Source organism: Panthera uncia, assembly GCF_023721935.1.
Source record: "Panthera uncia isolate 11264 chromosome E2 unlocalized genomic scaffold, Puncia_PCG_1.0 HiC_scaffold_19, whole genome shotgun sequence".
Taxonomy (NCBI): domain Eukaryota; kingdom Metazoa; phylum Chordata; class Mammalia; order Carnivora; family Felidae; genus Panthera; species Panthera uncia.
In genome coordinates, this window is record NW_026057588.1 from 11,305,337 (window position 1) to 11,449,515 (window position 144,179).

General features: G+C 42.3%; 4 protein-coding genes across 9 annotated transcripts in view; all 4 read right to left on the reverse strand.

The window, feature by feature from the left end:
- Positions 1 to 2,052: 2,052 nt before the first annotated feature.
- ZNF227 (zinc finger protein 227) lies at positions 2,053 to 22,159 on the reverse strand. 5 transcript variants are annotated; one of them, XM_049620942.1, is made up of 7 exons: positions 21,949 to 22,159; positions 21,278 to 21,440; positions 19,816 to 19,885; positions 19,312 to 19,373; positions 16,816 to 16,942; positions 15,637 to 15,759; positions 2,053 to 12,149 (listed from the first exon to the last, which is right to left on the reverse strand). In XM_049620942.1, exons 4-7 carry the CDS (start codon positions 19,369 to 19,371, stop codon positions 10,033 to 10,035), a joined length of 2,427 nt encoding a protein of 808 aa, XP_049476899.1. In that variant the 5' UTR covers positions 19,372 to 19,373; positions 19,816 to 19,885; positions 21,278 to 21,440; positions 21,949 to 22,159; the 3' UTR covers positions 2,053 to 10,032. The 5 variants fall into 5 exon arrangements, with proteins under 5 accessions (XP_049476899.1, XP_049476900.1, XP_049476898.1 ...); XM_049620943.1 differs by lacking the exon at positions 21,949 to 22,159 and adding an exon at positions 21,758 to 21,938; XM_049620941.1 differs by lacking the exon at positions 21,949 to 22,159 and having other exon boundaries at positions 21,278 to 21,938.
- Positions 22,160 to 41,422: 19,263 nt separating this feature from the next.
- LOC125916150 (zinc finger protein 234-like) lies at positions 41,423 to 110,858 on the reverse strand. The gene is made up of 11 exons (XM_049622314.1): positions 110,752 to 110,858; positions 105,566 to 105,656; positions 103,084 to 103,210; positions 102,464 to 102,556; positions 93,209 to 94,600; positions 86,320 to 86,430; positions 84,153 to 84,218; positions 79,961 to 80,055; positions 76,988 to 77,114; positions 67,650 to 69,307; positions 41,423 to 41,648 (listed from the first exon to the last, which is right to left on the reverse strand). Exons 2-11 carry the CDS (start codon positions 105,578 to 105,580, stop codon positions 41,439 to 41,441), a joined length of 3,894 nt encoding a protein of 1,297 aa, XP_049478271.1. The 5' UTR covers positions 105,581 to 105,656; positions 110,752 to 110,858; the 3' UTR covers positions 41,423 to 41,438.
- Positions 43,500 to 55,778, reverse strand: LOC125915255 (zinc finger protein-like). Of its 2 annotated transcripts, XM_049620982.1 has the most exons (6): positions 55,143 to 55,778; positions 54,576 to 54,623; positions 48,992 to 49,048; positions 47,763 to 47,889; positions 46,839 to 46,927; positions 43,500 to 43,624 (listed from the first exon to the last, which is right to left on the reverse strand). In XM_049620982.1, the coding sequence occupies exons 3-6, from the start codon at positions 49,004 to 49,006 to the stop codon at positions 43,601 to 43,603; spliced, it is 255 nt and encodes an 84-aa protein (XP_049476939.1). In that variant the 5' UTR covers positions 49,007 to 49,048; positions 54,576 to 54,623; positions 55,143 to 55,778; the 3' UTR covers positions 43,500 to 43,600. The 2 variants fall into 2 exon arrangements, with proteins under 2 accessions (XP_049476939.1, XP_049476938.1); XM_049620981.1 differs by lacking the exon at positions 43,500 to 43,624 and having other exon boundaries at positions 45,075 to 46,927.
- An 18,116-nt stretch (positions 110,859 to 128,974) lies between the features above and the next one.
- Positions 128,975 to 144,179, reverse strand: part of LOC125915235 (zinc finger protein 45-like) — a 31,593-nt gene continuing 16,388 nt past the window's right edge. The window contains exons 2-7 of the mRNA XM_049620949.1: positions 143,829 to 143,982; positions 143,664 to 143,736; positions 141,132 to 141,182; positions 136,858 to 136,984; positions 135,665 to 135,760; positions 128,975 to 131,530 (exon numbers count right to left, since the gene is read on the reverse strand). Coding sequence (XP_049476906.1) covers positions 129,693 to 131,530; positions 135,665 to 135,760; positions 136,858 to 136,984; positions 141,132 to 141,146 — 2,076 coding nt within the window. The 5' untranslated portion in view covers positions 141,147 to 141,182; positions 143,664 to 143,736; positions 143,829 to 143,982 and the 3' untranslated portion in view covers positions 128,975 to 129,692. The remainder of the gene's footprint in view (positions 131,531 to 135,664; positions 135,761 to 136,857; positions 136,985 to 141,131; positions 141,183 to 143,663; positions 143,737 to 143,828; positions 143,983 to 144,179) is intronic.

Here is a 144,179-nt window from a genome sequence, read left to right on the forward strand (position 1 = left end):
AGTTGATTCTGAGCTTTTGACATTTTATTGTTGTTTCTGTGGAAGCTGGGCCCTTAGAACTACTTTCTCCATAATTTTTGCTGACATCACTCTGCAGTTCTTCAACAGTGCAACTTTAAGGGGTTAAAAATGGGAATATTTTCTTTTTCTTTTTTCTTTTAATTCCAGTATAGTTAACATACAGTGTTATATTAGTTTCAGGTGATTCGTATAGTGATTCAACAATTCTATGCATTGCTCAGTGCTTATCATAAGTGAGACTCTAATCAAATAATTAAACTGTTCAAATGGAAACATGAGCTCCAATATTGCAATTTGGGGAGAATTTTTAAATTGAGTTTTTTCCTACACTTGGTAGTATGATCATATGGTTCATAAAAAATTATACAAATATACATTGAGAACTCTTATCCCATCCTGACCCCAGGTTTGCCTTTACCAAATGTCCATGCACTAAGTTTTGTTAGCTTTTGTGTGTGTGTGTTTCTAGTGGTTCTTCATGCAGATAACACAAATTCAAGAGGTATATATTCAAGTTAAAAATCAATTTTAAATATTCCATAATATATGACTATTCTTTGTGAAAGTGTGAGTTAATTTTTGGAACTAGTTCTTTGATTATGTATTAAAGTAAAAGGGTTTAAAAGTGAAGGACATTAGTGAGCTACAAAATATAACCAATGACAAAGTGTATACAAACAAGGCCCTTCTAATGCTTTAAAAAATATATCCTTCGACATACAATGGAATATTACAACATGGATGGACCTAGACAGTGTTATGCTAAGTGAAATAAGCTAGACTGAGAAAGTCAAATACCATATGATTTCACTCATAAGTTTAATCTTTAGGGGCTCCTGAGTGGCTCAGTTGAGCATTGGACTCTTGATTTTGGCTCAGGTCATGATCCCATGGCCATGGGATTGAGCCCTGTTTAAGATTCTCTCCCCACTCTCCTTGTGCCCCTCCCCCACTCATGTGCACGACTTCTCAAAAAATATATATAAATATATTAAAAAATTAAGTCTTTTAAAAAAATGAACAAACAAAAAGCAGAATCAGACCTATAAATATAGCAAACAAACTGATGGTTGCCAGCAGGGCGGGGGTGGGAAGTTGAGAAAAATGGGTGAAGGGGAATGAGAGATACAGACTTCCAGTTACAGAATGAGTAAGTCATGGGAATAAAGGCCACTACATAAGGAATAAGAAAGGTAATAGCAATTTATCAGGACAGATTGTAGCTACACTTGTGGTGAACATAGCATGATGTATAAACTTGTCAAGTCACTATGTTGCAAACCTAAGATTAATGTAACATTGTGTGTCAACATTTACACACACACACACACACACACACACACACACACACACACTTCAGTCATTACTGATAAGGGGTAAAAGAGTTTCTAGGTGAATGAGTATTTTTCTATGGGTTTTTCCTTCGCTTTTTTAATTAAAGGTTAAAATAAAAACACAGCTAGACACATTATATTGAAACTGCAAAATATACAAGATAAAGAGAAAATTTTGAAGATAGCCAGAGAGAGGGGGAAGGACACAACACACACACACACAAGGGACAGAGAGAGAGAGAATTACAGAACAATTCTTATCAGAAACTATGCAAACCAGAAGACAATACAATATAGAAAAAAAAAAAAATCTGTCAACCCCAAATGCCACACCCAGCAAAAATACCTTTCAAAAATGAAGTAGAAGGGGCATCTGGGTGGCTCAGTCGGCTAGCGTCTAACTTTGGCTCAGGTCACGATCTCACAGTTTGTGAGTTTGAGCCCCGCATCAGGCTCTGTGCTGACAGCTCAGAACCTGGAGCCTGCTTCAAATTCTGTGTCTTCCTCTCTCTCTTTCCCTTCCCTGCTCACACCCTTTCTCTGTCTCAAAAATAAATATTTTTAAATTTTTAATAAAAAAAAATTTTAAATGAAGGAGGAATAAATACTTCTTAAAACCAAAACAAACAAACAAAAAAACTGAGAATTCATTAGCAGACTAGCACTACTAGGAATCTTAAAGGAAGTTCTTCAGGCAGAAAAATAAGATAGTACACAGAAGTTTGGTCCTACAAAGAAATAAAGATTGCCAGAAGCAGTTAAAATTTTAATTGGTATTTTTAATTGCTCTAAAAGATAATTGTCTAAATCAAAAACAGTAGCAATGTATTATGGCTTTATAGCATGTGCAAAAGAAAAATATTTGACAAGTGCACAAAACCTTGGAGGAAGGAATTGTGGGTATATGGCTGTGTAAGTAGAATACATTATTTGAAGGTAGACTGTGATTAATTAAAGACGTATATTGCAAGTCCTATGGTAATCACTAAAACAATTACAAAAAGTGATATAAATAATAGGTCAATATTGGACATTATATGAATTCACAAAAAAACTTCCAATTAACGAGAAAAGGAAGAAAAAACAGTAGGCAATGAAAATATAGATTTATATCCAAGCATATCAATAATTATATGAAATATAAATGGCACAGACACACCAATTAAATATAAATGGCATACATACAACAACAGAAATTGTCAGATTGGAATAGGATATACTATATGTAGTCATGCACTTTGTATTAATATATTAGAAAGCTACAAATCTGTTTTGTACTTTTTATACTGTTGGATACTTATACTCAAAACTTTTACTAGGGGGGCCCCTGAGTGGCTCAGTCGGTTAAGTGTCCAACTTCAGCTCACGTCATGATCTTGCAGTCCGTGAGTTCAAGCCCCACATTGGGTTCTGTGCTGACAGCTCAGAGTCTGGAGCCTGCTTCAGATTCTGTGTCTCCCTCTCTCTCTCTTCCCCTCCCCTGCTCATGCTGTGTGTGTGTGTGTGTGTGTGTGTGTGTGTGTGTGTGAAAGATAAATAAACATTAAAAAAAACCACTTTTACCAGGGTATTGAATAAATTTAGTCTTACTAAAAAAAAAAAGAAATTGTCGGATTGGAGAATAAAGCAACAATAATCAAAAGAAAGCTGGAATGGCTATGTAATTTTAGGCAAACCCTGATTTTTAAAAAGCAAGAGTGATTATATGATAATCAAAAAAGACATCAAGACAAAGAATATTACCAAGGGAAAAAGGAACATTACATAATAATAAAGGGGTAATTGGACCAAAAAGGCATGAAACATGTATGCACAAAGAAACAGAGCTTCAAAATATATCAACAACTGAAAGGACTGGAAGGCTAAACAAATCCACAATCACAGAGACTCCACCACCCTCACCAATCAATAGGATAAACAGAAAACCAATCAATAGGATAAACAGAAAGAAAATCAGTTAAGGAAACAGAAGAGCTCAACAACATTATTAATCAACGTCACTTAACTGACATTTATAGAATGCTCTACCCAACAACAGCAGAATACACATTCTTTTTTAAGGGCATATGGAACATGCACCAGGATGGATCATATCCTGGACCATGTAACTAACTGCAATGAATTTAAAGGAAGTGAAGCCACATAAAGTACATTCTCAGACACAACAGAATTAAATGAGAATCAATCACAGAAAAAATTAGGAAAATCCCCCAAATCTTGAAATTAAATTAACCATGGGTCAAAAAAGGAATTACAAATGGAAATGGGAAATAAATTAAATCGAATAAAATCAAAATATAAAGACAATATATAAGAACTTGTGGAATGCAACTAAGGCATGCTTAGAGGGAAATTTTAGAGTATTGGGAGACAAAAGCAGAAGGAAGAAAATAATAAATGAAGCAGAAGTCAATGGAACTGAAAGGTGAAAAACACCAGAGAAAAAACAATAAACTTCGAAAAGAGGTTACAAGAAATTACCAATGGCAGGACTGCAAGACATTTTAATAGATCCTAAAGACATTAAAAGGATAATAAGGGAATTTTATGACAGCTTTGTGCCACAGGTGACAACTTGGATCAAATGGACAAATTCCTTAAAAAGACACAAATTACCTAAATCATTCAAGAAGAAATAGACAACTACAGTATTCCTGTATCTATTAATGACATTGAATTCAAGTTTTAAAAGCTTCTAAAACAATGAAACCAGCCCTAGACTGCTTATATACTACTAACCTTTAAGAAAACAAAACAATTCCTCAAAAAACTGAGCAAACAGAAGTGGAGAGGGGTGCCTGTGGTTCCATCAGTTAAGCATCCCACTCTTGATTTCAGCTCAGGTCATGATCTCACAGTTGTGGGATCGAGCTTCGCATTGGGCTCCATGGTGAGCATGGAGCCTGTTTGAGATTCTCTCTCTCCCTCTCTCTCTAACTCTCCCCAGCTTGTGCACATGTGCACACTGTTTCTCTCTTCTCTCTCTCTCAAAATAAATATTTTTTAAAAGGAAGAAATAAAATAGAAGTGGACAGAACACTTCTCAACTCATTTTATAAGGGCAACATTACCTTGTTACCAACGCAAGAAAAAAACATTACACGAAGAAAGACCATAGGCCAATATCCCTCATAAACATAGACGCACAATTCCTCAACAATTACTATTAACAAGCAGAAAACAACAACTTTTGAAAAGAGCAATACATCATGTCAGGCGGGTTTATCTCAGGAATGCAATATCATTCCAACATTTGAAAACTAATGTAATTTACCATATTCATAGACTACAGAAGAAGTGTATGACATCTTAACAGATGCAGACAAAAAGCACTTGAGAAAATTTAACATCTGTTCATGATGAAAAAATTTCAGCAAACTGGGGATAGAAGGATTGTCCTTAACTTTATAAAAGACATCTACAAAAACCTACAGTTAATGTACTACGTAAAGGACTAAATGCTTGAAGAGAAAGGCAAAGATGATTTCTCTCAACATTCCTATTCAACAGCACTCTGGAGGATCCAGACAGTACAAGGAAAATAACCAAACAGACACAAAACCAGATCGGATAAGAAATAACGTTGCAGACAACAGACAAATTAGAGGCTATAAAGAATGAAAAAAAAAATTCAGGAAGTACTTAAGTATAGGTCTAACAAAAACATAGGCAACATCTGTGTACTGAATAACAAAAATTACTGATGAAATAAAAGATCCAAATAGAGCTATGCCACATCCACAGACTGGAAGATTTAAGATGTGAAATATTCCAACACACTTCCCTTGAAAGTCCCAGCAAATACTTTTTTAAAGAAATCAACAAGATACTTCTACAACTCAAAGCAAAAGAGCTAGAATAACTAAAGCAAATTTGAAAAAGCAAAGCTTTTCTACTTGATTGACAGGCTTATTATAAAGCTAGAGTAATTGGGAACAAGTGGTATTGATACAAGAATAAACACAAAGATCAATGTGACAGAATAGAGTCCAAGAAAAGAAAAAACCCATTCATATATGGTCAATCAGTTTTTGACAAAGATGGAAAACCCAATTCAATGGAGAAAGGATTGTCTCCTGAACAAAAGTGGTGTTGGAATAACTGAGCATCCACGTTTCAAAATGAACCTACATTTTGTATCACGTACAAGTATCACAATGAATGATCAAACATGATCAAAATGGATCAGAGACCTAAATGTAAAACCTAACTTATAAAACTTCTGGAAGAAAACATAGGAGAAAATCATAGAGACGGTGGATTAGGCAAAGATTTCTTCTGTATGACACCAAAAACATGATCTATAAAAGAACAATTTCAAAATTGACCTCATAAATATTTAAAATTTCCACTTGAGAACTTGGTGAAAATCTTTGCAAATCACATACCAGATAAAGGATTTGTACTCAGAATATACAAAGAATCTGCAAAACCGAAAATGGTGTTCAGTTTGGTTACAAGTGGCAAGTTAAAGCTTTCAACATGGCTGTTCTTTCTCAGTTTGAGTTAATTTTCAGAGTTGGCTCTTGAGTCACCAAAGAAAAATGTTAGAAAATTAATGGCATTAGTGAGGTCAGGAACAGTCAAGGAAATACAGAATATAAAACGTATCCCTTAGGTTATTGATTTACTATAAACAAAAAAATAAAAGACTGAGTAGAAATTTAACAAAGGCTTCCTAGATAAATCTGGTATTTTTCTATGGATTTTCCATTCTTACCTTCATGATTCATTCATGTGAGACAGGGAGAATGCTCTATAGAGCAATTTTAGGGGTTCTGGCCCTGCGATGTAATTCATGCAGATGGCAGTTAAAAGTAGCTTCAAAGTCTGTCAGAATGGAGTTCAAACTCTGGTCGTGCTATTTATTATCTACTGTCTTGGGGAAAATAACCTCTTAAAGCCTCAATGTTCTTACATGCAAAAATGGAGAAAGAAATAACGTGTATTCTTAGCACTGCAGGTTAATCAGACATTAATAATAGCATAATAGCATATTGCTTCTTCATATATGGCCAGAACCTTGTGTTAAAAAAAAAAAAAAGTTTTCTGATGTTGCTTTGGGCATTTTTTAGACTTCCTGAAGGTTTAAAGTGCTCAAAGGTTTAAATCCTGTGGTTTGAGAAGTGCTAAATTGAGCTAAAACTCTTCTGTATTATCACATATTATGTATATATCTCAGAAGAGTTCTTGAGAAACTGAAATTTGCTCAGACCAGACGATGGCAAACTTTTTATAAAGGCCCAGACAGTAAATATTTGAGGCTTTATGGTCCATACTCTTCGCTTTCTCCTTACAATTCTTTACAAATGTGAAATTCCAAGGTCTCAGGCCATACAAAAATAGGATACAAGCTGGCTTTGGCCAAGAGCCTATAGTTTATTATTCTCTGGCTTAGAATTTAAGAATATAAATATATAGTAATACTTTCATCTGTCGAAGATAATACCTAAATACCTACAGCTCTTACTATTATAGTTTTAATCCCCATAACAGAAGAGCTATTACCCACACTGAACACACAAGCTGCAGAACAGAGAGGTTAAGCATCTTGTCTGCACTTACTCAACTAGCAAACAGCTCAACTGGACAAGTCTGGTTCCAGAATCTGCTTTTTAATTACAATATACTGCTTTGTAACCAACATTCTGGTTTGGTCTCTTTAACATTAGTTTCTCCTAAAATACTTTAGTTTTTTTTCAAGAAGCAATGGAGGGGTGTGGTCCTCAATGGCCTGAAAATTGTCAAGCTCCTTCTAAGTATAGGGGGGGAATGGGAGGTGAATAGATGACTTAATGCAGGGCTGGTCAATGGCCAGAACTGCTCCCCAACTTACCCTTCAAAGGAACTATTCCTTTACATTCGCTGTCCTAGTATCTGCAAGGGATCATTAACCGGGTGGGTTCTCATCTGGATATGCCCATCTTTGGATTAATGTTTCTATCAGATACTTTTCTTCATGGTCCAACAAGGATATTTTGCTTGGTTTAGAGTTGGTGACCTGAGACTGGGAAAACTTATGGTAGAGACTGCCATTCAAAAGTCACTTCTAGCTTTAGTTGTCCAATACTCCATTCTTTTCCCGTGAACAACAGAACCAAGTTGTAGCTGGGAGTGCATGTCCATACTCTTCAGTTAATATGTGGATGATACTGGGAGTAACATTTTTTATGCTTAGAGAATGAAGATGCAATTTGTAATGGGGCAAGGCTAGAAAGAACACTATACTGTTGAATTAAGAATTGGTGGTTCGAACTCATGGTTCATTCTTTCTACCTGTGAACATCCTTATCTACCTACCTATTTATCATTTGCATCCCCGCAGTAGTGAGGGGCATATCTATTTCTCAGGCCTTAATTTCTAAATACCATTCCACACTGTGAAGAACAAGGTCTCCTAAAGAAGTAACAGATTCCATGGCTGGGGTGGGGGACTACAAGATAAGTATGGGACATTATATTGTGCCAGAGTAAGGATGTGCTCAAATTTATGAAGAGTAAATAGGTAGGGGCACTGGTGGCGGGCGGGGGAGGGGGTATGTCAGTTAAGTCTCACTCTTGATTTTGGCTCAGATCATGATCTCACAGTTCATGGGATCAAGACCCGCATCAGGTTCTATGGTGACAGTGCAAAGCCTGTTTGGGATCCTGTCCCTCTCTCTCTGTCCCCTATTCACCCGTACACTCTCTCTCAAAATAAATAAATAAACTTTAAAAAAATGAGCAAACAGTACAGATATTGGCTAACATATGTTGAGGGAATGATGATGGTAGAAAACCACTCTTTTGCAACCATCAGTAAGTCGATTTAGGCCACATTTAGCAACGGATGCTAAAACTAGTGGACGAAAATTTGTTGAAAAACAAGCTATTTACAGAACCAGAATGTACCTCCCCACAAAGTACTAATTACAAAGGTAAAAATGGTAACTTTGCAGTGGAAAAACCCAGCTTACCTACCTTAATCGAGTTAACCAAGTTATCATCACCTATAATAGGACTGACATACCATGTTTCCTTATGTGATACACCAAGGACACATCACTTATGGAATCCTTATGCCAAAAAATGCATAATTTAAATCCAATAGTGAGAAAACCTCACACTAATCCAAACTGTATAACACTCAAAAATATCAAGGTCATTACAAATAAACAATAAGGCAGTGATCCAGATTAAAGGAGTCTAAATGAAATGTATAAACCTTGACTAGATTCTAAACCAGAAAGAATGTGATACATTATCAGGACAACTGATAAAATTTGAATAAGGTTTGTAAGTTAAATAGTGTTATGTATCAGTATTAAATTTTCCTGATCACTATGTTTGTAGCTGTGTAAGTAAATTAAATATCCTTGTTCTTAGCACATACACTGATGTATTTAGCTGCAAGGGGCAAGAGGTCTGTAACATACTCATGGTTAAAAATTCTATGTGTAGAGGGACACCTGGGTGGCTCAGTCAGTTGAGCAGTTAAGCATCTGACTTTGACTCAGGTCATGATCTCATGGTTTGTGAGTTCGAGCCCTGCATCGGACTCTGTGCTGACAGCTTGGAGCCTGGAGCCTGCTTTGAATTCTATGTCTCCCACTCTCTCTGCCCCTTCCCCACTAGTACTCTGTCTCTCAAAAATAAATAAACGTTAAAAAAAAATTTTTAAGTTCTATGTGTACATACAGATATCAATATGTGTGTATATACACACATTCACATACAAGGAGAGAATGATTCAAACATGTTAACTCATCAATCTGAATAAAGGGAATACAAGAGATGTTATAGAACTTACATTTTTTGGAAAGTTTGATATTATTTCAAAATAAGAAATTTAAAGAAATGCAAAAATACATATGAAACAAAATATCATCATTTAGCGATAACCAGAAATACCTATTCATCTATACCTTTTCTAATGAGATCACACAAAACCCCATGCCTTGTTTTTTTCAGGTTAATATATTCTGGACATCTTCCAATATCCCGAACTATAAATTTACCTTTTCCCATCTGATGTTTGCATAGTGTCCTACTGGGTTAATAAATCATAAAATACTCTATCCAACTGATTGTTCCCTATTATAAACAATGATGCAATGACCATTCTTTTTTATACATCTGTAGCAAATACAAATTTACTTCTGAATATCAAAGCTTCATCCCAGGGGATCTATTCCTTAATTTTAATCCAATATGCCATATGAAATAAAGCAATCATAGTATGAATTCTTGGTTATAGGAAATTTAAGTCAGTAATTTTATTCACTTTTCACAGCTTTACAGCTTTAGTAAAAATAATGGTCACTGTAAATAAGTATAAAATATAAATTAAAGTAATCCAGAAACCTCCCTGACCACCCCCCCCCCCCCCCGCCAAAAAAACTAGCTAGTATATATATGGCAAATATCCTTTTCACACAGTATCTTTAGGCATGTATTTACTTTTAAAGACTATAGCAGATGGATCTTGCCAAGAGGGTTACAAGCTATTCCTCCCCCTTGATATTAGTTCCATTCCTGGCATTATGGTTCCACGTCATCATTTTAATGGATGTTAGAAAGATCCCATCTGAAGAAATCCCTTTCCACTCTCAATACTTGATAGTTTATCACCCGCAACGACCCTCCAAATATGTGATGACGTACATCCTGACAGAAGCCATTAAGACATTCTTCACTTTCAACGATTCTTGCCAGTGTGGACTTTCTGATGGTACGTAAGACGTGAAGGGTGACTGAAGTCCTTACCACATACGTCACATTTGTATGGTTTCTCACCAGTGTGGACTCTCTGATGGGCCCGAAGACGCGAACTCTGACTGAAGCTCTTACCACACTCTTCACACTTAAATAGTTTTTCCCTAATGTGAACGCTCAGATGGACTCTAAGATTTGAGGGGAGACTGAAGGCCTTTCCACACTCTTCACACCTATGGGGTTTCTCTCCTGTATGGACCCTCTGGTGATGGCGAAGGTTCAAGCTCCTCCCAAAGCCTTTCCCACACTGCTCACATTTGTAAGGTTTTTCTCCGGTGTGGCCTCTCTGGTGGTATATGAACTGTGAACTGTATCTAAAACCCTTTCCGCAGACATCGCATTTGTATGGCTTCTCCCCAGTGTGGACCCTCTGATGGGACTGGAGACCAGAGGACTGACTGAAGCCCTTACCACATACACCACATTTGTATGGCTTCTCTCCAGTGTGGACTCTCTGGTGTACCCGAAAGTCTATGGCCTGACTGAAGCTTTTGTCACACTCCTTGCATTTATAGGGTTTCTCTCCAGAGTGGACTCTCTGATGAGCATGAAGATTCGATCGCCAGCTGAAGCCCTTCCCGCACTCCTCACATTTATATGGTTTTTCTCCAGTGTGAATTACCTGGTGCAGTTTAAGATTTGAACTGTAACTGAAGTCCTTACCACACACATCACATTTGTATGGCTTCTCTCCAGTGTGGACTCTCTGATGGGTTTGAAGCTTTGAGGACTGGCTGAAGCCCTTCCCACACGTTTCACATTTGAATCGTTTCTCCCCAGTGTGGACATTCTGATGGACTTGAAGATTAGAAGCCTGACTGAAGCCCTTCCCACACTCCTTACACTTGTAGGGTTTCTCTCCTGTGTGAACTCGGAAATGGATATGAAGATCGGTATTACGGGTAAAGCCCTTCCCACACGCCTCACATTTGTATGGTTTCTCTCCAGTGTGGACTCTCCGATGGCATATTAGCGGTGAATTATGACTGAAGCCCTTACCACAGACGTCACATTTGTAAGGCTTCTCCCCAGTGTGGACCCTCTGGTGTATGTGATAGTGTGCAGCCTGAGTGAAGCCCTTACCACACTCCTCACATTTGTAGGGTTTCTCACCCCTGTGGACCCTCTGATGAACACGGAGATTAACACTCCAGCCGAAGCCCTTACCACACTCTTCACATTTGTATGGTTTTTCTTCAGTGTGGACCCTCTGATGGCATTGAAAATTCGAACTCTGGCTAAAGCACTTACCGCACTCTTCACATTTGTAAGGTTTCTCTCCGGTGTGAGTCCTGTAATGAATGATAAGGCCTGTGCTGCTACTGAATCCCTTGCCACAACTGTCACATCTGTAGGACTTCTCCCCTGCGTGGTTAGACTGATGAGGATGAAAAGCGCTCTTACCGAAGCAATTGCCAGGTTCGTGACATTTATTGTGTTTCTCTCTTGGGCGAATTCTCTGAAGAGCCTGCAGGTGTGGACGCCGACTGGAGCATTTCTCTCCTGGGTGAGCGTTGTGAAGTGGAAGCACTGAGCTATGACCGAAACCCTTTCCACACTCACGACACGGAAAGAGATCCCCTCCTGGGGGTACATGTCGACTGAAACCGTCGCAAATGCTTTTGCCGCATTCGTTGTACTTATAGGGTTTCTGTTCTGTGCCAGTGCTAATACGATCACTAAGTGATTGCTTCATGAAGGCCTCACATACACTCGGGTTATTTTTCACATCAACTTGCTGACCTCTACTCTGCTCCGGTGACTCACGCGGGTAGGTATTCCCACAAGAATCCTGAGTTCTCAAAATAGATACACCTGCAGTGTAACTGGAGCTACCTGCTTTAGGATTCATTCCATTATTCTCGTTTTCAGAAACCTGAACAGAATCACCGTGGAGTAACTGGGAACGCTTCCTCTGAAGACAGCTGGTTAAATCACTTGCCACCTGCTTCCAGATCTGCCAGCAGGATAGTTCTTCGTGTGAAAGGTATTTTAATGCAACTTTTCGAAGAGTCTCCATCTCCTTTTGATTCTTGCTGCCTATAAGAAAAAGCAATATTCAGAGATAAGGACAAGTGAATGCTTAGGTACAGAAACGTCAGGATTTCACATGTAGGCCCTACGATAAGGCCTCCACAAACCATGGGGAGGGTCACGTCTATACAGTATCATGTAACCTTTTATGTGTTTCCATGCAAGTGGAAGCAAAAAATGGGGTCAACAGACTCTTAGCCACTAAGTGTAAATGTAACCCATTTTAGAACCATACATTTCATAGATTAAAATGAGAGCTTTAAGTTTGAAATCAAATGACTGCAGGGCAACAAAGACAAGCCACATTCTATCCTACAATAACATCAATTAAAAGCCTACTCACCTTTGCCCTAGTAGGCTTATGGTAAGAGGCATCCTCCCCAGTAAGATTACAAAAGCTTATAGGCATTAAATAGTATTTTAGGTCCTGGCAGAAATCACACATAGTAAGGACACCACTGTATGAAATGCTTGTTTCAAAACAAAAAAAAGAAACAAAGAAAGAAATGCTTGTTTCAGTTCTAAACACACACCTAAATATCATATTTATTATGCTGGATAAAGATGTAAAATATCTGATCGAAGGTCATGGCTAAAAATGTATGGAAGCCACTGGCTTAAAATGTTTGAGTGGGGCTGGGTACCAAAAGTCCTTCATTAATTTGCTTAAGTGGAAAGTTACATTCTAATAACATAAACTGAAAAATCTCAACAGGTATATATACGTTTCTAGGTATGTTAGGTGAAGATGTCCATGCCCTAATCCCTGGAACCTGTATGTTCACGTATGTAGCAAAAGGGCTTTAGATCTGATTAAATTAAGGATCCTGAGATGGGGAAGTTATCCTGGAATATGTGGATGTGTCCAAAGTCATCACAAGGGTCATTATCAGAGGGAGGTGGGAGGGAACTGTCCCGGGCCTCACCCTATGCATCTCTGCCTTTTGCTGGTTCGGATTTGTATTCTTTTCGGGGCACCTGGCTGGCTCAGTCGGTTGAGCACGTGACTCAATCTCGGGGTGTGAATTCAAGCTCCACGTTGGGTGTAGAGATTACCAAAAAAAGAAAATCTTTTAAAAAATAAATAAATAAATAAAAAGGCTGAACCTCACTCCTGAGGCTGTCTGCAGGTGAAAACGAGACCCAGTGAAGGGAAGCAAGTATCCAACACCCTGAGCGCATCAACCATGAAGCGACATAGGAAGGGGAAAGGACAAAAGAAGGGGTACATCCATCACTCGCTCACAGAATTCATTGCCTTTGTATTCCTTTGGCTATAATGCAGTTATAATTGTAAGTACAGAGCTTTCCTGTGTTCTGTCATTCTAGTAAATGCCACCTGGGTCCTAAGAGGGTGGCCCTGGAGAGCCCAGCTGGTGTCTGACGTCTTGGTGGGTGGTCTCGTGGAGGTCTGTGCCCTTAACCTGTGACGCTGGAGCTAACTTCGGGTGTTTCGTATCAGGACTCACTACAGCATACAAAAGGCTTCTCACATTGCTCTATCAGCTAGTTAATATCACTAGGATGCAAATTACACTGGAAAATTTAGAAAGTCTGTGATTTTCTTTCCTGTCAGGACCCTTCTCATGTCCACAGGTACATATACCAGTCTTCTGATGCCTGGAAATGTCCAATTTGAACCTACTGAACATCTACCATATATGCGTTCTGTGATCGTTTAGGTGTTAGCGAGAGGGGCAGGCGCTCAGCTGGGAAGCTGGTGGCTTCCATTCATATGTAGACAACCAGAGCCTCTTCCCTGAGAACTGATGAACTGAAATGCCTTGCGTCCTTGGCACTGATAATCTCTGATAGTTTAGTTATCCATTCTGATAACTGGGAATAGCTTTTATCTTCTAAGTTTACTCAGTATAAATCTTTACATATTCCAAGACATCTTAGAAATGAGAACTATGTTAGACATTCACTGGGAGACGATGTTCCAGAACAATCCATTAGTCACATTAGTGTGCTCTAAACCTATGAGCCACCTCTAGGAGTGACAGAGATGGGATGCCCACTTGTCTCCAGTATCTGTAAGCTTTTTGTTTTTAAGAATCTACAAAAATAAGCCCTTTAATTTGTCCTCTTGTGACCTGCAAAGAGCACTTTAGCACAGTTTTTGTATGTGGGGCATGGCTGCAAAATCCTGAAACATGCTGATGGTGAAGAGGTCAAAAAACCTTTGAGACAAGGTGACAGCAAATGCTACAAGATCTGTTAAAAGACAGACTTGGTCTATTATGCAAAACTGAGAAGTGACAATACTTAGGGTCGGCATTCCTGAGGTTGAGTCTGCACGTAAAAACGAGACCCAGTGAAGGGAAGCAAGTATCCAACACCCTGAGCGCATCAACCATGAAGCGACATAGGAAGGGAAAAGGACAAAAGAAGGGGTACACCCATCAATCACTCGCAGAAGTCATCGCCTAATTTATCACGTTTGCAGACAAGCTACTGTTTCATTTTCAGGCAGAGGGAGAGCCTATGAATTTACTTGATCTAGGAATATCTAATTTTTAACTTCTAAATGGGTAGAACTGAGAAATATGCCAATTAAAGACAAAGGGCACTAGGGGAGAGAAAGGAAAGGAGATCAAAGAGTGAAGTGAAAGGTGAAGGAGAGAGAGAGAGGGCAGGAGAAAGGAGGGCGGTAAAAGGCTGGGCGGGAAAGTGATCAGCCTGTCTGGGGACATGGACAAGGCATTCTTCCCATCTGGGAAAGGCTGCTATTGGAAGGCTGGTACTGTAGCTCACTTCTACAAGAACAGTAACTAGGTAATTGACTTACTCACTTAACAAGCACGTATGGGATCACCTTCTGTGCAGAAGGCCCACCCAAGGCTTTGAGTAGACACAGCAGATAAAACTGCCCAAATTCCTACTTCCTGGAGAGATAGAGGACGCACAAGTAAATAAAACTGTGTTACCAGGTCAGGAAGCGATCGGTCCTTAGACACAAAATAAGGCAGGGTGAGGGGACAGAGAAGGGAGAGGATGACACATTAAACAGCAGACGCAGAAGGCCTAGCTGATGTAGGTGAAACCCGAGCAAAGACCTGAGTAAGGGAGTGGCTGCGGACTCTATGCCCAGGCAGAGGGGGAGCCAGTCAAAGGCCCTGAAACACTCCAAGGGGGAGAGACGACACTCCAAGGGGGCCAGGACACCAGGGATGATGGAATCCAGGGTAAAAGCAAGGCTGATCATAGAGGAACCCGGTGAGGCATCCAGATGAGGTAGGGCCTTGCAGGCCACTGTGAGGACACGGAGAGAAATGGGAAGTCTCTGGAGGGTTTTCAGCAGGGGAACGGCGTGATCCCACTTGCTCCCTAAAGAATCACTCAGGTCCCATGTTGAGAACAGATGATAGGAGTGCAAGGGAGGAGGCAGGGAGACCAATGTGGAGGCTGCTTTCCCAGTCCAGGCAAGGGATGACAGTACTTGGACAAGAGTGGTAATCACGGGCGTGGTGAGAAGCAGATTAGCTGGTACCTGAAGGAACAGCCACATGGTTCTCACTGGAATATCCATTTCTTTGGGTTTCTCTTTCCATCATCCAAAGCTTTTCTTCTGCCTCCAACTGGGACATCATATCTGGCTTGAAGGGAACATGTCCTATGAAAAGGCAGATACATATTTTTAAAATGAACGCAAAGCTGTATTTTTGTCCAAATTCTACAATCCTTAGAACCTCTAAAGTGACAATTTAAGAACTTTTTTGATCACAAACCATAAGAAATGGATTGAGGTCATGACCTAGTCCGTGTCTAGACAGAGATAAAATTAGATCTAGCCAATGGCTGTTCTCATCCTATTTCCCACTCTCACACCACTCACTGCAAATGGTCAGTTTGTGCTTCAACGTGAGCGTGTCTTCATAAGGAACTTTGATGGTTTCTGCCCTTATTCTTGTTTATTCTATTTCACTGAAAACTAAAACTCCAGTACAATGTATTAATTCCATGACCCACCAATGGGTCACAGCCATAATCTGAAAGATAAAGTATTTGAAAAACATAGAAGCCAATTTATAATTTATAATTCCCATTTATAGTTAATTTTTTTTAATTTTGTTTTTAATGTTTATTTTTGAGACAGAGGCACAAAGCACGAGCAGGGGAGGGACAGAGAGAGAGGTAATACAGAATCTGAGGCAGGCTCCAGGCTCTGAGCCGTCAGCACAGAGCCCAATGCAGGGCTCAAACTCACGGACCATGAGATCATGACCTGAGCCGAAGTCAGCCACCCAACTGACTGAGCCACCCAGGTGCCCCCCATTTATAGTTACTTTAAAGAGGATTTCTCAACTGCCCCACTATGAATATTGCGGACCGGCTACTTCTTTGTGGTGGGGGTTGTCCTACACGCTGTAGGTTTAGAAGCACTGGCAGCCACTAGGTGGCAGTAGCACCCCTCCCCTCTAGTTGTGACAATCAAAACAGTCTCCAGACATTGCTTAAGGGGGGGGGGGGGGGGGGTGTGTGGAATCATCCCTGGACAGAACTTTGCCTGAGCAGAAAGACCAGGAAAAACTATGCCTGCAGTCCCAGGGATTAGAAAAACTTGTGCTTTCAAGGTCAGGGAACCATTTTAAAAGGTCCAAAGCTTTGAAATGAGGACACGGGCTCTCAATAGGGGTGAGGTTCAGTGTCACAGTGCGCCTGTACTCACCCACTGAAAGCAGGTTCTCGAAGTTCTCCACCATCACATCTCGGTACAGCTTCCTCTGGGCAGAGTCCAGCAGTCCCAGCTCCTCTATAGTGAAGACCACAGCCACGTCCTTGAACGTCACTGCCTCCTACGACATCAAACACACACAACCTCGATCCCATAATCTCCACTGGAAAAAAGCCGGGATTGAAAAGGGTAAAGAGGATTACCGAAAATCTTGTTGCTGATTTGAAGGGAACCCAGGCAGATTTCAGTCCCAGAGCTGTCCCCCATTCACTGTCCCCTCCCAATCGCCCCATAAAGCTTGGATTCTGTCCCCGCAATTCTCACAGGCCTTTGGCAGTCCTCCAGGACAGGCACACGGCTTTCTGTGTTCAATGCACATGCCGTATCCACCTGCAGCATTCACAGCTGGTGAAGGCACAGATTGAGTTCAAATTTCAAAGTTTTAATTACAGGACCTTGGGGGAAATTCCATAACTTGCCACTATCTCAATTTCCTCTTTTCTTTAATGATGTCTAAACCACAAGGTGTTTGAAAACATTAGATGAGTAAGTGCATGTAAGCCACAGAGAGTGGTGCCTGGCACATCTCAAAGTGCTCAATAAATCTGAACAATTACTATTATACGGTCTCATTCCATTTTGCGACCAGAGACTCTAACATTCCTTAGAATTTATGATTTGTCTTTAATCAATACAAATCATGTATAATTAGTTCCAGATTTTTATTTTGTATTTATTTTTTCAGTTTATTTCTTTTGAGAGAGGGAGAGCATGCACACCCGAGTTGGCGGAGGGGCAGAGACAGAGGGAAAGAGAATCTTAAGCAGGCGCCACACCCAACACGGAGCCCAACACAGAGCTCGGTCTCACGACCATGAAATCATGACCAGAGCCAAAATCAAGAGTCAGTCGCCCAACCGACTGAGCCATCCAGGCGTCCCATAGTGACAGATTTTTAATTTTAATCAATGCTGCAGATCCTTTTACAGAGATTTTGGCTAAGAGCAGCAATTGCAAAGTCACAGAATAAACACTTCCAGACTTTTCAAAGAATAGCAGATTTCCCTCTCAAAAGGTTTTCACAGTTCACCTTTCATGCAAGAGTACAAGTGTTCCTGAATCTCTAGACTCTGGCCAAAGAGGACAGAACTCCTGTTTAAAAAAATCTTCGACAACCTAAGTGATAAATACACAGAAAGACTTTGTTCACATCTGCATACGTTTACTTATGAGTGACCATTATTTTCTCCATAAATTTGCCTTTTTAACACTCCATTTCTTTTACTCATATACCAATTAAGTTTTTCTTTATCATACTAGTCTTTTTTTTTTAATGTTTATTTATTTTTGAGAGAGAGAGAGAGAGAGAGAGAAAGACAGAGCGTGAGCAGAGGAGGGGCAGAGAGAGACAGAGACACAGAATCTGAAGCAGGCTTCAGGCTCTGAGCTGTCAGCACAGACCAGAGCCCGACACAGGGCTCAAACTCACGAACTGCAAGATCATGACCTGAGCTGAAGTCAGACGCTTAAACAACTTAGCCACTCAGGCGCCCCTCTTACTAATCTTAATAGAGTTATTAAGCCTTTCTTTAATGTATGTAAGTACAGCTGACCCTTCAACAAGGGTTTGAACTGCATGGGTCCACCCTATATACAAATTTTTTACAGTACTGTAAATGTATCCTCTCTTAAAATTTTCTTCATAACGTTTTTTTTCTTCAAGCTTATTTTATTGTAAGAACATATACAAACATAACATATACAAAATATGTACTAATCAACTGTTTATGTTATTGGTAAGGCCTCTGGTCGACAGTACGCTTAAAAGATAAGTTTCTGAAGAGTCAAAAGTTAATATGTGGATTTTCAACTGTGCAGGGGGTTCAGCATAGTTTGAGGGTCAACTGTAGATCCCACCAATGCCAATACTGCAAATACAGAGCTAAGAATGCAAGTGAAAAAGGAATGCGGGAAAGTACAAAGAGCTGGTTTGTAAGCAAAGCAGGAGTGTACGTTACTTTTGTCTATTTCAAATTGCTATTACTTTTTTCAGAGATCGTTTTGTGAAATAATAAAGATAAAACAGCACAGGGGTGCCTGGGTGGCGCAGTCGGTTAAGCGTCCGACTTCAGCCAGGTCACGATCTCGCGGTCCGTGAGTTCGAGCCCCGTGTCAGGCTCTGGGCTGATGGCTCGGAGCCTGGAGCCTGTTTCCGATTCTGTGTCTCCCTCTCTCTCTGCCCCTCCCCCGTTCATCCTCTGTCTCTCTCTGTCCAAAAAAAAAAAAAAAAAAAAAAAAAAACGTTTAAAAAAAAAAAAAAAAAAAAAAAAGATAAAACAGCACACACACATGCACACAGAGTCTGGCCAGAACATGCACTCAAAATCTGTTGTTTTCCACTAACCTTTCCAAGGAAGAGAAAAAAGGATGTGCCTAATCTCTGAAAGGTAAAAACACACCTTGGGAGCCACAAAAGAATGCCTTATTTACCTGAAACTTGGTCATTTTCTCCTGCTGCTTCTCGGAAAGGTCAGAGTCCTGAGAAGGCATAACTGGGGAAGGACAAAGAAGCCATGAGATGCAGGCCAGGGCGGCCATGAGCCCATGTGGATCTTTGCAGAAATTATACGAGAGTTCTCCTACTTCCAGGCAGTTGCAGTCATATCCAGCATGGTAAGGAAAGCATGGAGTAGATTCCAACTACTAATAAGTTTGTTAGTCAGGGGCCACTGGACAGTCAATAGCCTGCAGAATCAAATGCAGTAACCCTACTATAAGAATTTTCCATCCTGGGGACAGTAGGAAATGAAGGGCATTGTTAACAACATGTATAGGCTTAAAAAAAAAATGTGGTTCTAAGTCAAAGGCCTCGGTTTAAATCCTGGAAATGATACTTGCATCTATGTAATGTCAGGGGCGTTAAAGAAAAAACTCTGTGCCTCACTGTGGTCATCTGCACGTGAGGACAGGATACGAACTGCAAATCATACTCACCTCATAAGGTTTTCCCCGGATTAACAGCAGATGGAAAGTTCAAAGAGCCAGGAATCCTTTTTTCCTGCACCTGCAAAAAAGCAGAGGATACTTTGCATTATAAACTGTATTTGCACAGGTCTTTTCTCAAAGCAGCAAAAAAGACCAGAAAAGTACCTGGACTTCATAACGCTCTCCTATGAAACTCACCTTTCTTCTCTGAAAGTCCTAATTTTGACTTAAAATTTTCTCTTACTTAACAATTCTTTCCCCGGGGGTGCCTGGTGGCTGGGTTGGTTAGACATCTGGCTCTTGGTTTCGGCTCAGGTCATGATCTCCTGGTTAGTGAGTTCTAGCCCTGTATCAGGCTCTGCGCTGACATGGCAGAGCCTGCTTGAAATTCTGTGCCTCCCTCTCTGCCTCTCCCCCACGCATGCTCTCTCTCAAAGAAAAAATAAAATAAACATTTAAAAAATAATAATTTGTTGCCCAGCTAGTAACATTTCATCGACACTGGTATTAGTTTTCTAAAAAGCATCATTTCGAGTCAGTTTACTTCATGAAGTCAAAAAAAGGCTTATTGGTAAGAGCCTTTTAATCCTATGTGCATAGAGATAAAGAAAGATACAAAATAAAAATCAAGAAACACAGAAGACAGATTGAGAGGCTCCAACATTTGTCCAATAGGAGTATGAGGAAAAGAGAATGAAAGAAATGGCAGAGAGGTCTTACTTCAAAAGACAATTGTGAGTTCATACATAGAAATTCTGAACAGTATAAATAAAAATATTCTCTTAAATCATACTGAAACTCAAGAATGCAAAGAACTAAAAACTGTACGTAAATAAGAACTAAAAACAACAACAAAAATCCTTAAAGCTCCCAGAAAGAAAATACGGTTTACCTAATAGAAATGACCATTAGACTGACAGAATCGGGGAAACAGAATGGAGATCTGAAACAACTGAACGAGATCTCCAAAAAGGGGGTGCGTGGGTGGCTCAGTCAGTTGAGCATCAGATTTCGGCTGGGGTCATGATCTCACAGTCTGGGTTCGAGCCCCACATCCGGCTCTGTGCTGACAGTGCAGAGCGTGCTTGGGATTCTCTTGCTCCTCCTCTCTCTCTGCCCCTTCCCTGCTTGCTCTCGCTCTCTCTCAAAAAAAAAGAAAACATTAGTCTCAGAGACAGATAACCGTTTTTCATCCCAAAGCAGTTGCGAGTAAATAAAAGAGGAATAAGAAGAAAGGAGAGCAAAAGGAAGAAATGTAAAACGTGGTAAACTGAAAAACGAAGACGTATTTAAAACACATGCGCGCGTGGTATAAAATCCACACTCACACCTACCAACGGGGAGATTAAACACCGGCAGGCTGATGCGACCAATATTTGCGCATTTTCCTACTGCGAATTTACTGACTGAAAGAAACCTGATGAACTGAAAACAGAGGACAGGACAAGAAAGTACCTTCGCTGGTACGTACCCGGGGCTATGCCGTGGGCGGCCAAGAAGTCCGTCCTTTCTCCCCTTTGCGACCCCAGGGACGCGGAAGAAAAGGACGCGGTGGGACGGCTCGGCTGGCTCTGTCTCCGGGATCAAGCGTAGCGGACATCCCCAGGCGCTAGCGCGGGGTGCCTCGGGGCTTCCTAAAAGACATCGATAGAGCTGGGGAAGACCTCGGTGCCCGGGACGACGACAGCAGGGCCACGCTGTCGATGCCCCTAGAGCCCTGAGCTCCCTGTCTTCACTGGGGCTTCCAGGCAAAGGGGCGCTGGTGACCGAATTACTCTATCACGAGCGAGAGCCAACCCGTCATCCCGTGCCCCGCCGTTCTAAGCTCTGGACACGTACTGTCTTCGTTCAGTTGGAATCACAACCCTACCCAGTAGTTTCTCGCTCGCTCGCTCGCTACCGTACGGAGGAGGAAAGTAGAGCGCAGAGAACAACTCGCCAGGTATTGTACCGATAGAAGTAGCAGCGCTGCTCGGTAAGTGGGGGAGGAGAGCTGAGGGAATCCAAACTTCTGCCCTCCGTCTCTCGGCCTCCGCCGGCGGCCGCGACTCCTCCATCCTAAAAAGGCCGCCTAGGTAGCGACTAGTCCCACGCTCAGGCCGAAAAGGCTCGGAGGGGTGGTGGGGAGCAAGGCTGACTCACCTCCCGACCGAAAAGATGGTGCAGCCTCGCTTTTCCGGGGCGGAAGTGCCTCTGCCTACACGGCGCCCCAGAACTACACTTCCCGGAAGCCCCGGGGGGGGGAACAGGAGGCGCAGCGGCCCCTTGTTTCCGGAAAGAGTTAAGGACTACATTTCCCAGAAGCTCCAAGAGGAGGAAGAACTTTGCCCGCCCGCCTTAGGCCACTCCCTTCCCTCCCAGCAAATCTCCCAGCTGGTAATGCGAGGACTGCAACGATCAGAAACCGCTTTATGGCTTCCCATTTTGCCGCCCTAAAGCTGTTCTGTGACGGCAGTGAAACTGAGTTTTTCCCACTGACAAACAAAGCGTAATTAGCAAATATTTGAAGAGTCAAAGACTTAAAAACAGTTTGTAAGAAGATCACGTGATCCTTTAATAACGAAACTGTACCTACTACTAGACGAGAGAAAACGATAGCCTTTATTTTGCAGTTTCAGACACTTTTTAGATATAAAAACGAATGAAAGACCAAAAACAAAAAATGGAGGCAAAACGTATTGTAGATTTCAACTTTTGTGAATAGCACAAATAATTAAGAACTTGGCTACTGAGGACAGCCAGACATACTCAAGAGCAAAAAGACAAGCTTCAGCATATTTGTATGATCAATTTCCCAAACATTCCTCAGAGAAATTTCCGAATTTGAGGATGAATACATTATTACTTAATGTATTAATACATTAATACATTAATAATGTATTAATACATTATTAATTAGATTTTTATGCAACAGTCACTGTAAAACTCTTGTTTGCTGATATCTATGATAGAACAGATGTTTCAAAGAAATGAGGGTGGAGAGCAGAGAGGAATACCTAAAAATATCCACATATCCACTACAATATATGTTTGCATTTCTTATTTACTGAACATGTTAGGCAGGAAAATAGGCATGAGCGACAGGAGGATGGACCTTAGATGTCCTGACAGAGACCCCCAACCAAGGACCGCCCAGGGACCACCCCATTCCATCCACCTAGCAGTAGGTTTGCGTTACAACATCCCAGCAGAGGAAGAGTTAAGTTTGTTGCACTTGTGCAGAAAGCAGCCTGTTGTCCTTATTTAGCTTAGATCTCTAGAAATATGAATAGAAATAATGTTGCGGTTTCCTTCCCCTGCAAGCATTTCCAATACATACTGGGAAAGGACAGGTGTAGCTAATTAGCATGTAATCCAGGCCCGTCACTCAAATGTTGAGATCCAAGGACCCTCCAAAAGAAAAAATTGATATAAGCACATAGACCAGAGTTTCTGTGGGGCCATTCCTTCTGTTATACACCGTTTCTTGTGAAGTACTTTGTGCATGCTAGGGACTATTCCAAACACTTGAGACTCTGGGATTCTCCATTCACAACTGTCTTTTTGAGGTAAATACTATAATTTCCTCCATTTTACAGTTTAGGAGGCAGAGGCAGAGGAAGGGTAAGTACTTTGTCCACGTTACTAAATTAGTAAGTGCCAGTGCCAGGTTTCAAAATGTGGCATTTGACACCCAGAGCCTGAGTGCTAACCACTGTTAGCCACATCTCGCATAACCAACACGAACAGATACTTAATTTCAATCAATTTTTTGGCCTCCCTGATGCCAAAGAGATAGAACATAACATGGAAATTCAGTTATCTTCACCTGCATTTCCATCCAGTGCCCTCAAGGCAAGTCACACAACCAGGAATCTTCTATGTCGTTTTCCTCTTCAAACCCGTCTTCCACTCATGTCCAGCCATAGTGAAAAACTTGTACTCTTACAAAAAGCCTCTTTGTATCTACTGTTCATTACGTCACACCCCACTGCTCTATTCCCTTCTAGGGCTTAGTCTTCATCTACAGCTTAAATCTTCCCTGTTCCCGTAAGACTTCTTGTGGGTTTTGTCTCATACATGAATAAAAGCCGTGTGTAATAACACAGACTACAGATTTGAAATCAAGCTGCCTGGGTTAAAATTCAGTTCTTCCACTTATTCTGTGAACTCTGTTCCATTTTTATTCACTTGCAAAATGGAAATAATACTATGACTGATATGATAAACAAATTAGTAACTACACTGAAGGGCACTGGAAACTCTACCTGACTCATAACCACCCTATAAAAAGCAAATATTATCCTCCGGTGACGGGAAACATGAATAAGGGATGAGTGGCTTAGCAACTTTGCTTTAAGATCATTAAAATTAAGAGCAGGGCGCCTGAGTGGCTCAGTTGGGCATCCAACTCTTTTTTTTTTTTTTTTTGAGAAAGAGAGAGAGAGAGAGAGAGAGAGGGAGAGAGAGAGAGAATCCCAAGCAGGCTCTGCAGTAGTAGTGGGGGGCTCAACTCAAAAACTCAAGAACTCAGCTCAAGTTTGGGGGGCTCAAACTCAAGAATTGTAAGATCATGACCTAAGTCTAAATCAAGAGTCAGACGCTTAGCCAACTGAGCCACCCAGGCACCCCAAACTCTTTATTTCAGCCCAGGGCATGATCCCAGGGTCATGGGATCAAGACCCACATTGAGCTCCACGCTGATAATGAGCCTACTTAAGATTCTCTCTCTCCCTCTGCCCCTCTCCCTGGCTTGTTCTTTCTCTAAAGAAAATTAAAAAAATTAAAAAAATAAAATAAAATAAAATAAAATAAAATAAAATAAATTTTTAAAAAGAACTATTTCCTATGTTTGTTTGTTTTAATGTAGAGCATTGAGATTAAAAACACAGACTTGAGGCTGTAACACCTTGGGCTCAAATGGCAGTTCTGTCTCTTAAAGCGTTAAGTTTTGGGCAAACAGTGTAAACTCACAAAGAGTAAATGAAAAAGAAAAAAATAATTTTCCTTGTCCAAAAGATGCATTTTCTCTGCCCTTTTTCTTAGAGCATTTCCATAGGAAACCCAGTGCTTTTTGGATCTTTTTTCTGACTTTTAAATACATATGTAAATCTTGTTAGAGGCTAAGTAACTTCTTACCAAGTTTACAATCCAGAAGTGTTTTTCAAAGGTCTGGGCTTTGTCCCTTTTAAATGTAAATGTCCGGGCAAATAATCTAGTGTCCCTATCACTGTGGGAGTTTAACCAAGGTTTCTTTCTCTGCTAGCAGGGGAGATAAGATACATTTCATTATTCCCTCGGATAAGGTCAAATAACTAAGAAAATTCCCAAGAAAAATTAGCATAAATTTATCAACGAATTTGCGGCAAACGGTGTAATCAAGCCCTCTTGTAGGAAGACAAGATATCGTTAATCCTGAGAATACGTGTACCCAGTAAACATTTAACAGCATAAAAAGCTTGTAACTGCTTGCCTGTATACACAGGGCGAAGCTTCTTTATTTGTAATCTCTTCCCGCAAATTACCTACAATACAGTACTCTGAATATGAGTATTCAGTAATAAGCTTACTTTTCTACATTATGTAGCGAGAACTTTGTGTTAGTAGTGTTGCATCCACACGACTCCTGAAACAGAATGCTACAGGCACCAGTGACAGTCACAACAAAGTTTATTACAATGAGAGGCAAGGCCGACCGATCGGGACCAACACTCTTGATAAGAGTGCGGCCCCGAACAGCCGGGGTACAGAGTTTTTATAACCGATCACATCGTTTTATCATCACCTGGGAACAGAACAAAGAAACAATTTCCAGATGAGTTAGAAACAGTTGCCTAATGAGGTGTTTACTTTAGACTTTCTGCCTCTAAGTTGCAACCAGTGGATCTCCTTGACCCTGCCTCTGATGCTCTTTTCTTTGAACTTTTGCTTCCTTAATTGGTGAAGCCTAATTTACAAGAGTATGAGGCGTAATTTATAAGAGTAAAGCAAGGCTGTTATCTCTTAACCTTCAATGTCAACACAAAGCTGTTATTTTTCAAGCTAAGCATTAGCCCTACACTACAATTTAACCCTTACAGTAGGAGGTTGTATTTCCAGCTACCTCTGCTGAAAAAATAAATAAAAGGCGAATAGCATTACCTGGCTCATAAGGCTGTTGAGGTCATCTCATAAATTAGTTCGTATAAAAATGATGAGGGACCACTATACCAATGACACTACTTGAGAGATGAGCATAATGAGACCAAGAGAGATTAGGTAACTCGCATAACGTTGTTCTGCTAGGAAGTGGCAGCGCTGACTGGGAGGTGAGGAAAGCCGGCTGGAGCGCCGGGAGACCTGCAGACCAGGCGACACGGAGACCTGGGCCGCCCCGACCCAGGGAAGCCAGAGGCGCTGCAGACGGGAGGCTTGGCAGAGGGGAACGCAGACCTCTTCCAACTCCACCCTCCGCTGCCTCGGGCAGCTCCGGGCTCGGGGAGCTCCCTGGGAGGGAAGACTCCTCTACTGGACAGGAAGGCACGCACCAACCTCGCCCTCCTACCGCGAAAGCGGCTCTCTCCGACTAGAGGGAGCTCATGGACCACTTCCCAGAATTCCCTCGCCAGGCCTTCCAGAAGCGGAAGTGCTCCAGGCTACATGTAGCCCAGACTACATCTCCCAGAATGCCCGAGATAAACGACGCCCTCAGCTCCGCCTCCTAAAGCGGAAATACTTCCGGGTACCCCGAGCGGCTGGATATTAACTCCTTTAATGCCAGAGTGAATCTTGGCGGAATTGTGTCACTTTAGACTGCAAGGGTCTTCTACGGTGGCTCCTACAGATTCTGTTGTTGAAAGCTGATCAGCACTTTAGTCGCGTTCAAGGCGCTCAGAAGGAGGTCGGGGTAGGGCAGTGAAGAATCCCAAAAAGCTGCCCTGTAGGAGTAAAAATAAGAGGGAAATGGATTGTCTTTGGTAGAGACCCAAGACAAACTCCAAATCACCTCACTAATTGAAATTAGATTAGAGTGAAACGTTTGTTACTGTCTTCAACCACCTAGCAAAAACAAATGAAAATCTTTTCTAGAGAAAGAGAGCATCATCCTAGGCTTCAAATTATTTCTGTAATACTAAAATATATTAATAGTGGGCAAAATAGCCCTTGGAGATAAAACCATTATGAGGCATGGAAAGAAACACTTCATAAGTTTCAAATTATCAAGAATAACAGCTTTGCATGATCAAAAGCAAACTTTAAAAAGCAAAACTGACAGAATTATAGGGAGAAAAACATTCACAATTAGACTGGGAAGTTTTAACACATATTTAGGAAGAATGTAGAGTCTGGAGAGCATTTACTAAAACAGAAGAGAAGCTGAAAATTAAAATGGAAACATCCATCTCAGGAATTTAATAAACAGAAAACAAAAACTATAGTAAGTAGATGGAAGGAAATGATGAAAATAAATTCATGAAATAGAAAACAAAATAGACTGAAGTTTTTGTGAAGGGCCAAAAGACGATTCAATGAATAAACCAATAAAATTGACAACGTCCAGTAAGAGTGGCTAAGAAAAAAAAAAAAGACAGAAATGACATACTACCAAATTTCAGTGATAAAAATGGAAACATCAATAAAGATATTAAGAAAACATCATGCAGAACATTACAATGATAAATTTGAAAATACATGTGAAATGGTTATAAACTTCTAGAAAACTCCAGCTTAAAACTAAAATCAATTTCTACTCCTGAAACCAATATTACACTATATGTCAACTAACTTGAATTTTTTTCAATGTGGAAAGATACCTAAAATAAACATATACAACAATTACACATAATACTTAGTGATAAAATGTTGAAATTTTTATCTCTGAGAACAGGAAACAGAAGAGAATGCTAAATACCACCCCTTTCATCAAATTGTACTGGGCCTTGTATCCAGCAAACTGGTCAAATTTACTTGTCAATGCCAATAACTTTGTTGTAAATTACTTTAGACTTCCTAAATACATAAACACACCATTGGTAAATAATGACAATTTTGTTTCTTCTTTTTCAATCTTTACATTTCTTATCTATTTTTCTTTCATTTGTACGTTGAAAAGAACTCTTGTTCCTTTTAGCCTATTCACACTTTTTAAAAAGATTTTTGCGGGAGTATTTTAAAGCAAATTGCAGAACCTCTTTTCAGTAAAATTAAATTGAAATCCTGGACACATGTGATAAAATAATTTTGTATTTATTCCTTTCTTTTCCCCATCGAACACTTTCATTTGCTCCTCTGACCCATAGGATATTATTTCATCTGAAGTACAGTTGACTCGAACAACACAGGTTTGAACTGTGCAGGTAGACTTATATGTGGATTCTTTTTCAATAAATACAGTACAGTACTATAAATGTATTTTCTTTTATGATTTTCTTTAAAAATTTTTTTAAAGTTTATTTTTAATGAGACAGAGACAGCAGGAGAGGGGGAGAGGGAGAGAAAAAGGGGGACAGAAGATCCCAAGCAGGCTCTGCGCTTCCAGGACAGAGACTGACTTGGGGTTCGAATTCACGAAACCACGAGATCATGATCTGAGCCAAAACCAAGAGTCAGACACTTAAAGACTGAGCCACCCAGGAACACTTCTCTTATGATTTTCTTAATAACATTTTTTTCTCTAGCTTACTTGAAAATACAGTGCAACATTCAAAATACATGTAACAACATATTTGTGGGGAATAAGCTTAGGAATCCCCTGGGCTTACACCAATGGGTTAACAAGGCATAAAGAATTACAAAGCGATATGATGCTCACACCCGAGTTTGGGTAAACAAGATTAGCAACCCAGAATAGGGAGGTGCAAAGGCACAAAGAATAGGGAGATGCAAAGGCACCCCAGAATAGAGAGGGGTGCAAAGGCTCCCAATACAAAGGTATATGAGGTAAGCAAGATTAGGCATTCAGGGCGAAAACGCCCCCCAATTTAGTGCTATAGCATAAAGCTGCTTTTGCAGGAGGGAAGGAACAAATTAGGTAAACAGGTAAATTGGGTTATAGACCACTGTGCTGCGAGTGAAGTTGCCCAGAGCGGAGATGATTAACAAAAGAAAAGGTGCCTTGTTAACCTTGAGGTTATTTCCCCTATCTGTCCTATCCCCTAGGCTAGCTAAGATAAACATATACAGCACCTCCTGTCTGCCATTAACAACCATCTGCCCATCTTCCCGGCACCAGGATTTTGTTTTATATTGACCCAAGCCCCAAACACTGTGTATCTTCAAAACCCCCTTTTCCCCTCATGCCCATGAGCTAATGTTCACCGATTCAATATCTGTTTGTGCACACCCATCGTGTTTGTAAGCCTTTTGATCTTAATAAATATGGGGCAAAGACACTTATTCGGGGCTCTTGTCTTTTCCTGGACATTAACCATCTCTCACTTTTTATCCTGCATCCTGCTCTCTTGCTAGACGAGAGAGAACTTTAGACCCAGAGTCTATGACAGATATTAATTGTTTATGGGTAATGCTTTGGTCAATAGTAGACTATTAAGTTTGGGGGAAGTCAAAAGTTATACACAGATTTTTTACTGGGTGGGTTAGTATCCCTAACCCCTGTGTTGTTCAAGGGTCAGCTGTATTTCTTTTTGTGTGTCTTCTTATGCAGAATATGTGTGGTGTGTTTTTGTGTGAACATATTTTTAATTTATGTAATTAGTATTGATGAGGGAGCCAAAGGCAAGCTGAGGGTAAAGCTAACACCATGCAACTCTCCCCTCTCCCCCGAGGTGGGATATGTGTAACATTTCTCAGGTACCCCTAGCTGCCCAAGAACAAAGGAAAGGGAAAAACAAATGGTTAAATGATGGAGATCACAATCATGCAGGGCACGAATCTCCATCAGTTTGCAACTGTCTTCATGATTTATAAGAAAAAAGAAAATCTCCAGAAACCTATAGACTCAGTTTCCTGGAGCCCCAACGTCATTCTCCCCTCCATAGTGATGTGGGTAACGAAGGCAAGAAGAAAATGTACACAAAATTAAATTTGTTTATAACCTGCAGCCCATTGACAAATACTTGAGATAGGCAGAGTAAAACATTCCTCCAAGAAACTCCCATCTTTCTTAATGTTAATGCCTTACTAGAGGGAAAAATAACTTTGGCTCAACCATAGCAAGATCTCCAGTATCTTGTGAGTCTTCTTTAGCATATGAAGATCCTTTTGGGAACTTCCCCTTGCCTTTACCCACCCCCTCAACTCCCAGGTATACAATCAGTCACTCCTCACAACCCCAGTGCAGCTCTTTCTACCCACTGATCATGTCCCCTTTATTTAGTAAAATCATCTTTTTGCACCAAAGACATCTAAAGAATTCTTTCTTGGTCGTTGGCTCTGGACCCCATCATCACTCCAAAAACACATCAGTATTGTGTTATAAAACTTAATTGATTTTTTTAACTTTCTTCATTCAGTATTATATCTTTAAGATTTGTCCATGTTTTTAGCATACATCTAATTTATTTTATAAAATTCACACACAACATCTTATCTATTTACTCTTCCATGAAAGATACCCAGTTTTCCATTGGCAATAATGATGTGATATGTCTCCATACTCCTATACAAATGTATGAGAATTTACTTAGGACACATATCTAAGGAGTGCATTTGATGGTTCATAGCATATTCATATACTTATATTTATAAATAATAGCTAGTTTAATCTTTTTTATTTTCAAGAGAGAGAGAAAGCGTGTGTGAAGGGGAGAGGGAGGAAGAGAGAAAAAGAGGGAGAGGGAGGGAGGGAGAGAGAGAGAGAGAGAGAGAGAGAGAGAGAGAGAGAATCTTAACCAGGCTCCATGGCCAGTGCAGAGCCCAACATCAGGCTCCAAACAGGGCTCAGTGTGGGGTTCGATCCAACCACCCTGGGATCATTACCTGAGCTGAAATCAAGGGTTGGATGCTCAACCAACGAAGCCACCGAGGCGCCCTGCTAATTTAACCTTTTGAAAAAGTGCTGGACTGATTTTCCAAAGCCTTTGCACATTCCAAAACATCTCCACTCACAGCGTATGGCAGTTTCAATTTCTCCACTTCCAATCATTTTATTATCAAGTTTTGTTTTGTTTTGTTTTGTTTTGTTTTGTTTTGTATATAGCCAATCTGATGAATGTGGAGTGCTATCTCATTATGGTTTTGATTTACATTTTCCTAATGTTGACCATCTTTTCATGTGCTCACGGGCCATTTGTGTATCTTCTTTGGAAGAATGTCTATTCCCAAATGTTTTGGCACATGGTTTAATTGGGCCATCTGTCTTTTTATTGATGATGTGGGCTATTTGTCTTTTATTACCAAATTGTAAATGATCTTTATATATTCATTCCAGTTATAACTTCATTATAAGAGATACAACTTCATATATGATATGAAAACAAATATTTTTTTCTCCCATTCTGTGGATGTCTTTTCACTTTCCTGGTGGTATTTTTTGAGACACAAAAGTTTCTAATTCTGATCATGTCCTATAAATCTATCTTTTATTGTTGTTCCTTGTGCCTCCATGTCATATCAAGAAACCACTGACTGATGCTAAAAGTTTTATAATGTTTGGTTCTTACATTTAGGTCCTTGATCCATTTTGAGTCGGTTTTTGAAAATTGTGTGTGGTACGGGGTGCAACTTCATCTGCATGTGTATATCCATTGTCTCAGCACCATTTGTTGAAGAGACTGTTCTTTTGCCATTGAGTTGTCTTGGCACCCTAACTGGATTTTTAAAATTCATTTATCGTGTCCTACATTGGATAAACAACCTTAATGATGAAGAAATCAATTTAACAAACTTTGTCTTAATTTCTGTGCTTTTGAAACTCCCAAGTTTCAAATTTTTAAAATTAACTTTATAATTTATCCTTTATATTTAGGGCCTTTAATCCTTTTGGAGTCTACCAATGCATGTGTTATTAGGTGAGGAACCACTTTGTTTTTCTGCATATACAAAAGAAATGCTTAAAAACAAGTAGTGCTATTTATGGATAGAAAATTCCATAATTTAAAATATGCTAAACTACTATAGTGATCTACAATATCAGTGCAAACCCAATAGAAATGCTGGCTTTATGGGGTACCTGGGGGTCTCAGTCTATTGAGCATCCAACTTTTGAGTTTTGTTCAGGTCATGATCCCAGGGTTGTAGAATTGAGCCCCATGTCAAGTTCTGCACTGAGCATGGAGCCTGATTAGATTCTCTTTCTCTCTTCCTCTGCCCCTCTCTTCCACTTGCATTTTATCTCTCTCAAAAAAAGAAATACTGGGGTGCCTGGGTGGCTCAGTCGGTTAAGCGTCTGACTTCAGCTCAGGTCATGATCTCACGGTCTGTGAGTTAGAGCCCCGCGTCGGGCTCTGTGCTGACAGCTCAGAGCCTGGAGCCTGCTTCAGATTCTGTGTCTCCCTCTCTCTCTGCCCCTCCCCTGCTCATACTCTGTCTCTCTCTGTCTCAAAAATTAAAAAAATTTTTAAAAAACATCAAAAAAAAAAGAAATACTTTTTTTTCCTGGAAATTGATGCAGTAGTTATAAAAATTTTGTAAAGAAGCAAAGGGCTAAAAATAGTTAAGATAATGTTAAGACAACAAAATGGAAGCCTTTATCAGATATTAAATAATATTATACAGCTAAGTATCTGAGACAGCGTGGTGTTTGCTTAAAGACGGCCAGATAAAAAAGGGAGGAGAATAGAGACCAGATCAAAGCAGACACTTTCATCTGATTCATGAAAAGGAGACATTGCAATAGAGGGAGAGAGAAGTATTTTTATGTATGTTCCTCCATCAATCGGACATCCATATGGAAAAGTATATTTACTTCTACTTCACAGAATCTACAAATATAACTTTCATAAGGACTGTAGATCTAATTTTGAGAAGTAAAATAATGAAGCTTTTAAAAATAAAACCTTAAAAAATTTTTTATGTTTATTTATTTTTGAGAGCAAGAGAGACAGAGCTCAAGCAGGGGAGGGGCAGAGAGAGAGGGAGACACGGAATCCAAAGCAGGCTCCAGGCTCTGAGCTGTCAGAACAGAGCCCAAAGCAGGGCTCAAACCCACGGACCACGAGACCATGACCTGAGCCGAAGTCAGACGCTTAACCAACTGAGCCAGCCAGGGGCTCCTTAAGAATAAAACCTAAGAGAGAATGTTTGTTACCTTAGAATAGGGCAATAAAATTCTTAAACAAGTCCAAAAGCAAACTACTAAGTGTTGACAAGGATATGGCGCAACCATAACTCTATCACTTTGCATGTGAGAGTGTACATTAGTTCAGTGACTTGGAAAATGTTTGGCAGTGTCTGCTAGAATTAAATATATGCATCACCCATGACATGCAATTCCACTTCCAGCAAGCAGAAAAATAAACACACTACACACACATCCCAAAATATACGCAAGATTTGGCCCCTAGGATGTAGTTTGCCTACCCCTGCTCTACAGTAAACACGTAAACAATTGCTTATAAACAGCAACATGGCTCAAGCTCACAAACACGATGTTGAGCAAAACAAGCGGGGCACAAAAGAATATATGCAACGTAATCCCATTTATGTAAAGATAAACAAAAGGAAACGTAGTCAATAGTAATAGAAGTTAGGGAAGTGCACTTGAGGCGGGTGGGTAGTAACTGAAAAGGAGCAGCAGAAATGGTTTGTTGTGTCTGTTAGAGCCTACTGATGGTAATGGTCTTGGTTATGGATGCCTGAAGTACTGGCCCAGACTCTGTATTACTTGTATAGAGCCCCACAGACATTTCCCCAACTGGGGCCAATTTTGTGGCTGGACCAGCCCTTATTGGTTATTATGATCACAGGACACACTTCAGCAAAAAATCCAGGAGTAAGATTTATAACTCCCATGTCCTGGAGGGTACATGGTATGCCAAAGGACCACACAGCGAGATCAGAGAGAAAGAGCAAGCTGAGACCTGGGGCTCTGCGTTTAATTGGGTCCAAGGGTGGGGTGTCTGGGGTTTCACAAGAGTTCACTTAATTATTTGAAATATACAAGTGGGATTAGGGGATGGGAGAGTAGAGACAGGGTCACCCAGGGTTTCTGAAAGGGAAGTTCATGAATGTGGGTGGCCTAGTTCCTTATCTGGTTGTTTTGCTAGAAACTGCCATATAGCTGGCAATATGTTTATTCAAAATGAGTATCTTTTTAAGCGGATGCCTCAGGAATCAATAGGCTAATGTCAGGCACTTACACTGCAGGGTTCAATATCACCCAGGCAGGGTTCAATCAGAAAAGTTGTGTCATTGTGACTTTAGAGATAAGTGTATTTTAAAAAAGAAATTAGATTTGGGGCATTTGGGTGGCCCAGTCGGTTAAGCATCTGACTTCAGCTCAGGTCATGATCTCGCATTTCCTAAGTTCAAGCCCCACATCGGGCTCTGTGCTGACAGCTCAAGCCTGGAGCCTGCTTCGGATTCTGTGTCTCCCTCTCTCTCTGTCTCAAAAAGAAATAAACATTTAAAAAAAAATAGGAATTAGACTTTACACAAATGTGGGAGGAGAAATCAGCGTTTAGGAATTCTGAGAAGCCCAGCTCATCCAGCTTCTGAAGCAGAATTGTTAATGGGGAACATCGTGTAAGATCAGTGAATCCTGTGAACATTAATTTTGCTACAATTCTTTTTTCTTTTTGTAAAATTCTTTGCCTGGTCACAAGCAATGGTGGATGGAATATCATGAGAGAGAATAAAGCAGTTTGTGAGGTCCACAGATGGTGTTTCTGGCAGAAGCACTGGACCGGGAAAGGCAGTTCCATATCTAAAAGCAACTTTTCTCCAGTGAAAACAAAATGCTGTCCCTTCCATGATGGAAGTGGTCTTGTGTAATCAAATTCCTAGCAGGGGCCTGGGTAGTTCTCTTTGGAGAACAGCACCAAAATGTTCCCTTCTCATTCAGCTGATCACAGACACCTCCTCATGAAGCCACAGGCATGGGTTGAAAGATGGGACTCACAGTAGCAAGAATTGGAGCTATGGAAACCTGAGTCACTCGTTCATGCAGCTTACTTGTGACTTCTGTTTAGGCCCAACCTCATATGGATCACTTCAACATCAGCACCAGTATAGCTGCTGGTATACTCAAATTTATGGCTTCATCACATGGTAATTTTATGGCCAGATAGTTTCAATTAGGGATTGAAAAACCCAGAAGTTGCTTTCTCAGGATTAATGCTATCAGCAGAGAATGGCTTAATTTTGTTCCCAAATCCTAAATATGTATGCTGTAAGCTCCGTGCAGTGACCCTACCTGTCAGACACTTCATACTTCATCAGATATATATCAGGGGTCACAAAATTATTGCAGTCAAGAACCAGATAGTAAATATTTTAGGCTTTGCAGACCACACAGATCTCTGTCACAACTACTCAACTCTGCCATCTTAGCATGAAAGCACTGTGGACAATATGCATAGAGTCGTCATGGCTATGTTTCAATAAAGTTTTATTTACAAAAAACAAGTGGCAGCCAGATTTGACCCATGGATTGTAGTTGGCCAATCCTTGGAACAAAACTATGAAGACTGGAAAGTTGGTGTAGCCCTGAGCTGGAGCTATGAAAGTGTATTGATGGCCCTACCAGATGAAACTCAACTTCTTTGAACGTTTACTAACATTCAAACAGGTATAGGAACAGGTATAGGGAAAAAAAAGAAAAAGAAAGCATGTTGGTGTAATGGCTGCATATCAGGTGCCAGCAGATGATTGACGTGCTCCAGCAATAAAACCTCATCTGACGGTACAAGTGATGTCAAGTCCTAATTAAATTTACAATAATCCCAGGTCATTCCCCCAAGATCCACCTGTCTTTTTGCACAGGTCAAATAAGTAAATTAGGGGCGCCTGGGTGGCTCAGTCAGTTGAGCATCCGACTCCAGCTCAGGTCATGATCTCACAGTTCGTGGGCTCAAGCCTTGCATCAGGCTCTGTGCTGACAGCCCGGAGCCTGGAGCCTGCTTTGGATTCTCTGTCTCCCTCTCTGTCCCTCCCTGACTCACACTGTCTCTGTCTCTCCCAAAAATAAACATTAAAAAAAATTTTTTTTAATGAGTAAACTGGAGGGATATGATAGAGTAACAGGACTCCTATCTATGACTTTCAAGATACTGCTGTGGCACTAATCTCTAGAATCCCTTGAATAATATGGCATTTCTTTTGTCTTTCTATTTTGGTACATACAAGGCAGTTACAGTGTTTATTTGTCCTTTCTTACCAAAATAGCCTTTGTCTCATGGGTGAGGGAACCAACGTGAGAATTCTGCCGGTGGTTGGGTATTTCTATTGCAATTCGGCGTTCTGGAACTTGGGAAATAACCAGACAATGGGTTCAAGGACCTATTCAGATCACCACATATGGACCTGAGCAAAAGTTAGGTTATTATTTGTTGTTTATAAGCCCCAACTACTAACTGGTGGGCACAATGCATTTGAGGTTCCAGGAATTAATGTCATGTCTACTGTCCAGTAATCCCTCCGTATTCTACTTATTTCCACTTATCTAATGCAAAATTTCCATAAATATGGCTGCAAGTCACTTTGAGGAAGTCTAGAACAATTTATGGTATATACTTTTGGCAGTATATCGGATGCTTTCCTCAAGGGAACCTAGCCTGTTCTTTAAGATGCTCTGGAAATGGGAATGGACTCATTCACCAAGACTGCCAATGCTCCCCTCACCAATGAACTTCTTAAATCTTTGGCAAAGGCAGTGTTCTTTAAACCCTCCCAGGGCACACATGTTGAGAGGGTCTTACATGACAAATTCACTTCAGCAGTCTGACATTCCCATGTCTTTGTATACCTTCTACAGCAGTTCTTAGCTGGGGACAATTTTGTCCCCCACCCTGGGGCATTTGGCAGTATCCTGAGACATTTCTTATTGTTACAGCTGTTGGGGGGGGGGGTGGTGAAACTGGCATCTAGTGGGTAGAGGCCAGAGATGCTGCTGCAGAGATGCTACAGTGCACAGGACAGCCCCCAACACCAAAGAGCTATCCAGTCCAAAATGTCAGTTGTGTCAAGGTTGAGAAAATATTTTACAACATACTTATAAAGTTCTAGCATTTTGACTTTAGTGTATATAGGATAACTTTAGGTTCAGGTTTTAGTCATTTTACTGAACAAACTGTTGAAGGCATTCACAGATGCTCAAACAGTCTGAAATTGATGTTCAGTGCACTCATATCAACAAATCCAGGGGCGCCTGGGTGGCTCAGTCGGTTAAACGGCTGACTTCGGCTCAGGTCATGATCTCGCGGTCCGTGAGTTCAAGCCCCGCGTCGGGCTCTGTGCTGACAGCCCAGAGCCTGGAGCCTGTTTCAGATTCTGTGTCTCCCTCTCTCTGACCCTCCCCCATTCATGCTCTGTCTCTCTCTGTCTCAAAAATAAAATAAATGTTAAAAAAAAAAAATTAAAAAAAAAAAAAACAAACAAATCCACCCTACTCCAATATTATATTACTTCCGCCTGATTCCATACCCTTAAGACCCACAACCATATAGATTTCTCAGGTTTCTATTGATACAAATTATATAAAAATATTTTGGCAAGGTATAGCGTCTCCTCATGGTTATACTTTATACCTGATGGCTCCCTCCACTCCCACTACTTTCCCCTTCCCTGCAAGGATTTAGTTATGATTAACAGGTCTAGAAAAATGAGAGGCAGTAGAGAAAAGTCTTAAGGATCTAGTTTCCTGCAAGGAACCCATCTTGGGGGAGATCATAACAGGTTCTTCAGGCAAGAAAAAACTACATCAGAAGAGAGAAAAAGGCTTCCTTCTAATGGCAAAGGAGGCTCACCTAAGTTTAGAGATCAAAGGCCTCCGTTTTGTTGGGATCTACCCATATATTTCTTCCTCAATTTTTCAGGATTCTCGTCCTTCCCTTTGATGCTCTGTACCATAAGAGAATCTACAAGTTTGTGAATCGATGTGTTATCATTCAGCTGCTTACTGAATTTGACTTTGGGTCTCCTTTTTGTTAAAAAAAAAAAAAAAAAAAGAAAGAAAGAAAAAGAAAAAAGCCAACTCTTTACAACAAGCCCTCAAAGTATTAATATGTAGCCAAGTTCAAATCTAAGATAGGAAAATCCTCCAGAGGCCATGAGTGTGGGCCCATGGTGTCAAGTGGGAGTTGAAACCGAATGGCCTACAAAAGCCAATGGAACTGGATACACAGCTAGAGGTTTAATCTTTATGTAGATGGGAGTCAAGGTCAGAGGAGCCAGGCACACTGGGAGAGTAGTGAACTACCCAGTATTACAAAGGAAATTCTCTTTCACTGACTGAAGAAACAGGTAGTCCCCACTGCTACCAGCATCTTTGGGCCAACCCAAAAGAACAAGATCAACCAGAAGGGCAGATAAAGAATCAAAAGGAAACCATTCTGAAATCCTGACTGAACCAGGTTTAAGTTCTGTTCTACTTGTAGTCTTTCCAGGTATGGGAGACAAATGTCTTTGGTTTAACACAGGGATTAACAGGTATTTTCTGTATAGGGCCAGAAAGTTCAGTATTTTAGGTTTTGTGGGCCAGTGTTTGTCACAACTACTAAAGTGTCACTGCAATGAGAAAACGGTCACAGATGATATATAAATGGGCGTTGCTATGTTCCAATAAAGCTTTCAATACCTTGCCAAACTTTGGTTTAACCCATTAAACTACAAATTACCTTGAAATGACAGGCTATCCTGGTATCCATTAAACAAAACAAAACATGCAAGGCCTAGGATTTCTCATATCTAATGCAATTTGAGGCAGCATGGACTTCACATAGCGTGTGAAGGTGTGGTCCAAGAAATCAACTTGGAAACCTTTCACATTATATACATTATATATACATATAGGTGTATATATAATGTATATGTATATATACATATGTGTGTGTGTATATATATGTATGTGTGTGTATGTATGTGTGTGTGTGTGTGTATATATATATATATATATATATATATATATATATATATATAATCTCCATTGCTGAGCAAAGCCATTTAACCAAATAAGCATTAAAAATCAGAAAAATTAGGGGCGCCTGGGTGGCGCAGTCGGTTAAGTGTCTGACTTCAGCTCAGGTCACGATCTCGTGGTCCGTGAGTTCGAGCTCCGCGTCGGGCTCTGGGCTGATGGCTCGGAGCCTGGAGCCTGCTTCCGATTCTGTATCTCCCTCTCTCTCTGCCCCTCCCCCGTTCATGCTTTGTCTCTCTGTCTCAAAAATAAATAAACGTTAAAAAAAACAAATTTTTAAAAAATATCAGTAAAATGACTAAGTAGAAATGATATTCAAACCTGCTCACACAGCTTGCTTCCATCATGCTAGAGGCTCCCCTATGCACATCTTTTCCTTAGGAAATCTTTGTTAAATTTTACCTCAAAACAGATGTACTTTCGTTCTCCATCGTCAAGATTTGCCCAGTTGCTCCGTAAACAAGTTTTTCATCATCCCTTTTCTCCCACAGCTCAAGGTTCTCTGTTTCATGGTGTCTGGAAAGAGCCAGCTACCACCCTAATCAGAGCAAGCCAGTACTGTGGGATTCCGTTCACCCAGTAGGGAAGTCTGACAAGAAGTAGGGGATGTACAAATCTCCACTGTTGGAATTACACTAGAATCTTCTAAGCCACATGGATTTACGCCTAAGCTTCAAATATATTAATTACAAATACACAGTTATGCTCACTGTATGTATCTGTATCTCTGAATGACTGCAGAATTTTTTTTTTCTTTTTACAACTGATTTCCAGGGTTCTATTCCTTAATTTTGGCCTTACATGCCACATGATGATATGATTTTACTGTAAGAGATATGTTCTTAGAAATTTTTAAAGTTATATTTTACATAGCTTACTCTGCTGCTGTAAAATAACAGTATTTTACTATAAAACTGATGCTCAACGAAAAATCTGAGTTAAATACTATAAAATCTCTGAGAATCTTCCTTGCCACTATTTACATAACATAAATATCCCTTCACATGACTGGATGCATTAACACATTCATAGACACACACACGTTTGATTAAGGTACTTGATGTCCCTAAACTGCCTTAAACTGTTACATCTTGGCTTTAAGCCTTAGCCATCATTTTAATGAAAGTTATTGTATACCAAAACATATTTATATAAATCCCTACTGATGAACATTTATTTCCACTTTTAAAAAATTTAGTTATGGGGCACCTGGGTGGCTCAGTCGGTTAAGCATCCGGCTTCAGCTCAGGTCATGATCTCGCGGTTTGTGAGTTCGAGCCCCGCACCGGGCTCTGTGCTGTCAGTTCAGGGCCTCCAGCTTGCCTTGGATTCTGTGTCTCCCTCTTTCTCTGACCCTCCCCCACCCTTGCTCTGTCTTTCAAAAAATGAATAAATGTTAAAGAAAAAAAAAATTTAGTTAACAGCACTGATGTGCTACTGACCTTTTCTATTTGAAACTCCAAATCATAAGTTCATATTCTACCTTCTCCAGATCAAAGGGATTCCACATTCTACATTTTGATAAATACTGACCAGTTTCGAAACAAAAAGCAATTATTCAATCCACTGCTAGGAAAAAGCGTGAAAGTCAGTCATGCCTCAATGGTCAATGTGTTTGAGGAAATTCTCAAATTCCAACAAATAATTTTTCTTTCCTTCTTTCTCAGGGTGGGGAGAGGACACAGTAATGGGATAGAGAACTTGACAAAAGTAATCTACTTCAAATAGCCTCTCTACCTAAGAAGTTTTGATGAAAGTAATGCTAAAACCCTTAGAAGGCAATGACGTCAAAGTCTGGATGGAAATATGGAGAATAAGACACCAATGATCAATTCAACATTTACTAAGAGATGTGTGTCATTAGTGGAACTTTGACACTTAAACCCCTGCTTTGACCTTCTTGAAAATAATAATCGACAGTGTTAAGGTCTTATTATTGTAAGATCAGCAATTTTTTGGTCTATGCTGTCACAAAAGGTAACTGTCTGGGATTCTATTGATTTTATGCAGACTAAGTTCAAGGTCCAATGATAAGACCCAACCTGATGAGAGGCTGGAGAAGACAGGAGAGAAGACAGGAGCTCATCACAACAGGGCAACGTCAAACTACCAGGACAGACTGCAGTACTGAGTGGTCACAGTTCAACTGCCTCCCTGAACTAATTTTATTAAGGCCGATTTTAGGTCACCTCTTCTGAATATAAATTCTTGTGAAATTCCGGAGGTGATCTCAACACAATTTTCAAATATACCATTTCCCCCATTCATTAATTTAACAAACACTGAGCACCTCCAAAGTCCCCAGCATGTTAAGACTCTGCAGATCCAGAACAAGTCGCTGCATTTATGGAGCTTACATTCTAACGGGCATTCATTCTAGCATGTCCATCAGACTTTTGTACAAGGCCTGATAAAACTCGTACTTTCCAAAGCCTCTCCCCTGAATAGTATTTAATAATAAAGCTCAAAGTTCAAGCTGTATTTCGCTATACAACCCACAAGCATCCTCTGCTGCGTGGCCTCCTGACTACTGGGATATGTTAAGCTGGGGCTGAACACGGACTTTAGTGAAACAAACAAGTTCTTTTGAACTTCATGATTGGAAGAATTCACGGGACACTGGGGTTTTCTTTTTAAAACATCATTTTATGCAACTATTTTCCTGTGTAGATTCTCTGCTGTTCTTACCACTCCTACTGCTTTTATAAGATTTATCACCGGCGTGGATTCTGTGATGAATGGTAAGGTTGGATCGCCAGCTGAAGCTCTTACCACAGGTCTCACACTTGTAAGGTTTCTCCCCTGTGTGAACTCTCTGATGAGACTGTAGCTGTGAAGAGCGGCTGAAGACCTTGCCACACACATCACATTTGTACGGTTTCTCTCCGGTGTGGACGCTCTGATGCAGCTGAAGACTCGAGGCCTGACTGAAGTGCTTCCCACACTCCCCACACTTGTAGGGTTTCTCTCCTGTGTGGACCCTCTGATGCATGTCCAGATTCAAGCTCCACTTGAAGCCCTTCCCACACTCCTCACACTTGTACGGCTTTTCTCCAGTGTGCACTTTTTGGTGGGCTTGCAGGTGTGAACTGCGACCAAAGCTCTTCCCGCACTCCGCACACTTGAAAGGTTTCTCTCCGCTGTGGACTCTCTGATGAGCCAGAAGATTCGAGGCCTGCCTGAATACCTTCCCACACTCCTCGCAATTATACGGTTTCTCTCCAGTGTGGATTCTGCAGTGAATTTTGAGATCTGCTCTACGACTGAATCCCTTCCCACACTCTTCACATTTGTGTGGCTTCTCTCCGGTGTGGATCAGCTGGTGAATCTGAAGTCGGGAACTCTGATTGAAGCCCTGCCCGCATTCCTCACACTTGTAAGGTTTCTCCACGCTGTGGGCCTTCAGATGGATTTGAAGATATGAACTCTGACTGAAGCCCTTCCCACATACCTCACATTTGTAGGGTTTCTCCCCTGTGTGGACTACCAGATGAACTTGATAATGGGAGTTCCTCCTGAAGCTCTTCCCACACTCATTGCATTTGTATGGTTTTTCTCCTGTATGGACTCTCTGGTGGGCTTGAAGATTTGAACTCAGAGTAAAGCCTTTACCACACACGTTACATATGTAGGATTTCTCTCCAGTGTGGACTCCCTGATGGGCCTGGAGACTTGAAGGCCGACTAAAGCCTTTACCACATTCCTCACATTTGTAGGGCTTTTCTCCTGTGTGGACCCTCTGATGAATGTATAGATTTGAGCTACAAATGAAGCCCTTCCCACACTCCTCACATTTGTATGGTTTCTCTCCTGTATGGACTCTCTGATGGGATTGAAGATGTGAATTCCGACTGAAGCTTTTACCACACGCATCACATCTGAATGGTTTCTCCCCAGTGTGGACCCTCTGATGGTCCTGCAGATGAGAGGCCTGACTGAAGGCCCTCCCACACTCCTCACAACTGTAAGGTTTTTCTCCTGTGTGGACTTTGCAATGAACAGTAAGTGCTGATCTACGACCAAAGGCTTTCCCACAGTCCTCACATCTGAATGGCTTCTCTACAGTGTGGACATTCCGATGGGTTTGCGGAAGTGAGTTCTGACCGAATCCCTTGCCGCACTCACCACACGTATAGCCTTTCTGTCCCACGTGAACTCTCTGATGAATACGAAGAACTGAGCTATAACGGAAGCCTTTCCCACACTCACTACATGTATGAGGCTTCACCTTTGAGTGTAACTGTTTATGAAGATCAAAGGTGGAGAGGTCACTGAAGGTTTTTTCACATTCATTACATCGGTAAGGTTTCTGTCCTGTGTGAATCACACTATCCTGGTTCAATGCTGAAACCTTCACGCCGTCTTTCTCATAATCATCGTGACAATAAGATTTGTCACTTCTGTGTATTCCATGATTAAGGGGATGTGAAATCCAACCGATCGCGTCAACATCTCGTTTACACCGACACAGATGATTTTTCATGGACGTTTGCTGATATCTGTTCTGATAACTCTGCGACTCAGTCAAAGACGTTTTCCTCCAAGAGTCCTGGACTCTCAGAATTGGAAACTCTGAGTTTTCAGTACCACCGGGACCAGCCACTTTACAATTTAGCATACAGTTCTCATCTTCAGAAATTTGAATAGACAGTCCCGCTCCAAGCTGGCAGGGGGAATCACCCTGCTTGTGAAACTGAGAACTATTTCTCATGGAGTTCTGCCATCTGGTTAGGTCACTTGCGATGTGTTGCCAGATTTGCCAGCAGGAAAGCTCTTCACGTGGTCCTCTGTCTTGAAGAGTCCTCAGCTCACTTTGACTGTTCCCTCCTATAGGGACAGAATTCAGACATGAGGACAAGTGAAAGCACTGTTCAGAGTCAAGATTTCACACTTAGGACACAGTACAAGACTTTACTGAACCTCAGGATGGTCCGGCTTATCTTTTTCACCACGTATGAAATGCTCTGGCTTATATACTGATAGAAACCAAGAGGTAGTCCATTAAACTCCCAACCGCTTAGCATCAATGAAACCTACTTGAAACAAAATTACTGCCATCTGACATACCATTTAAATCATGTCAGAAATGACATGTCTTTCCCACCACAATGCATGATCAGTAAGGACAAGCGTGTTGCAGTGTTGACAGCTTTTGACAGCGCGTCGCAGTTAGCAGGCACTCGAGAAGCGCATGCATAGATGAATCCCAGTTTGAGGTCTGAGATGATGATGATGATGATGATGATGACGATGATGATGATGATAAGAATTAGAATTATAAATCCCAGTTTAAGTGTGAACAGGACAGAGGAGCCAAAGAACTTTTACAAGTATTTGAAGTAAGAAAAGAAAGGGCACCTGGGTGGCTCAGTCGGGTGAGTGTCCGACTTCGGCTCAGGTCATGATCTCATGGTTTTTGAGTTCAAGCCCTGCATCAGGCTCTTTGCTGACAGCTCAGAGCCTGGAGTCTGCTTTGGATTCTGAGTCTCCCTCTCTCTCTGCCCCTCCCCTGCTCACACTCTTGTCTCTGTTTCTCTCTCTCAAAAATAAATAAGCATTAAAATAAAAAAAATTGAAATAAGGGGTACCTGGGTGGCTCAGTCGGTTAAGCAACCGACTTTGGCTCGGGTCATGATTTCACGTTTGTGGGTTCGAGCCCCACCTCAGGCTCTCTGCAGACAGTGCGGAGCCCGGACCCTGCTTTGGATTCTGTGTCTCCCTCTCTCTCCGCCCCCGCCCCCCGCTTGTGCTCTTTTTCTCTTTCAAAAATAAACATTTAAAAAAATTTTTGAGGGGCGCCTGGGTGGCTCAGTTGGTTAAGTGTCCAACTTCGCCTCAGGTCATGATCTCACGGTTTGTGGGTTGGAGCCCCACATCAGGCTCTGTGCTGACAGCTCAGAGCCTGGAGGCTGCTTCAGATTCTGTGTCTCCCCCTCTCTCTCTGCTCCTCCCCTGCTTATGCTCTTTCTGTCTCTCAAAAATAAATTAATGTTTAAATAAATAAGTAAATAAAAATTAAAAAAAATAAAAATAAAACATTTTTTGAAATAAGAAAAGGACGGGTAAATACAGATTACTAAGAAAAGTGAAAGGCGGCACCAGAGGCAGCAGTACACCAAGGGGGTACTGAGGAGAAAATCAAAGGTGCTAAAGAAAGAAAAGCATGAAGACTTATGCACTAGATCCTTCTGAGACTTTTGTATTATCTAAAATTTTTTTTAATGTTTTTATTTTTTGAGAGAGAGAGAGGGGGGGGGGGGAGAGCACACGCGCATGAGCAGGGAAGGAGCAGAGAGAGGGGGAGACACAGAATCCGAAGCAGGCTCCAGGCTCCGAGCTGTCAGCACAGAGCCCGACGCAGGGCTCAAACTCACCAGCCGTGAGATCAGGGACAACCTGAGCTGAAGTCGGACACCTAACTCACTGAGCCACCCAGGCGCCCCTGTACTATCTCTCTAAATATACCCTAATCACCCTCCCCACACTACTCTGCCAAGTAAGAATCAAATTTAGAGGCCAGGGACGAATGCCGACTCTTTGAAGACAGCGTGGAAAAATTGTGGATATAGATCCATTGGTCTTCAACAAGAACAATTTTCAAAGTGAAGAATGGTTTCTTATTGAGCTGGGAAATCAATTCCATAGCTTACAATATTTAGAAGAAACAGATCAGAAACGAATAGAGAATCATCGCAAGCAATAAAGGTGTCATTATACGAAACGCCTTCAAAAGTCATACATTTAAATACATACACAAACACAATGTCTGAGGTAACAACGTTAAGATCCACTTCTTATTATACCTGTGGATTTTGGAAGCAGCAAATGGGATGCAGTTGGGCAAATCTTTTAAGGGAAAGGCTAACTCACAAGCTTGCTATTTTCTGAGACCTTTCATTCTATGATACGAGAGACACGGAAACTGAATATTTTCCCTTCTATGGAGGAGCTGCCTAACTGGACAGAAGAATCCACAATTAAAAAAACAATTCCTCCCCAAATGAATATGCTCTGCTACTAATGGAAAGTCACAGGAAAAGAATGTTATTCAGTTTGGTTATAATGACAGTGCTGCAGGTTCTGTATAGGTTTCTGTACAAGTTGGTGCGGGTCAATTTGTACAGAAAGGCAAACACACACATGCACACGCACGTATACCAGGGGCACCAGAAACATCGGAATTAGGTCAGGAATTCATTTAAAGACAAAAACTGGTCTGCAATATCCCCTATTCACGTGGATCTGTTCACCACCTATCAGCTATCTCCATGGAAGGCAGGTTTCCCTCTACGGGAACTCATTCATTTATTCAACAAATATTTACAGATCCCCTGCCATGTACCAGGACTGTTCTAAGCATTAAGGATAGTGAACAAGAAACAGAAAAATCCCCCCACTTTTAAAAATTACACTCCAGTGAGGAGAGAAAGGTAATAAGCAATGAACAAAAATATATGTGAGGTGAGGTCAAGGGCTCAGACACAGAATAAAGCAGGGCACAGAGAGTAGAGAGGGGAAGGCATTTTCGACAGGGTGGTCAGAGCCCAAACATGATATTAAAACTGAGTGACCCAAAAGAAGGAGAGAAGGGGCCTGAAGGATTGGAGGTGGAAGGGTATTCCAGGCAGAGAGGAGAACGAGTGAAGGGCTCTGAGGCAGAAGCTTCCTTTGCGGGTCTGGGGAACGGCAGAGTGGACGCTGTAGGCAGAAAAGATGGGGCAAGAGGGAGGACGGATGTATTCGGAAAGGCAGTGGGGGATGAACGGCAGACCACAGAGGACGTTCCGGAGGCTGTTGTCAGTGGTTCTCATTCTACGTAAACGAAGCCGTAAGAGAATTCTGAACAGAAGACTAGCCTAACCTGGCCTGAAGTTACAAAGGATCACTCTGGCTGCTACTTGAAGAACAGACTGTAGGAGGAGTCACACAATCCAGGAAAGAGCTGTGGCAACTGGACACGGACAACAGCACAGGGGTGGCGAGAAACAACAAGGATGGTCAGGAAACTGTCAGAACTCACACGTGCTTGGTTCTTACCCACATTTCTCTCCATCTGGGCTGCGGTCTTCATCGACCAAAGCTTCTCTTCTCTTTCTATACGCCATTTATCCTGTTTCAAGGATTGGTGTCCTAAGAACATGCAAAGTCACGAGTTAGAACGAACACATGAGAGGGGCGCCTGGGTGGCTCAGTCAAACGGCCAACTTCGGCTCAGGTCATGATCTCACAGTTCATGAGTTCGGGCCCCGCATCGGGCTCAGCGCTGACAGCCTGGAGCCTGCTTCAGATTCTGTGTGTGTCTCTCTCTGCCCTCCCCCCACTCTTGCTCTGTCTCTCCCTCTCAAAAATAAATAAACGTTAAAAAAAAATTAAAAACAACGAACACACGAGGGCTAAAATTTACTGGAAACTTTTTGAGTTCCAACTGCATATTCGAGGTATCGAAAGCTGTGTTTTTCCAACCTGTTTTAAATCATGACCCCAAAGCTAAATACATAGCATTTATTTCATGACCCAAATGCATACCTAAAGATATGTACTGTTGAAACAACGTTTGAATGCTCTATTTCTGACCAATGTCCGTGTTCACTAAATCCCTCCCACTGGCCCTCACACACTCCTGCACTCAGCCAGTTTTTGCTGCCATGCGTCCTCAGAAGCTGATATCCTCTACCTTATTTATTTCATTCAAAGTTGCTCACAGACCTCAATAAACCAGTTTTATAATGCATTAATGGGATAGGAGTGAAATCTGAAATCGAATAGGCAAAGCGTAGCAGTATACATAGTCCATTTATAGTTCTTTACCAAACCCAAATAAAGAAGACCTGAAAGATCCCGTTCACAAAGACCAGAGACATCCTATGTCCCGTAGGAAATGGAAAAGTTCACTCCCCAAACTCAGAGAACCATCTCAAGAGCCCCCAAAGGTCACAAAGATACTCCAGAGGGGGGCTGTCCTCACCCACGGAGACCAGGTTCCTGAAGTTTTCTAACATCACATCCTGGTACAGCTTCCTCTGGGCAGAGTCCAGCAGTCCCAGCTCCTCCTCCGTGAAGGCCACTGCCACATCCCTGAACGTCACTGCCTCCTACGACAAACACACACGACCTCCATCTTACACCCGATGTCCACTGCGAGAGGTGGGAAGGATGGGGGGGCGGGGGGGGAGGTTGCTCTGGCCCCTGAGCAATGTGTAGGTTTCCCAGCGCCGCTCCTACCCTACCAGTGCCACACGCGGATTTCCCGCAGCCTTGTCCCAAGTGCTGCCATGAGGGGCACCTGGGCGGCTCAGTCGGTTACGCATTCGACTTGATTTCAGCTCACTCACGGCGTTTTGGGTTCGAGCCCTGCATCAGGCTCTGCACGGACAACGCGGAACCTGCTTGGGATTCTCCCTCTCTCTCTGCCCCTAGCCCGCTCACACTCTCTCAAAATAAATACAGAACCTTAAAAAAAAAAAGAAGCGTTGCTATGGAAAGGAAAGCTTGTCTATTCACCCGGCCCTCTCAGTGAACGCTATAAAAAGCAAACTCCCTAGGGTTTGAATCGCTGCATCCTATACTAAAAAGGTTTTACTTTTTAACTAACGTTGCCAATTACCCCAGAAACATTTAAGAGTTTAGCCGCAGGAGTGTTTGATGGCACCTGCCGTCCCACTGAGGTGGGATCAGGTGAGGAGTAGCATTCTATGTGGAAATAACCCAAAGGGCATGCCACGTCCCTGGATGAAACACTCTCTCCTCCTGTACCTGTCTTCACTTGAACACCACACTCTGCCTCCAGACCCCTGGTTTTCTTGTGTGAACTTAAGCAGGTACCTTTTTCCCAACCCCTTTTCTTTATATTTAAAATGAAGATGGGGATGCCTGGGTGGCTCAGTCAGTTAAGCGTCCTACTCTTGATTTCGATTTTGGCTCAGGTCGTGATCCCGTGGTTTGCGAGTTCGAGCCCCACATGGGGCTCTGTGCTGACAGCTGAGCCTGGAGCCTGCTTCGGATTCTGTGTCTCCCTCACTCTCTGCCCCTCTCCCGCTAGCTCCCACTCACTCTCTCAAAAATAAATAAATGTTAAAAAAATTTTTTTTTAACAAATTTAAAAGACAAATAAAAACTAAAGAGAGAAGAACTTATGTCCAGCCTTGGAGGACTAAAAGGACATTTTTAACAGCAAAAAAGGCAAGCCGTACTCACCTTGAACAAGCTCATTTTCTCGTTCCTTCTGGAGAAACAGAATCCTAGGAAGACAGACTGAGAAAGGAGAAAGAAGTCAGTGGCAATCAGTCAGGTACGTCACTAACCTAGGGGACGGCTCACTGTGAATCAGTAAGGGCACTCCTTCCTCGGCACGACGCAGGTGAACAAGCTTCACAAGCAGAATGAGACAGGTATACCAGATACGCGCCCTCTATCCCTTCCATAGTTCAAGGAACACCTGCCCAACCACAAAAATGGCTCCACCACAGTGCCCCTGCAGCTTCCGCTGTAGGAATTCTTATCCCGGGTATGATCTAAATTGAGACCGCACCAGTAAGAGCTGGCTCTGGAGTCAGTGTGCATGGGCTGAAATCCCGGCTAGGCTATTCAGTAGCAGTGTCATCTTGGGCAGATCATTAACGTCTCTCTGCCTCGGTTTTGTCATGTGCAAGTGGGGGAGGATAACGCTACCAACGTCCTGGGACCACGGAAGAGGTGGAAAGCTCCCAGAGCCCTGCCAGTTCCTTATTTCTTTGCAAACGCAGGGACACATTCTGCAGAATAAGACTCTATAGTTTAGATTCTCTCTACTGAGAGAATATCGTTAAAATACACAGAGATCAAAGGTTGTCGCTCTGTCGGGTGAGAGTCTTATTAACTGCTCCACATCTCCGGTTGTCTTCCTAATAATTTGGAACCTCGATGACAATATTTAGAGAGACATGGCCAACTTTTTATAAAAGTTACAAAAATAAGTGAAGTTTCTTTCTTTTTTTCTTAATGTTTATTATTTATTTTTGAAAGAGAGAGAGAGAGAGAGTCTGGGCAGAGAGAGAGGGAGGCAGAATCCAAAACAGCCTCCAGGCTCCGAGCTGTCAGGACACAGCCCGAAGCAGGGCTGGATCTCACGGATCGTGAGATCGTGACCTGAGCCGAAGTCAGATGCTTAACCCACTGAACCACCCAGGCACCCCAAGTGAAGTTTCTTTTTAAGCAGGAAGTGCACTTTTGACAAGTATGCACGGAGATAAAGAAAACTAATAAAACCCAAGCTTCTACAACAAAAAATAGGTTGACAGTCCTGACCTAATTTAAATAAAAAAGACAGACATCTGAGTTGTAACCATACTGTTACAAATAAAGGAATGTATAAGAAATAAATAGGTAGGAAGAAAAAGTTCCCCCTCTGGCAGAAGGCAAGGTAAAAAAAAGTAGAATGAAAGAAAGACAGAAAATTATCAATGGATGCCAAAAAATGGTGAAAGTTTGGGAATAAATAAATAAAATATTAACTGCAAAAGGGAAAACGGGAACCTGGCAGACACCTTACCCAAGAAAACAAATTTGACACCAGCAGTTGGGTCAAACCAACAAACTGACAGGTGCCTCCCGTGATGCACCAAGAAGGTGGCCTTACCACTGACTTCTGTAGCATCCCTGTTGCTAACGTACAGCCTGAATCAAATCATAAACAAATTATCAGATAAACCAAAAAAGAGGGACATTCTACAAAATAATTTGCCAATATTCTTCAAGAATACCATCATCTAAATTACATAAATGAAGTCTGAGGAATTATTCTATCTTTTTGTTTTAGGTAACCTTTAAAAAATTTTTTTAAACGTTTAATGTTTATTTTAATGTTTAATGGGGTAGGGGGGAAGCAGAGACACAGGCAAAGAGAAAATCCGAAGCAGGCTCTAGGCTCCAAGCTGTCAGCACAGAGCCCGACGCGGGGTTTGAACTCACGGACTGTGACATCATGACCTGACTCGAAGTCGGACGCTTACCCAACTAGCCACCCAGGTGCCCCGAGGTTTTTAAAAATTTTTTTTTTTTAATGTTTATTTTTGAGAGAGAGAGAGACAGCATGTGAGCAGGGGAGGAGAAGAGAGAGAGGGAGACACAGGATCTGAAGCAAGGTGCAGGCTCTGAGCTGTCAGTACAGAGCCTGACGCGGGGCATGAACCCACGAACCAAGAGATCATGACCTGAGCCGACGTCAGACACCCAACTGACCGAGCCACCCAAGGCGCCCCAAGTTTTAAGTAATCTTTATATCCAACAAGGGGCTCAAACTCATAACCCCAAAATCTGGAGTTGCATGCTCTACAGACTGAGCAAGCCAGGCGCCCCAGAATCATTCTAGAATAAAGACTAATAAAACAAAAACTAAGTTCAACGCATATCACAGGACTGAACCCTGAACTAGAAAAAGGAAATTGCTCTCAAAGACTTTCTTGGAAGAACTGAAAAAAACTGAAATTTGTACTGTGGATTAGATAACAGTACATTATCATCATAATTAATTCCATGTTGATCAGTCTATAGCTCGCTCTCAAATGGTTCAGCAAAAAAACATAACAATATACAAGTATGATAAAGCTGTGAAAGAGAAAAAAAAAGCGGGGGGGGCTTGAAAGCTAACAGCAGCAAACAGCTAGAGCTTGGTGTTTGCCACCGATCAGTGAGAATCTGACAGGGCCACTCAGTGATCATGATCAACAGGAAGAGGACAGGACACAGGACGCCTGGGTGGCTCAGTCAGTTAAGCGTCCAACTTTGGCTCAGGTCATGATCTCATGGTCCAGGAGTTCAAACCCTGCGTTGGGCTCTGTGCTGACAGCTCGGAGCCTGGAGCCTGCTTCAGATCCTTTGATTCCTCTGCCCCTCCCCTGCTCGTGCTCTCTCACTCTCAAAAATAAATAAACATTTAAAAAAAAATTTTTTTTTAAAGGATGAGACACTTTGTAACACAGACACAAAGACATTCTTTGTTGTAGCCCACCCCCAGCTAACGTGAGTGACTAGTTTATTAATAGTGACAACTGCAGTCTCATTTTGTTTCTCCCATCTACTAGACAAAAATTATTACAACATTCAGTCATCAAATTGCTTCTGCTTCCTGACAGCATCCAAACCAGATCAAACTCTCACTGCTTAAAACTCCCCAACTCAGTTTACACAAGGCAAAAACCCTGTAAGCAGCCCCACTTAACAGCCTCTTACCAAGACACCCTGGGTGTGTGGGCTTCCTTGCTTCCCACAAGCTGAAACCAACCTAATGCTTTGATTACAGAGACGTCCCTGGTGGTTTGGGGCTGACACTCACTGACAGAGCAAATAGGCAAAATATAAGTTAGTAACTGATGAATCTGATGAAGATATGAGACTTCGTTATGCTATTTTTGCAACTTTTCTAGAAGTTTGAAGGTACATAAAAAGAAAAAGTGAGGGGTGCCTGGGTGGCGTAGTTGGTTAAGTGTCCAACTTTTGATTTCAGCTCAGGTCGTGATCTTGCAGTCCCTGAGTTCAAGCCCCACATCGGGCTCTGTCTGCACTGGCAGTGTGAAGCCTGCTTGGGATTCCCTCCCTCTCTCTCTCTCTCTCTCTCTCTCTCTCTGCCCTTCCCCGGCTCTCTCTTTCTCTCTCAAAAATAAATAAACATTTAAAAAATATATTTAAAAAAAAAAGTGAAAGAAAATAGGAAATAGTCATAGCTATAAGAACAGTAATGGGGTTCCTGGGTGACTCAGTCGGTTAAGCGTCTGACTTCGGCTCAGGTCATGATCTCACAGTTTGTGAGTTCGAGCCCCGCGTCGGGCTCTGTGCTGACACCTCAGAGCCTGGAGCCTGCTTCGGATTCTGTGTCTCCCTCTCTCTCTGCCCCTCCCCCACTCACGCTCTGTCTCTCAAAAATAAACATTAAAAAAAAAAAGAATAGTAATAATAATAGTTCTGATAAAGGTGACTATAGCAAAAATATCTTATGTTAACAGTAACTACTAGCTGATCTTCAAACTTCCGGAAGAATTTCTCTATTACAAAAGATGGCAACAAATTCACTCCCCAAAGTACACACATCCTCCAGTTCCCTCCAGTTTGACTCTACACTTGCCAGCTGCCTTCTGCTCAAGTCAATACACTCCAAGCAGACACGACAGCTGACAAGAACGAGTGGGGGGGGGGGGGGGGGGGGGAGAAATCACTGGACTGAGTGGGGCTATGGTGCACCCAGCTCAGTTTTATCTGTGACCTCCAGCAAGGTCCATTTTCCAGGTCTCAGCTTCCAGACAAGAGCCTTTTCCTGAGCTTCTGGAATTTTCACGTGCACAGGAATCTCCCCAGAATCTTGCTGGAATGCAGATTCCTGGGTCCCATGGGCAGAAAGTTTAAATAAAAGGTCTCGGAAGGGGCTCAAGGATGAGCATTTCTACCCAAGTGATGCCAAGGCCACTGCTCTGTGGGCCACAGTTTCAGGAACACGGCAGTATCCCATCTGGCCCAAAGAAAGCAACCTCCACTAAACACAAATATACATAGAGCAACCAGACAGGCTAAAATGTTGTTGTTGTTACTGTTACATTCCAAGGTTATGGGTAGTTAACATTTGTATTTATACACATTTCTGTATTTTCCATAATGATTAGGTTACTTCTATGATATAAGTATTATTTAGGGGCGACTGGGTGGCTCAGTTGGTTAAGTGTTTGACTTTGGCTCAGGTCATGATCTCACAGTTCGTGAGTTCGAGCTCCACATCAGGCTCTGTGCTGACGGTGCAGAGCCTGCTTGGGATTTTCTCTCTCTCTTCTCTCTCTCTCTCTCTGCCCCTCCCCAACTTGTGCTTGCTCTCTCTCTCAGATACATAAACTTTTAAAAATTAAAAAATATGTATATTATTTAAAACAAATGACACAGACCAAAAATCTACTTTAGAGATTTCGGACACCGAGGTGGCTCAGTAGGTTAAGCATCAGATTCTTGGTTTCAGCTCAGGTCATGATCTCATGGTTTGTGGGATCAAGCCCTAAGCTGGGCTCGGCGCTGAAAGCAGGGAGCCTGCTTGGGATTCTCTCTCCCTCTCCCCCTCCCCCACCTGCGCGCATGCACTCTCAAAATAAATACACTTAAAAAACGGTTTAAAAAAATATAAGAAATTCTTAGAATACCCTAAACCTTGCTCTCAAGGTCCCTGCAGTCAAGTCCCAAAATGTTTTCACAATGATTCTAGCCAGTCCCTTATGCTCAAGGAGAATATATCAAAGAGATTCATGAACTCAGGTGATGGCTTCAGAATGTCCCGCTCTGCCTCCTACTACCTGGATGCCCATGGACAAATGGGCTATGTTCTCCACCTCAGTCTCTCCTCATCTTTAAAGTAGGAAAAACATGGGGGCACCTAGGTCCGTGAAGCATTTGACTTTGGCTCAGGTCATCATACCCAGGGTTCGTGGGTTCGAGCCCCGTGTCAGGCTCTGTGCTGACAGCTCAGAGCCTAGATAGAGCCTGCTTCGGATTCTGTGTCTCCCTCTCTCTCTGCCCCTCTTCCTGCTCCTGCTCTGTCTCTCTCAAAAGTATATTAAAAATATTTAAAAAAAAATTTTTTTAAGTAGGAAAAACAGCAGTACTTCAAAGAGCCATTGTGTGAGGGGGGAATGTGTTCATCTGTGTAAAGCTTTTAGAACGGAACTCTGCAACGAAGGCTCAGTTGTAATCATCACCCATGCCCAAGTGCGTGTCCCACACTTTCTCCAGTTTACGTGACTATCTTGGTAGAAGAATGGCAAGTCCTACTCACGTGGGGCTCTGTTGCCTCCTCCCTGCAGTGCTTGTTGAGAAGTCAGGGCTGGGGAAGGAAAGGAGGTTGTGAAATACCAGTATTCTTTCCATTCCCAATAAATCACATTCCCCGGTATCAACTAGAAGCAACCCTCTCCTTCCAAAAAAAGGTCAGGAGTCCAGGACAATTCAGCATCCTGGGCTCGCAGAGTCTGAAAAACGGGCGCTTCTCGGATAATTACAGTAGTATTAATAACCACAACCCTCCCGCCAGGTAGTTTTAAATCTTTTGCTTGTACTCTCTTGGTTTTCTCCCCACGGCACTGTATTAGGAAGGTATTACTTTTACTCCCCTTTTACAAAACAGCAAACCAAGACATAGAGGGATTAAGTAATTCACCCAATGTGATACCGCATGAAGAGGGGGTGGTCGTAGGTGGGGAGCCAGGACACAGGTGCAGAGAGCCCGGGAGACCCTCTAACCCGGGGAAGCACAACCAGAACCCGCCCCATCCCGGGCACTTCCCCAACGCGAAGAAGCTCCGCCCAGGAGAACGCAAATCACCCCCCCCCTCGGCCATCTAACCTCCGTTTTTAGCCGCTGCTCCTCTTTCTCTCCCAATGAAAGGCTGGTGGCTGCTGGCCCCGGGTGCGTTCCGGGGAAGTTTGAACGGGTCGTGAACAGCGGACCAGAAACCCTACAATCAGAGAAAAGATGGCTGCTACGGCGTCCTGCTGGGGCGGAAGTGCCTGCGGTCACCGGAGCTCCTGGACTACACTTCCCAGAATTCACCAGCACCACCGTGTTGAATGGAAGTACCTGCGACTACTCGGAGTTCCTGGACTACACTTCCCAGAATGCCGCGGGGAAAAACCTTTACAGCCGGGGCTTACAGTCGCTGCGGAGTGCGAGACTATACGGCGGTCTGGACCGCAGGGGCCAACCTGCGTCGCGCTGCGGCAACGGTGACAACAAGGCTCTCCAGACTACCCTTCGCCTAAGGTCGTAGCGGAAAACAGACAAAGCCACGCCCCTGATGCGGAAGTGCTCGACTATTCTATTTCACTTCCAGGGATCCCTGCGAGGGTCTCCTGCAGTTGCCTTGCCATTTTAGCACGTCATCTCAGCACTTAGAAGAGTGTAGATTCTGTTCACGAAAAGCCGAGAAGCTAAGTAGCACTTTCGATATGCTCAAGGGACTAAAGCACGTAAATCCTTTTTTTTTTTTTTTTTTTTTTTAAACCACAGATGCTTCCTAGTAAATTCCAAAGAGCTCCACCATAGGAATAGGAGCAAAAGGAAACTGGGCCTTCACTGGCAAACGTTAAATCAGCTCAGTCCTTGAAACTGCATGAAAGTGAATTGTTGGCATCTTCTGACCCTTGCAGAAGCGAGTGGAAATCCTTTGTACGGGAAGATGTCGGTCATCATCCTAAGCCTCAAATTATTCCTATCATTATAAAATTTGTCATATCAGTATTAGGCCAAGTGAACTTTAAGGGGGAAAAACATTACTTGGCATAGGGCCACTTTTCGTAATGATAAAAGTTTCAAGGTACCAGAAAGTAATAACTTCAGTTTGTATTTTATAAAGCGAAAATTGAACTATGACAGAGAAAGATTCAAACTCAGTTGGAACTGGAGATTTTAACAGGTACACACATGGGAAAATGTTGAGCCTTAAATGCATGTATTAAAATAGAGGAGGGGCGCCTGGGTGGCGCAGTCGGTTAAGCGTCCGACTTCAGCCAGGTCACGATCTCGCGGTCCGTGAGTTCGAGCCCCGTCAGGCTCTGGGCTGATGGCTCGGAGCCTGGAGCCTGTTTCCGATTCTGTGTCTCCCTCTCTCTCTGCCCCTCCCCCGTTCATGCTCTGTCTCTCTCTGTCCCAAAAATAAATAAAAAATGTTGAAAAAAAAATTTAAAATAGAGGAGAAGCTGAAAATCCCTCTGGAAAAAACTAATCTCAGAAATTTAATTAACGAATAACAAAACCAAAGAAAGCAGATAGAAGAAAATAAGAGCAGATTAGCGAAGTACCAACAAAATTAAGTGGATCCCGCCTTCCACAGAAGGTCAAAAGATCACCCCATGGGGAAAGCAATGAAATTGATAAAAGTATGGTGAGAATGATTTTTTAAAAAGACATATATGAAAAATAGCAAGTATCAGAAATTAAAGAGAACATCATGAGATACTATGATGATACTGTAAACACCTTTATAAAAATATATTTGTAGAGGTGTCAGTGGCTCAGTCAGTTGAGCGTCCAACTCTTGATTTTGGCTCAGATCATGATCCCAGGGTCATGGAATCAGGCCTGGCATCAGCTCTGAGCTGAGTGTGAAACCTGCTTAAGATTCTCTCTCTTCCTCTGCCCTTCTCCCCTGCTTGTACTACTTTCTCTAACAACAACAACAATATATATATAATACGTATATATACATATATATTACATATATGTAATATATTTATTATATATTATACATATATGTAATATATATGTATATATACGTATATATGTAATATATATGTATATATACGTATATATGTAATATATACGTATATATATGTACATATATTTCTGTGAAATATATAGATGTATATGTGTATATGTATATGTATATGTATATATGTAATACTTGATGAAATGACAGAAACTTCACTTGCCAAACTCATCTATAAATTTCAGTGTTAACACCACATTCATCTGGACTTTCTATACACTTAATCATGTTAATTTAAGTGGGGTGCCTGGGTGGCTCAGCCGGTTAAGGGACTGACTCTTGGTTTTCGCTCAGGTCATAATCTCAAGGTTCCTGAGATTGAGGACCGAGTTGGGCTCTGCAATGACAGCATGGAGCCTGCTTGGGATTCTCTCTCTCTCCCTCTCTCTCTGTCCCCTCTCCTGCTTGCTCACTCTCTCTCAAAATAAGTAAACTTAAAAAAATCATGTTAATTGTAAGTAACAACCATTTTATTTCTTCTTTCCAATTTGTATACCTTCTCTTTATTTTTCATTCCTTCTTGAACTGGCCAAGACCACTTATTTCCTCTAACACATTCTCATTTTTACCTCGACTATTTTAAAGCAAATTCCAGGGATGTACTTTCACATATAAATATATTAGTATCTATCTCTTACTGATAAGAACATGTTTTTTAAGTAGGCTCCACCCCCCATGTGGGGCTTGAACTCACCACCAGGAGATCAAGGGTCACATGCTCCACTGCCTGAACCAACAAGTACCCCTGATAAGAACATTTTTAAAGCCTAAAGATATTGTGCGATTATGTTTAAGAAAAATAAAATTAGGGGGCACCTGGCTGGCTCAGTCAGAAGAGCGTGCAAGTCTTGATATCAGGATCATGAGTTTAAGCCCAAGGTTGAGTGTAGAGATTACTTAAATAAATAAACTTAAAAGAAAAAAGGAAAAGGAAAAATCTTTGTTTAATAACAATTTATATTCAAGCCGGGTTAAAAAAAATTTTACTATTGTGTGAAATATGCCTAAATTTTTTTGAATCCAGATATTAAAAAAACCGATCCATACATTTGAATTTATTGGTTATCACTATTAAATAGTTCTATAGTCGTGCACTCTTCTTTTTTTTTTTTTTTAAGTATGTGACTGAATTCATGGAAAATCACATTATTTTCCTGTAGGAAAATAATGCAGTATTTTGGATTTGGTTCATTGCTTCAACAACATTGAAACCCAGAAGTCAGTGGAATAATAATTACAGTATTCTTGTGTCTTTTTTAATGGTTTTGTGTTCCAAATTCTGGGAAATCATCCTCTAAGAACTGTGCCTGGCTTAATGCAACATGGCACACAGAGCAGACACAGAAATTCTTCCCAATGTACAAGTCAGTTGAAATCTTGAATGTAGTATGATGCAGTTTGTGCACATGTGTTTTTACTTATTATATAAGTGATACTGTGTCATAAAATTTATCCTGGTGTTTATATTATCCACTCAGGTGTATGTTTTTAAGATTTATCCACCCATCTTATCTAGTTTATAGAACTCCATTTTCTGCACCCACATTTTTTTAAAGTTTGTATTTAAATCCGAGTTAGTTAACATACAGTGTAATATTAGTTTCGGGTGTATAATTTAGTGATTCAGCACTTACATACAATACCTGGTACTCATCACAGTAAGTGCACTCCTTAATTCTATTCTATTCTATTCTATTCTATTCTATTCTATTCTATCCTATTCATTTAAGATTTTATTTATTTTTTTTAAGTAGGCTTCACACCCAACATGGGGAGTGAACTCAACAACCCTGAGATCAAGAGTTGTATTGCTCTACTGACTGAACCAGGCAGGTGCCCCTCCCATCACCTATTTAACCCATCCCACACACACCTCCCCTCTGGCAACCATCAGTTTGTTCTGTATAGTTAAGAGTCTGTCTCTCGGTTTGCCTCTACCTTTTTTCCCAACATTTCATCTATCTACTCTTCCCATTCCTACTGCCAGAAACAATGAAATGAACACACATGTTCACTTACGGACCTATGTGAGAATTTCTTGGGAAGACCTATCCAAGAGGGAAATTACTTCGTAGCATACATGTATACTTAAATTTAGTATCAGCCAGATTGAATCATTACACCAGTCCACATTAACAAGAGCTGTCTTTTTGTGTAACTATCTCTTCACCTCCATTTGGAAGACTTGTCACCCTAACTTTTGCCAGTTGTTACTACTGGCAGTATAACTATGATACTATTAAATGTATAGTAGTATCACACAGTTTTAATTAAGTTTCTCTAGTTTCTAATAAGTGTGATAATTTTTTCAAATGCTCAGGAGCCTCATTTGTAAATGCCTACTTATACCCTTGGCCCCTTTTCTCTTGTGGATGCTACCTTTTTCTTTCCTCATTTTCATTGCACATTCTGATTATTGATACCTTGTCAGTTTTAGAAATTACAAATATTCTTTCCTAAGTGGGCATGTGTTTTTAAATTGTGTCTATTGTGTCCTTCATTGAATAGAAATCATTAATTGTAAGATAACTACTAAATTTCTTCTTAATCTCTGTCCTTTGAAACTCCTAAGGCAAAGGTATCTATTTCTTCCTGCTTAAAATAAATTTCTAGACCTGTCTTTCATATGTAGGTCCTTTAAATGTTTTGGAGTCTATGTATGTGCATCTTATTATATGGGGATTCACTTTTATGTTCTCGAAGAAACACTCTTAAAAAATAAATAATGATATTCATGGCTTCAAGACTCAGTATTACAAAGATCTCAATACTCACCAAAATGATCTATAATATCAATCAAACTCCAATAACAATATCAGCATTTTCCCCTAGAAAATGATGATTAGAAACATTACAAAAGAGCTAAGAAGAGTCTAAATAAGAATAAAACAGAGGACTTATTTATATTAGTATACACTAAATCTTAAAAATCTGTAAGTCTGGAGTTTGCTCAAGAATAGACGAATGAGTGAATAGACATCAAAATCTATATTGAAACAGACATTACACCTTGATGTGTATAAAGAAAACACTACAACAGAGAGGGTAAAGAGGTCTCACTAATATACAGTTCTCAGTCAGTTGGATATGTCTACAGGGAAAAAATGCTGATCACTGTCTCATAGAATATAAAAATACAAATTCCAAAAGGTCTGCAGATTTAAATTTGAAGAGCAAACAATGATAATTTAGGAAAGAAACAGGGGCGCCTGGGTGGCTCAGTTGGTAAAGCGTCTGACTTCAGCTCAGTTCATGATCTCACGGTCTGTGAGTTTGAGCCCCGTGTCAGGCTCTGTGCTGACAGCTCAGAGCTTGTTTCGGATTCTGTGTCTCCCTCACTCCCTGCCCTTCCCCTGCTCATGCTCTCTCTTGCTCTCAAAAATAAATTTAAAAAGATAAATTAGAATAAGTTTTTTTTAAAAAAGGGAAAGAAACAGAACTTCTTTCTTACTCGGACTGGAAAGAATTTCTCCCTCCCTCTTTTTAAGTAGGAAGAATTTCTTAACCAAAAAAAACCCAAAAATAAACAAAAATCACACTGTGAAATAAAAAATTGAAAAATTGTACTATTTTATATACTTTTTAAACTTGTTTTATTTTTTTTTAATTTACATCCAAATTAGTTAGCATATAGTGCAACAATGATTTCAGTAGATTCCTTAGTGCCTCTTACCCATTTAGCCCATCCCCCCTCCCACAACCCCTCCCATAACCCTGTTTGTTCTCCATGAGTCTCTTCTGTTTTGTCCCCCTCCCTGTTTTTATATTATTTTTGTGTCCCCTCCTTTATGTTCATCTGTTTTGTCTCTTAACGTCCTCATTTGAGTGAAGTCATATGATTTTTGTCTTTCTCTAATTTCACCTGGCATAATAACCCTCCAGTTCCATCCACGTAGTTGCAAATGGCAAGATTTCATTCTTTTTGATTGCCGAGTAATACTCCATTGTATCTATATACCACATCTTCTTTATTCATTCATCCATCGATGGACATTTGGGCTCTTTTCATACTTTGGCCATTGTTTATAGTGCTGCTATAAACATGGAGGTGCATGTGTCCCTTTGAAACAGCACACCTGTATCCTATGGATAAATGCAATTGCTGGGTCGTAGGGTAGTCCTATTTTTAGTTTTTCGAGGAATCTTCATACTGTTTTCCAGAGTGGCTGCACCAGCTTGCATTCCCTGGTACTATTTTAAAGTTAAGAAACACTGCTAATCAAAACACACTGAAAGAATGAAAAGGCAAAAAGAGAGATTTTCAAAATGTGTGCAACAAAGGACTCTTATGTAAAATCTAAGTCTTCCGATCAATAAGACAGGCATCCCGACACAAAATATGGAAAAAAGACTTGAGTAAATTCAGAAAAGAGGATGTCAAGTGAGCCAGTAATCATGAAAAGGTACTAAACTCCATGTCATAAGGGAAATACAAATTATGTTGTTATGAGATACCAGCACACTCTGATTAGAAAGGCTAAAATTAAAAACAAAAACAAAAACAAAAAAATATTGAGTAAAGATGCCAACACTTGCATATCACTACTGAGAAAGTATGACTACACTGGTGTCACTACTTTGGAATATTCTAAGTATCTACTAAAGTTGAACATTTACCTCTCATGTTTTGGTTCCATCCATATAAATATTCCTCAAGTAAATGTATCATATATTAAGCACAAGACACATTTTAGACTGTTCATGTCAGTACTAAATGTGATATCCAAAAATTAGAAATTACCCGATACCCATCAACAATAGGATGAATAGATTATGCTATGTTTACACACTACAATGATCTCCACCAATTAAACAAAGTCCTCTGCTCCCAACAATGTTGGTGAATGTCATAACATGATGTTGAGTGAATGAAGCCAGCGTGTATGTATTTTGTGTATACTGTATAATTCCACTTATATAAAATACAGAACAGGCTAAATGAATCTGTGCCATTGAGTTAGTGGCTACCACCGGGAAAAGGAAATAACGGGAATGAGCCTGAGAGGTGTGTTTCTAAGATGTTGGGTTTGTCCTGGTTCTCCAAGGAGTGGACGCCAAGATGTTAAGCAAGACTATTAAAGAACAGATATTTTATTAGGGGGAAACATCTGAGAGAGAAAATGGCTGGGAGCTCAGGGAGGGAATCATCAGAATCATCAGATCATGGTACAAACGTGACCCTGAGTGAAGGAGTTTTGGGAGATTTGGTGATCATCCTAGACTGCTTTGTATCTAAGATCTTGAAAGCTGTCAGGGGGAGGGGGTCCCTGAAGAAAAGGCTTTGGACAGAGGAGTCCCAGCCTCCAAGAATGGATCCATTTTAGGACCCCTATTGTGTTGACGGGCAGCAATCATGGGAAGATTGGCCTCCATGTAAATGTAGTGTGGTGGTGCATTTTAGAGCACAGCAGCTGGGCCCTTTGGCCGATTATACTCCTGCAGTCAGGCAATTGTGAAGAAACTATCAATTTGGGTTTATCTGCTATTCCCTCAGAATGCAGGATACAAAAATACAAAAATATTGTATTGGCAGTAATAACAGTGAAGCAACATCATGTCCTTCTTGGTACATATCAGACCTAAAATGTAGGTTTGTTCTATTATCAATAATATGAACATCTTGGCTAAGGGAGTGTTCACCCAGATTTCTCCATGATATACCTACATTTCCTTTAAAAAATTTTTTTAATGTGTTTTTATTTGTGAGAGAGACACAGAGTGTGAGCAGGGGAAGAGGCAGAGAGAGAGGGAGACACGGAACCCGAAGCAGTCTCCAGGCTCTGAGGTGTCAGCACAGAGCCCGACGCGGGGCTCGAACTCACAAACTGTGAGATCATGACCTGAGCCAAAGTCGGAAGCTTAACCAACTGAGCCACCCAGGTGCCCCTATATTTCTTTTTATAATAATACTGTACTTTGTGGAGATATTTTGGGCTCTGTAGCACCCATCCTGTTTTTCAGTAACTTTCAACCAGTAAGCCGTACCTGCAGTCTTAGAAGTTGTGAGGGCAAATCTTTTTTTTTTTTCATCTACTGAGTTTTCTGTCACAAATTCCCTGACGACACATTATGGTATGACAGCAAAAAATGGTAAACAAAATACAAAAAAAACAAAAACAAAGAAACGAAACCAAAATGAAGGCACTGGGCTTCTGATGTCATGTGTACAGAAAAGTTTAAAATAGAGCTGAGACTGAGACGCTTAGAAAGGCCGGTGTGCAAGGCTGGCTCTTGACAAATATCTGGGTAGTTGGATTGGTCAGGAGGATTCCTACCATTTAAGTAGTTCACAGTGCCTAAGCTCTTTGTGCAAAGTGATTTACCCTGAATATCTCTTTTCCTTCTGAGAATCTCTAATTTTGGTACATGCCAGGCAGAGAATGCCTAAGTAACCGGCCTCCAAAAAAACCCTAGGGCACAGAGTCTCTGATGGTGACACTTCACGTTACCACAATTCAGTGCCAAAGGAATTCGGTACACTGTGATTCCACAGGGAGAGAACTTTTGGAAGCTTGCACCCAATTTCCTCCTCCGGACTTCATCCCATGTACCTTCTCCTTTTGCTCATTTTATTTTGTATCCTTTCAGTTAACAGATCAGTTGTTGGGTACTCCTAGGGAATGAAAGAACATGGAACAGCTTTAGGAACCCCCAATGCACGAAACTGAAACAGCATGGACCTAATTAAGTACCTAACATCCGAAGAAGGTGTGGTCCACAAAATCAATCGTGGGAATCTGTCTCCAGTAAATAGAGTTTGCTGAGGAAAGCCCCTTTAATCAACTATAATGAATAATCACTATCATGTCTATGTAACAGCATCCAAACCTGGTCTTCACCTTTACTGGTTCCACAGCCAGAGGGTCCACATTGCTGTTATGTTCTTCCTTCATGCATACCTTTTCAAAAGGAAATGTTTTGTTTTTTAATGCCTCCACAATGCATTTATACCAATGTTGTTTGTAGCTCCAGGATTTGCCTTCTCCCTGTTATGAATTTATACTTAAAGCACAGCATGCGTTAACTACAATTGTTAAAATTCATCCAATTCTTTGTATATGCAAAACCACCAGAGAATTTTTTGGTTTTGCAACTGGCTTCCAGAGACCATACCTTAATTTTGATCTTATACGCCAGATGACAATACAGAACATTCAGAGCAGCTTAACTGCAAGGGATAATTATTTGGTACTTTCCTAAATTCCATTGTAATTTACTGCTTTGGTACTATTCCATGAAAAACTGAAACATAACTTAAATGGAAGAATATGGGGGGGGGATGAAAAATGCGAAAATGCTATAAAATGTTCCTTGCCAAGAAAAACCACTATGAAAAAGGATCCCTTTTCACATTATCTATGTATGTAGATACATACCTTCCCACAAACACATTCACAAAGATTTATGTGTGATTATGCTATGAAGGCTACAATCTATGATTTCTCAAAGCCCGTATATTTCTCCTCTCGTCACAGATATCTGCCATAATCTTAATGGCTTCAAGTTAATATATGAATATAGCAAAATTCAAGTTCCTACAGACGTGCACTTATTCCTATTAAAAAATCAGTGATATCATCAATGTGGTGCTCATCTTCTCGGTATTTTAATCTCATAATGTTAACTTCTGATTTTATGATTTACAAATCAGAGATGTACAACCTATATTCTGACATATACTCCTTTCCAAGAACCATGCTTTAGTGCTGCCAGTAGGGAAAAGCATGTATCAATTTCCCCTCAAAAATACATTTGATCAGGGGTGCCTGGGTGGCTCAGTCAGTTAAGTGTCCGACTTCAGCTCAGGTCATGATCTCACAGTTCGTGAGTTCGAGCCCCGCGTCGGGCTCTGTGCTGACAGCTCAGAGCCTGGAGCCTGCTTCACATTCTGTGTCTCCCTCTCTCTCTGCCCCTTCCCTGCTCATGCTGTGTCTCTCTCTGTCTCAAAACTAAATAAACATTAAAAAAATTAAAAAAAAACATTTGATCAAATTATCAAATTCCCACAAATGTGTGTGTGTGGGGGGTATTCCTTTCATGAGCATGAGGGAGAAAGAGGGCATAGACCCCACATGAAATTTTGATTTAAAAAAAATTGTTACAGTAATTAGAAGGCAACATTTTGAGTTGGATGGAAATGCAGAGTTATAAATCAACAATAAACTCAAGGTCAGTTAAGAAAATTGTTATTGGTAATTAATTGTGACATTTTCAAAGTGTTACAGTAAATTCTTGCCTTAACATTGATAGATAAAAGCAGCTGTGTGAAATGTAGTTAAGTCCTTGCAAACAAAACAAAACTTTCTCAGTCTGTAGTGTCAGAAAAATGACAAAAGACAGTTCAACATAACTGTATACAATGCTTGGAAAAGTACACAGGGCCCCAGATAAGAACCCAACTTGAGAACAGAGGCTGTGGGAGGAGAGGAGCCATTTATAGTAGAGGAGTAACAGTAACGTTGTGAATTGTAATATCCAGTGGTTTTCTACAGTTCAACAAATGTACTGCTTTGTACTGAAATTTACTTTGCAGGTTTCCTCCTCTGGGTACAATTTTCATATGTTGTTTATTTAACATACAGGTGGAGAGCACACCTACAAGGGCTAGTCAATATTAAGGCTGTGCAGACTTTTTTTTTTTGTAAAGTTTTTATTTAAATTCCAGTTAGTTAACATACAGTGTATTAGTTTCAGGTGTACAATATAGTGCTTCAGAAATTCCACATATCACCCGATGCTCATCACAAGTACACTCCTTAATCACCATCAACTATTTAAACCATCCCCCCACCCACCTCCCTTCTGATAACCATCAGTTTGTTCTCTATAGTTAAGAGTGTTTCTTGGTTTGCCTCTCCTCTGCCCTTTGCTGGTTTCTTGTTTCTTCGATTCCGCATAGGAGTGTAATTACATATTTGTCTTTGACTTATTTCACTTAGCAATATACCCTTTAGATCCATCTACATCACTGCCAATGTCAAGATTTCATTCTTTTCTATGGCTGAGTAATATTCCATCGTATATATATACACATACCACATCTTCCTTAGCCAGTTATCAACTTATGAATACTTGGGTTCTTTCCATATTTTGGCTATTGTAAACAATGCTGCTATAAACATCGGAGTGCATGTATAACTTTAAATTAGTGTTTTCGTATTCTTTGGGTAAATTCCTAATACTGCAATTGTTGGACCATAGGGCAGTTCTATTTTTAATTTTCTGAGGTACCTCCATACTGTTTTTAACAGTGGCTGCACCAGTTTGCATTCTTGTCAACAGTGCAGGAGGGTTCCCCTTTCTCCACATCCTTGCCAACACCTGTTGTTTTTGTTCTTGAGTTTAGCCATGCTGACAGGTGTGAGGTGATAGCTCATTGTAATTTTGATTTGCATTTCTCTGAGAAGAGACGTTGAGCATCTTTTCATGTGTCTGCCGGCCATCTAGATGTCTTTTTGGAGAAATGTCTAATCAGGTCTTCTGCCCATTTTGTAATTGGATTTTTGGGGGAGGGGGTGTTGAGTTTTACAATTTCTTCATATATTTTGGATAGTAACTCCTCATCGAATGCACCATTTGCAAATATCCTATTCAGTAGGCTGCCTTTTAGTTTTGTGGTTTCCTTTGCCGTGCACCTTTTTCTTTTGATGTAGTTCCAATAGTTTATTTTTGCTTTTGTTTCTCTTACCTCAGGAGATCTATCTAGAAAAAAAAGTTGCTACAGCTGATATCAGAGAAATTACTGCCTATGCTTTCTTCAAGGACTTTTATGGTTTCAGGTCTCACACTTAGGTCTTTAATCTATTTTGGATTTATTTTTGTGTATGGGGTAACAATGCAGTCCAATTTCACTCTCTTGCATGTTGCTGTCCAGTCTTCCCAACGCTATTTTTCCCATTGGATATTCTTTCCTGCTTTGTTGTAGATTAACTGACCATGTATTTGTGGGCTCATTTCTGGGTTTTCTATTCTGTTGTAGTGACCTATGTGTCTATTTTTGTGCCAGTACAATACTATTTTGTTTGTTACAGTTTTGTAATATAACTTGAAGTCCAGAATTATGACGCCTCCAGCTTTGAGGGCTACGTATATTTAGCAGCAAAGTCCCTGTCCTCATGCAGCTTACATTCTAGTGCATATGAATTCTGGCATGCACACCATTATGCTTGTGTTAAAGGCCAGACCAAACTCTATTCCTAAGTACTATCTAAGTGCTTCTGAACAAAAACGTATCACACCACTTAAGGGTTCTCCACTGTGTGATCTGGTGAAAACCGAGATAGGTTCAATTATTGCTTCAATACCAACTAAACCAAACAAGTATTTTCTCTCTTATGAGACCCGATGATGGTAAGAATTCAGGGTTTCACACAATGTCATTTTGGAGAACTTCTTTCCACACACAATTCCTTCATGTTCTTACCACTCTTGTTACCTTCATAAACCGTACTGCCACCATGAGTTTTGCGATGATGTGAAAGTTTGGATCGCCAACGGAAGCTCTGACCACAGGTCTCACACTTGTAAGGGGTCTCCCCTGTGTGAACTCTCTGATGAGACTGTAGCTGTGAAGAGTGGCGGAAGACCTTGCCGCACACATCACATTTGTACGGTTTCTCCTCACTGTGGACGCTCTGATGAACCTTAAGACTCGAGGCCTGACTGAAGTGCTTCCCACACTCCCCACACTTGTAGGGTTTCTCTCCTGTGTGGACCCTCTGATGCATGTCCAGATTCAAGCTCCACTTGAAGCCCTTCCCACACTCCTCACACTTGTACGGCTTTTCTCCAGTGTGCACTTTTTGGTGGGCTTGCAGGTGTGAACTGCGACCAAAGCTCTTCCCGCACTCCGCACACTTGAAAGGTTTCTCTCCGCTGTGGATTCTCTGGTGTGCCAGAAGATTCGCGGCCTGCCTGAATACTTTCCCACACTCCTCACAATTAAACGGTTTCTCTCCAGTGTGGATTCTGCAGTGAATTTTGAGATCTGCTCTACGATTGAATCCCTTCCCACACTCTTCACATTTGTGTGGCTTCTCTCCGGTGTGGATCAGCTGGTGAATCTGAAGTCGGGAACTCTGATTGAAGCCCTGCCCGCATTCCTCACACTTGTAAGGTTTCTCCACACTGTGCGTCTTCAGATGGGACTGAAGATACGCTCTCTGACTGAAGTCCTTCCCACATACTTCACATTTATAGGGTCTTTCTCCCGTGTGTACCACCAGATGAACCTGGTAACGGGTTTTCGTCCCGAAGTTCTTTCCACACTCGTTGCATCTGTATGGTTTCTCTCCTGTGTGGACTCTCTGATGTGCCTGAAGATTTGAACTCATAGTGAAGCCTTTACCACACACTTTGCATACATATGGTTTCTCACCAGTATGGATTCTCTGATGGGCCCGAAAATGAGAAGGCTGAATGAAGCCCTTCCCACACTCCTCACATTTATAAGGTTTCTCTCGCGTGTGGCCCTTCTGATGGATGTGAAGATTTGTGCTACAGAAGAAACACTTCCCGCACTCCTCACATTTGTACAGTTTTTCTCCCGTGTGGACCATACAATGACTATTAAGTGACGATCTACGACGAAAATTCTTACCGCATTTATCACATTTGAAGGGCTTCTCCCCGGTGTGGATTCGCTGATGTTCCTGAAGATGGGAAGCATGAATGAAGGCCCTTCCACATTGGTCACAACGATAAGGTTTCTCTTCCATGTGCAATTTATAATGAACATTAAGTGCTGACCTACGACAGAAGCCGTTCCCACACTGCTCACATTTGAATGGCTTCTCTACGGTGTGGACTTTCTGATGAGTTTGCAGGCATGAGCTCTGACTGAACTCCTTCCCACACTCATCACACTTATAGCGTTTCTCTCCCAGGTGAACTCTCTGATGAATATGAAGTGCTGAACTGTAACAGAAGCTTTTTCCACACTCACGACATGTGTGAGACTTCACTCCTGAGTGTGCTTGTTGATGAAGATCAAAGTTGGAGACATCACTGAAATATTTCTTAAATTCACTGCACTGATCAGGTTTCTGACCTGTGTGAGTTTCAGACAGTCGGGCCCCAACCTGTCCAGGTGAATCACCTTGTTTGGGGAACTGAGAACTCTTTATCATGGAGCCTTCACACTGGGTTAAGTCACTTGCAATCTGTTGCCAGATCTGCCAGCAGGAAAGCTCTTTGTGTGGTTCTGTTTCTAAAACAGTCTTCATTTTATTTTGGATCTTTCCTCCTGTAAAGACAGAGAATGCAGAGATGTGGACAACTGAAGGCTTTGTTCAGTATTTTCAAGATTTCGCATTTAGGAGAGACCGTAAGACTTTACTGAACCCAGAGAATGTCCAGTCGGTCTTTTCCACCATGTGTCAGAGTCTCTGATTTGCAGGTGTAGGGAACACCGGAGGGGGGCCAGTGGGCTCCTAATCACTAAGCCCATATTCCCTCCCCCCTCCCCCCATCAACCCTCAGTTTGTTCTCTGTATTTAAGAGTCTCTTATGGTTTGCCTCTATGGCCATTTCTATTGAATTTGAAAGTCAGTGTAGAATATTGAATAGAAAATTATGTAGTTAATAAGTTATGTAGTTAGAAAAGTTATATAGATAATATCAATCAATTAGAACTTAAAGAAAAGCAGTAACATAACCAAATTTTGGATTTATTATATGTCCTAATACCAAATACCTTGAAATATTTATATTTCTATATTCAAAGTATTCCTGGAAATTCTGCACATGTTCACCTAACCTTATCTTTCTGTGTTGACAGACATTAAATGGGTTGGCTACTATTACAAACTTTTGACCACCTCTAATAACTTAAGTTCAGAAATGTGTTTTCTAAAACATTTACCCCATTCATATTCCCAAGTCTCTGTATTTACATAAAGATTGTCTAAACATTTGAAGATTATTTTTTCAATAAACTTTTCAAAAAGTACTTTTCTTAAAACTCAACAATAAGGAAAAAGAACCTGATTAAAAAATGGACCAAAGACCTTCTTAACATCGAAGGGGATCGGGGCGCCTGGGTGGCTCAGTTGGTTAAGCGTCTGACTTTGGCTCAGGTCATGATCTCATGGCTCGTGGGTTCGAGGCCCGCATCAGGCTCTGTGCTGATGGCTCAGAGCTTGGAGCCTGCTTCAGATTCTGTGTGTGTCTCTCTCTCTGCCCCTCCCCCGCTCATGCTCTGTCTCTCTCTCTCTCAGAAATAAACATTAAAAAAAAACCAACATTGAAGAGGATCTACAGATGGCAATAAGTGTATGACAAGATGCTCCCCATGTTATTTTATGCAAATCCAAACACCAAGATACCATTACACATGTATTAGGATGGCCAAAATCTAGAACACCAACACCACCAGTGCTGGCCATGATGTGGAGCACCAGGAACTCATTCATCGCTGGTAGGAATACAAAATAGTACAGACACTTTGTTAGACAGTTTGGTGGTTTCTTACAAAACTAAACATACCCTTACCATACTCTCCCACTACTGCACAGTTTGCTATTAACCAAAGGGAGCTGAAAATGTACGCCCACACAGCAATCCATACACAGACAAAACATGGACAAGGTTTATTCACAAGGACCAAACTTTGAATGAACCAAGATGTCCTTCAGTAGGCGGACAGATAAAAATTCACTGTGGTACATACGCACAATGGAATATTATTTGGTGCTAAAAAGAAATGAGCTACTAATCCATGAAAAGATATGGAGGAAATGTAAATGCGTATTACTAAGTGAAAAAAGCCAAACTGAAAAGTATGAGTCCAACTATATGACATTATTGAAAAGGTAAAAGTATAGAGACAATAAAAAGATCAATGGTGGCTAAGGGTTAGAGGGGAGGGATGAACGGGCAGAGGACAGAGGATTTTTTAGGGCAGTGTAACTACTCTATATAATACTATAAAGATGGATATGTGGCTTTATCCATTTGTCCAAGTCTATATAATGTATGATACCATGAGTAAACCCTAATGTATACTATAGACTCAGTGACAATGATGTGTCAATATAGGTTCATCAATTGTATCTGGTGGGGATACTGATCACGTAAGAGGTGAGTGTGGGGGTAGGGGCTATATGGGATATCTCTGTCTCTTTCGCTCAATTTTGCTGCGAACCTAAAACTGCTCTAGAAAGATAGTCTTTGAAAACACTGCTGAAGAAATGTTTAAAAGGGAAATTCACTTGCCTCCCCATATGAATAGTCAATTAAAAGCTGCCCCCGTTTCGATCCACTAGACGTGTGGGAGACAGCCTCTACAGAGCCCTGCTTTGGGTCACTTTATTGGAAAGTTACTTCAGCGTCCAGGTGACCTGGAATATCTAGAATGACTTGCGGGTTTGGGAGCAAATACCTAATGGCACACTGACTAAAACATAGCATAAAGCAGACAGCAGAACTTTATCTTCTACGGGCAAGTTTCCTTCGTGAGGACAAAAGGGAAATAAAGTTGAACAGAAAACATACATGGTTCTAAAACCTGATGGTAATTCAGAGCTCTAGAAAAAAAAGTAAAAACAACAGAGACAGAGCCTGGGAAAAGGAAAAGATGAGGTTATGGTGTAACCTCCGAAAACCAGCCCAACTGCGGGAGTCTGGTCTTGCCAGGAACACTTCCTGGACAGACACATGGATGATTCCTCACGACCTGTAGGTCTCTGCTCAAAGTCAGTCCAGCAACAAGCCACTTTACGGCCCAGCGTAAAATAATCAGCCCTGTCCGCCCCCAGTTCACCTCCGGCAACTCCCATCCTTCCTTATGTTCCATGCACCCCTCTCAGCATGTGACTTGCTAGGTCATCCGTCGGGCACCATATGTCTTTCCCACCACAATGCAGCAGCAAGGAGGGAAGCATGTTATACCTCGTACGGTGAACACATTTTACACTTTCCGACTTTATAACCAATGTCCAGAACTCTGCCTGGAGTGTGGCAAGTACTCCACAAGTGCATGTTAAATGAATTAAATGAATCCTGGTTCAACTATTCTGGTGAGAGTTGAAGCCACATCCTAGAAAGAAAATATCTTTTCCAGGTAAGTTATTTGATACAGGAAAGGGAAAGAATATTGCAGTTTTGCTGGGAAGCTGAAAAGCTGCACAGGGGACATCGAGAGACGGGGGTACCTCAACCAGGATGCTAACAAAAACAATAAAAGGTGGCAAGCGTCTCTGGGGTGAAAAGAAAGGAAGGCCTATTGCTGGTTCCTTCTGAAGCTTTAGGACTATCTCTGTGATAATAGGATGTGGAAGAACTGTGGATGTATGGATGTGTGGATAACATAACCCACCACAACAGTTTTTCAAACTCGAAAACTTTCGAGACTCTAGTAAGCTGGAAAGATTTAAAAGCTTGCAATAAGCTCTCAGAAAAAAGAACCAGGACAGCAACTATCAGAGCCTCACTGCCAACAGGACAGGTGTCATTATGTGAAATGCCTGTGAAAGTCACATATAAATCTACAACATGCAAAATGTTCTGGTTACAATGAAAGATGTGTTTCTTACTATGGCTCACGCTCAGAAAGACTCAGAAACTTTGCTTCTACAAGTTACCCAGTCCCTAATTAAATTGTTCAAATGGAAAGATAAGTTACTAGAATCTTGGGAAAACGCTAATAGGTGAGTATGTACTTCTTGGTGAGTAATTCCGTTTATGGTTATATTTAACAAACTGACCCCTAAAAGGAGGAGTTGTGTGAGGGGAACAGGGAGTCTCTCTGAGGATGTTGACAATTTTAAGCAGGAAATTTCCTGATTCTTTCTACGTCAGAATGTTCACTAGTTGAAGGGCACCTGGGTAGCTCAGTTGGTTGAATGTCCGACTTTTGATTTTGGCTCAGGTCATGATCCCAGGGTCACGGGATCGAGCCCCGTGTCTAGCTCTGTGCTAAGCATGGAACCTATGTAAGATTCTCTCTCTCTCCTCTCTGCCCCTCTCCCCTACTTGCTCTCTCTCGGTCTAAAATTAAAAAAAAAAGTTCTAATTAAAACACAATGAATGTTTACTAATTGAAAAGCACCAAATCTTCATTTAAAAAATCAAGGAAAAATTGTATGAAATCTATATTCTTTCACATTTGCTTAATGGCTAACTTTGTAGAAAATAAAAAGCATGATCTAGTTTTGAACCAGATGCAGGCAGCATTCGGGTATGTGTCTCCTATCACTCTCACCTTAAATCTTCCCCTCCGAGGACAGGGAAGGGGAAACCTCGAGGCAGTAACGTGGGTGGGTGCTTTGAAAGAGGCAAATGGGCTGCAGATGGCAACTCTTCAAAAGGAAGGCAGCTTGCAACCTGGCTGATACTGCCTGATACAGTAGAAGAAACACAGAAGAAGAAAGAAGAAACATATCTTTCTTCCTTCTGTTGGGGGATCTGAGAACAGGACATCAGAATCCTCATTCCAGGGGCGCCTGGGTGGCTCAGTCGGTTAAGCGTCCGACTCTTGATTTCGGCTCAGGTCTCGATCTCATGGTTCATGAGTTTGAGCCCTGCATCAGGCTCTGTGCTGACAGTGCGGGGCCTTCTTGGGATTCTGTCTCCCTCTCTCTGCCCCTCCCTGGCTTGCTCTCTGTCTCAAAATAAATAAAAATAAATTTAAACACAAAAACAAAACCAAAAAAAGAGATGTTTAACCGACTGAGCCACCCAGGTGCCCCAAGCATCTGGCTCTTGATTTCAGCTCAGGTCGTTATCTCATGGTCATGAGATCAAGCCCTGCATCAGGCTCAGCACTGGGTGTGGCGCCTGCATGAGATTCTCTCCATCCTCCCGCCCCTCTCCCCAGGAAACACATGCTCTCAAAAAAAAAAAAAAAAAAAAAAAAAAAAAAAAAAGAATTGTCATTCCAAAAGTATTCTTCCCAGAAATGAAAATGCTCCCCTGAGGCGCCTGGGGGGCTCAGTCAGTTAAGCTTCTGACTTCTGCTCAGGTCATGATCTCACTGTCTGTCAGTTTGGGCCCCGTGTCAGGCTCTGTGCTGACAGCTCAGAACCTGGAGCCTGCTTCGGATTCAGTGTCTCCCCCTTTCTCTGTTCCTCCCCTGCTCATACTCTCTCTCTCAAAAATAAACAAACATTAAAAAAAAATTAAAGGGGCGCCTGGGTGGCGCAGTCGGTTAAGCGTCTGACTTCAGCCAGGTCACGATCTCGCGGTCTGTGAGTTCGAGCCCCGCGTCAGGCTCTGGGCTGATGGCTCGGAGCCTGTTTCCGATTCTGTGTCTCCCTCTCTCTCTGCCCCTCCCCCGTTCATGCTCTGTCTCTCTCTGTCCCAAAAATAAAAAAAAAAAATAAAAATAAAAAAAAAAGTTAAAAAAAAAAAAAAAAATTAAAAAAGAAAAAAAAAAAAGAAAATGCTCCCCAACAGAAGGTTCCAAGAAAGCCACAGAGCACAGAGACAAAGCATGTTACTCAGTATGACCACAAGCACAATGCTTACCAGTTGCCCTGGGACACGGGTCAAGTGCACATACCCAAACACACTTTCATGCCAAGGGCACCCAAGAAAGTAACAAACAGAAAGAAACTGGATAGGCATTCATCAGAAAACAAACAATGTTCTGCAACATCCTTCCTTCGCTCTGGTTTGCACACGACCTATAGCTATCTCCAGGACCCATGGACACGTGGAGGTCTCCTTTCCATTAGCACATTCACGAAGCCAATACATGTTTCCAGAACACCTGCCACATACCAGACGATTCTAGGCACTGAGAATAGAGCAATGAACGAAAGAGGCAAAATCCCTCGCCGGGGTGGGGGGGGAGGGGATCAAACTCCAGCGGGGACAGAGAGGAGATGAACAAGCAAACAAAAACGTATGAGGCACAACCTAAGGCAGAACAAGAAAAGTAAAGAGGGTGATGTTTTACTTAAGTTGGTCAGAGAAGGCCGTTCCTGTGACATTAAAACCGAGCAGACACAGGAAGGGAGGAAGGAAGGAGGGAGGGAAGGAGTGAAGGGACAAAAGGATTTCAGGCAAAAAAATATGTCAGAGAGAGCCACAGAGAGTAAGGAAGGGCTCTGAGGCAGAAGTATGTGTAGTAGGCAGATTAACTGGCTCCGGAAGAATCCACGTCCTGATTTTTTGGAGCCTAAGATACGTTAAGTATATGGCAAAGAGGAATTAAGGCTGCAGATGGAAATGAAGGCTGCTAATCAGCTGACCTTAAAATGGAAGACTATCTTCTATTGCCCAGCTGGACTCAAGGCAATCAAGAGGATCCTTCACAGTGCAAGAAAGCTACGGAAGAAGGGCAGAGGAAGGCAATGTGACCACAAGAGAACGGGCAGGGAGAAGCAGGGTGTGGCGGTGAAGACGAAAGAAAGGGGCCGTAAGTTCAAAAACGGGGGGCAACCTCTAGAAGCTGAAAAAGCCAAGACACAGATCCTCCCCTAGAGCCTCGAGAAAGAAATGCAACCGTGCAGACACCTCGACTGTGGCCTGGTTAAGAACCATGCCACACTTCTGACCCAGAGAAGCGTAATCAACCGTGTTGCTCTAGGCCATGAAGTGCGTGGCAGTTTGTTCCGGCAGCAGGCGCTAGAGCGTCCCTGGCAGGTCTGGGAGCCCCGAGGGGCATGGTGTGGGTGGACGAGGCGGAGCGAGAGGAAGGGGACGGGCGAGGTATTCAGAGGAAGTGGGGGACGGGGAGCACACCATGGAGGACTCAAGAAGCCACTTCGAGAGGTTTCAACTCCGGGAAAAATAAGCCCCAAAGGGTCTTGAGCAGAGGAACGGGGCTCTGACTTCCAGTTCCTACGGATCACACGGGCTGCTACGCGGAGAACAGACAAACAAGAGGAAGCGTGGAAACAGGCAAGCGGCTGAAAGGATTCAAGAAACAGTTTAGCAGTTTGGACCAGGTGACAGCAAAGGGGGCGGAAGGAAGCGAAGACACACAGGAGAACACTTACGAGGACTCCCACCTGCTTGGCTCTTACCTGATTTCTCTCGTCTGTGGCTTGCTAGCATCATCCAAAGCGTTTTTACCTTCTCTAAGTGGAATGTATCATGTTTGAAGAGGCGGTGCTTTGTGAACATGCAAAGTCCGTATTTATAACGAACACATTACGGGCGCTTGGGTGGCTCAGGTGGTTAAGGATCTAACTTTGGCTCAGCGCATGATGTCATGGTTCGTGAGCTCGAACCCACTTCAGATCCCCTCTCTCCTTCTCTCTGCCCCTCGCCCACTCACGTGCTTGAGCACACATGCTCCCTCTCTCAAAACTAGAAAGACATTTAGAAATAAATAGAATGCACACACTAAAGGTACAATCGACTGAACATTTGGATTCCTGCACATACTGATCAATTAATCAAAACCAGCATTTTTCAAACATTTTTAAAAACATGGCCCATATTGGGGCACCTGGGTGGCTCAGTCGGTTAAGCCTCCGACTTCGGCTCAGCTCATGATCTCGCGGTTTGTGGGTTTGAGCCCTGAGTCGGGCTCTGTGCCGACCGCTCAGAGCCTGGAGCCTGCTTTGGATTCTGTGTCTCCCTCTTTCTCTGCACCTCCCCTGCTCACACTCTGTGTCTCTCTCTCAAAAATAAATAAACACTAAAAAAAATTAAAAAAAACAAACAAACATGGCCCGTATTTCAAGACCCAGACATACATGCAGAAACGTGCATTACAAACACCTATTTCTAACCAATGTCTATTTTCACTAAATCTCCCACCAGGCTCCTACACCACTGACAAAACTGGCGGGAGATCTTGCTGCAATATATTCTGTTCTAATGAACTGAGATTTCCCACTTTATGTTATTACAAATTGTTAGTACACCATAAATACAAGGGACCATTTCAAGACCCCCAAAGCTTTGAACACACAAACACACAAAGCCAATCCAGGAAGCTGACACTGAGTCACAGAGCGCCTGTCCTCACCCAGAGAGAGCAGGTTCCGGAAGTTCTCCAGCATCACGTCTCCATACAGCTTCTTCTGAGCGGGGTCAAGCAGCCCCAGCTCCTCCTCCGTGAAGACCACAGCCACGTCCTTGAACGTCACTGCCTCCTACAACACCAAGCACACATAACCTCAATCTCGCACCCAATGGCCACTGGGAGCGGGGCAGCACGGAAAAGCATGGTGGGACGTAGTTCCAGAGTGTGAGGGGCTCAAGTCCATATGTAGGCTTCCAGGCGCTTCTCCTTCTACCCTGCCAATGCCACGGTGAGTTTCGTCAGCCTCACCAAAATGTGTGGCAATGACAACGTCCTTGTGTTTTTGTATCCTCGTGGAGTCTACTTACAAGTAACCGCCAAAAACTCTAAACACGCATCCTGGACAACACACGTTTTACTTCGCGACGCGTGGTACTGACTGCCCCAGAAGCATTCAGCAATTTAGTTCAAACGTTTGACAACACCCACCTTCCTCCTCTCACACACGCATGAACCCTATCACTTTGCTTTCACATGTGCCACTAACGAGCTTTTGCTAACCTTGTGGGACAGCTCCGTGGTTCTCCCATGTAATGTTCGGCATCATGTTCCGGAACCAGCAGGCCTCTGTGCGATTCCCAAGGGCCTGTGCCTTACTAGCTGTGTGACTTTGGACAAGTCTGTCCATGTGCCTGAGTTTCTTCTCCGTATGTGGTCCTTCTGTGACAGAGCTCCTTCAAGGATTAAACCAGGGAACATCCCTAGCACTTGGAACAGTGCATGGCACAGACTAAGTGCCTAACAGACCTTTGTTATTATTCATATTATTTCTTCACGTTGCCATTATCAACAACTATCTCATCAGGGCACCCGGGTGGTTCAGCTGGTTAGCGTCCAATCTTGATTTTGGCTCAGGTCATGATCTCAGATCTCACGGTTGTGAACTCGAGCCCCAGGGTGGGGTCCGCACCAGGCGTGGAGCCTGCTTGGGATTCTCTCTCTCCCTCTGCCCTTCCCCCACCTGCATACACTTGCTCCCAAGCTCTCTAAAAAAAAATGAAAAATAAAAATATTTCCTCTCAGGGTGACTGGGTGGCTCATTGGTTAAGTGTCCAACTCTTCATTTCAGCTCAGGTCATGATCTCATGGTTAGAGAGTTCAAGCCCCACATCAGGCTCTGTGCTGGCAGTGCAGAACCCGCTTGGGATTCTCTCTCTTCTTCTCTCTCTGCCCCTCCCCCACTTGCTCTGGCTCTCTAAAATAAATAAATTAAAAAAATATTTCATCTCATTTTGTGGCTGTTATCCCAGAGAACAGAAAACTATACTTAACGATACCAATTAAACAGTATTTAATTCTACGTATTTTTCTCATTACAACGTATCCTGCAAAGAACATCATTTTACATAGACCTTGTTTCCCTGACCACTTGAAAATGATCGCAAAGGAAAATTAAAACGTCAAAAATGAGCACGTTTAAAATTGTGATCATATGATGGCAGATTTTCTTCCCCCTCTTTTTCCTACACCGCTAATCTTTCAAAAGAATACAACAGCTCTGGGGCACCTGGGTGGCTCAGTCGGTTAAGCGTCCGACTTTGGCTCAGGTCATGATCTCGCGGTCGATGAGTTCGAGCCCCGCATGGGGCTCTGTGCTGACAGCTCAGAGCCTGGAGCCTGCTTCAGATTCTGTGTCTCCCTCTCTCTTTGACCCTCCCCCGTTCATGCTCTGTCTCTCTCTGTCTCAAAAATAAATAAACGTTAAAAAAAAATTAAAAAAAAAAAAAAAAAGAAGAATACAACAGTCCTGGGTCTCCAAATGACAGCCAAGAGCAGGCTATACATTTTTCCACGGTTTTGCTAATCTGGTTTACAAGAACAACTTGTATTATTATTGCCACTTATTTGACTGTAAATTAACATAACTCCCTTTGAGATGTTTATTTGTGTTTCTCATTTTTCACATGCTTACTCTCATCCTTGTTTGTATTTCACTTGGATTTTTGCTCTTTACCATATGCATAAGATTCCTCTTATGGGCTCTGCCTTTTTATTTTGGCATCCCTGTAGCAAGTATTTTTGCCTCAGGTTGTTGCTCCTGGTAATTCCGTATCAGGTATCTCTGGCCACAGAGAAATTTAAAGATTTTACATTTAAAATTTAAATTTTATAAATGACTGTGCTAACTGCTATCAACGTGCCTGCAGCGCTGAGCAGGTCAGTGTGGCGGGGTGACTCGGAGAAAGGGGTCAGGGAGCAGGCCAGCTGTGGAAATCATCTCTCGAGGGGTGCCTGGGTGGCTCGGTTGGTTAAACGTCTGATTCTTGGTTTCAGCTCAGGTCACGATCTCATGGTTTGTGGGTTCAAGCCCTGCACTAGACTCTGTGTTGACAGCATGGAGCCTGCTTTTATTCTCTTTCTTTCTCTCTCTCTCTCTCTCTCTCTCTCTCTCTCTCTCTCTCCTCTCCACCCCTGCTCACGCTCTCTCTCAAAAAAAAAAAAAAAAAAAAACAGTAAAATCCCTAAACCACATACATGTCTTTGAACAGGAAGTAAAGATAAAAAGTACATCGATTCAACGGGGACAGGATGCAACTGTGAAAAATGAACATTACAAAACATTAAAGGAAAAACATCAGAATTAAAATTAGATGTATATCACGAATACAAATTCAGTTATGGATAGTGACAAGGATAAGAGAGGGAGAAAATAAAAATAGCTCACTTGTCAGAAAGGAAGTAATGAATTGGAAGAATTGCTCATTTCTAGTAATTTTTCTACTCCGTAAGAAAAATAATAATAAAACAAAAACTAAAAATACATGCAAAGTAAATTCAAAAGGGACAAGGGAAGACCCTGGCACAAAACAGGTCCTCCAACGCCTGGAGCTCTGCTCGAGTCATCCCCAGAAAAAGGTGTGACCATCTGAATAATGAGATGGAATTTGGAAAGTGAGAAAGGCAAGCCCTACTCACCTTGAACATGGTCACGGGTCCTCCTACTTCTGGCAGTGTGCAGAGCACAGAGTTGCACAGATCCCAGGAAGGCAGAACCGCACGTGGTGGGGGGCCTAGGGAGGCGGAAAAAAGACATTAAAGGTAGCCCGGGATGTCACTCCCCTCCCGTCCCGGGATGATCACTGGAAATCCGTACATGAGTGTCCACAGCACCATTATTCCTGACAACCCTCCAACCGGAAACCACCGAAATGCTGACCCATGACTTAGGCACAAATAAACAAATTGTGACAAATCTGTACAGCGGAATGTTTTTCAGATGCTTTTACTGTAATTAAAAGGAATGAAGTATGGATCATGCCGCAACATGGATGAACCTGGTAAACGCTGCTGAAAGTCAAAGAAGCCAGTCACAAAAGGCCAGATATTTTATGATTCCATTTCTAGAAAATGTCCAGAAGAGGCAAATCTGAGGAGAAAGAAAGCAGGTTGGTGGTCACCTGGGTGTTAGGGGAGAAAATGGAGGTGAACTGAAAATGGGCCTGAGGAATCCAGCTGGGGGAATGAACATGTTCTGAACTGAATTACAGCAATGGCTGCACCACTCAGCGAAGTTACTAAAAATCACTGATTTGTGCAACTAAAATGGGCGGATTCTATGATATGTACAATACACATCAAGTTGATATAAATAAATGTTTGTTCATCTACGTGTCATTTAAATCACAAAACTAACTGACAGATTCTGAGTGCATCTTGATAAAGGTATTTATATCTGAGTGAATAAGCAGGGAACATGGGGAAGCCTGGCCTCACAGCAGAATGCCAACCAGTAAGTGTATCTCCCCATAAACTTTACTCATTTTGATTTAAAAAATAGTAACTTTAGGGGAGTCTGGCTGGTTCAGTCGGTAAAGCGTGCGACTCTAGATCTGGGGGTTGTGAGTTCCAGCCCCACGCTGGGTATAGAGGTTACTTAAAAAATACAATCTTTAAAAAAATATAATAAATAAAAATTAGTGACTTCGCAGTGGAGAAACCTAATAGAAATCACCTTAGCTTAGGTAAGAACGTTGAGTTCACCGATATACGGACAGACCGACGTCCTTTGGCTCCTGTTATGCTGCAATGTCAAGGACGCCTCAATGTTCTACGGGATCCCTGCTAATGACGCATTACTGAACCTAAACACGTAGTAAGTACATCTGATAAACCCCAAATGAAGAACTTCTCCAAACTAACTTGCCTCTACACTCTTCAAAAGCATCAAGAACAGGGGCACCTGGCTCAGTCGATGGCACGTGTGACTCTTGCTCTCCGGGTTGTGAGTTCGGGCCCCACGTTTGGTGTAGAGCTTACGTGAAAAACAAAAAGTAAAAAAAAAAAAAAAAGAAAGAAAGAAAGAAAGAAAGAAAGAAGCAGCATCAACAAAAAAGACAAAGGTTATGGAATGCATTCCACATTAAAGAACATCAAGTTTATGATAAAAGTTTTGTACAATGTCTATCAACAAATATACAGTTTAAGGCAGTACATAAAATTGGACTTTGAAATGAGACGGGGGAGGGGAGACTGGTTATAAGGCGTTTACATGAAACACAGAACAAAATTAAATAGAAGACTGCAGATTACAAACCAGGATGTTATACGTTATCTAGCATTATTTAATAAGTAACAACACCATTAACTACTATTTGTAATTACTTACTAAACATCTAACATCTGATAGATAACTCTATCATATAGTATAACATCCAATATTACCAAGCACGGGATGTTAAAATTCTATAATCAGCCTCCCCTAAATCCTTTTTACCAAGATACCTGATTACCCATATGTGGGGCTTCCTTCCTTCAGAAAGCTAAAAGAAGCTGTCATTGAATTGCAGGTATATTCCTGGTGTTACATGGCTGACGGAGCCACAAGACAGGCAGGATGTAAACAACTGGGGAATTTGTGTAAAGAGTATTTGAGGGGGCACCTAGATGGCTCAATCAGGTAAGCATCTGGCTCTTGGTCTCAGCTCAGGTAGTGACTTCAAGGTTCGTGGGATTGAGCCCTGCATCAGGCTCTGCACAAGACAGCAAGGAGCCTGCTTGGGATTTTCTCTCTCCCTCTCTCTCTGCCCCTCTTCAACTCGCTCTCTCTCAAAACACATAAATTAGAAAAAAGAAAACAACTTAAAAAGAGTATATGAGAACTCCTTACACTATTTTTGCAACTTTTCAACGGAAAAATTTTTAATTTTAAATTATGCAAAAATAAAGTCTTATACTGTCAGGAAACACTCACAGGAACAACAATAATAACGGGGATAATAAAGACAATCGTGAAATTAAATGGAAATTTATTTTTCTTGGCAATGTTTAAAAATTGGCCATAGCTCTGTGGGACCTAGCTGGCTTAACTCTTGATCATATGAGCCCCACAACGGGTGTAGAGGTTACTTAAAAATCGTAAAAAAAAAAAAAAAAAGGGTGGCTCAGTCGGTTAAGCCTCTGACTTCAGCTCAGGTCATGAAGTCACAGTTCATGAACTCGAGCCCAGCGTCAGGCTCTGTGCTGTCAGTTCAGAGCCTGAAGCTTGCTTTGGATTCTGTCTCCCTCTCTGCCCCACCCCTGCTTGTGCTCTGTCTCTCTCTCTCTCTCTCTCTCTCAAAAATAAATAAACATTAAAAAAAATTTTTTTAAACCGTAAACAAAATTTCCATAGTTAAAATATATCAGAGGCTAAACACAGAAAAATATGATCAATGTGCAAAATGTTCATAAACAAACATACAAATATACACAAACAACCACCAAATAGAAATGCATTAAAAGCTTCACAGTTATTATCTTTACATCCTCGATTACCGGGTAATTAAAAAAATTTTTTCCAGCGCGCCTGGGTGGCTCAGTCGGTTAAGTGTCCAACTTCGGCCCAGGTCATGATCTCGTGGTTCCCGAGTTCAAACCCCGCGTAGGGCTCTGTGCTGACAGCTTGGAGCCTGGAGCCTGCTTAGGATTGTGTCTCCCTCTCTGTCTCTCCCGCACTCACACTCTGTCTCTCTCTCAAAAAGTAAACATTTAAAAAATTTCTTAAAAAATAAAATAATTTTTCCCTCATATTTCTGTATTTTTTGATTGTTCCATAATGATACAGTTCTTTAAGGAGGCACCTGGGTGGCTCAGTCGGTTAGGTGTCCGACTCTTAGTTTCAGCTCACGTCATGTCTCATGGTTTCATGGGTCTGGGCCCCTATATTGGGCTATGTGCTGGCACTGCTCAGCCTACTTGGGATTCTCTCTTTCTGCCCCTCCCCCACTCACAATGCCTCTGTCTCTCTCAAAATACATAAACTTCAAAAAAAAGAATAAAGCATATTACTAGTAAGAATAAAATAGTTGACAATGTTTTTAAAAACTCAGAAAAGTCAAAGCCTGTTAGCCTTGCTTTTAAGGTCCTCCAGACCCAAGTACTAACTACCCCAGGGTCTGATGCCTGCTGGTTCCTACAGCTGCAGAACATGCTCAAGAGATTAGCAACTTGAGCTCTGGACTCAGGCTGCCTTCATTCCAACCCCAGTTCAGCCTCTTACTAGGTGGGGACTGTGGGCAAATCACTTATGCTCCCTGGGTCTCAATCTCATTTTATTGACCAGGAAAAAAAAAAAAAAAAAAAGGCAGAATTTCTTCGCATAGCTGTGGTATAGCCCAATATATTTATTTGTATAAAACCGCCATGGTTGAGGTTGGCAATTAAGGATTAATTATTACTAATACCCATGCCCAATTACACAACCTATACATTATCTAATTGATGTGACTATCGTTGTAAAAGAAAAATGCCCAGGGGCCCCTGGGTGGCTCAGTCCGTTAAGCGTCTGTCTCCTGATTTCTGCTCAGGTCATGATCTCAGGTAGGGAGAATGAGCAACCCCCTTCCTTTTCCCAGGCCAGGACAGGCTCTGTGCTGACAGCAGGGGGCCTGCTTGGGATTTTCTCTCTCTCTCTCTCTCTCTCTCTCTCTCTCTCTCTCTCTCCCCCTCCCCAACTCACCCACACACGCTTTCTCTCAAAATAAATAAACATAAGAAAGAAAGAAAGAAAGAGAGAGAGAGAGAGAGAGAAAGAAAAAGGAAGGAAGGAAGGAAGGAAGGAAGGAAGGAAGGAAGGAAGGAAGGAAGAAAGAAAGAAAGAAAAGAAAGAAAGATGCCAAATCCCACTCACGTGGAACTTTGCTGTCAGTAGCCAGGGGAGTCACTCTTTCCACCTCTTTGCAGCCCTTTCTGAGAAATCAGGCTGGGGAAGAAAAAAAATAATGTCATGAAATGCCATGATCATGTCACTGTCCTCAATAACAGTGCAATCTAGGCGCCCCACCTGGGGTGACTCAGCTGGTTGGTTGTGCAAGAGACTCTTGATTTCGCCCCAGGTCGTGATCCCAGGGAAACCAGAAACCACCTCAGGTGATGACAACTGCCCTGACAAGACCTGCCGCAGACCCAGACCACCCAGAACTTCTGAGCTAGACCCCCAACCCGTGCCTGCACAGAGTGGCTTCTGGACTGACCTACAATTACCTTTACCTCATTATAATCCTAAAATTTCTGCCCAAGGAGGAGCCTCAGCCTCATGTACATAACACACAACATATAGGCATGTTTCCTTAGGGCGCATGCTCATCCCTATGCCTGCCTCTACCTACCATGATAAGCCTTCCCTATCTAAATATCCATCCTAACCCTAAACAAAAGGAACCCATCCACCCTCTTTTGGGGATTCGCGGCTGCGGAAGCTATTCCCCTGTGACTTCCTTCTTTGCTTGCAAATCAAAGTTTTCTTTATGCAACAACTCAATCTGGTAACGTTTCTGAGTCACCAAGGTGGGAACTCAACCTTAGTTCCATTACTACCGGCACCTTCTGAAAAGAGAGATTAGAAGGGGCCCAGGATGGGGCGCCCGAGTGGCTCAGTCAGTTGAGCGTCTAGCTTCGGCTCAGGTCATGATCTCACAGTTTGTAGGTTTGAGCCCCACATTAGGCTCTGTGCTGATGGCTTAGAGCCTGGAGCCTGCTTCGAATTCTGTGTCTCCCTCTCTCTGCCCCTCCCCCACTCATGCTCTGTCTCTCTCCCAAAAATAAATAAAAACATTAAAAAAATTTTTTTTTTTTTTAAAGAAGGGGCCCAGGATGATCCAGCAACCTGATCCAGCAGGAATCAGAGAAGAGCAAAGATCACCGCAGTTGGATATGTGACCCTAACCTGGGGGACCCTAACCCTAGCTGGCGAGCGGGGGCGGGGTGGGAAGGAGGGGGCAAGAGCATCTGGCTTTGGGGAGGTCCCAAACAGACCCCACTTGGTCCCTCGCTGCTGACAAAATCCGAAGGCAGAGAATCTAGTCCAGGGGAATAAGAAAAGAATTTATCTCAGTAAGGCGAACGCCAAAAGACTGCAGACTAACGGCTCCAAGACTGTCTTCAAAGTGCCTGAAAATACGTCCAAGTTTATGTAAGCAAAAGGTGGGGTGAAGGCGGGCGGGTACTGCAGGTGGGCAGCGAAGGTCAAATGGGATTACTATCTTGGGGTCAATCACAAACGGGGTCTTGCTGGCGCAGGGCAGCCCTTACGGCTTGAGGGGTTAGTTTAGGTTCGCACCAGGGGCTGCTTTGCCCCCAAGGCTGTGCCACCTGCGCCAAGAGACAAGCTGGAAAGAAGCCAGCCAGAAAGTTTGAGGTCAAAATGGAGGCAGCTGAAGTCCTCTTTCACCACCTCTTACAATCCTGGAACACCAGGAAGCACAGGCACGCGTGGGTGTAGGGAGGCGGACGGGGCGAGCTGAGACAAGCAGAAACTCAAGCCAGGCGATAGGTGACCCCACCCCACTCCCCACCCCGGGCCTCGGGACCCACCACGAACGCAGAGACTCCCCCAGAGACGCACACCACTGCCTTCCCCCCCGCTAATACCTGCGTGCTCCGCTCAGGCTTTTTTCCCCCCTAAGTCGCCCTGTCGCTGCAGGTTCCAAGCACAGATTCAGGAAGTTTGGAAGCGCTGGGAGAGGCGGAACTGACGCACCGCTTCCATAGAAAATTCAGGAGCAACCTCCCACTCCCCCAGCGGAAGTGCCCGCGAGAACCTGGAGCTTCTGGACTACATCTCCCAGGATGCACCAGACCCGCCTTCCTGAGCGGAAGTGAGCGCGACTACACGGAGCGCGGGGACTACATCTCCCAGAATGCTAAAGGCAAAACGTTCTTAGGCTCGCGCTCCTAAGCAAGTTGCGGCTGCTGGAAGCTCCTTGTCTACGCTTCCCCAAATGCCAGAATGGAAGGGGTCACGCAGTCCCGACTTTCTAGGTGGTAATACGGGTTTCCTTGTTAAGAGTCTGCGTTACCTCTGTCTGAGTCCTCAGCGAAATTATGCCATGGACACGACTTCCGAATTCGAAATGCCTCCAGTTGTGACAGGAGTGTTGTTGGAAAGGGATTAGGTGAGGAGGTACAATCTTCAAGAAATTAACGGGGAATGATTGCTTAAGGGACACTAGACGACTGAGAGGGGGAGGATGTTTAATGTAATCTGACGATATGAGGCCAAAACAGAGTTCAAAGAATGGGTGAGGGAGAATTATGCGGGAGGGGCGGCGAGAAGCGAGGAAGTTACCCGCTTCTACTCCAGACACACCACAGACTTGGGAGGAATTTAGGGCCCAAGTGGAAGCTTGTCCTCATGGAAAAGCACGCTTCCCTTATTTAAACTGTATATTAAAATTATTATCCCGGGGTGCCTGGGGGGCTCAGCAGGTTGAGCATGTGATTCTTGATTTGGGCTCGGGTCATGATCTCAGGGTGGTGGGATCCGGCCCCACATTGGCCTCTGCGCTGATCAGGGAGCCTGCTTGGGATTCTCTCCTTTTGCCCCTCCCGTGTGTGTGTGTGTGTGTGTGTGTGTGTGTGTGTGCGTGCGCGCGCGCGCGCGCGCGCGCTCTCTCGCTCACTCTCTCTCTAAAATAAAATTTTTTTAAAAATTATTATCCCTACTTTGGAGGTGAACATGTCAAGCTTCTGTGAAGTTACAAAATTGTCCAGTATCTCAAAGCAAGGGTAATAGCTGCAGAACTTGACATTGGAGTTATTCTGACACCCAAAGCCCATGATTTAAAGGCAAATCACGGAGGAGGATTCTGTAGGTGGGAGAGCATATTTTAGTATTAAGAGTTTTTTCCTTTATACTTTCTGATAAAAATATTTTATATTTTATAGTTATTTTATTGCATATAGTTAATTTTAAGAGATGTATGTTACTAAAAACTAAAAATAGTATGAAGCAAAATAAGAAAAATGCACCTAGAATCCTTCCTCCTGAAGATAAAAATTGTCTCCCCATAAACATATATCAATATATATCTATATCTATCCATATCTAGCTAGCTAGCTATCAACATATATATTTAATTTTTAAAATGAAGTCTCGGGGCGCCTGGGTGGCTCAGTCGGTTAAGCGGCCGACTTCAGCTCAGGTCACGATCTCGCGGTCCGTGAGTTCGAGCCCCGCGTCGGGCTCTGGGCTGATGGCTCAGAGCCTGGAGCCTGTTTTGGATTCTGTGTCTCCCTCTCTCTCTGCCCCTCCCCCGTTCATGCTCTGTCTCTCTCTGTCTCAAAAATAAAAAAAGTTAAAAAAAAAATAAAATAAAATGAAGTCTCAGGGTGCATGGGTGGTTCAGTTGGTTGAGTGTCTCACTCTTGATTTTGGCTCAGGGCATGATCTCACCGTGGTGAGATCAAGCACTTTGTCAGGGTCTGTGCTGGGTGTGGAGCCTACTTAAGATTCTCTTTCTCCTCCTGCCCCTCTGACCACCCCCCACAAACACACAATCTCTCTTTCTCTCTAAAAAAAAAAGTAATTGAAAAATAAAATGAAGTCTCACGTTCTATATCCATATAAGCTGATCATTTTGTAATACCAGTTTTGAAAGTCTGGGGGCGCTTGGGTGGCTCAGTCGGTTAAGCATCCGACTTCAGCTCAGGTCATGATCTCGCCGTCTGTGAGTTTGAGCCCCGCGTCGGGCTCTGTGCCGACAGCTCGGAGCCTGGAACCTGCTTCGGATTCTGTGTCTCCCTCTCTCTCTGCCCCTCCCCTGCTCATGCTCTGTCTCTCTCTCTGTCTCAAAAATAAATAGAAACATTTAAAAAAAATTTTGCAAAAAGTCTAACTCCTTCCAAATGATGGCTGTAGAACGTTACACTGGATGGACTGAGAACTAAAAACGAAACGGCCCGACATCTGGAAGCTGGTGTAGCCCTCGAAGCTAGGCCATGTTAGTCTCCTTTGGGACATAAATGAATCACAGAACACCATCCTCAAATGAGCGTTCTCTGAGACCACGGTAAAGTGAGACGAAACAAGTCCCCTTCTTAATTTTGTCGAGGTGCACACAAAAACGAGGTCGCTGTGCCATCACACGATGCCAAGCATCCCTTTTTTGCTAGATGGGTGACTGCTACTTCTTTGTCACTTGGACCTTTATTCTTGTTCCAGGCAGCCTTCCCAAAGGGTAACACCTATTGAAATACTCACTCTTAGAATTCCTCCTGCTTTCTGACGGTAGTTCATCTCCAGGAACCCTGCTTCTTTAGGCCTCCCCTAAACCACCCGAACAAAGCTCAAATCCTAGAGTAGATTCTTTCTGACACCCTCTTTCTCTCGTGACGCTTCATGGTTTTCCCTGGTGGGTGTACTCCACTGCAACAAATAATAAGCCCAACGTGTCCAACTACTGGTGTGTTTCTGGATGAATTAAGCGTTTTGGCACATCCCCTGAGGAGTAGCAGGTTTGCTATTACATATGGTCCTTAGGCTTGCTTGCAACGCTGGATTTTGGCTGGTGTCGGGGAACATGGGTTTGGGAAGACTTACTCCGTCCATCACTGGTCAGAGCTGTTCACTGTGTCTCAACTGCACAACAAGGTTTCTTTTGAACATCCGCTTTCTCTGTTGAAGGTTTGAATTTTGTCACCTGCTAAGTAGATGGCGCCTACATGACCAGCCCTCATTAAGAACCCTAGGTTCTCAGGGGCGCCTGGGTGGCTCAGTCGGTTAGGCGTCCGACTTCGGCTCAGGTCATGATTTCACGGCTCGTGGGTTCGAGCCCCGCGTCGGGCTCTGTCATGACAGCTCAGAGCCGGGAGCCTACGTCAGCTTCTGTGACTCCCTCTCTCTCTGCCCCTCCTCCACTCACTCACACGGTCTGTCTCTCAAAAATGAATAAACATTAAAAAAAGAAAAAAAAAAAGAACCCTAGGTTCTCAGGGGTGCCTGGGTAGCTCAGTGGGTTGAGCATCCAACTTTGGCTCAGGTCATGAGCTCAGTTTGTGAGTTCAAACCCCACATTGGGCTTGCTCCTGCAGTGCAGAGTCCACTTCGGATCCTCTGTCCCCCTCTGTCCCTGTGCCTCCCCCACTCATGCTATCAAAAATGAATATTTTTTTAAAGAACCCCTTTTAAAACCCCTTTCTTTTGTAGTCCTATTGTAGACATTTCACACATGTATTCTTTCACTGAAATATAGTCCTAAATCCAACTATATTCTGTGTCCTCTCAGCAAGTCACAGAACCTGAAGGTGGTAGAAGGGACCCTCAAGCCACTATGCAAATTGAGATAGCATGGATCGCAGGATCTAGTATTCTGTGGAGATAGAGCCCAGAAAATTGATGATGAAAATGAATCTATTAGATACACTTTGTAAGTAAACCCCTCAGTCAATACACTTAAAATATCACCATGGCATCCACGGAGGTTGGAATGGCATCCAAAGCTTCTTTCTCCTTAGAGGCTCCAATACTATAATGCTCTGTAAGATCCCTACCCATGCACATTTTTTCTTCAAAGCATTTTTCTTAACCTCCACAACATAACCACTTTACTATCTCCAGTATTTGCCTGCTCCCTGGCTTATGCCTCAAGATGAATCTTGTGCATCAAAAACAAACATGGTTGACCATACTCATTAGTTTATCTGTGAATACAAATTGTGTCTTATTCCTTAGTTTTGATCTTTTCTGCCATATGATAATGCAGAACAATCTTAGTAGGTGACCCAACTATAAGGGACTCCTAATCATCTTTCAAATTCTATTGTAAGTTGCCAGTTTGATCAAATTGATGTTCACTGAGAAATAAAAACACACAGTGGAATTACAGAATGGAAAACGCCACCAAATACTCCTTGCCAAAGAATATCATTTAGAGTATCCATTTCTGTGTTATGTATGTATATAAACACATAATACACAGAATTATGAATTTATTACACTAGGAAGGCTATGGTCTGATTTCACAAAGCTTTTATTATGTTCTTCTCCTGCTATTACAGGTCTTTGACATTAATTTAATGGCTCCATGTTATTACGGGAATATATGAAATTTAAACAAATTCTTATTGAACACTTGTTATTTCCATTGTTAAAACTCTGTGACGTTATTGATGTGGTATTCATTTTTTCATTGTTTGAATCTCATACTATGTTCCTATAGTATGATTTCCAGATCGAAGTTGCATGTTACACATTCTGAAATATACTGCTTTTCAAAAAAATGTTTTTATTGTCACCAAGAAAAACATATAACTGTCATTTCTGCACCCTGTAATTAATGTATTTGATGCAGTCACCAAATCCCAAATTTTTCTAGTATTTATTTTCATGGGGATGAGGGGAAAATATGGGAAGCTGACAAATTAAATATCCTTCAAATTGGCATAAATTTCTACCACAGAAGCTTGATTAAAAAAAAAAAATCCTACAACAACTAGAAGGCAATCATATCAAAGACTACATGGAAATGCAGACATTTAAAACTCAACGACAAATTCAAAATTAAGAAAAATTTTTTATCACTACTATATAAATCTGATGTTTTTAGTGTTTCTTTGAGCCCTTGCCTTAACTTTGTTGAGAAAATTCAATTAAGATATGTGCAGTGGCCAGTTATTGTGAAGTTAAATTGTTTCAGTCTGCAATGTGAGAAAAATCACAAGAGTTCAACTGCTACTGTGTAAACCATGGGCTATGAGATCAAGACATGAAAAATAAGAATTCAACCTCAGAACACAGGCTGATAGCCAGAGCCAACCATAATAGGAAACTACCAAAATAGTGATGTGGAACACAGTACTAAGTGTATTTCTGCATTTCAACTATTTGTTCCTCAGAATTATTTATTAGTTTTTTGGTGGTTTCCTTTTCCAGATACAATTTGTAAAGATTGCACATTTTTTGCCTCTTTGGTTCATTTAAAATATTTTATCACTTTTTGCCATTTTAACAAACATGTATCTTGGTGTGGACATCCTTGGGCTGACTTTTTGGGTGGATCTCTGTGCCTCCTGGATCTGGTTATCTGTTTCCTTCCTCACATTAGGTGAGTTTTCAGCTATTATTTCTTCAGGTAAAATTTCCGCCCCCTTTTCTCTTCTTTTGGGGTCCCTTTAATGCAAATGTTATTATGCTATTATGCTTGATGGAGTCATTGAGTTCCCTATCCTCAATCTCCATGATTTTCTTCCTCTCATTTGTGTGGCTTACTTTCCATTACTCTGTCTTCCAGGACATTCATTCATTCCTGTTTCATCTCACCTTCTTCTTATCCCATCAAGTGCATTTTTAATTTATTGTGTTCATCTCTGCTTGGTTCTTTTTAATCTATTAAGGGTCTCAGTGATGTCCTCCACTCTTCTCAAACCCAGTGAGTATCTGTGATCATTACTTTAAATTCTCTGTCTGGAATATTACTTATATCCATTTCGCTTAGGTCTCTTGCTGTGGTGTGGTCCTGTACTTTCATTTGGGAGATATTCCCATCTCATTTTGTCTCCATGTCTATTTCTGCATATTAGGAAAGTCAGCTGTGTCTCTTGCTCTCGAAGGTAATGCCCTTATGAAGAACAAGTCCTGTAGTGCCCCGCAGTGCATGGTCTCCTGTTTCCTGGGACCTGTCGCTTCAGGGGCAGGGTCTCCTATGTGTGTTGCCTGTGCCCCAGTGCTGTGTCCTGGGCTCTTTTTATTCAGTCTGGTCACCTGCAGAGGCTCTCTTTGCCTATTGTGGGCAGTGTTTGGTCCCAGCTGGGTAGAGCCCATTTTAATGATATGTGTTGGTCTGCTTGTGAAATGAGACCTGTTGAAGCTGCCACCTCTGGAACTGATATTCTGCAAAACACACAGGTCAGGAGACAAGGTAGGTTTGCTCTGGTCTTCACAGTGCCGGGACTGAAGCAGGTGTGATTGGGAAAGGCAGACCCACCAGAGCACAGGGGGGCAGGGGCTGGTGTAACCAAGTTAGGTAAGGAGTGTGGGTGCCGTGCTGGTTCCAGCAGGTACCCATGTGCTTATGCTGGGGGGGCCAGGGAGGGAAATGGTTCCCTCCTTTGTTCCCAAAGGAGTGTCCCCGTGACCCCTGCCTCTCCAGGCCACACTCAGTAAATTGCTCTCCTTCCTGTCTGCCCCTGGCATTTGCCAAACTTGATTCCTGGTTGTGTCTCCACCAGCTGTTCATCGTGCTCTCCCAGAGCCCAGCCCACAGACACTGGAAATCCAGGCTTTAAGTCCAGCTGGCTGCTAAGAACTCATGCCATTTGGCCCCCCTCGCTTTCAAAGCCAAGTGTTACAGGGATTCATCTTCCCCATGTGGGCTCCCCAGTGTGACAGTCTGTTTTTTGTCTTCTCTACACCCCTGGTTCCTTCCCCTCCACAGACGGCCAGTCTGGCTCCCTCCCGAACTGCATCTTTGCCCTTCCTACCTTCTCTGATATGGCCTCTTCTCTACCTTTAGATGTTGACTTTGTTCTGCCAGTGTCGGGGTCAATTTCTGGGTTATTTACGCTGATGTGAGTGTTGTCTAGTTGCATCGATGAGAGGAGAGGAGCTTAGCGTCCTCCTACTCCACAATCTTCCCTAGTTCTCTCTTCCTTTTGATTCATTTAACAAATGTGTACTAAGTGCATACACAGAGTGCTATTCAATGCTGATTGTATAGACTCAGCAGCAAACAAACTCCCTGCCCTCATGAAGCTTCTATTTCAGGGGACATCGATTTTAACGTCCACCATTAGAATCTGATAAAGGCCTAAAGAAATTATTATATTTAGGCCTTTTTCTTGAGTGATAGCTACAACTGCCAAGGTTCTTGTACCTTGTACACTGCACCACTTATGTGACCTTGGGATCACCAGGACGCATTCAGCTACGGCTGAAACATTCACTTTAATGAAACAAATGTTTTCCCTCCTATGAGACAGAATGAGATTTATCCTCAACGTGGATTCTGTGATGAATTTTAACATACGAACTGGAACTGAACTGCTTACTGCATATCTCACACTTGTAAGGTTTCTCCCCTGTGTGAACTCTCTGATGAGATTTTAGATGTCCAGATTGACTGAAGACCTTACCACACACATTACATTTGTACGGTTTCTCTCCAGTGTGGACTCTCTGATGAACTTTAAGATTTGAGGTCCTAGTGAAGTGCTTACCACATGTCCTACAGGTGTATGGGTTCTCTCCCAAATGGACACTCTGGTGCACATCAAGATCCAAGCTCGTCTTGTAGCCCTTCCCACATTCCTCACACTTGTATGGCTTTTCTCTGGTGTGGACTTTCTGATGAGCTTGCAGGCACGATTTCTGACCAAATCCCTTCCCACATTCTTCACATTTGAATGGTTTTTCTCCACTGTGGACTCGCTGATGTGTCAAAAGGGGTGAGACCCACCTGAAGCTCTTCCCACATTCCTTACAATTATAAGGTTTCTCCTCTGTGTGGAACCTCCGATGATAATAAAGATGTGTCCTAGAAAAGAAGCTCTTTCCACATTCTTCACATTTGTATGGTTTCTGTCCCATGTGGACCTTCTTATGGATACGAAGACGTGAACGCCAAGTGTAGGACTTCCCACACTCCTCACACTTGTATGGTTTTTCTCCCGTGTGGACCACACAATGACTATTAAGTGCTGATCTACGACGGAAGTTCTTACCACAGATATCACACTTGAATGGCTTCTCCCCGGTATGGACTCTCTGATGGTCCTGAAGATGGCAAGCATTAATGAAGGCCTTTCCACATCCCTCACACTTATAAAGTTTCTCTCCCGAGTGTAACCTGCAATGATTACTAAGTTCTGATCTACGACTGAAGCCTTTCCCACATTCCCCACATTTGAATGGCTTCCCTATGGTGTGGATTTTCTGATGAGTTTGCAGGCATGAGCTCTGACTGAATTCCTTACCGCACTCCTCACACCTATACCGTTTCTCTCCCAGGTGAACTCTCTGATGAATACGAAGCGCTGAGCTATAAAAGAAGCATTTCCCACACTCGCGACATGTGTGAGACTTCTCCCCTGAGTTTATGTGTTGAAGATCACAGTGGGAGGTATCACTAAAGATCTTTTTGCACTCATTTCCCAGGGAAGTCTTCTGGCCTGTGTGGGTTATAGACCGTGCTGCCTCAACGTGGCTGGGTAAATCCCATTGTCTGTGGAATTGAGAACTCTTTATCATGGAGTCGTGACACCAGGTTAAGTCATCTGCAATATGCTGCCAGATTTGCCAGCAGGAAAGTTCTTCATGTGGTTCCACTTTAGGAATAGTCTCCATCTTGTGTTGGATTTTGTCTCCTAAAAGACAAAGAATGCAGAGATGTGGGCAAATGAAGGCTTTATTCGGTGTCCTCAAGATTTAACAGTTAGGAAAGAGCATGAGAGTTTAATGAACCCAGGGACTATTCCCTACATCCTTCTAGTGTGTACCATGGTCTCTGGTTTAAATGCCTACAGAAACCAAGAGGTAATCCAGTAGGGTCCTATCCACTAAGCACCAATGAAACAAATTTAGAATCATGCTAAGCCTCATATGTAATGGACAAGTTAGAAATCAAAGAATTAACAAAAATGATAATGATACATATTAATTTTGTGATTTCCACTCAATTTCATAAATCGGTGTCAATTCTTAAATAGTAAAATATGCAGCAAATAAGTTATATAAACAACGAGGCCTGTCCTCAACATCAAAGAGACAGTTCTATGCCCCTGGAATGTCATGCCTGAAATGAGCACAATAGGGACTTCGGTCACATTAGATTACTTTAACAGTATGATTTAGGGATGACACTGACCACACCAGAAAAACTAAGAACATGATGTTGGGCGGGGCTTTCAATCACCTGGTGGCATGGACCAAGAGACTGAGAATAACCATATGAAACCATTCAGTCTACACTGAATGGTCATGTGACAGAGCTCCAATAATTACTCTGGACACTGAGCATCACATGAGTTTCCCTAATTGCCAATATCCTGTGTATAACCGTACACTTTCATTTTGGAAAGTAACACAATAACACGTCCCTGATTCTATGGAGACAAGACAATGGAAACTGCGTATGGTACTTCTCTAAACTCTCTCTCCTATGCTTTTTCTCATGCCTTTCCTGCAATAAACTAAGCATAACAGCTTTCAGTGAATTCTACCAGCCCTTTTAGAAAATTATTCAATCTGAAGGCAATTTTGGGAACCCCTCAAACTTTTAGTCGGTGTCAAGTACAGGAGGTCTGTGTGAACTGTCCCTCGAAACCTTACAGTTGCTTAGACTCTTTGCAATCCTATATATCAAGCACCCGGAACTGATTTTATCTATATGTTCTAAGTATTCCCGCAAATTCTACACAATATGTGTAGCTCATCTTATTTTTGTGCTAATATATGTAGTAACTTAATTAAGATACCTGAAATTAAAAAGGGACAGGAAACTGCAGTTTTACTGTGAGGTCAGAAATTTGTACCCCACAGGAGTACCCACAAGGAGTGTGGTGTTCCTAATGAAAGAACTGGAAGATGGCAAGAACCGCGAGGGGTGGAAAGGATACATAAAGGCTTATGCACCGGTTTCTTCTGAGGCTTCTGGACTGTCTCATACTAAAGAGAGTGTGGAAAATCTTTGGATGTAGAATATTGGGCTTTCACATGAGTTTTTCTGACTGAAAACTATAGCCTTTTAGTTGGCTGTAAAATAAATTTAAAATCATTCAATAAGCATTTAGAAAAAAAGGGACAGAAATCATCAGAGTATCATTATTCATAGGAATGGGGTGATTGCAAGAATTCTTATAAAGTCGTACACATAAATCTACACACAAATGAAATGTTTCTTTTGGATACACCGAAAGATGCATTTCCTAGTAGGGCTTGTGCTCTAAAAAGTTTGAAAACTTAGTTCAGGAACTCAGCAAGTCTATAATTAAACAAAGCGTTCAAATGGAAAGTCCTAAGGGCAAAAACTTGGAAAAATATTAATAGGTGTGTATGCATCTCTTGGTACATGCTAGTTTATGGTTATATTTAATAAACTGTCCCTTTAAAATAGTTTTCTTTGGGGCATCAGGGTGACTCAGTCGGTTAAGCATCCGACTTCAGCTCAGGTCATGATCTCATGGTTCGTGGGTTCAAGCCCTGCATCAGGCTCTGTGCCCTCAGCTCAGAGCCTAGAGCCTGCTTCAGCTTTTGTGTCTCCCTCTCTCTCTGCCCCTCCCCTGCTCACACTTTGTGTGTGTGTGTGTGTCTCTCTCTCAAAAATAAATAAACATTAAAATAGTTTTCTTTGGGCGGGGGATATAAGAAGTCTCTCCAAGGATGTGACAATTTTGAGTGGGCTGTTTCCTGATACTTTCCAGGTTATAATGTTCATCAACTGCAGATGAAACAATAGGCTTCATGATAAATGCATGGAAATCATGTGAAATGATTATTCTTTAATGGCTAAATTTGTAGAAAATAAAGGTGCAGAAATAGATACCTTAATTTTTGACCAAAACGATCAGGTATAGACAACATTCAGCTGTGTGACTGGGGTTACTTTCATCTCCTCCCCTTCTGGCACATGGAGAGGAAACTTGGCAACAGTGGGGTGGATGTAGGCTTTGTAAGATGCCAATGCGCTGTAGATGGGCAAACTGTGCAAAACAAAACCTTTCAAGCTGATTACTATCTTGAGAGATCAGGAAGTTGAGAATTTTTTTTTTTCTTCTCCACTTGTTGGGCAGCTATCTAGGAAAAGACATCAGAATCCTCATTTTTAAAAAAGATTTTCTTGGGGCGCCTGGGTGGCTCAGTCGGTTAAGCATACGATTCTTGGTTTTGGCTCAGGTCATGATCTCACAGTTCGGGAGTTTGAGCCCCGTGTTGGGCTCTGTGCTGACAGTGCAGAGCCTATTTGGGATTCTCTCTCTCTCTCTCCCTGTCTCTGCCCCTCCCCTGCTCATGCTGCCTCTGTCTCTTTAAAAATAAATAAACTTTTAAAATATTAAAAAAAAAAAAAAAGATGCTCTAGGGGTGCTTGGTTGGGTCAGTCAGTAAAGCACATGACTCTTGATCTTGGTGTTGTAAGTTCAAGCCCCATGTCGGGTGTAGAAATTACTTAAAAAAATATTTTTTTAAAAGAGAAGTATTTGGGGGGAAGAAGGAAGATGGCAATGGAATAAGAGTACCCATGAACTGTCCCATGAATACAAGTAGATAACTATGAGACATCCTAAATACCCCAGAAATCAACCTGAACAATGGCAGCACAAACTCTGTAACTAAAGGTAGAGAAGAAGCCGCAGAGGAGTCAGGAAGTGTGGGGCCACAGTTTGGGAGAGAAACAGATCATGGCTGCTGTGGTGAAGAGGGAGCTGTAGTTGTGGAGAAGGGGGTGAGACAGACGAGCACACGGGAGCGCACGGGGAAAATGAATCCCCACGGCAATTGGCTTGGAAAGCAAGAGGGGCCAAATTTCATGAGTTCTTGCAACCAGCGGTGCTTAAAGCCTGGAGCTGTAAGTCAGCAGGCTTGGCTCGGGGACAGCCTGAAGTCTTTGGGGCTGCTCTGTAAGTGATGAATCACTAAATTCTATTCCTGAAATCATTATTACACTGTATGTTAACTAACCTGGATATAAATTAAAAGGAAGGAAAGCAGGACAAACAGCCCACGGACATAGAGCATGGAAACGGGAGATCTGAAGAGCACCTGGGGGGCACCTGAGTGGCTTAGTCGGTTAAGTGTCCGACTTCAGTTCAGGTCATGATCTCATGGTTTGCGGGTTCGAGCCCCACGTCGGGCTCTGTGCTGACAGCTCAGAGGTTGGAGCCTGCTTCGGATTCTGTGTCTCCCTCTCTTTGCCCCTCCCCTGCTCGTGCTCTGTCTGTCTGTCTCTGTCTCTCTCTCTCAAAAATGAATAAACATTAAAAATAAATAAATAAATGAAAGAAATAAAAAGCATACACATCAGTAAAGGAGAAGTCAAACTTTCACTATTTGCAGAAGCCATAATACCCTATATAGGAAACCTGAAAGATTCCACCAAAAAACTGCCAGAACTGATAAATGAATTCAGTGGAGTCACAGGACACAAATTCAATGTACAGAAATCTGTTGCGTTTCTACACACCAGTAATGAAGCAGCAGAAAAAGAAACTAAGGAATCAATCCCGTTTACACATGCACTAAAAATAATGAGATACGTAGGAATTATGCTAACCAAAGAAGTGAAAGACCTATACTCTGAAAACTATAAAACACTGATGAAAGAAACTGAAGACGACACAAAGAAATGGAAAGACATCCCATGCTCTGAGACTGAAAGAGCAAATAACTGTTAAAATGTCTGTACTACCCAAAGCAATCTACATATTTAACGCAATCCCTATCAAAAGACCTGTCAGAATGGCTAAAATCAAAAACACAGAAGACAGCAAGTGTTGGTGAGGAGTTGTGTACTGTTGGTGGGAATGCAAACTGGTTCAGCCACTGTGGAAACAGTATGGGGGCTCCTCAGAAAGTTAAAAACAGAGCTAACCTACCATCCAGCAACTGCACTACCAGCTATTCACCCAAAGAATATTAAAAAACTAATTCAAAGGGATATGTGCATGCATCCCTATGTTTATAGCAGTGTTATTAACAATAGCCAAATTACGGAAGCAGCCCAAGTGTCCATCAACCGATAGATGGATAAAGATGTGGTATATACACACAATGGAACATTATCTGGCTAGAAGAAAGAACGAAATCTTGCTATGGGCAATGACATGGATGGATCTAGAGGGTACAATACTAAGTAAAATAAGTCAAAGAAAGACAAATACCATGTGATTTCACTCATCCGTGGAATTTAAGAAAGAAGACAAATGAACAAAGGGGGGAAAGAAACCAGAGACCAACCAAGAAACTACAGAGAAAACACCGGTAGTTACCAGAAGGGAGATGTGGTGGGGGGGGGGGGCGTGAAATGGCTGATGGCGATCAAGGAGTGCATCTGTTGTGATGCGCATGAGGTGATGTATGCAGTTGCTGAATCACTATATTGTACACCTGAAACGGATGTAACATGGCACATTAACTGGAATTACAAGAAAAACCTTTAAAAAAAGAAGTATTTCTTTCCAGAAATGACTATGCCCCCTATAAAAGGAAAGCCATAGGGAAAGCATGTTTGCCTGTATGGTCACAAGCACAGTGCTTAGAAGTTTCCTTGTGAAAACAGATGAACATAAGGGAAGGGAAGCAACAATAATATAAAAACAGGGAGGGGGACAAACCATCAGAGACTCTTACATACAGAGAACAAACTGAGGGTTGCTGGCGGGGTGTTGGGTGGGGGGGATGGGCTAAATGGGTGAGGGGCATTAAGGAGGACATTTGTTGGGATGAGCACTGAGTGTTCAAAGTAAGTGATGAATCACTAAATTCTATTCCTGAAATCATTATTACGCTGTATGTTAACTAACTTGGATATAAATTAAAAATACATAAAAAGTAAATAAATATTTTAAACATCAAAAAAGAAATTTCCTTGTGATACAAGTCAAGGGTACATAAAGAATCAAACTTAAGTGTGATTACATCTAAATAAATAGAAACTGGATAGCCGGCCATTTGAGGACAAGACATGTTCTGCAGTATCTTCAATTCACTCTGGTTTATGGATCACTTATTAGCGGTTTCCATGAGTCATGGAGTGACTGGGTGAAAAGGAAGCCTACGCACTGGTTTCTTAGAGAAGGTCTGGATGTTTCTTTGGGCTGTTTCGTTGAAAATGGCGTGGAAAAACTTTGGACATAGATAAATTGGTCTTCAGCAGTTTTTTCCAAATTGCAAATGAAAGACCTTTTAGTGCACTGTAAAATAAATTTAAAAGCCTGTAATAAGCGTTCAGAAAAATAAACTATCCTGCATCACCACAAGCAAGAAATACAGTCCATTTCTCGTATCCATTAAGTCATTCACTAAGTCAATAAACATTTACAGGTATCTGCCATATCCCAGGACTAGTCTAGGCACTGAGGACACATCAATAATCAAATCAATCAAAATTCTCCTCCTGAAGATTATATCCACTGGAGAGAGAGGGGTAAGAGGCAAAGACATATGAGACACAATATAAGGCAGGAAGAGTAAAGACAGCATTGTATTTTAAACAGAATGGTCAGAAGGCCTGTGTCATGGTAGTAACACTCTGCAGAGACCAGAAGGAAGAAGGGAAGAGCCGGCAGGAAGTTTTGGGGAAAGACTGTTCCAGGCAGAGCAAAGAAGTAAAGGACCCTGAGGGAGAAGCTTCTGTAACAGACTTAATAATGGTTCCTGAAAGATGTCCGTGTCCCATCCCCAGAACCCGTGAACTTTTGTTATGTTGTGTTAACTGGGTTGCAGATGCGATGCAGGCTGCTGATCAGCTGATCAGAAAAAGAGGAAGATCGTCCTGGATTATCCGGAAGGAATGTAATCAGAAGGGTCCTGAAAGGCAGCAGACACAAGAGGCAGAAGAGGGGCAGAGGGAGAGTACCCAAGAACGGTCAGGGAGATGCAGTGTCGCTGGTTTTGAAGATGGAGTGGGGAGAATGAGAGTCGAGAACTGGGCAGGCCGCACATGCTGGTAGCCCGAGGGAAAAATCTCTCCCCTCGAGCATCCAAAGAGGAACACGGCTCCGTAGGCACCTTGCTATTATCCCAGTGAGATGTGTCAAAGTTCACACCTCAAGAACAAACACACCTTAAAATTTTGTCGTTTAGTCTACTACACTCCTAGTAATTTGGAAAGTCAGCAATAAGCCAAGTACAGTATACTTGGCAGGTCCGCGTAACAGCAGGGAGGGCGATGTGGGTGGAGAAATGGAGCGAGAGGAGCACCTGGTCGGCTCCATCGATAAGAGCATGTGGCTCTTGATCTCGGTTGTGAGTTTAAGCCCCGTGTTGGGTGCAGAGACAACTTAAAAATAAAAAAAAACTTGAGGTGCCTGGGTGGCTCAGTCAATTAAGCGTCTGACTTTGGCTCAGATCATGATCTCACAGCTTGTGGGTTTGAGCCCTGCGTCGGGCTCTGTGCTGACAGCTCACAGCCTGGAGCCTGTTTCAGGTTCTGTGTCTCCCTTTCTCTCTGCCCCTCCCCTGCTCGTGCTCTGTCCCTCTCTCTCTCTCTCTCTCTCAAAAATAAACATTAAAAAAATTAAAAAACAAATTAAAAAAATTTTTTTAAATCTTGAGAAAGAAAGAAAAACGGAAAGAGAACAGGAGATGTATTCAAAGGAGAGGGAGTGGGGATGCAGAGCAGACCAGAGAGGACTCTAAGCCACTTTAGGGGCACGTGGGTGGATTAGTCGGTTGAGCATCTGATGTCACTTCAGGTCACGATCTCACGGTTCGTGGGTTCATGCCCCGCATTGGGCTCTGTGTGGACAGCTCACAGCCTGGAGCCTGTTTTAGATTCTGTGTCTTCCTTTCTCTCTGCCCCTCCCCTGCTCGTGCTCTGTCCCTCTCTCTCTCAAAAGTAAATAAACGTTAAAAAAATTTAAAAATTTAAAAAATTTTTTAAAATCTTGAGAAAGAAAGAAAAATGGAGAGAGAACAGGAGATGTATTCAAAGGAGAGGGAGTGGGGATGCAGAACAGGCCAGGGAGGACTCTAAGAGCCACTTTAGGGGCACGTGGGTGGATTAGTCGGTTGAGCACCTGATGTCACTTCAGGTCACGATCTCACGGTTTGTGGGTTCGTGCCCTGCATCGGGCTCTGTGCGGACAGCTCGGAGCCTGGAGCCTGCTTCGGATTCTGTGTCTCCCTCTCTCTCTGCCCCTCCCCACCTCAAGCTCTGTCTTTCTCTCTCTCTCTCAAAAAAAATTGACATTAAAAAAAATTTTTTTTAATTAAAAAAAAAAAAAAGAGCCACTTTAAGTGGTTTTAACTTTAAGGGGGAAAAAAGAAGCCATAATGGATTTTGAACAGAGGAATGGCAATCTCGTGTACACTTCCTAAGGATCACTTTGGCTGCTCCCGTGGATAACACAAAAGGATGGGAAGTGTGGAAGCAGGACAACCCATAAAAAGGCTGTTGTAATAATCCAGGAAAGAGGTTTGGCAGTTTAGAACAAGGCGATGGAAATGAGCGTGGAAAAATGTGAAAGAGACGGGTGAGTTGCCTCCACGACTCACAGTTACTTGGATCTTACCCGAATTGCCTTTTCCTTGGGTTGCTAACTTCATCATCCAAAACTTTCCTTCCCTTACCAAGTGGACCATATCTCGTTTGAATGGTTGATGCCCTGCGAGCACACAAAGTCATACGTGTTTTGTAGGTAAAATTCACTGGAGAATTAGGTTCCCACTACATATTCTTCAAGCATTCAGAAGCGGTGTTTTTCAAACTTTCTTTTTTCATGACCCATTTGAAGAAATATCATTTGCCAAGTCTCCTACACATATATGTTAGGAAATACTTACTCTTCTTCAATGTTTTGGAAGAGTGGGAAAAGCTTGCTAGTATCTCATTTGTTTATTTCATTAAAAGTTGATAATAGGGCTCCCTGTACTGGTTTTACAACTCATGATAGGGTCAGAAATACAAAAAGTAGAGCTGTATACCGTTCATTTAGTTTTTCAACAAAACAAAAACTTGCCCATTGATCAAAACAAAACAAAACAAAACAATGCTGTGTGTCCCAAATATATTAGGAAAGTCATATCCCCAAACTCAGAGAACCATTTCAAGGGCCCCAAAGCCTCAAAAACCCACGGATACAAAGCTACTCCTGGAGACTAACATTCAGTTACAGAGAGCTCATGTCCTCACCCACAGAGACCAGGTTCCCGAAGTTCTCCAGCATCACTTCTCGGTACAGCTTCCTCTGGGTGGGGTCCAGCAGCCCCAGCTCCTCCTCCGTGAAGACCACAGCCACGTCCTTGAACGTCACCGCCTCCTACAACACCAAGCACATGTAACCTCAATCTTACAACCAACCTTCACTGTGAGGGACAGCGCCGAGATACTATCTTCTTATCTGTCACTTTTACTCAACGGAATGGCTAATGTTCTTGACCGTTGGTTTCCTGTGTGAACCTGAGCAGGTTTCCTATATTTTACATATGTAAGTGGAAGATGCAATCAAGAACCTCCTTATACAACAGCTCTGAGGAGTAAATGCAGAGACAGAACTAAGTGCCTGGCAAATCCAGCAAGACTGGATATTTTAAACTAAAGTTATACCTTAGTTTATAGCTGGAAGCAAGCTACATGTCCCTTAGGTGGTGAATGGATAAACTATGCACATCCATACCAGAATATAATTAAAAAAATTTTTTTTTAAATATTTATTCATTTTTGAGAGATAGAGGCAGAGAGAGGGGGAGACACAGAATCCAAAAAGGGCTCCAGGCTCCAAGCTGTCAGCACAGAGCCCGATGCAGGGCCTGAACCCATGAACCGTGAGATCGTGACCTGAGCCGAAGTCAGATGCTCAACCGACTGACTGAGCCACCCAGGTGCCCAACACCAGAATATAATTTAAGGGGGGAAAAAAACAACTATCAAGCCACAAAAAAAAAGATATGTTTTTACCTTAAATTCATACTACTAAGTATAAGCAGCCAATCTGAAAGGTTATATACTGTACAATTCCAACCATATAACATTCTGGAAAAGGTACAACTGTGGAGACTGTAAAGAGATCAGTGGTTGCCAGGGGTTAGGGAAAGGGAGGGGTAAATAGGTGCAACACAGGATTTTTTAGAGCAGTGAAACTACTCTGTATGATACTATAATGGTGGGGCCATATCATTATAAAGTCCAAACCGACAGAAAGAACAACATCAAGAGTGAATCTTAATGTAATCTAGGGACTCTGGGTGATAATGATGCCCCAATACAGGTTCATCGACTGTAACAGTGCACCACTCTGGTGGGGAATGTTGACAACGGGAGGGATTGTGGGTGTGTGGAGGCAGGGGGTACACGGGCAATCTCTGTACCTTCTGCTGGATTTTACTGTCAATGCTCAACTGCCCTAAAAAAATAAAATCTATTATTGAAAAACACACATACAAACCTAAGGTTATATGTTATTTTGAAAAAACTCATCAATACGTGAAGGAATAAAAGTAGACCAGGGGTGCCTGGATGGCTCAGTTGGTTAAGCGCCTGACTCTTGGTTTCGGCTCAGGTCATGATCTTAACCATTCATGGGTTCAAGCCCTACATCGGGCTCTGTGCTGACAGTGCAGAACTTGCTTGGGATTCTCTCTCTCTCCCCCTTTCTCTGCCCCTCCCTCTCCTTCTCTCAAAATAATTAAATAATAACAATAAAGATAATAAAAAGTTTCAAAAAAATTTTTTTAAGTTTCTTTTTTTTTTTTTTTAATGTTTTTTTTTTTTTTTGAGAGAGAGACAGCATGAACAGGGGAGGGGCAGAGAGAGAGGGAGACACAGACTCTGAAGCAGGCTCCAGGCTCTGAGCTGTCAGCACAGAGCCGAAGGCGGGGCTTGAACTCACAAACCATGAGATCATGACCCGAGCTGAAGTCGGATGCTTAACCGACAGAGCCACACAGGTGCCCCCCACCCAAAAAAATTTTTTTAAGTACACCAGTAAGTAATAAGAGACATGCAGGCTATGACTCAGACACAGGAAAGACAGAATCTAGCTCTTCCTGTGTGAAAATCTCCAACAATATTTGCATAAAGCAGTGGTTAGAGCCTGTTGCACTCTGCTGTATTTGAATATCTGTCTACAAAATCCTAACACGGCACGTATCATGTGTACTCTTTCGTTACTGAGTTCTTAGTACACTGAGGATAAAAAATAGGCAGCGTGTTCGGAGAATTGATTTTTTGGAGAAAAAGCTGCAGGCAGGAAAACGATCAATGCGGTGTGCCTTACAACAAACTCCTAAGCCACCTTAATGTCTAGGAGCAACTATAAATAAGGGCTGTTATATAATGCTAAATGAAAAAGACACAAGTCAACATTAGATGTATATCATGAATGCGAATAAATCTATGAATGTGCACAAGAAAGAGTAGGGGGAAATAAAAATAGTTAATGTGTCAGCAGTGAAGCAAGCATTCCTACTAATTTGTCCACACTTGTTTTCAAATAAAATGAATAATGGCAAAATAAAACAAATGCTAAAAAAAAACCCAAAAAACCAAAAACCAAAAACCAAACAGGTCATTTAGCCTGGTGCTCTCCTTGAGTCACCAAGGAAAAGACACAAATGTGTAACACTTTGAGGAGTGAAATGGAATTTTACCAGCAAGAAAGGGAAGCCATATGCACCTTGAATGTGGTCATTTTCTCTTGCTACTTCTGGAGATGTACAGATTCTGGGAATAGAGTCCTGCTGAGGCAGATCTGTGCCTGGTAGTGTCTGGAAAAGGCAGAAAAGGACATGAATGGGTGACCAGGGACGATGCTCACCCACATGAATGCTTATTGTGAATTACCCAGGAGCCCCTTCCTTGGGGTGGCTCCTGCCATACACAATTTGAAGAGCAGATCAGGGCACGGATACTCCATTCCTGCCCCCACGCACATTCACTGTTGTGTGTTGACTTGGTGTGTTGACTTGTGTCGTCTTGTGGCTTCCAAGGTGGCAGCTGAGATTCTGATATGATGGAAATTGAGACAACATAATGCACCCAACAAGAATCAACTCTGGGGCAGAACACCTGGGTGGCTCAGTGGGTTAAGCGTCTGACTTTGGCTCAGGTCATGATCTCGCGGTTCATGGGTTCGAGCCCTATGCTGGGCTCTGTGCTGACAGCTCAGAGTCTAGAGTCTGCTTTGGATTCTGTGTCTCCCTCTCTCTCTGCCTCTCTCCTGCTCATGCTCTATCCCTATTGCTCAAAAATAAATAAATGTTAAAAAAAAAACACTTAAGAATCATCTCTGGGGCAATCGTATCTGGGTTCAAATTCTACCTCAGCTTCTCACTAGTTGTATCATCTTGGGTAATTTAATAACATCTCTTTCCCTCAATTTTGTCATCTGTACAAATGGGAGAATAATATTTCCAAATCCTAGAGCTGTTGAGAGCTGGAGAACACTTTGAATACACTCAGAGTTTCTTATTTTTGTAGCCAATATTAAAAAAGATGACATTCTGTAATGTGAAATTTCTCTTATAAATGTGATTTTCTACCAAAAGACACTGTATGATATCCGAATCTGACATTGACTATTCTGAGGTCACTCATAACCTTTGAAAAATCGGTTAACTCTGCTTCATTGTCTTCCCTAATATTGTGTTAGCTGAACAATAATTTTTAAATTGTTGTGGACAACTGTTTTCCCCCACAACATGGAAGCACCCAAATATATAAACCAATTAATAACAAACATAAAGGAATTCATTGATAATAATACAATAATGGTGGGGGACTTTAATACTCCCCTTCCATCAATGGACAAATCATTTAGGCAGAAAATCAACAAGGAAGCAATGGTTTTGAATGAAACACTGACCAGATGGACTTAACAGATAATCCAGTTAAAAAATGGTCATGGGGCGCCTGGGTGGCGCAGTCGGTTGGGCGTCCGACTTCAGCCAGGTCACGATCTCGCACTCCGTGAGTTCGAGCCCCGCGTCAGGCTCTGGGCTGATGGCTCGGAGCCTGGAGCCTGTTTCCGATTCTGTGTCTCCCTCTCTCTCTGCCCCTCCCCCGTTCATGCTCTGTCTCTCTCTGTCCCAAAAATAAATTAAAAAATGTTGAAAAAAAAAAAAATTAAAAAAAAAAAAATGGTCAAAAGACATGAACAGACATTTTTCAAAAAAAGACCTATAGATGGCTAACAGACACATGAAAAGATTCTCAATGTCACTCATCATTAGGAAAAATACAAGTCAAAACTACAATGAGATACCACCTAACATCTGTCCGATGGCTAAAATGAACAACACAGGAAATAACGGGTGTTGGAGAGGATGCGGAGAAAGGGGAACCCTCTTACACGGTCGGTGGGACTGCAAACTGGTGCAGCCACTCTGGAAAACAGTATAAAGGTTCCTCAAAAGTTAAAAATAGAACTATTGGGGTGCCCAGGTGGCTCAGTTGTTCAAGCGTCTGACTTCGGCTCAGGCTGTGATCTCATGGTTCTTGAGTTTGAGCCCCACATTCGGCCCTCTGTTGCCAGCAAAGAGCCTGCTTCAGATCCTCTGACTCCCTCTCTCTCTGCACTTCCCCCGCTTGTGCTTTCTCGCTCTCTCTCACTTTCTCAAAAATAAATAAACATGAAAAAATAGAACTGGGGTGACTAGATGGCTCAGTCAGTTAAGCGTCCGACTTCAGCTCAAGTCACGATCTCACAGCTTGTGAATTTGAGCCCCATGTCAGGCTCTGTGATAACAGCTCAGAGCCTGGAGCCTGTTTCAGATTCTGTGTCTCCATCTCTCTCTGCCCCTCCCCTGCTCATGCTCGGTCTCTGTCTCTCTCTCAAAAATAAATAAACATTAAAAAAATTAAAGAAAAAAAAAGAATTACCCTATGACCCAGCAATTGCACTGCTAGGTATTTACTCCACCCCGATGTTTATAGCAGCATTATCAACAATAGCCGAAGTATAGAAAGAGCCCAAATGTACAAGAATGGATGAATGGATAAAGAAGATGTTCTCTCTCTCTCCCTCTCTCTCTATATATAATGGATATATGTGTGTGTGTGTGTGTGTGTGTGTGTGTGTGTGTGTGTGTGTGTATATATATGATGGAATATTACTCAGCCATCAAAAAGAATGAAACCTTGCCATTTGCAATGACATGGGTAGAGCTAGAGTGTATTACGCTAAGTGAATTAAGCCACTCAGGGAAAGACAAATACCATATGATTTCACTCAGTGTGGAATTTAAGAAACAAAACAGATGAACGTAGGGGGGAAAAAGAGAGAGAGGCAAATTATAAAAGAGACTCTTAACTGGAAAACAAACTGAGGGTTGCTGGAGGGGAGGTGAATGGCAGGATGTGTTAAGTGGGTGATGAGTATTAGGGAGGGCACTTTTCTTTAAAAAAATTTTTTTTAACATTTACTTATTATTGAGAGACAGAGACACAGAGCATGAGCAGGGGAGGGGCCGGGAGATGGAGAGAGACAGAATCCGAAGCAGGCTCCAGGCTCCAAGCTGTCAGCACAGAGCCTGATGAGAGGGGCTCGAACCCACAAACTGCGAGATCATGACCTGAGCCGGAGTCGGATGCTTAACCGACGGAGCCACGCAGGCGCCCCAGGGAGGGCACTTTTTGTGATGAGCATTGGGTGTCGTATGTAAGTGATGAATCACTGAATTCTATTCCTGAAACTAATATTATACTGTATGTTAAGTAGCTGTAATTGAAATAAAAACTTGAATCAAACCATGAAATCTATCACACAAACTTCACAAGATGGACTTTCTCCAATACAGTGTGCTTCCACATCGTGAACAAAAACATCATGATCAAAATGAAGGAATCATTCCAGATTAAAGGAGTCAATTAAAGAGTGTTTCCCTCTCTCTCTCTCTGCCCCTCCCCAGCCTGCACTCTTGCTCTCAAAAAATATTTTAAAAATTAAAAAAAAAAACAACAGCACAAATTTAAATATGGACTGTGGGTTAGATAACAGCATATTAACAATGTCATTTTCTGATTTTGACCCTGTGAGTATAGAAGAGAATATCCTTGTTCGTAGAAAATAGACACTGTTTAAAAGAAAAGCACAGCCCTAAAACGCGGTCACTTAGGCCAAGTGACCAAACTGGGGCTTAATGCCTAACCTAATTGCAGTTTCAGACTCCCCCAGAAACTCAGAAATTCTCCGATAAGCACCAGCTACAGTAATCTGTCACACAGACCCTCTCCATCCCCGCAAGATGCCTAAGATCCCCTGCTCTTCCCTCTAAGGGAAAGTGACCGTGCCCAGAACAATCCTTTCTTTCTGCTTGCTAATAACTTCCTTGCCCCACCCTCCTTCCCATAAAAACCTTCCATTCTGTACAACTCCTGGGAGATCCCTCCTACTTGTTTTATGGGATGCCACCCAATTTATGAACCGCTTAATAAAGCCAATGAAGTCTTCACGTTTACTCAGTTGAATTTTTGCTAACAATACAAATATTTAGGGACGAAGAAGTATTTTCTACAGCATAATCCCAAATTCTTGAAAAAAAGAGATGCGTGAAATAAAAAAAAAAAAAAAAGGGCAAGGACAGTTGACAGCTGGCAGCAGCTAGGTCTTAGTGTCTTCAACTCATCATAAGTAACTCCAAAAGCATCAGCAATTTTTAGACATAACCACAATGGTGCAGCGAGAAACACAATTTTTTTTTTCGACAAAAACCAAGGAAAGAGAGGAGGCTCTGAAATGCCACAATTATGTCTCTGTCCCTGAGAAATCATGAGATATTCTGCCCTCCTCCAGACCCCCTACTTTCAGCCAGAAACGGTTTGGGAATGTTAACCTTAAAAATAAAACTGCCAGTTATTTTACTGGAATAGTAAGAGAACTGCAATCCAGGACGAGCAGGATATGGCAAAACCACAGGCAAGTCCGAAGAACAAAGGGGAAACCCACTCTTTTACAGAGGAAAGGGAGAAACTGGGCAAGCTGTCATAAACAAAAAGCCCATTGGATTAACCGGGACTTGGAAATATGGTGGCTTTTCATTGGCTGAGTTTTGACAATCTTTCATTGGTTGCGCTGATGCGGCGCTGGGGGAGGAAAGCCATTCTGGTTCCCTCTAGGACAGCAACGAAGAGCTACGGTAGTTATCAGCCTGCAAGGTGGTCTCTTCCAATTGGGCCTCCCAATTGGGTCTCTTACAATTGACAAGAGCGACAGGGTGTGAGGGCTCTCCCTGCCAGCCTCGGACGCTATCCTAAAGGAGGTTTTCTCACTAATTTTCACAGGAGTAACTCTTCAGAAGGGGTTGGGGACTATGAAGCTTCCGATTGGGATCAAAGAGAAATGACAGGAGTCACTGCAGCTGAAGCTCTCACTCCATCCGATATTCATGGCTTTCAGGTTACTGAGCACTTAAAAAAATTAAAGTCTAATACCAAGAGATCACCATTCACCACGTGGCAGGAACTGTCTTTAAGGCTTTACTTAACCCATCTTGTTTAATTCTCAAACCGCTGTATTATAAGCAAGGTAGAAAAGTCATCCCAATGTTACCAAAAAAAAAAAAAAAAAAAATTGGACACAGATGTTAAAGCCCCCAAATTTTCCAGAGTGAAAAGGCGGTGCGAGGGAAAGGTGGGCTGCCCTGGGGTGGGGGGCAGGACCGTAGGCAGAGAGCCCGGGAGACCCCCCCACCGGGCCATGCACAGCACAAGATCCCCAAACGCCAAGAGGGTCCCTGGGGAGGGAAACACCACTCCAGTCCTCAAACCACCGCTGTCTGACGCAGCTCTTTTCCCCAAATCAATGGCCGGTGGTACTGGCACCCAGGGAAGTTCAGAAGGGTCTCGAAACCAGAAACCACTCACCACAGCGACGGAAGAGCCTGTAGCAACCTGGCCACCCGAGCGGAAGTGCCTGAGACCGCCCCGCCCCAGGCTGCGGGAGGATCAACTACCCAGAATTCACGTTTCCAGACGGCCTTGGGGAAGCGTACGACTGTCTACGGGACTTCCGGACTACACTTCCCAGAAAGCCAGAGAACCACCGTCCCATTCCCACCCTCTTTGGCCGGAAGTGCTTGCGCCTCCTGAGAGATTCGGTAGCATAGTTCCCACAGTGGTCATGGGGGCGGAGTTCATACTGTCGACTTCAAGGGCAGTAGTAACGTGGGTTCCCACAGTGGGGCAAGAATTAACCTCTCCAAAATCCGGCAGCAGAAAATATTCTAGGTTATTTAAGCTGCTGTTAGTTTTGTCTCTACTATAACACTAAACCTAGCTGTTATCCAAACATATCAAATATATATATATATATATATATATATATATATATATATATATATTTGATATAGGAATATATAAATGATATATATCCCTAATATATCCCTAATATATAACTGAACTTGGAAAGTTCAGTTCAGTTGCAGTGGTGAACTTCAGATACTCTGAAGAATGCACAAGGTGAAGGCTTAAGAAGCTGCGCGTTTGGAAATCTACACAGAACTGTTGATAAAAATACTTTAAAACTGTACTACAAAATTCATGGGCCCAAGACAGTTATGGTAATTTGACTGATTCTTTATTACTCTTCCATATGAGTCTGAATCATGAGTGCCAGAATCCATGAGTCACCTCCATTCTGGCAGTACACTAATCGTGTGATGGCTTAAAATATTGTGCCACAGGGAAGCAAGCACCAAGGCACCTCGACAACCGCATGGGCACCAGCCTTGGAAGTTTCCTGGGGTATCTGGTAGACCACTCAAATGGGATAAAGACCAGAGACAACCCCAGAAGGAGAAACCAGATTGGACACACACAGGTTCAGATCCAGGCTCTAGACACCCTAACTGGATAACACTACCACTCATAACCAGACTCAGGCAGCAGAAGGCAACATGAAAAATTTGGGCACTGCATACTGTAGGCCCTCCTGAGGCACAGGGCCTGACCCCACCTACTTGGACCTAAGAGTGATACAGTCTCCTTTATTCTAACTGATGTTCTCACCTCTTTAAGCACACATAGTCTTATAAGCTGCACAGCCATGAGTATCTTTATTTATCTATGATGTCAGCCCTAGCCGGATATCAGCAAAACTGACCTTCAAAAAGATTGGGTCTATGACACAGAAATTCCGCTCCCAGGTATATACCCAAGAGAAATGAATCATATGCCCACAGTTGTACAAAAATGTTTATAGCAGCATTATTGATAATAGCCAAATTGTAGAAACAATCCAAATATCCAGCAACTGATGACTAGGTAAATAAAATGTGATATATTTATACAATGGGATCTTACTCTGCAATTAAAAAATGAAATACTGATTCAGTCAAGGATTGACCTTGAAAACATGCTTAGTGGAAGAAGCTAGACACAATAAACAATGTGTTTTATGATCCCATTTATATGAAATGTGCATAATACATCAATCCATAGAGGAAGAAATTTGATTAGTTATTACCAGGGACTTGTTCATTGGGAGTGGAGAATGAATGCTAATGGATGGGGGGGGGGAGTGGGTGGAGGGGTTGGTGGGCTGATGAAAAAGCTCTGGAATGAGACAGTGGTGATAGTTTATATCTTTGTGAATATACCAAAAATCATGCAATTATACATCTTACAAGTGTGAATATTCAGGTATGTGAATTATATCTCAATCAAAAAGAGAGGTTGGTCTGTTTGAAACTATTTCCCACTCTCAAGATACTATGGACTGGTTTGTGCCCCCTGCCCATGCATACTGATGGCTTAAACCCCAATATGACTGTATTTGGAGATAGGCTCTTTAAGAAGGCAATTAAATAGGTCATTAGAGTGGGGCCCTATTCTGATAGGTTACAAATAAATGGAAAAGTATCCATGTTCATAGACTAGAAGAATTGATACTGTTAAAATATCAAGACTACCAAAAGCATCTATAGATTCAATGAGATCCCCATCAAGATTCCAATGGCAGCTTTTTTTTTTTACAGAAGTAGGAAAAACAGTCCAAAAATTTACATAGCACCACAAAAGACCCCCAATAGCCAAAAAAATCCTGAGAAAGAACAAAGCAGGAGGCATCACACATCCTGATTTCAAACTATACTATAAAGTTATAGTCATCAAAACAGTATGGTACTGGCACAAAAACTAATACCAATAGGACAGAATTGATAGCCCAGAAATAAATCCAAGCATATACAGTCAACGAATATTTGAAAAGGGAGTCAAGAACACTCAATGGAGAAGACTCACTTTTCAATAAATGGTGCTGGGATAATTCGATATTTACATTCAAAAGAATGAAACTGGACCCAAATCTTATACCATTCACAAAGATTAACTAAAAATGAATTGAAAGACTTAAATGTAAGAAATTCCTAAAAGAAAACAGGAATAAATCTCAACATGGCCCTTAGTAATGATTTATTGGATATGACACCTAAAGCACAAGAAACAAAATAAAAAGTAAACAAGTGAGACGACATCAAACTTAGAAGCTTCTGCAGAGCAAAAGAAATCATCCACAAAGGGAAATTACAACCTATGGGATGAGGAAAAATATTTGCAAACCACGTATCTGATAAGAGGCTAATATCCAAAATATATAAGAACTCATACAACTCAACAGCAAAACAACCCCTCTCACAAATAATCTAGTTAAAATGGGCAGAGGACCTAAGTAGACACTTCTCCAAAGAAGATATGCAAAAGACCAACAGGTACATGAAAAAATGCTCCACTTCACTAGTCATTAGTGAAATGCAACTTAAAACCACAACGGAGGTATCATTTCATCCCTGTTAGAACAGCCATCATCAAAAAGACAAGGGATAACAAATGATGTTATGGATGTGGAGAAAAGAGAACACTTGTGCACTGCTGGTTCAACTGTAAATTGATACAGCTACTGTGGAAAACAGTATAGAGGATCCTCAGAAAATTAAAAATAGAACTACTGTAGGATTCAGCAATTCCACTTCTGGGAATATATCTAAAGGAATGAAAACACTGATTTGAAAAGATATGGGCACCCCCATGTTTGTAGCAGCAGCAGCAGCAGCGTTCACAATAGCCAACACACGGAAACAACCTCAGTTTGCATCAATGAGTGAATGGATAAAGAAGCTTTTGTATATATTTACGATGGAATATTATTCAGCCATAAAAAGAAATGATGAAATCCTGCCATTTGCAACAATATGGATAGAACTTGAAGACATTATGCTAAATGAAAAGTCAGAGAAAGACAAATACTGCATAAGTTCACTTATATGTGGAATCTAAAACACAAACAAAAAAACAAACTCACAGAAGAAACAAACTCATAGACTGTGGTTACCAAAGGCAGAGGGTGGGGGGAAGGGGAATTGGGGGAAAGTGGTCAAAAGGTACAAACTTCCAGCTATAAGATAAGTAAATACTAGGGATGTAATGTACAATGTGATGACTACAGCGAACACTGTCATATGATATATAGGAAACTTCGTGAGAGTAAATCCTAAGAGTTCTCATCACAAGATGAAAATGTTTTCTTTTTTTTGTTGTTTATTTTTGAGTGAGAGAGAGAGACACACGCAGAGTGCAAGCGGGGGAGGGGCAGATGAGACACAGAATCTGAAGCAGGCTCGACTCTGAACTGTCAGCACAGAGCCTGACGTGGGGCTCGAACTCACGAGCTATGAGATCATGACCTGAGCCAAAGTCGGATGCTTAACCAACTGAGCCACCCAGGCTCCCCTTCTTTTTATTTACATGAGAATATGGACGTTAGCCAAACCTACCGTGGTAATCATTTCACAATATATGTAAATCATACCATCATATTGTATGACTTAACCTTATACAATGATGTACGTCAATCATTTCTCAATAAAACTGGGGATAAAAAGAAAATAAATATTTTGTGAGTATGTGAAAATATAACAAAACAATGAATATTTATAAGTATTACAGTCATCATTTCTGGAACTGATGTAATGATCTACAGCTATCATCATTCACTACCCATTCCATATTCCCCTTGCCCTCAGCAAACACCTCAGTTCACTGTGGTTCTTTTCCTAGCAGGATGAACCAAATTTTCATTCTTCAAGGTTGAGACATTAACAGTCCTGCCTGAACTGTGTTGTATTTTTCCACTGGTTTTTGATCATTAGACATGGTGCTTTTAAGAGACCCCTAAGTGATCTCTTGCATTCCAGACGTACTCTTGCTTACCTCCACTGTGCTGTAGCAATTCAATTGTTTGTTATCGGAATCAATTACCCCAACCAGTAAAATAACCCCCTTCTTTGACTATTCATTCAGAAGTAGGAGACATCAAGTGCCCAGTCTGAAATATCAAGTTCAATGGAATGAACAATGAACAATGGAATCATTGTTGTGTTTTCTGATGAAATCATTCATCCCCTTGGAATTAAGATCTCTTTAGAGCCTGCTCATGGAGACAGGAAGCAAAATATTTGCTACTGGAACACTAGAAGTAGTAGTAAGTGGAGCCACTCAAATTTCTACCCCTGGATTCCTGATCTTGGGAAGCTTGGTTATGGACACCATATTCTGAGCACTGATCTAGATCATATACAGTATCTATGAGAACAATGCCACAGCTCAACAAGATACTGCCACCTACCAGGTAATGTAACTGAATTTTCAAAGGGCTAGTCCACTTTCTATCAATCCAAATATTTCAAGGTAATGGGGAACAGGATCGAAACAATGCACTCCGCAAGGAAGGGCTCACTGCCACACTTCATTTGCTATGAAGTGAATTCCTTATCAGAAGCAATGTTTTGTGCAGGTTCCTCAAAAAATTAAAAATATAACCATCATATGATCCAGTAATTGCAGTACTGCGTACTTACCCTAAGAACATGAAAACACTAATTCGAGGGGATATATGCACTCCTATATATACTGCAGCATTATTTACAATAGCCAAATTATGGAAATAGCCCAAGTGTCCATTGATAGATGAAGAGATAAAGGAGATGTGATTTTTTTTTTTTTTAATTCAGCCATTTAAAAAAAGTTAAATCTTGCTATTTGCAACAACAGGGCTGGATCTAGAGAGTACAATACGAAATGAAATAAGCCACTCAGAGGAAGTCAAATACCATATGATTTTACTCACATGTGGAAGTTAAGAAACAAATGAACAAAGGGGAAAAAGGAGACAAGCAAAAAAACACTCTTAACTACAGAGAACAAACTGATGGTTACCATTGGAGGGTGGGGTGGGGGGTGGTTGAAATAGGTAAAGGAGATTAAGAGTACACTTGTCTTTTTTTTTCTCTTCCCTTTTTTAACTTTAGAGAGCAAGGGGGCACAAGTGGGGGAGAGGGGCACAGGGGCAGGGAGGGAGGGAGAGAGAGAAAGAGAGAAAGTTTAAGCAGGCTCCAGACTCAGCGCAGAGTCCAACATGGGACTCAATCCCAGAACCCTGGGATCACGACCTAAGCTGAAATCAAGAGTCAAATGCTCATCCCACTGAGCCACCCAGGTGCCCCTAGTACACTTATCTCTTATCTTGATGAGCATTGAGTAATATACGGGATTGCTGAATCACCATATTGTACATCTGAATAAATATAACACCGTATGTTAACTACACTGGAATTGAAATAAAAATAAGTTTAAAAAAAAGAGAACAAATGCTGTGTGGAATACCACAAAAATAGTGGAAAAGGACAAAAATAGTGGAAAAGTACCTAGTTGGTAGTTTTGGCAAAAGCACTGCAGGTATGGAAGGTGAATCCATATCCAGAGTTGCCTATTCAATTAAAAACAAGGTACTGCCCCTTCCATGATGGAAATGGTCTAATGGAACCAATCATCCTGGGGAAAGGGACTATATCAAGGAACCAATGTTGGTCTCTGATGCTGGCACATGGCACTCAGCAATAGCTATAGCCAGGATGGCCTTGGTACATGGAGTTTACATTGCTAAAACCATGGATGACCTCCATTCCTGCCATTATGGCCACTTGGCTCATGAGTTCACTGGGCAATGACAGAAGTGGCTGTTGACAGAAGCTAAAAGAGAGACACATTGGATCAAACTACTTGTTTATTGAAACCCTCCTCTACTGAAAGTACCATACAGTGGTTGTTTATGTGGAGCACACTTATCTTCATATTCTTTCCCCACTCAGAGTGGTCTATCCAAAATTCCTCTCCCTTAGGATACCTTGCAATTAATTTTCCAATCACGTATCTTTGAAGAACCTGAAAATCCAGCCAAACCTTTGACCACAGCCTGTAAAACTATACAGACTCTTAATTCTAGCCATTTGTTCTTTTAGGCCAAATGAGCAACGAAGGCACACCAGTCAAAGTTCTGCCCGTTAAGAGGTTTTCCTTTCACAATTGCCCTTTACGGACATCCCAGAAAGAAGCTGTTATATTTTAGTTGAACAATTTCAGGTCGGTGCCTGTCTACCTACCACGCAGAACCATCTGCAAATTGGCCAGGAGTGAACTTTCCCTTCCTCGCCCAACTGGTCATAAGGAACTTTCCACGAAGCTATAGGGGCACACTGGGAGAAAGTAACATAATACAAGTATGGACCGTGGGCATTTGGGCCATTTACTGATGCTTTCAATGCTTCATATAAATATACTTCCATTTACTCCTCATGTAAATCTCTTCCATTTGACAACAGAGTGCTTCTGTTGTCAAATCCAAGCCTACATTGGTGAGCTGACACTTAGTCCATGAAGGAGAGTCAGAGTGTGTGGTAATTTGGGAGCCCATGGTTAACTCTTCAGTCTAATAAAGTGCAATGACAAAACCAAAGTGGTTTCTTTATGTATAATATAATATAATAAATATAACTTTTTTAAAGTTTATTTATTTGAGAGAGAGTGAGAGCATGAGTGGGGGAGGGGGAGAGAAAGAGGGAGAGAATCCCAAGCAGGCTCCATGCTAGCAGCGCAGAGCCTGATGCAGGGCTTGAACTCACGAACCTGAGATCATGACTGAGCTGAAATCAAGAATTGGGACGCTTCACTGATTGAGCCACCCAGGTGCCCCCCAAAATTATTCCTTAAAGAGAGGTGGGTGTCTATAGAGGATTCAGGGCTTGATGCCAAAATTCTAAGGGTCTGTGCTGTGAATTATCTTTAGGAGCTAGTCAGACATTCCAAACACCATTTCTGTCTGCCACTGACATTTCAAGAAACTTTTAATCTGCTGGGTCATATGGCCCAAGTGGTAGAGAGCTTCCATGGAAGCCTGGATCTGAGAGCCTTATTCTCCTCTGGGCTCCAGGCAGAAGGTTTTCAGGTCACACATAAAAGGGCATAGTAGAACACCCCAATGAGAAATATGCATGTTCAAAAATCTGAGGGAGCACACTAGGCATGGTGACTCTCTTTTGGTTGTAGGAAGGATGCAACACGTCCTTTACTTTAGAAGTGGCATTTCTAGGGGCGCCTGGGTGGCTCAGTCGGTTGAGCGTCCGACTTCAGCTCAGGTCACGATCTTGCGGTCCGTGAGTTCGAGCCCCGCATCAGGCTCTGGGCTGATGGCCCAGAGCCTGGAGCCTGCTTCCGATTCTGTGTCTCCCTCTCTCTCTGCCCCTCCCCCGTTCATGCTCTGTCTCTCTCTGTCTCAAAAATAAATAAATGTTAAAAAAATTTTTTTTTTTAAAAGAAGTGGCATTTCAACATGCCAACACCAATGACCCCTTAGAAACTTAAGTAGAAGGCACCTAGATTTTTAGGGAATTTATTTCCCATCCGCTGGCATAGTCTTATCAATATGCCTAGGAGAACTTTGACTTCCCACTCGCCAGGGCCAATCAGCATCAATCAATGGGCCAGTTCAGAGCCATGATCCAGTAATCCCAGCCAAATGGTCCCCTTGAGGGAAGCCCAGGAGAAAGATTAACATTGCAATGTTTGGCAGGGTAGCAGGGTACTTAGGAAGATGAAGTCTTTTCTTTCTTTCTTTCTTTCTTTTTTAATGTTTATTTATTTTTGATAGAGAGAGAGCACAAGTGGGAGAGGGGCAGAGAGAGGAGACACAGAATCGGAAGCAGGCTCCAGGCTCCGAACTGTCAGCACAGAGCCCGACGCGGGGCTCGAACCCACAAACCGCGAGATCATGACCTGAGCCCAAGTTGGACACTTAACCGACTGAGCCACCCAGGCGCCCCCAGCCTTTTCTTAATCCACTAAATTCTGGGTGTGAAAACTGGCTCATGTCTGGATACTGTTTAAGAGGTAGTCAATCTCTGTTTTTAGGATGAAGGTAGACTTCTGTTCACATGACCTAGAACAATTCCACTTGTACGTATCACGTATACTTCACGTCTATTTATGTTTCAGGGACATCAAAGTCAATAGCCAATGTCACATATCAGACTATTCTGAGTATGATGTTGGCTCTGCTGTCCATTATAGTATCCCTATCCAACTTGCCTTTGGGATTAAATGCCACCACTTGACCAATACCACACTAGGATCTCATCATTTCATTTCGAGATCCTCCTCTACAGAGCACAAAAAACCTTCAGCTCTTCAAAGATGCTGAAGTTCCTCTCAAATTATTTCTCAAGGTCATGATGAATTATGATTTCTCTATTCCTCCAGGGGCGGGTGACATGTCTACATGATAAATCTGCTCTAACATTCAAATCTCCGCAAGACTCTGAACATTTCTCTCTACATCGTACCAAAGAAATTTTGGAATTTCTTTTTTTTTTTTAATTTTTTTTTCTCTTAACGTTTACTTATTTTTGAGACAGAGAGAGACAGAGCATGAACTAGGGAGGGTCAGAGAGAGAGGGAGACACAGAATCTGAAACAGGCTCCAGGCTCTGAGCTGTCAACACAGAGCCCCACGCGGGGCTTGAACTCACAAACGGCGAGATCATGACTTGAGCCGAAGTCGGACGCTCAACCGACTGAGCCACCCAGGTGCCCCGAAATTCTGGAATTTCAACTCAATTTAGTGAAGCTACATTTCCATCCATTTTTCAACCTACCAACCAACCACTAACAACAAAGCAAAAAACAGAAACAAAAAACTCACACCTTTCTAACCAATGGAGCTGAAATATTGAATTCAGAATCTGTTTAATGAGCCTATTTCAATATATTCATCTCATCCAATTTTATACTCCTTGTGTCACAACCCCATATCCCAAAGATCCACCCCCAGACATGTTCCCAGATTTATCTACCTAAGCTGAAAAATCATGAAATTCTTTCAATGTGCAGAGTACCACTTCAGTGTCATTTGTACCTAAGGCTTTGGTATCAGGTGTGACTTGAATCTACGTGTAGTTGTGGAAGCAAAGAGGTGTGGCAGGATTCAGTCCTGAGGAGAATCAGCAGTGTCTTTCTTTTTTTAATTTTTTTAATGTTTATTTACTCTTGAGAGACAGAGAGAAAGAGCACGAGCAGAGGGAGGGGCAGAGAGAGAGAGGGAGACACAGAATCTGAAGCAGGCTCCAGGCTCTGAGCTGTCGGCACAAAGCCCGACGTGGGGATTGAACTCACGGGCTCTGAGATCATGACCTGAGCCGAAGTCGGATGCTTAACCGACTGAGCCACCCAGGCACCCCTGTCTTTCAAGGTCTCTATCTCAGAGGAAGCCATTACATGCTCTTCGGGGACAAAAGGGGTCATTTTCCTCAGGCAGTAGCGGAATGGCTGCTTCTAGCAGCAAGGACGACTTTGCAAAATTCAGGGGGTTGAGGGCAATCACTCCTGGATACGAGGACATTTGTAGGCATTCCATATTCCAACAGAAAAGTTCCAGCACTGGTGGAGCAGCAACAAATCTGAGAACAGATGCAGTGAAGGGGAGAAGAGTTTCTCTTTCCCTGTGTCACCTCTCCTCCACGACAGCAGAGCTCACCGTGAAGGCAGATCCCATTGGCCTGCAATTTCTCCCATGTGGGTGGGGAAGTAAGATCATGTGAGTCAAGTGCTAGGCTTCCCCAGCTGTGTGAGCTGCTACTCAAAAGGCCCACTTCTTTCCTGCTCTACCCACAATACCGAGGTGATCTGTATGGCCGAAGGGTTGGGAGAGGCTGGGAGCACAGCAACCAGGGCTTGGAACTCATCAAATTCTACTAAGTGCATCACAGACTGCCAGGAAGCCTGCCCACAAGTGCTGGGGATACCTCTCCTGCAGGCTCCCCAAACTGCCCATTAGCACCCCAACACGCCACATGCCTCATTTCCTCTACTTTGTGGCTAGCTGCCTGCACCCACCCCAGAAGATGATAAGCATGAGCCTTTGCACACCTCTGGCACACACAGACGGTCATCCCAATTCTGCAGGATTGGGAAAAGGGACACAAATGTAAGCACTTCAGGACAACACTCGAAGGGGGAGAAAAAGGGACGGTCTCATCACCAAGCCTGGCTTTGCTGGGAAAAAGCATACAATCTTATAAATTCCCCCACCAAGAGGGAACACGAGTGTGGAGTGGATACATCGATAGAAAAGTTCTGAGAAAGACTCAGAATCCCCAGCCAGCTGATAATGATAGCATTTCTCCCCTGAAGCCAGTCGGTAGAGCCTGGAGGAGGTAACTGCTTCTTCAAATGAGAAGACAGCAACACAGTTCAAGGGATATAAGAAATCAAGGAAACTGGCATTACCAAAGGAACACGATCCTTTTCCAGTAAGTACCTTCAAAGAAATGGAGAGAGAAGCATTGCCTGACAAAGAATTCAAAATAACTTTTAAGGAAGCTCAGTGAGCTACAGGAGAACACTGATAGACAACCCAACAAAATTAGGAAAAGAATACATGAACAAAACAGCAGGTTCAACGGAGAGATACAAGTTGGAAAAAAAGAAGCAAAGTTAAAGTCTGGAGCCCCAAAATACAATAAATGAAATGAAAAGTGCGACAGAGAGCACGAACCTAAGGGTTGATCAAGCAGAATAAAAAAATCTGTTAATTCAAAGAGGGGTCATTAGAAATTTTCAGTCAGAGGAGAAGAAAATGAAAAAGAGTGAGGGGTGCCTGGTTGGCTCAGCCGGTTAAGTATCTGACTTTGGCTCAGGTCATGATCTCACGGTTCGTGGGTTCGTGCCCTGTTGGGCTCTGTGCTGACAGCTTGGAGCCTGGAGCCTGCTTTGGATTCTGTGTCTCCCTCTCTCTCTCAAAAATAAACAAACATTAAAAAAAAAAAAGAAAAGAAAATGAAAAAGAGTGAAGAAAGCCTATGTGAATTATGGGATCGAATACAGATAAACAATATACACATCATGGGAGTCCCAGAAGAAGAAAGGGAAAGAAAGCTTATTTAAAAAAATTATATAATGGCTGACGGGGTGCCTGGGTGGCTCAGTCAGTAAAGTGTCTGACTTCAGCTCAGGTCATGATCTCATGGTTCATGGGTTCAAGCCTCTTGTAGGGCTCTGTGCTGACAGCTCAAAGCCTGGAGCCTGCTTTGGATTCTGTGTCTCCCCCTCTCTCTGTCCCTCCCCCACTCACGTTCTGTCTCTCAAAAATAAATAAAAATGTTTAAAAAATTACCTAATGGCTGAAAAATCCCCAAATCTGGGGAGTGATATGCACACCCAGGTACATGAACTTCATAGGTCCTGGAACATTTTCCATTGAAAGAGGACTTCACCGACACACATTATAATACACCTATTAAAAAATTAAAGAGAGAATTTTGAAAGCAGCACAGGAAAAGAAACTCATCACCACAGGATATGTCATCAAAGACCTCGTAGGCTAGGAGAGAGATGATGTATTCCAAGTGCCAAAAGGGAAAAAAACAAAAAACAAAAAAATGGCAACCAATGCTACTCAGCAAAGCTGTGCTGCAGAAATAAAGACTTTTCCGGACAAACAAAAGTCGAAGGAGTTGATCATCCCTAGACCTGCTCTACAGAAACTGCTAAAGGGAGTTCTTCAAGCTGAAATGAAAGGATACGAATTAGTAAAATGAACATGTAAGTATAAACCTCACTGGTAAAGAAAGGGAAGTATATTGTCAAATTCTCCTAGTTGTGATCAATTCCTTAATTCTAGGGTTAAAAAAGAAAAGCATTTAAAACAACTATAGGTTCCTCAAAAAGTCAAAAATAGAACTACCCTACGATCCAACAAATGCACCACAAGGTATTTACTCAAAGGATACAAAAATACAGATTGGAAGGGATATATGCACCCAGATGTTTATAGCAGCATTTGATTCAACAATAGCCAAATTATGGAAAGAGCCCAAGTGTCCATCAAGTGATGAACGGATAAAGAAGATGTAGTATATACACACCATGGAATACAAATCAGCCATAAAAAGAATGAAGTCTTGTCATTTGCAATGACATGGATAGAGCTAGCAAGTATTACGTGAAATAAGTCACTCAGACAAAGACAAATGATTTCACTCATATGTGGACTTCAAGAAACAAAACAAATGAACGTGGGAGGAGGGATGGGAAGAGGAAAACCAAAAAATAGATTCTTAACTTTAGAGAACAAACTGATGGTCACCAGAGTGGAGGTTGAGGGAGGGATGGTTAAATAGGTGATGGAGATTAAGGCGGGTACATGTGAAAAGCACCAGGGGTCGTAAGTAAGTGACGAATCCCTAAATTCTACAACTGAAACTAATATTACAAGGTATGTTAACTGGAATTTAAATAAAAACTTGAAAAAATACGTAGCAACAAAAATTTATTAGTGGATCCATAATATAAAAATATATAAATTGTGACATCAAAAACATACAGTCTAAGGAGAAAAGCACAAAGTTTTATATGTGATCAAAGGTATAATGGTTATGTTTTATGAAAGCTCATGGAAACCACAAAACAAAACCTGTAGTACACAAAAGTGAAAGGGAAAGGAATCAAAATACGGCACTATGGAAAATCCTCAGATAACCTAAGTATACAGCAAGAGAGGGGGAGAGGAACAAAGGAACTACAGAACAGTCAGAAAATAATTAACAAGGTGGCATTATTAAGTCCTTAGCTATCAGTATTACTTTAAATGCAAATGGATTGAATTCTCCAGCCAAAAGACACAGAGTCTTGGCTGAATGGACCAAAAAAGAAGAACCAATTACATGCTGCGTACAAGAGACTCACTTCAGCTTTAAGGACCCACATAGGTTGAAAATGAAGAAACGAATACAAAATAATTCACGGAAATGGGAACTGAAGAAAGCACAAGCAGCTATACTTATATCAGACAAAACAGACTTTAAGTCAAAAACCGTAACAAGAGACAGAGAAAGTAATCATACAGTGTTAAAGGGGTAAATTTATCGAGATAAAACGAGTGTAAATGTGTGCCCAACATTGAAACTAAATATATTAAGCAAATATTAACAGATCTGAAGAGAGAAACAAAAATGCAATACTAGAAGGGGACCTCAGTACCCTACTTTTAACAATGGATAGATCATCCAGATAGAAAATCAATAATAAGGAGGGGCATCTGGGTGGCTCAGTCGGTTAACTGTCTGACTTTGGCTCAGGTCACAATCTCACAGTTCATGAGTTTGAGCCCTGCTGCGGATTCTGTGCTGACGGCTCGGAGCCTGGAGCCTGCTTCCGAATTCTGTGTCTCCCTCTCCCTACCCTCCCCCACTTGCACTGTGTGTGTGTGTGTGTGTGTGTGTGTGTGTGTGTGTGTCTCTCTCTCAAAAATAAACATTTAAAAAACTTAAGAAAGCCATAAAAAAAAAAAAACTTAAGAAAATCAATAAGGAAAGATTGAACATGAACTACATTAGACCGAAGGGACCCAACATAGAACATTCCATTCAACAGCAGCAGAATATTCTTCTGAAGCTCACACAGAACATTCTCCAAGATCATATGTTATATTACAAAAGAAGTCTAAAAATTTTAATACTGAAGTCATATCAAATATCTCATGGTTCATTAAATCGAGCCCCATGCCAGGCTCTCTGCTGACAGTATGGAGCCTGCTTGGGATTCTGTCTCTTCCCCTCTCTGCCCCCTCCCCCACCCACATGCATGCGCACGAACATGCTCTCTCTCTCTCTCTCTCTCTCTCTCAAAATAAACAAACAAAAAAAGGAGTCAATTGTGAAGCCCATCGGAAAGAAACAAAGACATCTGATTTTGTGTCAGCAACGTATAAGCTTCATCTCCTGCCCATGTCCTCTGCCTCCTTCACAATTCTGGTAAGGTTCTGGGGTAAGGTTCACTCACAAAGCACAAGCAACCTCCAACCATTAAAAAAAAATTTTTTTTTTAACATTTATTTATTTTTGAGAGTGAGAGAGACAGAGCATGAATGGGGAAGGGGCAGAGAGAGAGGGAGACATAGAATCTGAAGCAGGCTCCAGGCTCTGAGCCATCAGCACAGAGCCCGACGCGGGGCTCAAACTCACGAACCGCGAGATCATGACCTGAGCCGAAGCCGGATGCTTAAGCAACTGAGCCACCCAGGCACCACTCATTTTTAACTTAACTGTGAGAGGACTTCTACTCTATAAAATACCTGAACATTGACTGTTCTTTCTGCTCTGGACCTTCTCCTGGACAAGTGTTCTCTCCACCTTTGATCATCCCAAAGGGTGTCTGTCATGAGTTTTGTGACCCAAACCTAATGTTGGTGGGGAAGCTTCCTTACGTCGCAGTGACGTTGCTGAACATGCACATCAACTGGCATGGAAAGATTAATCTTTTTGTGGATGACATTATCTGATTACAGAAAATCCCAGGAAATCTATATAGAAGAGCTACTTTAATATACAAGTTTGACATGATTGTAGGCTACAAGGTTAACATAGAACAATTGCATTTCTATATACTAGCAATGAACAGCTGGAAGTTGAAATTTGAAAAATAGTACCATTTAGTTTAATACCAAAAACCAGAGTACTTAAGTATAAATCTAATAAAATATGAGCAGGATCTATGTACTGAAAACTACAAATTACTGATAAAAGAAATTAAAGGAGTCCTAAACAAATAGGCAGATATATGGTGCCTGTGGTTTAGAATATTAAATATTGCTAAAAAAAAAAAAGAGAGAATATCCAATATTGATAAGATGCTAAGTCTCCCTAAACTCACCTATATATATTCAATGCAATTTCAATAAAATTCCCAGTAATGAGCTTAATTTCACAAAGCTTAGTCACAAAGCTTATTCTAAAAATTATGGAAAAGCAGACAAAATAGCCAAAATAGGGGGTGCCAGGGTGGCTCGGTTGGTTAAGATTCCAACTCTTAATTTCAGCTCAGGTCATGATCTCATGGTTCGTGAGTTTAAGCCTGTACGGACAATGCAGAGCCCACTTGGGATTCTCTTTCCTTCTCTCTCTGCCTCTCTCCTCTGCTTACACACACACTCTCTCTCTCTCTGTCTCAAAATTAAATAAACTAAAAAAAAAAAAAAAAAAAGGCAATTTAAACTTAAAAAAAAAATAGCCAAAATATTCTGAAAAAGAATAGAGTTGGAAGACTCATACTATCTCATCTCAAGACTTAGTGTATAAAGCTACATATTGGCAAAATGACAGACATATAGATTGATGGAACCAGAGAGGCCAGAAAAAGACCCACACATGTATGATCTACAGATTTTTCACAAAGGTACAACAGCAATTTGATGTTAAAAGGATAGTTAACTGGATGTTTCCATGCCAAAAAATTGGCCCTTGACCCCACATTTTATACAGACTAACTCACATGGATCATAGACCTAAATGTTAAACCTGAAACAAACTTTTAGATAAAAAAGAGGAGAGGGGCACCTGGGTGGCTCAGTTGGTTAAATACCAGACTCTTGATCTCAGCTCAGGTCACGATCTCATGGTTCATGAGATGGAGCCCCATGTCAGGCTCTGTGCTGACAGTGTGGAGCCTGCGTGGGATTCTCTCTTCCCCTCTCTCTGCCCCTCCCCTACCCACGTGCACACACGTGTCTCACTCTCTCAAAATAAATAAACTTAAGAAAAAAAAAGGAGAAAAATCTTTGTGACCTTGGATTAGGCAGAGTTCTCAGATCTGAATCCAAAAGCCGAATCCACGGAAGATGAAAACTGAACTTCATCAAAAACAAAACACCTGCTTCGTGAAAAATACTGATAATGGGGGCGCCTGGGTGGCTAAGTCAGTTAAGCGTCCAACTTTGGCTCAGGTCATGATCTCACTGTTCATGGGTTTAAACCCCGCATCAGGCTCTGTGCTGACAGCTCAGAGCCTGGAGCCTGCTTCGGATTCTGTGTCTCCCTCTCTCTCTGCCCCTTCCCCTGTCACTTACTGTCTTCCTCTCTCTCAAAAATAAATAAACATTAAAAAAATAATTTAAAAAATACTGATAATGGAATAAAAACATAAACTACACGCAGAGATAAAACATTTGCAAAACATAGAAGGACATACATCCAGAACATACAAACTTTCAAAATTCAAGAAGAGAACAGTCCCCCAAAGAAAAGATACATGTATAGCAAACATTCAGATATGAAAGATGCTTAACATAGTCATCAGGGAAATGTAAATTAAAAAAATTTTTTTAATGTTTATTTATTTTTGAGAGAGAGAGTGAGTGTGAGCGGGGGAGGGTCAGAGAGAGGGAGACACAGAATTGGAAACAGGGTCCAGGCTCTGAGCTGTCAGCACAGAGCCCAACGCAAGGCTCGAACCCACAAACCATGAGATCATGACCCGAGCCGAAGTCAGATGCCCAACCGACTAAGACACCCAGGTGCCCCGGGAAATGTAAATTAAAACCAAAGAAAGATGCCACTATGAACCTAGCGAAATGCTAAAAACAAAACAAAACTTTGATACGCACTGATGGTGGGATGACAAAACGGTACATCCATTTTATTTATTATTTTTTTTTTTAATTTTTTTTATTTTTTTATTTTTTTATTTTTGGGACAGAGAGAGACAGAGCATGAACGGGGGAGGGGCAGAGAGAGAGGGAGACACAGAATCGGAAGCAGGCTCCAGGCTCTGAGCTGTCAGCACAGAGCCCGACGCGGGGCTCGAACTCACGGACCGCGAGATCGTGACCTGGCTGAAGTCGGACGCTTAACCGACTGCGCCACCCAGGCGCCCCAAAACGGTACATCCATTTTAGAGCCGTGAGCTTTTCCATACAGTTGAACATGCATACAACCCCCCTCTTAAGTATTTACGAAGACAAAGAAAACCTGTGTTGATACACGGCCCTGTATGCAAACACTAGTCACCGTTTTCTTTATCACCACTAACAACTGGAAACTCAAATATCCTTGAAGTGATAAATGGATAAACCAAACGTGGTACATCCCTGTAACAGAACACGACTCAGCGACAAGGGGAATGACTAGCAATCCGCACATCAAGATCGATGAATCTCAGAAGCATTAAGTGGGAGAAGCCAGACTCCAAAGACTACAGTCTGAATGATTCCATTTTAGGACATTCCAGAAAAAGTAAACTATGCATACAGAGAGCAGGTAGAGGGTTGCCAAAGGTAGGGAGGGGTGATAGGGAAGGGGCTGACCACGAGAGTACAAAGGAATTTCAGGGCAAGGGGGTCACGGAACTGTTAAATGTCTTGACTGTTGGGGCGGTGATACAATAGTAATCATTTGCCAAAACAAAGAACCCTACACCAAAGAGCCAATTTACTGCCTATAAATTAATCCTTAATAATAATTTTAAAAAGAACGCTAACTTGTAGGGGCATCTGGGGGGCTCAGTCGGTGAAGTGTCTGACTTCGGCTCAGGTCGTGATCTCAGGGTTCGTGGGTTCGAACCCCGCGTTGGGCTCTGTGCCGACAGCTCTGAGCCTGGATCCTGCTTCAGATTCTGTGTCTCCCTCTCTCTCTGTCCCTCCCCTGCTCATGCTGTCTCAGAAATAAATAAACATTAAAAAAAAATTTTAAAGAATGCTAACTTGTAGAATTTTCATAGATGGCTCTTATCTCCCTGAGGAATTTTTCTCATGAATAGATACTGAATTTTTTCAACTTTGCTTTCATGTTTGATGATCATGTTTGATCCAAAGAATCCTGACATAAAAGAGTACATACTGAAGCCACAGGAAGTCCAAGAACAGCCTCAACCAACGTGAGGTATAAAAATCATCCTTGCCGCCACCGGAGGTGGGAATGACTAGAAATGCACACAAGGGAACAGTCCGGTTTAATAGAAATACTGCACACATCAATTTGGGTGAGGATTACACAAGTGTTATACATTTGCAAAACTTCAGGAAGCTGTAAACTTGAGATTTATGCATGTTACTGCATGCAAATTATACCTCAATAAAGAATCCGCACACATGTAAGTGCTGGTTACAACCCACTGAATTGATTTTTGGACCCCCCGACAGGCTGAGAAACACCAGTTCACAGGACCTGTGGGGTTGGGGAAATGAGCCCACATGCCTAATTTACACGTCCTCTAAGCCTTGCAGATTTCCTCTTCTAAGTACATCTCATAGACATTTTGCGAGACGAACCGAAGAAAAAAATCTCAACGATGACTCTTCTCCCTACACTGATTGAACGTTACCGAACACCTACAACGTGTGAGGCACTGAAAGGCTGAATAGATTTGGCAGCCGACGCATCTCTACTCTCCTGGAGCTTATATTCTAGCGGAAGACGGACTCATCCCTCCTAAGCCTCTCTTCTGTGGCACATCTGCTACGTGTCAACGTTCTAAATGAAGCCCTTACGTAAGTCTCCGCTCTCATGAGGCTTCTCTGCTATGTGGTCGCCCAACCACTGGGACATGTGGAGCTCCGGCTGAAATACTGACTCTCTTTCAACAAATGTTTTGTCTCCTATGACAGGTCTGGTAACGGGATTGTTTCAGCACCCATTTGAGGTATTAGAACATTATCGCTTTTCTGGAGCTTCCTTCCTGCGTGAATCCTCCGAGGTGGGAAAGTCTTTATCACCCTCATCGTCAGCATGCACTCGCTGATGAATTATAAGGCTTGAGCTCCAACTGAACCCCTTCCCGCACTCCTCACACTTGTATGGTTTCTCCCCAGTGTGGACTCTCTGATGGGCTTGAAGGTATGAGCTCCAACTGAAGACCTTCCCGCACTCCTCGCACTTGTATGGTTTCTCCCCAGTGTGGACCCTCTGGTGGGCTTGAAGATAGGATCTCTGTCTGAAGCGCTTACCGCACACGTCACACCGGTACGGTTTCTCTCCCGTGTGGACGCCACGATGAGCCAGAAAATTCGAGGCCCGACAGAATCCTTTCCCGCACTCCTCACATTGGTACGGCTTCTCTCCAGTGTGGCACCTCTGATGGGCTTGGAGCTGCGAACCCACGCTGAAGCCCTTCCCACACTCCGCACACTGATACGGTTTCTCTCCAGTGTGGACTCTCTGGTGCACTTGAAGACTCGAGAACTGACTGAAGGCCTTACCACACTTCTCACATTTATAGGGTTTCTCTCCCGTGTGGATTCTACAATGAACGTTAAGATCTGAACTCCGGCTGAAGCCCTTCCCACATGTACCACACTTGTATGGTTTTTCTCCAGTGTGGCCTCTTTGATGGGCCAGAAGATTTGAGGCCTGACTGAAGCCTTTCCCACACTCCTCACATTTATAGGGTTTCTCTCCCGTATGGACTCTAAAGTGAATGTTAAAATCTGAGCTACGACTGAAGCCCTTTCCACAGGCATCACACTGATACGGTTTCTCACCAGTGTGGCCTCTCTGATGGTCCAGAAGATTTGAGGCCCGACAGAAGCCCTTCCCACACTCCTCGCATTTGTAAGGTTTCTCTCCAGTGTGGCTGACCTGATGGGCCTGAAGGTGTGAGCCCACACTGAAGCCTTTCCCACACTCTTCACATTTATAGGGTTTCTCTCCCGTGTGGATTCGACAATGGATGTTAAGGTGTGAGCTGTAACTAAAGCCCTTGCCACAGGCCTCGCATTTGTATGGTTTCTCTCCTGTGTGGATTCGCTGGTGAGCCTGCAGTCGCGAACGCCAACTGAAGCCCTTCCCGCACTCTTCACATCTATAGGGTTTCTTTCCCACGTGGACTCTCTGGTGGACTTGAAGATAAGAGCCCTGGCTGAAGCTCTGCCCGCACTCCTCACATTTATAAGGTTTCTCCAACGTGCGGACTACCAGAGGAGCTTGACACTGGGAGCTTCTCTGGACGCTCCTCCCACACTCCTCGTACTTGTGTGGATTCTCTCCAGGGGGGGCTCTCTGCGGATGGCGAAGACGTGACCTCTGTCTGAGACCCTTACACGATGTATCGTGTTTGTACGATTTCTCCCCGCTGTGGACTCTCTGATGGGCTTCAAGGCTTGAAAGTCGGCGGAAGGTGTTTCCACATTTTTCACATTTATAGGGCTTCTCTCCCACATGGGCTGTCTGGTGAGTCTGAGGATGAGAGTGCTCAATGAAACCATTCTCACACTCTCCCCCCTTATAGGGGTTTCCTCCTGTGTGGTCTCTGTGGTGAATTTGAAGACACGAAGTCTGATTAAAGCCTTTACCAAACTCCCCATCTTTATAGAGTGCATCACCCTGTTTTTCCAGCTGAGAGTCAGTTCCTTGAATATTTACCATGGCGTCTTGGCTCTGGATTAACTCCTTTGTAACCTGTTGCCAGATCTGCGAGCAGAAAAGCTCTTCATGTGGCAGGTACTTTAATCCAATTTCCTGAAGAGTCTCCGCATCATTTAGATTCCTGTCTCCTAAAAGGATAAAGAGAATTTAGAGATGGGGCACATTAAATGCTTTGGTCAGAGGTACCAAGGTTATAAACTTAAGGCCCACAACCGAAGGCTTAACATGAACCAGGAGAAGGTACCGTTTTTTAAAAATGTTTATTCATTTTTGAGAGAGAGCGGGAGCAGGGAAGGGGTGGGAGGAGGACAGAGGATCCCAAGCAGTCTCTGTGCTGAGAGCAGTGAGCCCCATGCGGGGCTCAAACTCATGAACTGTGAGATCATGACCTGAGCCAAAGTGGGACACTTAACCGACTGAGCCACCCAGGCGCCACACTGTAGGGAATAAGTTTAAGAATTCCCGGAGCTTGCACCAATGGGTTAACAAGGTTGAGGTGGAAAGCTGCCACAGGGTGAAAAAGCCAAGCACAGAACAAAGCACAGAGCGGAAAGCCGCTTCCAAAGGATGCAAATGTCTACAAACAGGTAGAGGAACAGTTAGAGGCAGACTTGTAAGCCTTCCGATCCTAATAAATACGGAACAAGGACCCTTACTCGGGACGCTTGTCTCCTCCCGGACATTAGCCTCTCTCATATTCAAGTCTGCGTCCGCTCTCTTGCTGGACAAGAGAGAACTCCAGATTCAAAGTCTGTGACACCCTGCCATTTTTATCATCGAAAACCTAGAGGTGGTCCACCAGGCTCCTATTCACTACACGTTAATGAGATATGTAATATGTAGTATGATTCCAGTTAGAATCATACTAAGTTTTATATGTGAGAAACAGGTTAGAAATTTGGTGATTGCAGATCAAGAAAAACACTTCCTAGGGAATCTTTCCAAAGACGAAGCTGCACCCACCTAAAAGCTCTCTCTTCTTTGCTAAACCAGGTGTCCGATAAATAGTCTCCACATAATTCTGCCTACTGCATGCACATCTGACCAAATGCTCAAAATGTCCAGCAGGACCTTTACAGACAGACGATCAGAAGATGTGCTGAAAACACATCTGAAAACCTTTGCTTCAAATTATTTCATTGGACTTTATTCCATGTTAGAAGCCTTGATGTACTGGGTTGGTTGGAAAGACAGGTGTTTGGGAGAACAGATCTTATCACCCAAGTGCCTGAAATTCAGAGTATAAGCAGGAAAATGTCCTTCAGGACGGCAATTGGGGAAGAGGTTTACGGTACTAACATACATTATTCTAAAACCTCATAGCAATAAAGTTCCTATCACCTCGGGGGGAAAAAAAGAGTGGAAAATCAGAAGCTCATCTTTTATTTTTATTCATTTAAAAAATTTTTTTTAATATTTATTTATTTTTTTGAGAGAGAGAGAGAGACAGAGCGTGAGCAGAGGAGGGGCAGAGAGAGAGAGACACACACACACAGAATCCGAGCAGGCTCCAGGCTCTGGGCTGTCAACACACAGCCTGATGCGGGGCTCGAACCCACAAGCCATAAGACCATGACGTGAGCTGAAGTAGGACACTTAACTGACTGAGCCACCAGGTCCCCCTGAGATGCTCATCTTTTAGAACAGACCAAGAACCTGTGAGAAGGAGCAGGGCATGGCGTGGATTCTCCAAGTCAGGATCAGTCAGGAAGAGCTATGTTCTCCTTGGGACTCTGTTCCGTCAATAAACTATAGAGCTTGCTACCTACTTCTTTTCAGCTCTCTCTTCAAATAACACCTCATCAGTGAGGACCTCTTTCACCATCCAGCATCCAGCAGGAAATTCTCCCTATCCCTTGACACCCCCAGCAATCTTCTCGGCATTCACCTTACCCTGTGTTGTTTTTATGTGGCACGTATTACATCAGATGCGCTATCTATGCCCTTTATCGTTTTATGTCTTCTCCCACCTGAATGCAATATCCACCAGGACGAGCACTTAGATCATTCATTGCTTTATCAGCACTCCCAGATGGCAGCGTTCCGTAAGTACATGTTGAACACACAAATAAGCCCCAGTTTGACTTCTTTGCAAGAGTCTGAGCTCTGTTACAAAAGTAAAAGAGCTTTTTCAAGGAAGTTACCCATAACAGGAATGGAAGCAGCAACTTTGCTGGGAAGCTGAAAGGCTTCACCAGAGGCAGGGCTAACCTAAGTGAAAGTTGCTGATGATAAAATCATGTTGATCATAAAATCATGGCAAGAATCGCTTGAGAGGAAAGAAGGAAAAAAAAAAAGCATAAGGCATACAATTGGCTGTGGGGCCTATGGATCGATTGCTTGTGAAAATATTTTTTTCAATGTTTACTTATCTATTTTTGAGAGAGAGAAGGCACAAGCACACACACACGAGGGGGAGGGGCAGAGAGAGAGGGAGAGAGAATCCCAAGCAGGCTCCACACTGTCAGTGCAGAACCCGACATGGGGTTTGAACTCACAAACGGTGAGATCACGACCTGAGCCAACATCAAGAGTCAGATGCTTAACCGACTGAGCCACCGAGGCACCCCCTTCTGAATTTTTGTAATCTCTTCCTATGTGTGTAAAACTTTTCCTTCTTCATATAGGAGTCAATATTTAGAGCCTCAGGAATAATGACTCCGAAAGCAGGCTGTCACTCTGATGGATACAGAAACATGTTCCTGTATGGACAACACCACTGTTTTACAAGCTACAGGTTGGACTCAGTGAGTCTGAAATAAATTTAGTGGCTTATGACAAGCATTAGCAGAATGGTAAAATATTAAAAGTGCTTTGTAAGTAAAGGTTTCTCTGGATAAAATGCATGTTAGAACTACACACACACACACACAGGGATAGTGGTGGGTGACATTGTTTTCTTTAACTGTTTGGATGAGGTTGGTGGTTGCCATGAGGAAAACCGACGAAGGGAAAGCCTAACGTGAAAGCTAGTTAATATCTGATACTTTCCTTAATAGGAGACCTGCCTCAAAAGTGGCTATCAGATTCTTCATTCTAAAAAGTGGTTCTTCACTCAGACAGTAGGATTAACTACTAAAACCTGCAGGAAAGCCACAGAGCTGAAATGATATTCACTGTGGTTACAAGTGCAAAGTTAAGCTGTCATCGGATATGGTTTAATGGGTACAAATCTACACATATCTAAAAGGACCCAATCAATTACATTCGATTAGATAATCACGATAATCACGGGCTGTTCTAGACGATGCCTTCACCACACATTTCTGTTTAACACCCTTTAAGGACGTCCACGACTAATGGGGAAAAGTCCACGTAACCATGATCAGCTCATTCATTCACACAACAAATATTTATAGCACACCTGTCCTCTGCCAAGTCTGACCTACACACTGAGGATATAGCAATAAAGGCAACAGAATTTCTTCTCTCCTGATAATTACATTCTAGTGAGAACAGAGTGAGCGAAGCAAAAATATATGTTAATATGGTAAGCGGTGATCAATGCCTAGACACCAAATCAGTCGGGGTAAGGGAAAGGAGAACCGGGGAAGAAGAAGGGGTCAGGAACACAGTGGTCACGGAAGGTCTTTCTTATGACGTTAGTTAGGATTTGAGAAGGACTTACGCGAAGTAAGGGAGGGGCCAAGAGGATGACAGAAGGAAGAACGGGTAGAGGGTGACAAGGCCGGGCCACGGGTAGCATAGCAGAGCGACAAAACTGGACAGAACAGACAGGCGTGGGGGAAAGCGACAGGTCACGTCTGCAGAGGGATGGAGGATGAGCAAGGAGCAGACAGGTGGGCCATCAGAAGTCACTGTAAGTACTTGGATTCTGCTCTGAATCAGGTAAGAAGCTACCAGAGGTTCAAGCAGAGGCCTGACAAGACCTGACAAACATGCAGAAGAATCACTTCGAGGGGCTCCTGGGGGGCTCCGTCCGCTTGACCACCTGACTCTTGATTTCAGCTCAGGTCATGATCCCAGGGTCGTGGGGTGGAGCCCCGTGTCGGGCTCTGTGTGGAGTGTGGAGCCTGCTTAAGGTTCCTTCTCTGTCTGCCCCTCTCCCCTGCTCTCGCTCTCTCTACAATAAAAAATAAAAAAGAGTCACTTCCAGTGGAGAACAGCTGTAAATGAGCAAAGGAGAGAGGGAGGGTGCTAAAAACTGCTGCAGAAATTCAGAGACAAGGCACCGACCGCGACCTGCTCCAGAGCTGGGGAGGTGACAAGAGACGTGACAGACCGAGCCGCATGGCTCTCACCTGAGGAGCCGTGGCTCTGGGTTGCTGCCTTTATCATCCAAAGCCTTCCTCCCCTCTTGAACTGGGGTACTGCATCTGGTGTGAAGGGTTGGTGCCCTGTGGAAAGGCAAGGACAAACATTTTAAATTAATACAGCAGAGGCCAAAATCACAACACAGGCGTTTTCACCACACCATGTTTAGGACACCAAAATTAGTGTTTTCCAAACTGTTAATTATGATGCATCAGAGGACGACATTTTATTGCAAAAATCCAGGATATGTAGATCTAGGTGTGAACTACCGGGGTAAAAAAATGTCTGTTTGCTTCAGATTTTTTCCGCCACTGCTCACACAATTTTCAGCAACTGGCTGTAGTTTTTGCTGCTGCAATGTGTGGTTATTGCCAAGGGCTCTGACATTGTCTACCCTATTGTAGCTCTTTTTTCTTTTTAATTTTTTTAATGTTTACTTATTTTGGAGAGAGAGAGAGAGAGAGAGAGAGACAGAGTGCGAGCAGGGGAGGGGCAGAAAGAGAGGGAGACACAGAATCTGAAACAGGCTCCAGGCTCCAAGCTGTCAGCACAGAGCCCGACGCGGGGCTCGAACCCACAGACTGTGAGATTGTGACCTGAGACAAAGTCTGATGCTTAACTGACTGAGCCACCCAGGTGCCCTACCCTATTGTATTTCATTAAAAATCCTGGTATAGGGGAGCCTGGGTGGCTCAGTCAATTAAGCGCCTGACTCTTGGTTTTTGGCTCAGGTCATGATCTCACGGTTCGTGAGTTCAAGCCCCGCATCAGGCTCTGTGTGACAGCCCAGAGCCTGCTTGGGATTCTCTGTCCCCCTCTCTCTTGGCCCCTCCCCCACTCATGCTCTGTCACTCAAAATAAATAAATAAACTTTAAAAATGCTGGTACAATACCCTAAATGTGTGTTATGACCCACTAATTGGAAATGACCACAACTGGAGAAAAGCCAAAAATGTGGATACAGCAGTCATGGTGTCAATTTACGGCTCATGTACAAAACACAAACTTTGTTGGGGGCAGGGGGGGGGGGGGGGGGGGATGACCAGAAAAATGCCATCTCTGCGTCTTATGCTGATTAGAACACTGGAAACTAGGTCAAGAGCTCCAAAGCCCCACACATCGGAGGGTAAATAAACCACACAGAGGGGGTGACATTCAATCACAGAGCACCTGTCCTCACCCAGAGAGAGCAGGTTCCGGAAGTTCTCCAGCATCACGTCTCCATACAGCTTCTTCTGGGCGGGGTCAAGCAGCCCCAGCTCCTCCTCCGTGAAGACCACAGCCACGTCCTTGAACGTCACTGCCTCCTACAACATCAAGCACACATAAGCTCAATCTTGCGCCCGATGGCCACTCAGAGGAAGAGCACTGAGAAAACTGGAAAGGGTGGGTACAAAGTGGTTCCAATTTTCAGAGACCACAGATTTTCACTACTATCTGATTAAACATTTCAAATAATACATACTGTCTTACCTGGCATTCTTTTCTTTTCAAAATAAATACTGAAAAGAACAACCTTTTACATAAATACTAGCCTCCCATCTAATTCTTTTCCTAGGATAAATTCCAAGGAGTAAAAATTGCAGTGCCGAAGAATACGCCACTTCAAAACTACTATGTACAACGCCAGGTTTTCTTTTCAACTTTCTCTGTATTTTACGCTTCCCCCAAGAGAATATAAATATCCCTGATTTTCCACATCATACGCAACACTGAATATAACCAGTGTTTCTGAGTCCTAAGAAATTTGATCAGTAAAAAGCAACTTGTTCTTTTCGTACTAATTCAGTAATTAACGAGCTATCGTATTTTCATATATTTACTGGCCATCTTTTATTTTTTGCTTCAGTACATTGCCAGTTAATGTTCTTTGCTCATAGTCCAACCAGAGTTTTACTTTATGACTGCAAAATTTCTATTAGAGATTTGAAGCTTTTTTTTTTTTAAACATATTTAAATACTGTCACCCACGTTTTGCTATTGTTCTTGTATAGCTTCGTGCACTGCATGGTTTCTCGACCTTGACATGACACACATTTTGGGCCAGATAATGTTTGTTGTTGGGGCGGGGGCCTGTCTCACGCACCGCAGGATGTTTACCAGCATCCCGGGCTTCTATGCACTGGAAGCCAGAAGCCTCCCTCAAGTGGTGACACCAGAAATGTTTCCAGACACTGCCTGGGGGCAAAGATCACCCACGGTCAAGAATTGCTGATGTACAGTACTGTCTTAACTTTTCTTTTTTTTTAATTTTTAATGTCTATTTATTTTTGAGAGACAGCAAGACAGCATGAGAGCAGGGAGGGGCAGAGAGAGAGGGAGACACAGAATCCGAAGCAGGCTCCGGGCTGTGAGCTGTCAGCACAGAGTCTGACTCGGGGTTTGAAGTTACAAGTCTTGGGATCATGACCTGAGCCAAAGTTGGACGATTAACCGACTGAGCCACCCAGGCGCCCCCTGTCTTAACTTTTCATATGAGAATTGTGTGTTCATCGCCGGAGCCCTGCACATCCAAGCGTCCTGAATGAGCATCAGAGATCCTAAAGAAGGAGCCTCAAGAGTGACCATGCAGAGGCAGTATTATCTGTGCTGTCTTCCATGCATAGGGCAACCAAGTGCATGTAGAAGGGCCAAGACCCTGACTGGAGAATTATTTGCCCTTGCCTCCCTCTTTATCCAAATAAAAATCCACGGAGTCTTTTTGGATCAGTTAGACCTTTGCTTTCCTGTGTGAACTTAAACAGTTTTCTGAAATTCTACAATCCTGTGTCTCTGTAATTAAAATGCAGAGGAGACAAAGTACTGCCTCTTAAGGTCAGTCGGAAGCTAAACGCAGTAAGAAAAGCATCTGGAATGTCTCCCTGTGCTACTGGACTTTATAAAATTAAGTACCTTCTAATGGAATACTACTGAGCCATCAAAAAGAATGAAATCTTGCCATCTGCCACGACGCGGATGGAGCCAGAGGGTATTATGCTAGTAAGTAAGTAGCAGAAAGACAAATACCATATGATTTCACTCATATGTGGAATTTAAGAAACAAAACAGATGAACATATGGGAGGGGGAAAAAAAGGAAAAAGAGGAAGAAACAAACCATGAAAGACTCTTCATGATAGAGAACACACTGACAGTTGATGGAGGGAGGTGGGAGGGGGATGGGCTGGATGGGTGATGGGTACAGGAGGACACTTGTTGGGAAAGGCACTGGTGTGGTATGTAAGTGATGAATCACTGAATTCTACTTCTGAAACCAACACTATTCTAACTAAAATTTAAATAAAAAACTGAAAAGAATAAAAAAGAGGGAGGGGGAAAAAAAGCACATTATTACTTTGATAAAAATCAATCAATACCCAAATAAAAAAATATAAATCAGTAAATAAAACATGTACATGATAGGATTCAGACATGGATGAGAAAGAACCTAGCTTTCTTTTTTTAAAAATTTTTTTTTAATGTTTATTTATTTTTGAGAAACAGAGAGACAGAGCGTGAGCAGGGTTGTGGTAGAAAGAGAGGGAGACATAGAATCCGAAGCAGGCTCCAGGCTCTGAGCTGTCAGCACAGAGCCCGATGTGGGGCTTGAACTCGTGAACCTCAATATCATGACCTGAGCTGAAGTTGGATGCTTAACTGACTGAGCTACCCAGACGCCCCAAGTATCTAGCTTTCTTATGGGAAAATATGGAAGAATGTTCTCTCTGTGCAAAGCATCAGTTATACCTGGTTGCACTGTCATATCTGAGTATTCTACATACAATATCCCTGAGGATTTTGCCTATCAAAGGTACTTTTTCAATTTACATTCCTAAAAACATTAACAAAAAATGGCAAACCCCTCAAAATTCCTTTTTGAGGAAAACGGTTTACATTAGGCCAACTGTTACTACAATGTTCTTTTTTAAGTATGTCAAAATCAGAATTTATTATAATTTTACTTTCCTAGTTTTCATTTTTTAAATTTTTGTTAAATCCCAGTTAGTTAACATACAGTGTAATATCAGTCTCAGGTATATGATACAGTGATTCGGCACTTCTATACAATAGCTGGTGCTCATCATAACAATGTCCTTTGAAATAGTAAAAATTCTGGGGGCGCCTGGGTGGCTCAGTCGGTTGAGCATCCAACTTTGGCTGAGGCCATGATCTGACGGTTCGTGAGTTCAAGCCCCACATCAGGCTCACTGCTGTCACTGCTCACTGCTTGGGATCCTGTCTCCCTCTCTCTCTGCCCCTCCCCGACTTGCACTCTCTCTCAAAAATAAATAAAACATTAAAATAAATAAAATAGTAAAAATTCTTAACTACCTGAATGTCCGTGAATGGGGTAAAAGTTATGAGACATACACACAGACTACATCAATATAAGGGAATATAATGTAGCCATTAAAAATGTAGGAAATAGGGGCACCTGGGTGGCTCAGTCGGTTAAGCATCAGACTTTGGCTCACGTCATGATCTCGCAGTTCGTGGGTTCGAGTCCCACATCAGGCTCTGTGCTGACAGCTCAGAGCCTGGAGACTGCTTTGGATTCTGTGTCTCCCTCTTTGTCTGCCCCTCCCCTACTCGTGCTCTGTCTCTCTCTGTCTCTCAAAAATAACTAAATGTAAAAAAAAAATAAAATTAAAAAAATGTAGAAAATATATTTGTATTAATTAGAAAAGGCATAATCTGAGAATTTTTATGTAACTATTAAAAATATACAGTTACCAGGGCACCTGGGTGGCTCAGTCGGTTAAGCATCCAACTTCGGCTCAGGTCATGACCTCGCGGTCCATGAGTTCAAGCCCTGCGTCAGGCTCTGTGCTGACAGCTCAGAGCCTGGAGCCTGTTTCAGATTCTGTGTCTCCCTCTCTCTCTGACCCTCCCCCATTCATGCTCTGTCTCTCTCTGTCTCAAAAATAAATAAATAAATGTTAAAAAAAAAATAATTAAAAAAATATATATACAGTTACCGATGCCTATGAGGGAAAGGACATGGGAAAATGGAAACAGTTTTTATAAGGAAAATAGTAGTAAAATTAGGGAGGCTTTTTTCACTGCTATTCACTTTTCTCCTCTATTTTATTCATGAAATTATGAAAGATAAAATAAAGTAACAAAAATTAAACTGTATTAGCGGCTCTTGGGTGGCTCAGTCAGTTAAACATCCAACTTGAGCTCAGATCATGATCTGGCAGTTCGTGAGTTTGAGTCCCACGCTGGGCTCTGCACTGACAACGTGGAGCCTGCTTCGCATCCTGTCTCTCTCTCTCTCTGCCCCTCCCTGGCTTGCTGTCTCTCAAGAATAAATAACATTAAAAAAAAATTAAACCACACTAAAGTAAGAAGTAGTGATCCTCTGGCACAGAAGAGGTTTTGAAATGCCTATTAATCTACTGTTTTCAAGGATGCAACTATTCACTGAGAAATGAGACAGTAATTTCAAATCTAGAAAGGAAGCCCAACTCACCTTGAACTTGGTCATTTTGTCCTCCTTCTACTTCTAGGGAAGGGCTGAGTCCTGAGAAGGCAAAAAAAGGGAAGAGGAAAGATAAAACAAAACCATCAGAGTCTGGCCAAGACTGTCGCTAACCCATATGGCTAACATACATCACTACCTAGGTTTCATGCTTTATGTGAACTTGCAAAAGCGCCGTTTCCTCAGGGGGCTCGATGAGCAGAGCGTGGGTTGGATTCCAGAGACCACTCACCCACCCCCTCAGCCGAGAGCCCCTGCACAATGGACAACCACCTAAGCACACACGGTGGTCCTAATGTAAGTTCTCCTTGTCACTCTCAGGGTATGAATCTGATCCTAGGGAAGGTGGAAATTGACAGTCAAGTTAAGAGAGCAGTCTCTGGGGCCAAATGTTTCAGGCTACTTATTAGTTGTGAAATCTTGGACAAATTATTAATATCTCCGTGCCTGAATTCCTTCACCTGCAAAAATGGAGGGATTAACAATGGCTACCTCATAGGACTGTTTTAAGAATTAAACCAGCAGGCACAAAGCACACAGAACCCTTTCAGAGTACCTTATTTCTTAGTAGCTGCAGAAAAGCAGGTAATATTCGCTAACGTAAAACCTGTCCCCAGACAGGGGCGCCTGGGTGGTCAGGCAGTTAAGCATCCGACTGTGGCTCAGGTCATGATCTTGCAGTTTGTGGGATCGAGCCCAGCACTGGGCTCTGTGCTGACAGCTCAGAGCCTGGAGCCTGCTTCGGATTCTGTGTCTCCCTCTCTCTCTGCCCCTCCCCCACTCGCACACCGTCTCTCTCAAAAATAAATTAAAACATTAAAAAAAAAAAAAAACACCGGGGCACCTGGGTGGCTCAGTCGGTTAAGCGGCCGACTTCAGCTCGGGTCACGATCTCGCGGTCCGTGAGTTCAAGCCCCGCGTCGGGCTCTGTGCTGACAGCTCAGAGCCTGGAGCCTGCTTCAGATTCTGTGTCTCCCTCTCTCTGACCCTCCCCGTTCATGCTTTGTCTCTCTCTGTCTCAAAAATAAATAAACGTTAAAAAAAAAAAAAAAACTTAAAAAAACAAAACAAAACAAAAACACCTGTCCTCATAAATGGCTTCTATCAATGGTGTCTTTAGAGGCTGTTGTTCTGTCCTATGAAAACCAGCTGTAACCTCTGAAATATGGTATTCTCTCTTGGTCGGTCATTCTTTTTTTATTAATTTTTTTTTAATGTTTATTTATTTCTGAGACAGAGAGATACAGAGCATGAGTGGGGGAGGGGCAGAAAGAGAGAGAGAGAGACACAGACTCCGAAGCAGGCTCCAGGCTCTGAACTGTCAGCACAGAGCCCGACGTGGGGCTCGAACCCACAAACCACGAGATCATGACCTGAGCCGAAGTCGGATGCTCAAATGACGGAGCCACCCGGGCGCCCCGTCTTGGTCGGTCATTCTTAACACGATGTCTTTGCAATAATATTTAAGATTACGTGGATGACTTTTTTCCCTGTGTAAAATATACATAACACCAAATTTACCATTTTAAACCATTTTAAAGTACTGTACAGTTCATTACATGCATTCCTCTTGTTGTGAACCAGCACCACCATCCAACTCAAGAATTTTTTTGGGGCGCCTGGGTGGCGCAGTCGGTTAAGCGTCCGACTTCAGCCAGGTCACGATCTCGCGGTCCATGAGTTCGAGCCCCGTGTCAGGCTCTGGGCTGATGGCTCGGAGCCTGGAGCCTGTTTCCGATTCTGTGTCTCCCTCTCTCTCTGCCCCTCCCCCATTCATGCTCTGTCTCTCTCTCTCCCAAAAATAAATTAAAAAAAAAAAAAACGTTGAAAGAATTTTTTCACCACCCTCCACTAAACCTCTGTATCCATTAAACAGCAGCTCCCCATCACCCCTCCCCTCTACCCTTGGTCACCACTATTCTACTTTCTCTCTGTGAATTTGACTATGCAGACAACTGTTTTGTTTTGTTTTTATGGACGACTGGTTTTTGAAAGATATGAGATCTTGTAAAGTTGACTCTGTTTCACAGTAGGGCCTTAAAAAGGACTCCATATCAAGGGGCGTCTGTGCAGCTCAGTCAGTTAAGCGTCCCATTCTTGGTTTCGACTCAGGTCGTGAGCTCACGTTCGCGGGTTCGAGCCCCGTGTCGAGCTCTGTGCTGACCGCTTGGAGCCTGCTTGGGGTTCTCTCTCTCTTCTTCTCTCTCTGCCCCTCCCCTGCTCACGTTCTCCCTCTCTTAAAATAAATAAATTAATTAAAATATATACACACACACATATATATGTATAAACTATCATGAAAATGGAAGACAAATTAATAAAAGCCTATGACCCTGCAAGATTCGTTTAACTGTAAGTTAGGCAATCAATAGGTCATTCGAACTCACAAGCTACAGTAATCGTAGAAAATGGTTAGAAACAACAAAAATGGCAATGTGTGACATTACATAGGCGCCGAGTACGCGTCAGGGACCTGGCAGAGCGCTTGGTACGCGCAGTTTCACCGAGGTGCTACCCACGTACCTGTGAGGAAGCTACTCTTGTACAAGTCGTGTGACTTTGGTCCAATCACCTACACGTCTGAGCCCATCCTCAGCTATTAACAAGGAGATAAAAACAGAATTTCAGTTATAGGAGTATTGTGGGAGAATAAATAAGCAGATCCACGCAATGCCCTTGGCTTTGTACCTGGCATTTTAGGAAGTTCTCAATCAACGATGATGATGAGGACAGTCGCTCCTATTTAACAGACGAGGAAGCTGAGGCTTGGTAAGGTCAAGATGCAGGGGCGGAATCGGAATCCAGCTCTCACCCCAGAACCAGCATTCTAGGTCTTGTCCCTCTGTGGTTTGTAAAGACAAAAACAAGCAGACGGGACTCTAAGGTCTCACAGAAAGGGACACGAGAGCCTGAGAGCTGGGGATGATAGACACAGAAACAGGGGGAGGACTCTGAAGCCACAGGATCTAGTTGAGGGAGAAGAGAACAGAGTCGTGAAGGGCGTAGGCTCTGGAATCAGACGACCAGGACGGGAACGGT

Coding starts and splice junctions, on each gene's coding strand:
- ZNF227 (XM_049620940.1), bottom strand. CDS start 19,419: ATGGCCGCCCTGGCCTGCATCTCATGGCTTCTTTGTCCTTCCCCAGTT. Junction 15,760..16,815: donor CGAGAACCTGCTTTCAGTGG/GTGAGTACAGGC, acceptor GCCTTTTCATAG/GACATGTTCCCTTCAAGCCA. Junction 12,150..15,636: donor CCATGTGGCTGTTCCTTCAG/GTACCAGCTAAT, acceptor TTTTTCTTATAG/GCAGCAAGAATCAAAAGGAG.
- LOC125915255 (XM_049620981.1), bottom strand. Junction 46,928..47,762: donor CAGGAACCTGGTCTCCGTGG/GTGAGGACAGCC, acceptor GCATGTTCTTAG/GACACCAATCCTTGAAACAG.
- LOC125916150 (XM_049622314.1), bottom strand. Junction 84,219..86,319: donor CGCTGAGGACTCAGACAGAG/GTAACGCAGACT, acceptor CCCCAGCCTGAT/TTCTCAGAAAGGGCTGCAAA. Junction 77,115..79,960: donor GACCCGTGACCATGTTCAAG/GTGAGTAGGGCT, acceptor TTGGTGTTGTAG/GAGGCAGTGACGTTCAAGGA.